The following is a 131,548-nucleotide window of genomic DNA, read 5'->3' on the forward strand; positions in this document are numbered from 1 at the left end:
TTTAGATAGCTAGGCTTGCCTCGGCCCTGTTTAGGTCCTTATAGAGCTAGTAGTTGTATTAACTAAATTTGATTAGTGCCTTTAGGGTTCCTAGTCTAACTTGTGTTTTGTTCTATTCCTACTCCTATAGGTATCTAGCAATTGATTCTACTAGGCTTTGTTTCTCTCCCTTTAGTTTGTCTTCCTTTAGCCTTATATTTAGTCCCTAAAGCTCTTTCTCTAGCATTTCTCTTATTAAGACTCTATATTGCTCTAGGTCTTTAACTTTCTAGGGAGTTATTTGTAGTCTGTCTCGCCTCCTAGTCCTAATGTACTAGGCTTTTATCTTGTCTATTGCCTTATAGATAGTCTGTTAGGCTAGGTATTCTATTGTCTTTGCTATATATTAGTATCTTAGTCCCTTAAAGTATTGTTTAACTAGTAGGATCCCTGATTCTATTTCTACTACCCTTGTTAGTATAGTTTTGTATGCTCCTAGGATTTTCTTTAGGCTTTAGGTTTAGGACCTACTAACTAGTTGTTTAATCCTCTTTAGTGTTTTCTCCTAGGCTGTCTATATCTGTACTCTATATAGCATTGCTAGCTTAACAATTGCTTTGTATATAACTTTGGCTTTCTCGAATATAGCCCCCTATATAGAGGCTGTAAGCCTATTAATGGATTGTATATTAGCATCTGCCTTCTGCTTTGCCTTCTTTACTTATAGTCCCTAATTTAGTTTTAGATCTAGCTAGATCCCTAGTACCCTAAGCTCTACTAATAGTTGGGTTTTAAAGCCTTAAATAGTGATTGATTGCTTTATATTGTAGGTTAATTTAGCCTTACTAAAGTAGATAAGCTAGTACTTTTCTAGGGCGAATTTTGCTCTATGCCTCCTTGCCTATTTTTCACACTCCTAGTGCTTCTCTTCTAGGATCTTGTAGTTGGTTTCTGTTGTCTTAGACTAGGCTAGGATATTCGTATTATCTACAAACCCTAATGCTGATATGTTTTTTAATTCTAGGAGTAGGAGTAGGTCTGCTATAAAGATAAGGAAGAGGATTAGGGAGAGTGTTAATCCTTAGGGGATTCCCTTTTCAGTTAGCATTAGGTCTGATTTGAATTTGCCTAGAATAAGCTATATTGATCTTTCCTATAGGAAGGACTAGATAAATTAGACTATCTAGTTTAGTGTAGCTTTCTGTTTAAGTATATATAGGAGCCTTTTATAGGAGACATTGTTAAAGGCTCCTAAGATATTAAGGGAGAGGAGGGTTGCTACCTAGTTTTAACTATAGTGCTAGATATGCTTGATCTGTTCTATAATTAGTTCTATAGCTATTAGTGTTAACCTCTTCTTTCTTCCTCCTATCTAGCCTTTAGGAAGGATGTTCCTTTCCTCGGCAAAGGTTATTAGCCTTTTAGCGACAATTTTTTCTAGCACCTTGCCTATTATATTAAGTAGGGCTATTAGTCTATAGGCCTTAAGCTATATATAGTCTTCCTTCTAGGGCTTCCTTAGCACTACTGTTAGGGACTTCCTAAATAGTCTTAGGTAGTGTCCTAGTGCTAGGCTTTATAAAAAGATATTAGCTAGTGCTAGGGCTAACCCCTTCCTATATGCTTTTAGAAGTTTGTTACAGATCTTGTCTTCTCCTAGTGCCTTATTGCCTGGAATTTTCTTTAGGATCCTTTTAATGGTTTCGGGTTTGACCTAGGTGTCTCCTAGCATGCCTAGTAGTAGGGTCTCTTGTTCTATCTCCCTTATGTCTAATAGGTCTGCTTATACTTTTCTATAGAAGAAGTGTTAGCCTAGGGCTCTTACTTTCCCTTCTATTGTAGTCTATATTTGTCCTTATTAGTCTATAATGTCCGGGAATTATAGTAGCATGTCTTTATCTTGTTTAGGTCTCCTTGCCTATTTAGCTATCCTCTGTATCTCCTCTAGTTTCTTTATAATTATTCCTATTATAGATCTCTATTCTTGTATCTTATCTTTCTTAATCTAGATCTTCTTTTCCTAGCAGGCTTTATTATAGTTGTCCTATGCTTCCTAGGTATAGGTTTGTATCTACTGCCTCCTAGCCTTCCTTACTGCTTTAACCTTCCTTATACACTTACTAGTCTAGTATAGTTGCTAGTATAGTGAATGTTTCTTTGCTAGGGTATACTTTCTAGCTACCTGTTTTAGGATTCCTATTAGTTCTTCTACTGCTTTGTTAATGTCCTCTAGCCTTAGTAGGTGCTTTATTAAGAGTTCCTCTAGTTTTTAGTCCCTTTCTAGTTCCTCCCTAATCCTATCCTATTAGGCACCCTTCTAGTTAAGCTTCTCCTCTAGTTCCCTTTCCTAATTAGCTTAGACATTTAGCTCAATCTGCACCGGGAAGTAGTCTAATAATTCTTCTAGTTCCTAGTTGATTCTGCATCTTATAATCCTGTTCCTAATCTAATGTAATACAAAGCATAGGTCTAGTATACTGCTGCTTCCTCTTGCCTCCTAAGTAATTAGTCCCTTTAGGGTAACAATTTCTATTTCTTCCCTCTCTAATATGTTAATTAGTCTTCCTGCTAGGAAGTAGTAAGCTAGGGTAAAGTCTAAGCCCTAGAGGGGGTAGTAGAGGTTGAAATCCCTAAGTAGGATTTAGTAGGTGTTCCCCTAGATAACTCTAGGTAGTCTTTCTAGGGTTTTTAGTTAGGTACTGCTTCTTAAGTCTAGTAGTAGGTTGTATATATAGTAGACTTGGAGTGTACCTTAGGATATCTCTACTTAAACTAATATTAGGTCCCTATCCTCCTATAGTAGAGCCTACTAGGTTTCTGTATCTATCTCCTTGCTAATATAGATATATATCCTTAGGGCTCCCTAGTTGTAGATAATTAGGTAGTATCTTAGGTCTTTAACTATTGCTAGTCTCTTTGTATATAGGTTAAGCTAGGGCTCTTGGATTGCAATAATGTAATGTTCTTTTAGATTTAGTGCTTAAAGGAAGCTCCTCTGTACCTTATCTTTGCTCTTATTAATATTGTACTGTATAATATTCAGTAATGTTGCAATATTTATTAGGTTTTATCTATATTATTTCCCTATAAGTTTTCCTTTAGTCTTCCCTCGCTTTAGACTAATATTTGACTAAGCTTTGTCTGCCCTGCTTCCTTTCCTATAATATTAAGGTATCTTAGTCTCCCTAGTTGCTAGTAACTCTCTTGTACTAGTAAGGCCCTGAATATAAACCTATTATCTTATCTAGACCTCTTTTGTAGCACTTAGCTAGGTTGCTTCTATACCTAGCTGCCCTAGCTTGTTATATATCTTTTTAGTATATTGATTCTAGCTTCCTTTGCCTTCCTCGCTGCCTATATTCTTACTAGGCATTCCTTCGCCTAAGAGGGGTGTCTTTTAGTATAGTATATATATCTTGCTTCTCCCTTATATACTTTGCATTCTTTAACCTAGTAATCCTCTATATAATAGGAGCAGGTATTGGTTGTCTTTATACACTTAGCTACTAAGTGTCTATAGTATTAACACTTAAAGTACTGTATTATCCTATAGTTGCTTCTATGTATCTCTGTTTCTAATCTCTTACAATCCTAGAACAACCCCTAGTCTAGTACTATATTAGCTTGCTCTGTACTCCCTACCTAGATAATTAGGGAAGACTACTTCTTAGTCTCCTCGATTTTCCTTTTAATCTATGCTACTTTTGTAATCTTTAGGCCTAGGTATATAGCTTAGTTTTGTCTCTATAGGCTCTTAATATCCTGTTCTTCCTTAAAGCTTCTTATTATGCTATAGGCTATAATTATAAATTGCTGTTAGGAGACCTTTGCTGTTTTCCCTATCTTAGTTGTCTATTCTTTTTGTATTTCTAGCTTCTTTTTGTCCTACTCTTATGCTATAAATAGCTTAATTACCCCTTTTCCTTCGTTCCTAGCCCTAATTACCTCTTTAACTGCAATTCTTTCTATAATCTCTTTCCCTATAAGTCTTTAGATTTCCTTTTGCTCCTATAGGTCCGTAATATAGACTCTAACTACTGTCCTCGGGGGTTTTGGCGCCTCCTAACTAGCTACTGCTATCTAGGTGCGGTAGTTTAGGCTTGTTTCCTATTATTTCTTCGTAATCTTTGCTGCGACTATATTAGCTACCTTTGTAATTACGTAGCTTGCCTAGTTATGGATTGCTTTTAGTCCTCTAAGGAGTTCTAAGATTATTATCCTATATGCCCTCTTAGGGGTTCTTCTATCTTCCGCCTTTAGCACCTCCTCTGCCCTAGTATATAGTGCTTTCCATTCGTCCTCCCTTCCTTCTTAACTGTCTTCCCTTCGTCTCTGATTGTTCGCTGCTATTTAGCCTTCCCTTTTACTAGCTATCGAGCTAGAATATAGTTACTCTTATAAACTAGCCTTTAGATAGAAGGGCCCTTATAGAGTCTAGGAGGTCCTTTACGACGGTTCTATATATCTTCTTTAGGAACTTAATAGTGCTACCTTAAAGTATACGTACCCTCGAGTAAACCTAAAGAAGATCGTTAAATTACGATAACCTACCTACCCTTCCCTAACCGAGGAGGAAGTTAGGGCCTCTATAGACCCTCTACCGACCTTAGATACCTACTAAGAAGAGGATCCTACCGCTATTATAGATCCTATTCTACCTAAGAACTATACGTATCCCTAGATTCGTCTTAGTAAGCTATAAGGAATAACTTAAGAATAAAGGAAGGGTTATATATATATTAACTACGTATAGACTATTTCCGATATTAATTCCGATAGCGAACTAGACTTCTAGCTATATAATACTAACTCTAAGGAAGAGCCTAACTAGTCTAGCGACGAAGACCGCCTAGAATTATAGGTATTAGGAAACCCCGAGACTAATTAATTGTTCTTCCCTACCTCTACTACGTTGCGTTTTAGATCCCCTTCTTATTTAGTTAATTATTCCCCGCGCTATTAATGCGGTATATAGTATACTACCTTGTAGCTTTAGTCCTTACGATCCTATTATCTATTCCTACTAGTATTAATACTCTCGGTTATTGCTTTTTACTTATTACTTTTGCTTTACTTTGCTATTGCTTTTGCTTTACTTTGCTATTGCTTTTGCTTATTGCCTACGATTAATATTGCTATAACTTTATTTCTTTTGCTTTTCCTTAGAAAGAACTATACGAGGTATAACTTCCTAATAATATCCTAGAGATAGTATTAGGAAGCTAGCCGAACCTAACCCCCTACCTTACTAGGACTACTACTCTCTAGTTTCCTAGTCTCTAGTAGTTATCCTTGGGTAGTAACAACAATAAGATACTCCGCTAGAGAAGATTGTTCTAACCCTAATTAGCATTAGTTATATAGAACACTAAGAAAGGGAGGCTCCCTCTCCCTTCTATTACTCTTAGATAGATATAATAAGCTAGGCCTATAGCCTCTAAGAATAGGGACCCTAGGCTATTAAGCTTAGTATCTAGAAGGAAGAAGATAGTAAACGTATAGACTATATTTACGTACCCGCTAATATAAAAGGTAATGCTATATCTATAATAGTAGTACTATAGGCTAATATAATAATAGATTAGCTACGCTAGGCTTAGGCGACTTAGTCTTTACTACCGAGTATCTCTAGAGAGAAGCTAAGGCTACCCCGGGAATATTATTAGTCCTACTAGCCTTATCGCTATAGATTGCTACTAGGGACTCGAACTACGAAGGCTAAAGGTTAATAAAGGCGCGTAGTCGCTACTAGCAATTAGTTAGATTAAATATTAAACTTTAGCCTACCCTAATAATAAAGAAGTCTCGTATATAGCTTTACCTTTAAGACTTATATATAGCCGTTTTCCGTTTGCTTTACTAGAGCGGAATATATAGACTAAGTCGCCTTCGTACCCTATTTAAGGCAAACCTCCTAAGCTATTCCTTCTACTCGAGTACTAACCTACTTACTACCGCCTAAATTAGGTAATAACTAGCGACAATCTAGTAGATAAGTTAGCCGAGGTAGAGGCCCTATCTAAGAAAAATAATATTAGACTTCCTATACCCTAGAGTAGTTTCTAAGCAATAGATTAGGAGCTAGCGGAGGCTACTAATCCGTTTACTTTAGTATAGAGAGGTAACGGTATAAGTACTACTAAGATAATAGAAGACAATAGAATCTAAGACAATATACCGCGGCGATAATAATAGAATATAGATTACGCGCTAATTACGGTACGAATAGTAGGTATTCTACTAGTAACTAGTCTTACGTAATAGATAAGACTTTATTCGCGGTAGTAAGTAGTCGCGTTAGGGATACTTTAGGGCTAGAAGAAAGGAAGTAGATATAGTAGGTAGATATAGAGGCGGACGGCGGCAGAGTCGAGGAGATAGTGTTTAATAAATAGACGGAGGATCGAGAAATTAGGAGATATATAGTAAAAGAGAAGAAGAAGTCGAAAGGAAATAAACGAAAGAAGGTAGAGGTCTATCGCTTTAATATAGCCGTAGGGGACGAGTAGTATAGATTCTTATTAACTATAATAAATAGATATACTATATAACCTAGCGAAATATATTAATACTATACGAGTCGGTCGCTAAGTTAGTACTAACTTAGTATACGTAGTAGATAATTATAAATACCTATAGTTACCTAAGTATATATATAAACGTAGGATTTTAATAGAAATCAAAACCGTATAATATCCGGGTCCGTTAGAAAAGGTAAATTAAATAATAGTACTAGTACCTACGTTAACTCGACCCCGAGTCGATATACGAGTCGGAGGATAAAGAATAAAATTTCTACTACGATTAGATTTGCTAGAATTTCTAGATCGCGTCGATCCTATTAGATAAGATCTTTAATATACGATCCTAAGGATCCTATACGATCCTAAGCGATCCTATCGATAGGATCGTCGCGATCGGGAAAAAAGTTTCTATAATATTTTACCTCTGCCTATTTTTAAGTATTAAACTCGCTCTAAGAGCGACCTATTAGTATCGAAGATCTAGTACTCGCTAAGCGACCTATTACTATATAAAATAAGGCCTCCTTCTAACTTCTCTCTATAATAGACTCTATCTATCGATCCTTCTTCGGCTATAGTCTACTTACTAGCTTCCTTATTCTAATTTCTTCCTCTTAGCTTCTACTATAGCTATAAACTTATAAGAAGGGTATGTTAGCAGGTAGATAGGGTAGTAGTAGGTATAAGTAGTATTTAATAAGGATCTAGGAGGAGAGAGAGGAAGGCAGGCAAGTTAGCCTAACGCTAAGCGCTAAGCCCTACCTAAGGCATCGAGACCCTAGCTTTACTCGGCCTAGTTATATACTAATTACGTATAGCCTCTTTAGCCCTAATATACGCTTCCCTTCTAAAGGCCGCGCCCTCGTAGCCTTTCTATATTCTAATTTCGACCTCTATTACTACTAACTTAGTAAATCTAATAAGCTACTTAGCCGCGCTAAATTAAACACTTAACTACCTAATTATATAACTATATTAAACCTTACCTTCTAAATGCAATATAATACTTAACTCTAACTACGCTATCCTTATATATAATAAAGTAATATATATCTATAAGAACTAAGAACTATCGACTAATTATAATACGGGCGCGTCTTCCCTACTATAATAGGTAGACGTACGAGGTATTTATTATAGTACTACCTCTGTTCTAAGTAATATTATTCGAGTTCTTTGCGTCTACTCTAAAAGACCTAGTAATGTTCGCTTCCGAGAGATTGTTCTTATTATTACAAGGGCTATTTATTTACTATCGTAGTTTCGCTAGCTCTAATTGGTTAGGTTTAGTAGCCTTTAATTGTCTAAAACACAGTTCGTCTAGTTTCTATAGGTAAAGGCTATTATAAGTATAGTAGTTAAGGTCCGCCTCGCTTAAAGGGTCGGAAAGATCGAGGAGTAACTTATTATCCGCAAGATCGACCCTAGCTAGCTTAGCTCTATATTTTTGCCCTTAGTAAGCCTATTAATCACTTAATCTTTTAAGCCTTAAGCCCTTCGAACGGCTTAATCTTTTAACCTAGTTAATATAGTACGTTCCGGTCTTAGGCCGTAGTATAGGTAAGGTTGTTCTTATAGGTATAGCACTAGTAGCAAGTAATGTTAATAATAGCGGCGAACAAGTAATATTAATAATAGCGGCGCTAGCCGTCTTAGCGCTAACTTTACCTTACTCCTAATTTCCTTCTTTAAATAGCAACACTTTAGCTAGCAATACCGTTACTAATACGACCGCGCTGTCTCCTAGTATATCGCTAGCTCGTGCTATAACGCTATCGTTATTATTATTATTATTATTCGCGCGCGAGTCGCCCTTGCCGGCTATATAGGCCTCGAGGCCTCGATAGGACGTAGGAATAAGACGGGGTTTAGGTATTAAGAGAAGGGCCTTACGGGGTATATTAGTAAAAAGGTAGAGCTATTAAAAGAGTAGGCGATTAGTTAACGCGTTATAGCGCGCTTATTAACACTCGGTGCGCGCTCGCTATTGTAGTATAGTCTCGTTGTCCTTTACTAATAATTGCTTACCTCTAATTAGTTAGCTAATAGCACCTTAGGGGTAGTATTAATCCTAGGTCTCTCTAGCGACATTATAGGCCTTTAGCCTTCTTCTTGCTCTTTATACTTGTCTAATACTTATCTAATAACTTAGTTATATCCTTAAAGGAACCTTTAGGTTCCTACGAGTCCTATTTAGGTAAATAGCCTTGCTATCTTAGCAGATATTCCTTCTTGCCTTACCTAGTTCGGTACTTTAAGATACGTTCGACCGACTATAGCTCTTTACTACTAGCTAAGACTTCTTCTAACTTAGTAGGCGCTTTATCGCCTCCGCGCTAGTAGTATAGCTTAAGGAGGGATATATAGAAGGTGTTATAGATAGTGTAATAAGGAGGAAGCTATAACTAATAAGCCTATATAGAGGAGCCCTTAACTTCTCGAATACGGAATAGGCTAATATACCTTAGTACGAGCTTAGGCCTTGTTTTGCTATTAGGTAATAGGTGTTTACGGATGCGGAGGTTCTTCGTACTAAGTATAACTATATCGCCTTACTTAAAGGTTATTAGTATATAGCGCTTATTATAGTAGGTCTTTTAGTATTCTTAAGCCTTTATTAGCTTCTTAGCTATCTTAGTATAGATTTCTCGCATCTTCTAGATACGTTCTATTACCGCTAGTATCTCTAGTACTTAACGCGCTTCCCTTTCCTTACGCTCGGCCTCGAGCGTTAGTAGGTCTTATAGTAAGGTAGCGTTCTAGCCTATTATAGCTATATATAGTAATACCTTAGTTAATAAGTGCACGCTGTTGTTATATACGAATTCTATAGGCTATAGGAGGTTAATCTAATCTTTAGGGTTCTCGTAGATATAGCTACGTAGGTACTACTATAGGGTAGCATTCTGCCTCTCTATTTAACCGTTAGTCTATACAGTCGGACCTGGCTATAAGCAACCGGCCGGTGGAGCTATAATAATGCTTATAACAAGCCATTGCTTATAGTCAAATTTGCTAAGGGTTGTCGCTTAAAGCGGCAAGGGTTGGAGCGATAGTAAGGTAGACAGAAGACTAAATATAGAGACCAATTATTAACAGCATATAGAGACTACAAAGTAGATAATTATTAAGCTGGTTATAAGAGCTAGCTGTCCAAGTTGCGCTGCTAAAGGCTATTGAATTGTCGCTAGCGCAACAGCTTCTTATAAGCGTAGAAGACCTATAGAATATTATAGTTTAGGGTGTCCGATTAATACTCGTATAGAGTTAACTTCTTAAGCGCTTTAATAGCCTCGAGGACCTTAATATAAGGCTCTTCTTCTAGCACTTCTAGGCCCTTATTAGCCTGCTTAGGCGCTAGCGCAAACTCGTCGATAACCGCCTAGAATATGTCCTTATCTTAGTCCTTAACTACCTCTTCTATAGGGCATAGAAGATGCCGGATATCTATAGCTTCTTTGATATATTTGAGCTCTTCGAGGCGCTCGAGATCGTTACAGAGTGCGGCTTCGAGTAAGGCTTCCGAGTCGCTTACAAAGTATCGATTAACCGTTCTATTATCGCCGTAGCGGCGGAGGTGTTTAAGGCGTATAAGAGGGCCGTTCCTTAGTCTAAACAACGTCGAGTAGACGAAGTAGTTATCGATAGTCTCTAGCGTAACCTCGTGCTAGGCGCGGATCGTATATTTAATAGCAGTAAGAAGGTTTATAGTTTTAAGCGGATCGCGGTCGTTCTCGACCTCGTTAAGCATAAATGCTAACTAGAGCTTCCGATAGTGCGCCTTAAAGGCTTTAATAATACCTTAGTCGAGAGGTTGAAGTATAGAGGTCGTATTTAGTAGAAAGAATACGCAGGTAGTACGCCTAAGGAGGTTGCGCTATATTAAGTCGTCGATAGCGGCTTTGTAACAGCTAAAGTTGTCTATTAGCAAAACTACTAGTTCTACTATTAGGTTATCAAACTATAGCAGCTACTTAGTAAAGATAATAGTATTTATCTACCCCTTCGCGTTGTATCGATATATACACGCTAGGGCCTTAATATTTACGCCTACGGCCTAGAAACAGCGTAGTTTAGCTAATCGACCGATAATCTAAGGTGCTATCTTCTAAGAGCCGTCGGCGTTGCAGTAGTAAGCGATTGTAACTCGGGCCTTATTACGCTTAATGCTAGGAAGATCTTTAGTCGTTAGGCTCCTATCTAGTACTATTTTCTAGAAGTTAGCGGTCTCGTCGATATTAAATATCTGTCGAGACTTGTATAGTTAAAGAATTGCTCGAAGATTAATCTAGAAGGTGCGTTATTAGCGGGGTGTCCCTATATAAGATAAGGGCTTTAGCTAGCTAAATTAATGCGATAAGCGCGGTCCGCTTACGGTCCGTCGGCGGACCGCTAGCTTAGCGCGGGGCAATATCTCTTCGATAGACTTACAATCGCTGCTTTATAGTCTTTAATAACTATACTGCCTGCCTCGCTATACTAGCGCCTCTCCTTAATGCTATAGCGGTCCTTGTATCCTTAGAGCTATCTATTAGAAAACTTAGGCTCCGGACGACTAGCAAACTAAGGCGCTAACCGCTAGAATTCGGACGTTTTAAAGCGTAGTCGATTACTAGTAATTAGCGCCTATCGCTCGTACTTCTTCTAGTACGAATATAACATTACTTCTAGCTCCGGATAATGCTCCTTACGCTTCCTCTTATAGACCTAAGCGCTCTCTAACATTCTAACGTCGAGATAGGCGTATTTATCGCTTAGAAAGCGAGAGAGCGTCGACTTATCGATCGCTTTACTATACTTCGCATTGAACTACCCCTTTAGGTTAGTAAGAGTCTAGAGTTAGTTATTGCGCTTCTTAGCGCGAGCGGCGGCCTTCTCAGCTATTGAATACGACTATCGTAGAGCTATTATTAGAGACTGTCGTTGTTAAGGGCAAATAAGTGACTTTTTGGTTAAAGAAACAGCTTAGAAACGAGTATTAGGTAATAGGCATACGAGGACGATAGATACAGGTCTACTAAGTCTACTTCTACTACAATATATATACTATTTCTCGACCTAGTAGCTATCTAGCTATTATTAGTGTATGCGCTAAACCTAGCCTCCTACCGGGCGCAATTTGCCCTTCTAACCTCCCTAACTACCCTCCCTAACTACCCTCCCTAGCCTTAGGCACTAACCTCCTCCTAAGCAATCGTATAGATCTCGGCCCTTACGTATTATTAGCAATTGCTAATTTGCAGTAGATCACTAAGAAACGGTAGAAAATGAGATTACGTTGCTTACAAACCGATATTGCTTATTCGGGACTTGCCTATAGCAGGGTTCGACTGTAGATAGAAGGCTATTAATAGCCGATGCTTTAGTCTTAGCTATAGGCATATCTCGCTCTAATAGTGCGATATTAGTATCGATCTACGGTTAGACACTATCCCCTTAGGGGTCCCCTAATAGGTATAGAAGATATTATTCTATAGCGCTTCTACTATATTAATAGCAGTCTAATCTTTGCGCGCTAGGATGTATCGAGCGCCTTTAGTAAATCGATCTACTATAATAAGGATAGTATTATATATATCCTTGCTGCCCCTACGCTTAGTAGGAGGAAGGCCTATAATAAAATCTATTATAAGCTCTACGAATAGCTTCCTAGGAATAGGAAGTAAAGACAACTCGCTAAATAGCAAGTGCTTTAGTGCTTTAATACGCTAGTATACTACGTAGGTCTATATATATTCTTTTATATGCTACTTACTATTTAGCTAGTAGTATATACGCGATAGTAGCTTATGCTACCTCTCTATACTATAGTAACTAGCAAGCTTACTATTATAGTGCCGCTTTAAAAGCTCTTACCTAATCGATTATTTAGCGGGGATATAGTATCTGCCCTTAAACTTTAAGTAACCTTTATTATCGATCGACTAGTTACTCTTACTAGATCGAGTCGTTCGCCTACTTATAAGCTTATTAATACGTTTAATAGCAAAGGCGTCCCTCTACTAAGTACGTAATAGCTTATCTATAAACGATTAACTATCCCTATTTATAAGGTTTTTTAATAGCACCCTCGCTATCGAACGAGGTACGTATTATATATATCTAATAGCACTAGTAGCCGGAATAACTATAACCTCTTCTATAGTACTATCGCTATAGATAGCAATATCTTTAATCGAGTCGTTATAGCTCGAGCGATCTACGTCCTTTCTAACGCGTACTAGAAGAACGATAACTCCGCTATAGTATTTATTACTACTACGGGGTCCGGAAGTCCGCTTATCCTATACTTGCTTATTAATAATACAGGCTATAGCAATCTTATACTATAGGGTTAGAAATAATAAATTAATATACTAAGTCTCGCTATTGTAATTAGGTCGCCTCGATAGGCTATTAGTAGGGTTGCTTACGCCTAGCCGGTATAATATATTAAAATCGAACCTAGCGAGGTAGACGGCCTATCTAGCCTATCGACCTATAACCCTTATAACCTTAGTAATACTACGTAGGTTGTTATAGTCTATATAGACCTAAATAGGGTACTAAGTACTATCGAGATAGTAGCGCTAATACTTAAAGGCTTCTACGATTGCTAAGAGCTCTTACTATAATTATAGGTTTCGTAACGACGCTCTATATCGATTATCTTTCGTAAAAAGAAGGCGATCGGGTACTAGTAATTATTATTATCTAATTGCTATAACATAATAGCCGATATAGCGAACTATAAAGCGTTAGTCTTGATACGGATCCATTTACTTAGTACAAAATAGTATAATAGAGGGACTTTAGTAAAGCGTTGCTTTAAACCGTTAAAAGCGGCTTGCGTTCTATTAGTCTATTTAAACTCCTTCTAAGGGTTGGCCTTAGTCTTAGTGAGCTTAGTTGGCGGCATTGCATGCCTCGAATAGCCCTTAATAAATCGACGGTAAAAGTTAGCAAAACCTAGGAATAATTGGAGTTCTTTAACGCTAGTAGGGGTTGGCTATTTAGTAATAGTTTTAACTCAATTAGGATTAGCTTTAATGCTATTAGTTGATACGAGGAAGCCAAGGAAGGCTACCTCTTTAGTAGCAAAGGTGTATTTAGAAGGCTTGCAATATAAGCTATAGGCTCGTAGGCGATTAAGTACCTTATAGACTATAGCCTAGTACTCCGTAATATTAGGTAAGTATATATAAACTAGGATATTATCTAGGTAAGCTATATAGAGGTAGTCTAGTAGGCCTAATAAGGCCCGATTAATATAGGACTAGAATATTATAGGGGCATTAGCTAGCCTAAATAGTATAACTAAATACTCGAAATAGCTATAATAGGTACGGAAGGCTGTTTTCTATTTATTACCCTTACGAATATAGATACGATAGTACGCATCCTTAATGTCTAATATAGTATAGAAATAGGCGCTAGATAGGCGATCGAGGGTCTTATTAATAAGCGGAAGTAGACAACGGTCCTTAATAGTAATAGCGTTAAGTCTACGGTAATTAACGTACAGGCGTAAGCTACTATCCTTCTTTAGAACAAATAGGATTAGTATACTAGCAGGGCTATTACTGTACTGAATTCGACTATTAGCTAGGTTCTTATCTAGGTATTTACGTAATATAGCAAGCTCTCGTTTACTAAGGTTATAGAGTAGTCTAAAAGGAACCTCCTTGCCCTCTATAATGTCAATCTTATAGTTAGTCTCTTTAAATATAGGCAATGTCGATACTAGGTAGTATTTAAACATATTAATATAGGTTTCTCGAATAGGCTACGGTATACGAGCAAACTAATTAGAGTCTATGCTATTAGGGGGCATAGGTTTATCGTTATTACTACTAAATAGGTCGGTAGTCGGGTTAGCTAAGGCGGAGGCTAGCGTTAGGCTACTAATAAACAGAACCTTAATATTGTTAGGACACTCGCTAATATTAATGTATTTAATATCCTCCTTCCTAGCGATTCTAAATCGCTACTTTTAGCTACCTAAGTCTATAGCTACGGCGTATTACTTAAGGATAGGGTTACTAATAACAACATTAGATAGGGGGTTGTCTATGTCTACTACGTAGGCAGTAAAGTCTAGTAGGCGTTCGTTGCCGAGGTCGTCTCTTAGAACTATAGGAATATAGTAGGCCCCGTAGGTTAAGTACCGAGCATTATTAAACTAAGTAAGGATAGGCATGTTAGTCCTTTCTAATTGTCGGAGGTCTAATTGCTTAGCTAGGCGATAGTTAATAAGGGCACTAACTAAATTGCCTAGATCTAGTATAACCTTAGTCTTATAGTTAGTACTATACGTGTCCTATATAAGACAGGTACGTATAATAGCTAGCACAATGTCGATAGTCTTACGCCGTATAAGGCTAATAGTTAGTGCGGCGCTTATTCTTTTTTCGACTAATTAAAAGAGCCGATAGGGGTAGAATTAGCGGCTAAAAGATACCTCCTATACTTAGCGGAAGTACGGTTAATTCGGGCCTAGTCCTTAGGTTTATCGCATTAGCCTAGTAGATAGCTAGTGCTATTACAGTTGTAGTACTTCAATCCGGTTAGGGCACCGCTATAACCGATATTGCTACTATTATTAGCTAAGCGATTAGCACTATAGGGATACGAGCCCCTTCTATAGCCCCTATTACGGCCTCCTCTATATAGCCGCCGGCTACGGCTTCTTCTACGGTTATTGTTACTATTCCTATTATTAGTATTATTGTTCTAGTAGGAACCTTAGCCTCCTCCGCGGGTACTACGGTTGCCGCAGTTAGTACTAGCTAGTCGGATCCTCGATTCTAGTCGTTGCTAAAGCTAGAAAGCTCGTTTAGCTGTTTCTACTTCGACTATAAATTAAATACGTATTAGATTAGCTTGTTTAAATATACGGCGACGGTCCAATTCGAGAATAAGCTCCTACCTAAGTTTTAGGTATATTTCCGAGATCTATATAGAATTAGTCTTAGCTAGAAGATTATCTTCGAGGGTCTTTAAATAGGCCTTAAACGAGCGAGCCGATTAATTAGTCTTTTATTTAGCTCGAAGATACTAGTCCTAAGCATATTGTTACCTTAGTATAGGGTTTCTAAGGGTATCTAGTATAATAGTTTTGTAGGTTTGCTACTAAATAGCGGTCTAATTATTAAGGGAGTTAAAATAGTTATTCTAGGTACGTTTTAGGTCGCTATCGATATACTATATAGCATAGACGACTAGTAAGTAATTATCTAGAAGAGCCCTTAGTACATTTCGCTAGTTAAGCTTACAATTACGTATATAATCGTTGTATTGCTTGCGACTAGAGCCGTTAAATACAGTGCAGTCCTTAAGCTTAGCATCCTTCTTCTTCTAAACAGATAGTAAGGGAGGTCCTACTATTAGTTTGGTAGCAGTTATCGGGGCTTCCTAAAGGCGGCGAAGCTCGAGGAGGTTATCCTTTAGCTACTACTCTTAACATAGGGCAGTAAGCCTGTTTTAAGTAGCTTCTTAAAGTCTCCCTACTAGTTAGGGGCTAAAGGCTAGTTAGCTATATCGTCGATTAATAATGTTATTAAGAATATTATTAGTAGGCAATTCTAGATTATTACCTAGAACTATAGGCTCCTTATTAATAGGCTCTATACTACTAGTATTGTTATTGCTAGCGCTACTAGCGGCGCCGCGGTTGTTATTATTGCTTCGTAATAAGCTAGCTATTATAAGGGGTAATACTAATAATATATCGTAGGCCCCTATAATGCGGCTATAGCGGAATTAGTAGATATCGGCCTAGTACGATTAACTTAGTATAATAGGCCGTATAGAAGGCCTTACTTAATAATTAGTACGGTTGTTTTAGTAGAATAGTACGTATAGGTCCCGTTCTTCGGGCGCAATATAGTTAAATCGATAGTTTTCGTAGCTATACCGCTAAAAGCTTAAAATAAGGACTATCTAGCTGCTGCCCTTAAAGGGTAGATTAAATACTATATAAGAAGGGTATATTAGTAGGTAGATAGGGTAGTAGTAGGTATAAGTAGTATTCGATAAGGATCTAGGAGGAGAGAGAGGAAGGCAGGCAAGTTAGCCTAACGCTAAGCGCTAAGCCCTACCTAAGGCATCGAGACCCTAGCTTTACTTAGCCTAGTTATATACCAATTACGTATAGCCTCTTTAGCCCTAACAAAACTTGTCTAACTTAATATCTATAGTACTCGGATTCTTATCCTTAGATATAGTCTTTAATAGGTTCGCTAACCTCTTACTAATCTAACCCTTTATCTTGCCTTTACTAGAGATAATACGCTTTAGGTTCTTTAGATACTTTACTACTAATAATAACTCTCGCTTAGCGGTCTATTCTATCTCTATCTTATACTTGTTAACGATACTACTAAGCGGCTCGTAATAGAAGCTATAAGAGTACTTTATAAGGACTCGAAGGCCGATAAGTTTAGTATCCGCTATCTACTTTACTACCTTACCTTTAGCTAGAACTCGACCTTTACCTTAAGGCGTTGGTTTATCGGATACTTCTTCTACTAGGTTATCTCTATTAACCTTGCTTTTATCTTCTACTTCCGCTCCTTCTATACTATTGTCTTTACTATCTTCTATAGTCGGTTACCTAGCCGACTAAGTACCTAAGCGCTTATTATCCGCTTCTATAGTAGAAGCCCTTATATCGGTTTCCCTACTAATCGCCTCTTATTAGAATACTACTACTAAGGCTATATCTTCGTCCTACTAAGGGCTAGGTCTCTTACTAGTTTCTAGCCTTACTAGAGGCGTAGAATACTTAAAGTCGAGCTTAGAAGGAATAGACGAGGCTAAACTAAACTACGACTATAGGCTTTACTAAGATTAAGTACTTTCTAAGGCCTACTAAGAAGCGGATTAAGAGCCTATAGCTATTACGCCTTCGCCTCTAGTTACTAAGGACTATAGTTAACAAACTAACTAAACTATAAAGACTACTACTAAGTAAGACTAGCCGCCGGTTGCGACTATTACAAGGATATACTTATAGCCCTGCGAGTGCTAATAAGTCTAGCGAAGCGGGCGAGCGCGAAATAACAATCTACGTAAGCTGTTAGTACCCTCTACGCAACTCAAGCTAAAAGGGCTTGTTTATAAGCACACGTTAATCTATAGAAACCATTAGTATATATATAACCTATTAATTGGTAGTAGCTACGGCATATAGTCGCTACAAGCACGGATTGCTAATATAAGCGACACGCTTATACTAGCGATCGCTTATAGCCCTGTAGCAGCTGTTGTTTAATAGAATACACTTAAGCTATTTAAGTCCTACTTATATTAACCTCGTTACTATAGTACTCCTACTAAGTTGCCTCTTGCTTACTATCCTGTATAGCCGCTATGTCTATTTCCTATAATGCAATTGCTTCCTAGATACCTATTACATCCTGCGGATTGTCGTACGTAGCAGCCTATTAGGTAGTTATCGCCTCGTATGCTATTTCCTCCTATGTATTGCGATCTTCTACGCGCACAAAGACTTTAACACTACGGCGGAAGTATAAGGTAACACCTAGTGCTAAAGCTAGTCTATATTCGAACTTATAATCGAGCTAGTACTGCGGATGCTAATTAAGAAAGCGACGGGCTAATTAAGCAACATTAAGAATGTCGCCTAGTTGCATTAAATTATATGTATAGCGAGAGATGTAGTCTTAAGGAGCGACCGGCCTTAGCTAACTCGATTGCTGCTAGCCTTGTTGCCGCAGTGTTCGTACCTGCTCGACTTGCTTCCGATTTGCCGCGACTCGCTAAAAGAAGTCTGCAGCTAGCGGATTAGTTAGGGCTAGCTATGTTGCAGGAAGACTATATACTAGGTAGCCGCTATTTCCGGGTAGCTATTAACCTTATTAACCTTGTTAACCTTGTTAACCTTATTAACCTTATTGACCTTAAGAGATATATAGAGGGGCCTACTAAGGAAATTGCTACTTAAAGGCCTCTACTAATCCCGCAACTAATAGTGTATTAGTAGTTCTATCTCGTAAGGGCTAGCGATAATCGTATAGCTCTAGCGGTGTATACGTAAAGTTACGGGCTAGACGATTAAGGTTAAAGGGAAGCTATAGATTCTAATAAAGAATCTTCTATATCTACTCGGTACGAGCGACAGCCTATAGATCTATTCTTAGGCGCGCTATCTCTTACTGTCGACGCTGCTCTTGCTATACGGCCTGCTACCGAACTAGCTAATCTTAGCGCTTCTTCTATACTTCCTTGCGATTAGAAACATTGTTACGCGAAGGCTACTAGGCCGGATTCGGGGCTTCCGACGAGAGAAGGTTATTAGGAGGGAGTAAGCGCTAAGGGCGGCGACGTATATAGTTAGCGTATCGAGCGATTACTAACCGCTAAGCCTTGCCTTGCTTAAAGCGTTTATAGAAGTCAAATAGCTTATTAAACATTAGGTTATAGATGTTCCGTGCTCTAGAGACAGCAATATAAGACAGGCTAGGGGTAAAGTCCTTCTTAGATATATCTAGAACAACCTTGTCTAGGGTTATACCCTAGGACTTGTAGACAGTAACGGCGTATGCAATAGTAGCCGGAAATTGTGTTCGTATATAACGTGTATCCTATCGCTAATTGTAGAGCTATTCGCGACGAACGGGAACTATTAGTATAACACCGGCTAGAAGATTATACTAGTTGTCTAGGTCGTACTACGCGTTTAATATCGGACTATTATATCGATCGAGCTAGACGAGTAGAACGGTAGGAAGATGCTAGACAATCTCATTATAATCGTTACTATTGTCCTCCTAGACAATGTTACGAATAGTGCCTATACTGCCGTTAACAATACCTCCCTCTACCTATAGGTTCTAGGTTACTATAATACGGGCGCCAATATATAGAGGTAACTATAGGTAAAGATTGCTACTAATATCGTACGATGCCTAGGCTGTATATAAACTGCTAGAGTGTTCGGTAGTAGCAACAGAGATCGGAGTATTGTTGTCGCGTATAGCGTCCTAGTTAAAAGCGTTTACCTGCTTCTTATATAGGTAGAGACGGAGAGCATCTTTGAATAAGTCTTGCTCTATAGGCGAAAGATTAGCTTTGAGACGCGTAACTAACGTATCCTAATGTGCGATCGTAATGCTCCCTAGAATATTGCGAAGGCCCTCGAGAGCCTTACGGAATGTATAAGATAAGGCATCTATGCCCTGCTATCGCTAAATCACATTAAGTTGAATAGTCTAATCAAACAGCTAATACAAAGTGTATCCGGCGATATCCTCGGGTATATAAAGATCTTTAAGCCTAGAAAACAGAGGTCGACCGCTAATAGGTAGCAACTAGTAAAAGTCGCCTACAATAACAATGCTTCGGCCGCTAAACGGCACATTATCTCTAGCTTTATTAAGAGTACCAACTTGTCGTAGGCGCTAATTAATCTAAAAGAGTAGTATTAAGTCGATTATAGACTTCTTATTAATAATAATATATACTACATCGTTAACCGCGGATCGGAACTAATTAAGTGCCTATCCCTCGAGGGGGATATACTCCTTTAACGTTAATAGAAGTCGAAAGAAGGAGTGTATCGTACGACCCTTAATACCGTTAGTAGCGGATCTAGTTAGAGCTAGGCGAATAATTGGAATTGGGACCGTAAGGGCAGCACTGCTATATTCCCGCTAGTTAGTCTGATTAAACTAATCTGTAATGCGCTCGATTTCGGACGACAACGTATCGATAACGAATAACTTCCTAACCCCCGCTTTACTATCAACATTAAGCAAGAACTAGCGATCTGTCGGGTAAGCAAGCTAGTCGTTCTAGTAACCGATAATGTAGTCAAACAGCAGCTTCTAAGCAGGAGCTAAGCTAGCAATGCGCTAAGCGAGATCCGTAGGAACTCTAATACGCTAGGCTCGCTCTATACTACGGAGGTTCTTCTAAAAGTCCTTAATATCGGACGCTCTAAGACTGTATCGCCTAATGTAAGACTTCTAGTTATACTTACGGTTAATCTGTCGGTTGCTAAGGTCGTTAAGATCCTCGAGCTGCTTACCTAGGCGACGCGTAGGCAATGCAGCGGCGAGCAAGGCCTTATCTGCTCGCTCTAATTCTTCGTTATAATATTCCTCTTCGAACAAAGCTACTATCGGGTCTAGCAGGCTTACGCCTATGTAGTCGTCTAGATGGGTATAGTTTGTCTTGCACCAATTATAGGCACTAGACTATATTGTATATATCGTAGGAGGATTGTTAGCATCGCTAGTATTATCTGCAAAGATATAGCTATTCTTAAGTGACGGGTACGCGCTATTAAAGGGATAGTATAAGGCGATCTTAGTCCGGCACTAATCCTAGTAGGTTCTATCTTCGCCGTTAGGTATACTACTATACTTTGGATACTAACTAATAACTCTCGGCTTAGCGCGTAGGCGCTTCTTATAAGTGCGGAAGTCCTACTTAGTTAGAAATTTAAACAATGTTAGATTAGGCCGACTAACTAGATTAGACTTAGCAAATTTCGACTCCTCGATGCTATAGCGCTCGATATACTTTAGCAACGGCGACTTGCCCTAAGTAACAAGCTCGCCTACCTCCTTGTCGAAACGCTTAGCCTTAGCTTAGTCTTTAGGCTTGCGGCAGTCGAACTTCTAGACTAATCGAGAACCCTATGCTAGCGGAAGGTTTAAGAGTAGGTGCATCTCTTCTTATATAGAGATATCCCGCTCTCCGATAAGCTTGTTAAGTATCTTTGCGAAAAAGGACACTATTAGCCGAGTACCTACTACATTAATCTTAGGTACGACCTTCCTGCTAATCTCTAAGAATAACTTACTACGCTTCTCTTACTTAGTGTAGTATTTGCTAAGGTAGTCTACTATAGTACCCTTATCGGTGCAAACAGCGATGTTATTATTGCTAAGCTAGGCGGTTTAGATAGTGCGATTGTACCTATTTATGCGGGTATTATTGCGAGGTCTATCGTATATCTAATATCGGGGGTTGAGGCCTTTCGTAACGATGCCTTTATCGTAAGTATCGCGAGGGAAATAGAAACGGCATATAATCTAGCTAGTGTCTTTGTTCTTGCGCTAACAATACTTATAGCCGTATGTATAACGCTATACTCGGTTAACGTTGAGCATTAGTTAGTACTAACTACTATCGACCTTAGACGTCTTTATCTAGAGTACTATAGGCTCGCTAGTAACTAGTCTAGTGCGCGTAGGGTCTAGATTCCTCGTAGTAATATACTTAGACTAAAATCGAGCAAGGGCACTGCGATCGTCTTCCGTAAACGACTAAGGGAGAGGCAGTCCTTCGCGAGGCTTTAGCTATACTAATCCGTAGTTATAGGAGCTACTACGAGCCTAGAACTTATAGCGATTCTAGTAGTCTATAATACTAAACTTCTTTCGTATCAATTCTATAATAAATTGATAACGCCGATAAAAGTAGTATATAGCGATAGCAGGATTTTGCCTTAGATTCTTACGGGCAGTCTTAACACGCTCGTGCTTAGTACCTGTTAGTATTGTCGGCATATGCTTTTGCTAGTAGGCCTAGTGTAAGTCTGTAGCACTAAAGGTAAGGAAGAGGTATAGGCAGCTAATAGCCTTAATATAGTTCTCTAACTTAGCCGTCTTCGCAATCTAATACGCGCGTGTGCCTCGTAGCGTATTCCCGTAGCGTACGATAGTAGATAGCAATCGCTTAGCTTCCTTATTATCGCTATTAATAGCGTTATAGAGGTTATTAAGGGTAATTTCCTTAAAATCCGGGTTCTACTATATAATATAATCGGCCTTCTTGCGAGTCTGCTTCCTTATAAGAGTATTAAGAGCTATATAACGGAATCGAGAATAACTCGCAAAACGGTGTCGGACAGGGCTAGTACTATTATCCTACTTAATTATATGTTTAATCTAATCGTCGTAGGAAACCTTACGTAGTCGAGGTTCTACGTAGTCGCTAATACCCTATAGTATAAGCGTTAGAAATGCACGAGTATAGAGCTTCTAAGTGTTATTAAATTCGTTAAGGGGAATTGGATCGAAGTTAGGTAGTATAAGCTAGTATTACTACGGCGGAGGTGCTTCGGACGACGCATCTATCTATATAGCGGCGAGATTATTATTCGCACGATCGGCCTGTGCTTGTCGCTACTACTCCTATTCCTCTAGGATATTAGAGATAGTAGCACGGGCACCTTTAGGAATATAAGCCTATAGTAGCGCTGCCTCGAAAGGATAGTTAGTAAGGCTGTCCTGCTCTTACTACGTGCCTAGGCGACTATCGGGCTAAGTGCCTACTTCCGGATTTGAACGGGTACTCGCATTGTCTTGCTAATCTTAGTTAAGCTCGCTCTATAGTAGCAAGGGCAGTTTATCTTCGTCGTATTCCTTAAGAGCGTTTAGTCTATATATAACTAACTCACCCTCTTAGCTGTCGGGTAGTTGCGATAGGCGCTCTTTACTAATAGCAACACTAGTATATTCTAGATTGTTACGGACTAAGTGATGAGCTACGCCTTTACTACCTATCGTCGCATAGTAAAGTCCGTAACGAAGATACGATTAGTCGTATCGTCGCCGTTAGCAGGTCGAAGAAGGACAGTTTCGAGGTGTTTAGGCACGAGAGGCAGCTCCTTCTAGACCTTGCTAATATCCCGAAGAAAGTTGACGACGTTGTTCTTATAACGCTACTATATACCCTTAACGAGACGCATCTCTACGTATATATAGATACGGGCAATAAGCATCTCCTCTATGCCTAACAACGTTAGTAAAGGCTTACTAGTATCTACATTAATAGGCTACGCTCTAGGGTCTATATAGTTACCGCGAGACATAAGATTAGGTAAGCCTCTTAGCTTGTTATAATCCCTCGAAGTACGGCAACGCTTACAGACCTTAAAGGTTTCGGATTCCGGGTTCGTATCTAACTCTATATTGAACTAGCGCTCTTTATAGCCTCTCTATATATGCTTATTCTAGCAGTGCTCTATCTTCTTATTATTAAGCTTGCCGAAGAACTCCTTAACTAACTCTATATCGATGTCGTATAAAGCGGGCGTATAGAGGTTGTCTCGATTGAATATAAGCTTAGGATCTTTACTATTTAGGAAGTGGTTATCGTATGTCTTATCTTCTTCCGAACGAGCACGTATAAGCCGAGTACTATAACCCTAACCGCGACGTCTAGTAGTACGGCTATCTAGTAATAGGCGGCATAGTCGACAATTGTATTTATATTCTATCTTATCGTTATACTTATCGAAGAATAGCACTCGTTCTGCCTCGTAGATACCTAACTAACACTACTTTATCTACGTTTCTCGGTCGAAATTTATATAGGCATAATACTAGCAGGTAGATACGTAAGGAGCCGTAATACGCGCAATTGTACGCGGAACATCGCAGATCTCGTATTAGAACTATAACCGGTTATCTAGTCGCTAATCTAGGTTAGGATCGCTAGCATTGCTACCGAAGGTCTTAGGTAAATTAAAATTACTGCCGAAGTTGTTACTACTAAAGTTGTCGCTACTAGGGTTATCGCCGTATTGCGATAGCTTCTATACGCGTTTAGCATACCTAGCGAGTATGTCGCTAATGCTTAGTGTTTGTAACACATCCTCGTCTCCGGTACGACGACGCTAACGATAGGACCGCGAGATATCGTACTAGGTAGTTCGTATAGTAGCCCTATCTAGGTTATTACTGCTATACTAGCTATATCGGCGGCGACCGGCGGCACCTATAGAAGATTCTATTCGCTAAGACGAAGACAGCAATTACGAAGGTCGAGGCGGAGGTAGCATAGAAGACTGCTACTATAAATTGCCGATGCGAGGAGCGACCGTAATATTGCGATCGGGAGGTATAGGGCTTAGGGCTAAGCTCGGATTAATGCTTAAAGGCGGAGTCGGCGTCGACTAAATACTAATCGGAGGGTTAGAGAGAGCAGGCGTTAATAATAGCCGACTACTACCGATCCGACTTCCTCTATGCTTTAAAGGTGTCTCTTGCTTAGCATCTAGCTTTCTCTTACCCTTGTTCTTGCTTATAGTAGTCTATGCTCGGCATTTCGAATAGGTCTTTAGCTTCCTATTGCCTTTTATAAAGCATCGCCGCTTCTTCTAATAACCGCAATTAGTACAGGTATCTATCTCGCCCTTATAATCGTTATTAACCTTACTATTACTATCCTCCCCTATATTAATACGGTCTACTAGAACGTTTTTCTTCGGAGGCCTACCGCTACTACTACTAGGGGGTCCGCCGCTAGTTGCTACTACAGAACGAGTGCGTATTATTATACGTATACTCTAAACCTAATTAAGGCAAGTATAAGTGTCGGTAAGAGCGGAAATAAGCTAGTTGTATGCCTGCTCGTCGCTAAGGTTAACTATCTAGATCTGCTCTTTTAATTCTGCTAGTTTAGCGTTTAAGCGTACTTCTAGCTTCTTAAGTATAATGTCGAGTATACGTCGGAGGTTGCGACCGACGAAGTTCTTACTAGCGAGCAGCTTCGACTGCTCGTATATAGTCTATTTAAGCTAGCGATAGCCGCGAATGTATAGCTTCTAGTCGCGGCTAGAATGTCCGTAAAGCGCGTAGCTAGTACGATCGGCTTGCGGAGGCGGCTTAAGCAATATACTCGAGGGTATAACCGTCTTAATACGATGCGATTGTAGCTCGTATAGGGCGTCGTATAGGGCGATTTAATAGAGAGCGATCGAGTATTAGCCGATTTAGTAGCACGTAGTATCGCGACAGGGGCGATAAATATCGAAGCGTATAGGAAGGAGTACGAGAAGGAGAAGAAGAAGCTCTAGCTGTCTATTTGTTTCTAGAACCTCGCACTATGCCAATTTAGGAATAGAAGTAGGGCGCGGCTTCTTGTATATAAATGTACGGACTCTAGTAAAGTACTATACCTATCCGCTTGCTAATTAACTATATACCTTATCGTATCTTTGCAAGCGCTATCGATATCCGCATTACTTTTGCTAGCGTTAGCGTTCCGGACAAGTTGAATACTCGCTAAGGCTCGGTCTTAACTTACCCTCTACTTTAGTACCCTTATTTATCTAACGTTAGCGTTCCGGACAAGTTAAACACTCGCTAAGGCTCGGTCTTAACTTGCCCTCTACTTTAGTACCCTTATTCGTCCGACGTTAGCGTTCCGGACAAGTTAAACACTCGCTAAGGCTCGGTCTCAACTTGCCCTCTACTTTAGTACCCTTCTTTTGCTAGCCTTATCGCTTAGGGCAGAAGGGATAGTCGGCACGCCTCCTAAACCCCCTATGCCTACCGCTTTAGTATCCGCATCTTGCTAACGTTAGTCTCCTAGCTAAAAGGAAGCTGTTCTCGGAGCCTAAGGCAGCCGTCGTTATCGTATTAATTACTTTTACTAGCGTGGTTTTACTAGAAATGCGCTCAATCGACTTAACTATATCGGCTTCGGAGGTACTAGTTTAGTACGTAGCGATGTCAATGTCGATACTAACTTAATGTCGATAATATAGCTTCTAGATACGGAATTAAACCCTTAACTAGTATAGTGCTTAAACCTTACCTGCCTGCCTACTATCTTTCCTTCTAACTAAGCTATTACCGTAGGCAGTAGCAATAAGGGTATATTAGCTTGCGAGAATAGACGACTATTAACTAATAACAATCGACTATAACGAAGCGTATACCTAGCTACAACCGGGTGTTAGAGTTGCAGTAATCCTTTGCGCCTAGTTATCGAGTTACGTAGGGAACCTAAGGGATTTAGGCCATTTAATAGTCTTTTCTAAGGCAGCTAGCAGCCTAATAAACTAGTAGAGGTAACTGCCTATTGTCTAAACCTAAAGAAATTAGTTCTCCGGGACAGGTTTTCTATAGTAGTACTTCTTCGGAAGTATGTAAGGTCGAAGTCTAGTAGGCATGTTCACTTAGTTGATTCGTAACGTGTCTTAAGGGGTCAAAAGCTCGAGGTTTATATCGTATCCGTAAGAGTGACTCCAGGTATTGCCCGTCTATAGTTTTTTACCCTTTAGTATTCTTCTTTTTTTTTACTAAGTCCTTTATTACTCTATGTCCTTTATTGCATATCCTTGCTCTTCCTACATTGCGCTTTTACTATTAAAGGTCGCTATAGATAATGGTTTGTTTTGCTATAGAAGGTCGCTATAGGTTTAGGTAGGTAGGGGTAGCACATTACTGTTTTTTTTATCGTATTGTACTATTGGCGCATTGTGCTATTAGCGCATTGTGCTATTAGCGCATTGTGCTGTTAGCGCATTGTGCTATTAGCGTATTGTGCTGTTAGCGCATTATACTGTTAGCGCATTATAGGATCTTCTTTTTAACTATCTCTTCTTAGTATAATCTTCTCTTCGGTACGTACATTCGGTACGTGCTTTCGGTACGTGCTTTCGGCGTGCTTTCGACGACCTTCCGTATATACGTATACGTGTACGTATACGAGACGTATAGGGATAGTAGTAGTGCTGCTATTGTAGTTGCAGTAAAGTTAGAGCGGCACGTAACCTTTCTTTTTAATTTCTACTAATTAGATCGCGCGCTGAGATTTGTATAGGGAGCCTTTTTGCTAATTAAACCCTCGCGATACGCACCTGCAAGTAGGTGCTATATACTCCTTCCAAGTACGAGTCTAATTGTTATTTCGCGCTCGCGTAAGGCTAAAACAGATACCTTCTATAACACTCGTCGCAAGCTCCTCGGTTGCTCTAGGTGCCTGTTTTTTAGCCTCCCGCTTCGCTAGAATAACTACTCCGAAGCTAATTATAAGTAAATAGAAGCGGTCGTTAGCCTATAAGCTAGATATATATATATAAGTCGATAAGATATAGATTCTCGAGTAGACTAGATAGCGGAAATAGACTAGATCGTAGCGGCTATAATAGCGACGACTATAGTAGTATAAAAGGTAGCGTACTCGGATAGTAATACTGCTATATTAGTACTAGAGTCTCTAAATATAGTATATAAGAACTAGGTAGCGAATACAGTTATTACGACTACTATTAAGATATTTATAAAGCCGGAAGTTAACTACTTCGTACTATACTTCTATACGCGCTATAGAGTAGATCTAGTAAGCTCTATAGCCCTTTATTTAGACTAAAGAAGGCGTATAAGTATACTAGTATATAATTATAGTCTATTACTAATAGTTATTATCGTTATAGGTAGTCTAATAATCGATACGCGACTAGAAGACGCGTAGTATTTAACTCTATAGTATAATTAGTCTTAAAGCTTCTAACTATATTTACTTCTAGTTAGTCTACTATCTATTCTATCGAAGCGGACCTATACCTACCCTTCCTTATAGCGTAGGTACGATAGGGCTACTAAACTATAGAGGTTAGGTCGAAGTAGTTAGGTATAGCAAGGGGCTAGAAGCTAGTTGTTTACTTACTAACCTAATCTATCGATGCGTTCCATTAGAGTTCAGTTGCTAAAACGCTAGAGTGAGCGCATCTTCATTCACCGGCCAGTACGAATCACCGACATATGTCACAGTCATCGTTGGGACCGCTGTCAACCCTACGCTAACCATGCCATTTCCGAAAAATAGGGCAGTCCAGTGCAAAGTCCGCGCGACTCCGTAGCCAAGGATCAGGCAGCCGGCAGGAACAACCAATGTAGGGATGATAAGAAGATGGAGTCCAGTCTCTGGCAAGAACACCGACATTCCTTTTGCTTTTCCAATCACTGTACCGGTCTACAGCCCATCCTCCAACGAACGCTCCGATCAGATTTCCGATAAGGCCTGGGATATTGATCAGACCATTCACATCTGGAGTCCAATTGTATGGCGGAGCTTGCAGGATGAATGAGTTCAATATACTGATGGCGACAACCCAAGCTGAGCTGACTGTAAAACCAAGGAAGGCGAGGATCACAGCCGGATAGGCGATCATGGGTAGCGGTCGGAGAAAGAGTTTGAGGAGGTTGGTGTCCTTTGGAAGGCCCGACCAAAGGCTAAGCTCCTGGACATAGGTTTTGCTCAGAATCGGAGTGGATGGTGTAGGATGGATCGAATGAAGTGCTGAGACCATAGGGTCTTGCAAAGCCTTCTCAGCATCACGACAGGTGTGCAGAGTAGGTGCAGCAATCGACTGGCGACCGTGCTTGACTTGGTCACTATTAGGGGTGCACACCGCTAGGCTTTCGTCTGAACTATTTGCGGCCGGCTCTTCGGGCAGGGACGTGCGATCATAGCGTGTCTCCGGCACAAATAGCAGGACTGCTAGGAAGTTCAGAGCTGTCGCTCCAAAGGCGCACCACTTGTGTATACGCCAGGTCGAGCCAGTGATCACGAAACCGCATATCAGTGGCCCAATGGTATTGCCCCCAGATATCGCGTTCATATACCAGTCCATCAGGTTGGCTCTTTCGTGCTGTACAGCATCAGCCTCGAATGATACAGCCACGATGCCACCACGTCGGAATGCTTACTAGAAAGAACACATCGTTCACGATCGAAGCAGCAAGTGCCTCGCTTGCCGAGCCCGCAAAGGCAGCTATAACATTGCTCCACAGAAGACTCGGAAATGTCTTCGGAAGAGCTCCCCAAAGATAGCAGACTGTCAGTAGAAGAGTTGAGACGACGAAAATCGGTCTCTTTCCGAAGAAGTTCGCCAGAAGTACCCAGAAGAAGTTGAAGAGTCCCAGTACCAGAATCGGCCAAATTAGAAGCTCGCTGGTCTCGGTCATGGATTTGTGAGACTCGATGCTTAGAGGATAAAAGGCCGGCGCGAGACCTCCAATGGCGTAGTTGGTGAAGAACGCGAAGGCGCAAACACTGCTGAAGCAGGTGTACTTCTTCCACTTCGGCCATCTCAGAGGATCGTTTGGATCGTAATGGTTTGGTTGCGGGTGTAGGATTAGTTGAGCATGATCTTGTTGTGCGTGAAGTTGTACGGTGCCCTCGGAGCTGTCAAGCTCTGCTCTCGTAGTGCATGGAGCCGATATTTGAGCAGTGCCGTAACACTCGGCGCTGGTGGACGGCTCCTCTCTCAAGTTCGTTTCAGGTTTCGCACGTCGGACACAGGTTGGGCGAGAGTGGGAGATGCAGTTCTGATTTGGTGTAGAGGAGAGGGTTGTGACTATGCAGTCCATCCAATAGGCAGAGCCGGGTTCAAGCCATCGACGAGAAATAGGAAGGCGAAGGTCCGACCACACTTGCAATAGCACAGCCAGCTGCAGTACGACTCTATGATGAATTACTATCCGTTACTACACTGAGCACGACGCGATCTCTGGCCATGGCTTTGGCGTGGTCACGGTCTTGGTTGAGTGCAATTGTGAAAGTCCGTCGGATGCTGTACACGTAGACGAAAGTGCTCTTCTTCACATACTGTACGACTGACTCCGCACGTCCGGCTCCGAAACCTATTTTGCACTCCAATGACCGCGACATTGAATTCTATACCGAGCATTCATCAATCTCTGCGGAACAGGTGTAGCGGCGGAGCGGCGGAGATGGAGAGCCGATCAGGCATGAGTCCAAGATCAGGCATCAACTTCGGACCGGAAAACACACAATGTCTCTGTCGCTCCCAAAGCACCACCACGTCCACGTCCTCGGCATGCGTAACATCCAAGTACCGCGTAAGACGCTGGATGCTACCTCGCCATCCTCTCTTTGACAACAGAGCGCTCGAGACGGCGCAAGGCTGAACATGCGCGACCGCACTGCTTCGACCAGCGACACGTACTTTCCTTCCCCTCGGCCAAACCGCTGGATCAACATATTTGAATACACCCCAGAGGTGTCTCTGGAGATGCTAGGAGGCGAGGCTCCCTGACATGCAAGTCTGAAGTGCTTGCATACTCCTTGGGCCGAGGCTGTGCCTTGCGCTTCCGCTTTCTCTATCATCACCCTCATCAAGCATAGGATGAAAGCTACAGCGACTGGAAGAGGTCACTGTCGCTCGCCCCGATGTATCGTTTGGATGTTTGCAAAGGTCTGTGGCCCTCTGCCTGCCTCTCTTGTTTACCTTTTCTTCATGTCTCTGTCCGCCAGCTATGCACCCCTTACTTCCTCAGCTCCCGCAATGCCCTGCAGATTTCATCAACACATCATTGGGCCACACTTGATCAGATCCAATAAGAAATCAGATTCAAGAGAGCTCATGCACGACATCGAGCGTCAGACGAACGACCAAGCTATCACTCCCACGCCCTTGGTGCGCCTGGCTTCTGTTGACAGATCGAGGAGTCTGCATTCCACCCCTCACGTCCACCATAGCGGAAACCTGAGGCTCGTATATGAGAATGGGGGAAGTCGCATGTCCGTTGTCTAAAACACGAGTGCCCGTGGTGCGTCGGCTCACGTTCAATTTGCTCGACCTGTCACCGTGTCGTAACGAATAGATTGCTTGGTCGCAATGGCGTCGAGGATGACCAACTACCCTGAGGACTGGAGTCCAGTACCACAAAAGATATCGACGAGGCCAGCGAACTACGAGCCGAGGGATGCACGAGCGAGTTTGCCAAAGAATAGCGATCGGGCACTGCGGCCAAAACCACTCAATTTGCCTTCGAAGCAACCACAAGATTCGAGCGTGCTGAAGTCAGTACAGTCGTTGCGGCAGGAGAGTACTGAGTCATCGGAAAGCCTTCGAGATCCTGAGATCGTGGACGTTGGATCAACAACGCAATGGACTCGACGAGACCATCATCCGCGACGTAGCAAGCGTGTAACGTCGCGCAGTACGGCGTCCCAATACAGCGCACGCCAGTCGGAGATCTCATTGGGAATCTTGGATTATTACATGCGCGATCGAACACCCTCCCTTCACAGCCCGGAATTGCCACCACCCACACCAAGACTCGATCCAGCTATAGCTGAGCTGGACTTTGGAGAACTACCGCCCACTCCAACACCAAGCGCAGCGCCTACACCCGCGCTCCCAAGCAGACACACAGGACCCTACCAAGAGGCCAAAGGGCAGCCATTGATTCCCCTTTCGCCACCATCAGCAGTCCGACCATCAGCTACTCTCACCCGTGGGTACAGTCTTTTTCCAGTGATCAAGGAGGTGACACCGCCACCTCGACACCCAGAAATTACCCACATTCCGCCTATCACCTTGCGCGACATCACGCCAACAAGCGTCAAGAGTACGCCCTCAATTCCCTCACATCCGAGCTCAGATCCAATCCACAGACCAAGAAAAGAGTCCATCTCCAGCTCCGTCCGCACTCGTAACGACAGCATAAATTCCTGCCGCGCAAAGCAGAGGTATCCGATCCCATTGCGTATCCTCAGCTCAGACAGCACGACTACCACACCTCCCGCCAATCACCGTCGGCTAATCTCGACATCTACGGCAACGACCTCGCCACCAGCTGAGCCACAAAGCAGATGGTCAGATGATACTATCGCGTCGCCTTCTTTGGCGCCCACACCTGGACCACGCACAAGCTTTGGATCCCTACTCAGACGCGATAGCCAGCAGTATCCGGCTTGCTTCTTCGAGGATGACGATGATGAGGAAGCACCATTGCGGAGGAAATGGGCTTGGAAGACGAGTGTCAACTCGGTGTCGACTGGACGCGATTCAAAGATGTCGACGAGGAAATTAGTGAAGGGAAAGTACGATGAGGTCGAATCGCCAAGACCGTGCTTTTGGCAGTTGATACTTTGTGGCTGCGGAGGGAGGCGATGACGGAACTGTTGCTCAGATTCTTATGTCTACGATTGCTGTGAAAAGCTTGACGGCCGCGTGGGTGACATGATGGAATGTACATGTTTTCAGCTACACAGATCGCCGAAAGTTTGAAATCCAGCATTTCCTGCCTCTACTCGTTCCGTAACCTAGGCCAAGAAAAATGTTCAGATATCGAAGATCATTCATCAGGCTATGCGGATCCAGCGCTTTCTTGGTCTGGCTCGTGACATGTACAGTTTCCTGCCATGGTCATGCCTTGTTCGCCCGTGCTTGTGCCTTCCTGCTCGATTGCCATACCTTAGCTGTGACTGTCTTCACGTGCTCGACTGCGGCTTTCATCACTGCTGGGTCTGAAGCGTCGTAAAGAATCGTTTCTGCGCGCAGACCTGCATGCAGAACGTTGTTAGCCAGCGCTGCAGTCAGATTGATGATCCAATCACGCATGGTGCCGTATCAATCCTTCTCCCAGCTCCACTTCCTATGTCCACAATCATGACCCGACGCGATGTACGTTGGAGTGTTGCATGTTCTTGTTGCGATGTGACAGGCGCGATGACTCCGCCGAGATGGAGAGGGGAGGTCTTTGGGCGATGGTTGCTCCTGACAACAGGCGACAGCCGCCGACAACACCGCGAAAAGCGACGACGATGAGGATGACATGGTCCAAAGCCGACACCGACACACTCCAGCAGCAAAAAAATGTCCAGTTCTGAAGCGGGGGCGGCGGCGGCGGCGGCGCTGGCGGTGGAGATCCGACGAGTGACGACTTCGCCATATCCAACGCAGCTGCGTACGCTCCGAGATCTGGTCCTGCAGTGCAGCGACGCCGACATCTCGCAATGGGCAGCCGCCAAGCCATGCGATATCCCGACTCTGGCATCGTGTCTTCTTGAAGGCCTTCAGCAATGGCCCTACGTCCTCGAGATCATCGCCAAATTTGCATGCAACATCACATGCCGAGACGCCTTTCTCCATCACGAACCGACTCTGCTGCATAGCGTGGTAGCGCAGAGCGTCAAGAGCGGCGACTTGCGCTCCAAATATGCCAGAGCCAGTGTTGCCCTGCTCTCCACACCTCTTCCCGATACCATCGCGCTTCCTGCAGACGCCCAGACGCTGTTCATCAATTTCGTCGAGAATGCAGCACGATCGCCCTCTGCCGCAACCATTGAGCCGGTCTATCTCATCCTGCATGGCACCGGCAACCTGTTGCTCGGAGTCTTGAGCAGCCATGTGCTTGCCAAGTTCGAAGAGCACCTCCTGGATATTCTACGCAATGTCAGCGGCACCTCCGCCCTCAGCCTTTACTGCCTTTCCATCATGAACACAGTCTGCTGCTCCATGGATCCCGAATTTCGCTTGACCAACAGCTCTTACAACACCCAAGACTTTCTGGCGAGCACTCCGGCTTCATCAAGGTGGAAGTCCGAGGCCATGCAGCAGTTCTTCACCGGCAGCAAAGCTCAGAAGAGCACGCAACTCGTAGTTCTACTTGTGCTCTGGGCCACCAAGACGGAGACGATTGACTCATGGGCTGAAAAGACCAAGGCACTGGTGTTGTCACTTGAAGTCCTCTCGGCAATTCCCGTCGACTTGAGGAAAATATGGTGCACTGGCAACCCGATGCTTGTCAGAAAGCTGCAGGAGCGACTTTGCTCCGAAGAGCTGGCAAGCGCACACAAAACGTTGGCGCTGCGCTTCATTGGTATGCTTTGCGAGTTGGACTCGCTTCCACATCCCGTCGTAGAATCTCTCGAGACGACTTTTCTGGAGGCTGCCAGCATGCAGGCAGTTCACACCCTGTGCCCACACCTCGACCATAGCGAGCTGTTATCGAGCATACTCATACGCGCACCTATCAGCATGCTTTTGGAGAGCGCTGTCGATGTTGCCACGCGAGCAGAGTCTGTAGAGCTAAATGTCAGTCTGGATGCCGTGACGACCACAATCGCCCAAGCACAGATTGTCATCGGCAGTCAAAAAATAGCGGTCCATCAGATTCGACAGCTTTTGAATAACGAAGAGTTCCTTGCACGTTTGGAGAGGCTTTCGAGTCTCTTATCACGACCATCGACGACTCAGGAGTCAACTTCGCCTGCGGGCTGGTGTGAGAAGGCATTATCAAGATCAAGGTGTAAGCTGGCGCATCAGATTAGCAATCTATTTCTCTGGGCATGTCAAACTGCTTCTGTTGGAGCACAAGCAATGACTGTCTTGCTGGACTTGCATGCTTCATCCGCTCGAGGCGATCTACCCTGTTCTCACGAACGGCCTTCTTGGCGCGATGAGCTCACATTTGGTGAAGACAACGGTGACCAGAATGAACACGACGATCTCGACTGGCGAGAAGCTTTGCATACGCATTTCAGAGCGAGAGCTCAAGTTGAGCAAGATGCAGTAACGAGGCTTTTCACAAAAGCCTGTGCAAATCTGGAGGCCCGGTGCGAGGACGTGGAGAGACCTCTGCGTGAGGAGCAGCGTAGATGCAAGGCTGCTGAGGATCGAAATGCCAAACTCGTCCAAGCTTTCGCCGAATTGGAAACGCGATACATGGACCTTACATCACAGAACAGGACTTTAGAAGAAGATCGCAAGCAGCATTTCAAGGAATTGGAAGCGTGCCAAGAAAGCCTTGATGCGGCTGAGCGAAGAGGCGATGAGACTTTTCAGCGAGTCTCACATCTAGAGAAACAGCTTCGCGAAGCAAACGAGGCTGGTAAGCGTCAAATTGCCGAAATGAATGAGGCCAAGCAGATTGTGGAGGTCAATGGAGCTGCACGGCTCGCGCAGAAGCAAGAGCAGCTTGAGGATGCACAGGACGAAGTGGCAGCTTTGAAGACGCGATACGACAACGAAGCAGTGCGTGCTTCGAATGCGGAGCAGAACTTGGCAGCAGTCCAGGTAGAGCTCGATAAGACCAAGCGGGAGCTGGCGACTTCAACTTCTGCCGCACAAAGGCTACATCTGGATATGGAGCGCCTCCAGCTCGAGACTCAGCAGTTGAATGCAAGCAACACTGCTCTGGAGGAGCAACTGGCCAAGACAAGTGAGAGTGACGCGACCAAGATGCAAGAGATGGCTGAGCTTCGAGACGAACTGCAGACGTGCCAAGCTGAGCGTGGTCGCCTTCAGTCGGAGGCGGTTCGTCAGATGGAGGAAATGCAGCACGAGCTCGAGCAGAAGCGTCGGGAGGCAGACCGTCTAGCGAGTCAGTACTCAGAAGACACTGAACGACTTCATGGGCAGGTATCTGGCCTACAGCAAGACTTGTTGCAAACCAGAGACTCACTCAGTGCCGAGATCGAAAGTCGCAATGCCAAGGTCGCGGATTACAAGAAACGGCTTGAACGATATCAAAAGAAGTGCGAACAGAAAGATCAGCAGATTGCCGAAGCAGAATCGATGCGCGTAAATCTGATGGCCGCCATGGGTATTCGCGGTACGCAGAATCGCGCAAGTCTGCCACACCGTTCACGAGAGTCCGTGGCACCGGCCTTGGTTGACACTCAATCGGACGCGTCCCCGCCTACACCGACATCTTCGAGCAACATGGACGTCGATGCGTCGAGCGTTGACCAGTCTTTTGCTTCAAATGCTTCCAACGAGCCTAAGAACGGATCTACGCCTAAGAGGCCACGACCCCGAAAGTCTTTGTCGTTTGCAGCTCCTTTGACCACGAAGCCACGTGCGAGCAACGGTTTAAGAACGTCCCGCACAAGCATCGCAACGAGACAGAGCATGGGGCGTCAGGCTCTGCAGGGAATCAGTGGCAACCGACCGTCACTCACGTCGAAGACTCCTGTCAAAGAAGTGCAAAAGGAGGTTGGCGCCGAAGAGGAGGCATCCACATTCGAAGGCAGCGAGCTCTTCATTGGCACACAAGAGCAGCATCTGGTGGATCTGCAAGCTGCTTTTGACGCAGCAAATTGAGATAGTTGAATGGTGGTACGGAGGACTGGTGTGATACGGTGTATAGGAAGCATAAGGTAATGAAGCTGAAGCAGAGAAGACTCCAAAACGAGTGAAGTTCTGACGGGCACTCGGCTGGCTTGGCGGGTGGCAGCTCTCGCGGCAAATGTGTCTCACGAATCACGTGTGGTACAAATATTTCGGCACCGAGGCGTCGTGAAAGCAGGAACTGCAGGTGAAGCCGCCCGCCCGCCCGCCCGCCCGCTACCAGCAGCCTTGTTGTCGCAGTGTTTGTTCATATTGAATGGCAGTAGTGGCAGTGTTTGCTCGACCGGTGTTGTTGTCGTGAATTGTGACGCGTCAGCTCAATTATATGACAGACACGTGACCTCTTGGTATAAAGAATTTTCACACTGTATTTTAGACTACAGAGCAGAGCAGAATATAGGCAACTAACGAAGCCAATTCAATCGCCGGCAATACAGTATTACGTAAGTAATCTACTACGCTATACGTAATAGTTATAAGCCCGGATTTAATCCGCGGTATTAGAGACTTCTATAGTAGGAAAGAATTTTTCTATTCTATAAGACCTTTAATAATCGAATCGATAGTCTTAACGGTACTATAAAAGCAACTATCTATATAAGCTTCTATAAGCCTCTATAATCGCTTTAAAGTAACGTTAGCATATCCTTAATAGCCCTCTTATTAGCTAGTCGCCTCGGTAGTAGCAAGCTTATTATCCTTTATAGACCTAACGACTAGGATCGATAGTTTAAGCAAACTAAGACGTACCTAACTAGATATAAGACCTAGGTCCTTACTAACCTATATTCGACTAAACCTGCTAAACTAGTATAACCCCTTCTTCCGGAGTTCGATATAGAACAACTTGTAAGCAACCCCCTATATTAGGCTAGGGCAAAGCTTACTAAGGAACACTTTAATATAAGGAAGGCGGAGTTTAAGCGCTTTAGGATAGCTCGCAATAAGACAATTAAATATCTAGCTATAACTATAGACATTCGCTATTACTTAGAGATTACTAATCCTAATATAGACAATATAGTACTAACTATACGGCTTATTCTAACTCGATTGAAGAATAAGCTAGTACCTAACACTTAGTAGCAAAGGACTACCCTTAGTAAGGAGCTTTACCGCCTTGTAAATTCTAAGTAGGTAAAGGACCCTAAGCACTAGTGCGAGGAATAGCTTAACCTTTATAAGACGATAAAACGTATACAATACCCAGAATTTAACAACTTAGTAACCTACCTATATACTATAGTTATAAATATAGATAAGACCTATAGAAAAGGCCTCTATATAATACACTAGGTAGGGCTATTAGTTAACAACTTCTATTAACTAATTAGTATAGTACGAGAATATACCCGCAATATACTAGGTACTTCTATAAAGAAGGGTTTATCTTTTAGCATTATCTGCGAAGAAACAGGTAAAGCTAGTGCTAATACCGCTCTATAAGCTACGGATAACAATAACAACGATAAGCCTAATAAGAATAAGGGCCGTAGTAATAGCAGCAACCGTATACTAAAGACATATACTAAACTTACTAGAGTAGGTAAGAAGAAGGTATATAAAAACCGCGGCAAGTGCACTATAGTAAACTACCGACTTCGTAAACAAGTTGAAGAGAAGGACAAGGATAATGAGTAGAAAGGAAAGCTAAAGTACTTTAAGGCCTACCTGCGTAAGAATAAGGGATTCTGCTTAAGATAAGCTAAGTTCTTTAAGGACCTACTAGCTATTAAGATTGCCTAGCAACACTATAGACTTTCGGCTAAAGATAGTAGAGACGATGCTAGAACAGGCAATAGATTAGACAAAGTCTTACTAGCCTGCTTCTTTAAGCCAGACACTCTAGACCTATTAGCCTTTGTATTAGTTACCCTAGCACTAACTACCAACTATCTATTAATAGCTACAAATAGGAGCAAGAAATAGAACCCCTTTGTTGCCCTAATGTACGATAGTAGATCTGGCTGCAACATTGTTAACTACCCTAGTCGCTTTAACTTTTAGGCAATATTTATTCTACCGCGAGCTACTATAGCAATAGGAACTAGATATAACAAAGTTATCGCTATCGGAAGGGCATCTTTTACAGTTAATTTAGTAGTAGGTAAACCCCTAACCATTAAGCTAAAAGAGTGCCTCTATATCCCTAATTTCTACACTAATATTGTTAGAGGGGCAATCTTCTATTACCGTAGGTTCAAGTATAATAAGCTTAATAATGTTCTCTATAACCTATAAGGGAAACTACTAGTCCCTCTTGTTAGACCGGACAACTATATACCCTATTTCGATATTACCTATAAAGCAGATAGTAAACCTCCGCTTAAATAGCTAACAGGGGATAAAGGCAAGCTACATTTATACCCCTTCTAACTGTCTTAGTTATCCTACGTAATAGCCCGTCGCTCCGCACGCCTACTACCGCTAAGGAAGCTTATACTAAAGCAAATACATAAGGTTTTTAGGCACCTAGGTACTAAAAGAGCAGAAAAGCTAGTTAATAGGGTTAATAGGATAACAAGAGATTACACATATAACAATAAGGTACTAAGAATACTACTTTGTCCTATATATATATAAGTAAAGGGAAAGAGGCTTATCTCTAGGAGGCTAAGACACTATAATATATTAATATTGACTCTATATAGACACATTGCAGCCGACTTAATGCAACTAGATACAGCCTACAATAGCGACTAGTATATCTTTTACGTATACGACCTAAATACTAGCCTTTATTTTATATAGACTATTAGCAATCGTTAGGAATTAACTCTTCTATAATACTAGAACTAATTAGCTACCTTCGTACGTAGCATTGGCAGAGACATTATATGCCTGTTATCTAATAATAAAGGAGGTGTTTTAGGCTTTCGGTTTCGATCCTATCTACGCAATAACTATACTACTTAGAGGCTAACAGCCCTATACACATTAGAGCAGGACCTAGCAGAGCGAGTAGGCCGTACTATTATTAAGGTAGCTCGAGCCTTAATAATACACGCTAGATTTCTACACAACCTATAGCTAGAAGCAGTTTATATAGTAACCTTCCTAGCTAATAGGTTACTAAGGTTACGCACTGCCGACCTACTAATGCGAACACTATATAAGATTAGCACTAGCTATAAGCCAAATGTAGCCTACATCTACTAGTTTAGAGCAAGAGCATATCTAGTAATCTACGGCATAGAGGCAACTAATAGCAAAAGGAAGGCTATACTGCCAAATACTATAAAAGTAGCCTTACGGACCTATATTAGGTACCTATATAGCTACGAGGGACACTCTATCTATCGGATATAGGTACCCTTACGAATAATAGTGCTACGCATAAGAGACGTTGTATTTAATAAGACTAAGTTCTATAATAGCTATAATAACGACTTAGGCGTTGTTATAACTAACTAAGAGCTTATAGAAGAATACAGTAATCTCAAAGAGCTATAAGCACCCGCCTCGGAGTATTAGTTTAACGAACTTCGAGAAGCCTACGATACACCTCTAGACCTTATTAGGTTTAGAGCTAAGGGGGTAGATATACTAATAGGGCCTAGTCGACTTATAATAGTTAATAGGCTAACAGATAACTCTATTAGACTAGAACTACTACTACCTTAACTACTAGCACTAGCTAAGCTACAGCTTATATAGGTGCCTATATAGAAACAAGACTTTCTAATTAATCTACGCGAAATACTATAACCGCGTAATAATATACTAGATAGATTAATAGAACTAACTATTAATTAGCAACTACAACCTAAGAACGATACTAGCAATAAAGCCCCTACTAACAAAGTAGACGCACTAGGTTATACAGATAATATAGACTTTAACTTACTACGTGCTAAGCTAGCTAAATTGCTAATGCTAATTAAAGCCGCTAATGTATCTTATCGTTACTTACTAAACATAGGAGGGCCGCATTATCGAGTTAATAACCTAAACAAACGATAGCGAGTAGCGGCTATCTACCGAGCCGGCTGTTACTATATTAGCGACCGAGAACAAGCGAGAAACCTCCTTCTATTTAGCAACCTTTGTATAGCCGCCGAGTATAAAGCACGCTTTATATAGCCTACTCGATCTAATAAGTCTTATTTACTAGACCCGCTAGCGCTACTACTTCTACGAGACGAGAGCGATCTAACCCTTACACCGAAGGTCTTAGACCTGCTAGTAGAGCTACGTAACTAGCGACAGGTACTTAAGAGCCGGTTTAAGGAACAATAGATACATACTATAAGAGTTGAATTTAACAAGGCACTAAAGATACGTACCTTTAAATAGGTAGATCTAAACACACTAGATAAGCCTAATCTTCTACCTCTTACCTAGGTATTCAAATACAAGGGTAATGCTAATAGCCGACTAATTAAGTTCAAAGCAAGAGTATATACAAGAGGGGACCTTTAGAAGAATACACACTTAGACACCTATGCCTTAATACTAGCTATACGAGTCTTTAGAGCTCTTATAGCTATCGTAGCTAAGTTTGACCTAGAAGCTAAGCAAATAGATACAGTTAATGCCTTCCCTAATGCTATGTTCCTACATACGCTATACCTTAGGCCGCCTAATAGATTTAAGTAGAAGGGCAAGGTATTAAAACTAATGCAAGCGCTCTATAGTCTATAGGAGTTACCTCGGCTATAGTACAATTACTTTACTACTACCCTCGAGAACAAGCTCGGAATATAACCTACCGATAACGTAGACTGCCTTTATACTAATCTAGACAAGCACGTGTTTATCTTCTTTTATATAGATAATATAGTGCTATTATACTACCGTTAATATAGGCAGAAAGCAATAGACCTTAAGTAGAAGCTAATAAAGGAGTATAAGCTTAGTAACCTAGGGAAACTCTTATAGTTCCTCGGTATTGAAGTTATACGTAACAGATAGAATAGAAAGCTATAGTTGTTACAAAAGGTATATACTAAGAAGATAGGTTAGCGTTATAGAATTAATCCTAAGAATAGTAGGCGAGTAGAGGCACTATTGCCGACTAGATACGAACTATACGAGAAACCCTCTAATAAGGAGACTCGTTATATAGACTTATTAGCAATCCTAGCCTACTAGAGCCGTATAGGTTTACTTAACTTTGTAGCGGTACAAACCCGGCCGGACATAGCTAAGGCGGTTTCTATGCTGTTAAAAGCCCTTTAGAATCTACGGCAAGAAGACATAGCCGCTACTAATTAGTATATTAAATACCTGCTACAAACAAAGCACCTATACTTAGAATACAACGCTAATAGACTAGCAATTACTGCTTATTTAAGCCAACAGCTTCATAAGTTTTACGGGGCTTCTAATGCCTTATATAGTAACTATAAAGGCACTAGACAGTCGTTAGAAGGATAGATATTTAGCTTGTTTAACGGACTAGTCGATTGGAAGGTAGCACGACAGTTAACTGTTACTAAATCTACGACTAAGGCTGAACTACTAGCCGCCTTATATGCAGGTTTAGAACTAATCTAGTAGAAGCGTTTCTTTAATAATATTAGCCTTACCTTAGATAGCCTTCCTATAGTATATTACGATAACATATAGACTATCCGCATTATTAAGGCTAATGCTAGCAAACTAGATACGAAGCTCCGCTATATAGATATTTACTAGTGCTAGCTAAGGCAAGAACATAAGGCTAGAAGGATTTAATGCAAATACCTAGCTATATAGGATATACTAGCCGATAGAATAACTAAGCTCTATAGCCCGCAGAACTAGAAGAGGTTTATTAAACAGCTAAGACTAACTAAACTACCTAACCTAACAACTAACTAAGATATATAGTTATAGGGGTATATAAGGAAGCAACTCTTCCTCTAATAACCTCTTCCTCTTTAGTAATACGAAGACAACTCTATATAATAGGTAGTAGTAGCCCCCCCTATTTACTACTAATTGTAACTAAGTCGATTAAGTATACCTTTATCGATTAGCACTAACAAAAGTGTCTAATACGATAGCGACGACTAATTAGGACAAAGGATTTAACCTTACTTCCTAATACGTTATTGTCGCCTATATTATTACTTCGAACGTTACTTCTACTAACTAATAATAAGTCTGCGGCGATTGTATTAGTGCTAGTAATAATAGTGTAGTAGTCTTAGCTAAGGGTAGCGTCCTTAGTTAAGTTACCTATCCTAATTTATTAAATCTGTTTAACTAATATATACCTTACTTAATCCTTCGTCTAATTAAATAGACGCTACCTATGCGAGTAATCTAATAACCGATAGTAATAGTATAAAGGGCTTAGTTTAAATTAAACTAACTTTACTAACGATACGAGTTCTTATATAAGGCTTAATAGTGTCGGTCTGTACTTTAACTACGTAGGAAGACAATAGTTCCTAGTAATAGGGACTATATATAAAGGTGCATACGCAGTCCGGATTATGTAACGATATCCTTCGGGGTACTCGGGGTATAAAATAAGACTCTCTTATATATAGTATAGATTTAAACTATTTTTTTAGTGTTTTAATAAAGTACTATATAAGGAGTTAAAAGGATTAATTTTCTTTTATTTGCATATAAAGAAGTATTAACTACCTTGCCTAAAACCCTTTTATATAAGCTAAGGGGGTGTGTAACGCGTTAGCTTAATTACATAATAGACACGTAACCTCTTAGCATAAAGAATTTTTACACTATATTTTAGACTATAGAATAGAGCAGAATATAGGCAATTAACGAAGCCAATTCAATCGCCGGCAATGTAGTATTACGTAAGTAATCTACTGCGCTATGCGTAATATAAATGCATACATATAGCGTCTTTGCGTATCGGAAGGCTAATTAGTATTCCGCGGCGCGATTTCGAGCGCTACGGCTCCTTTCCGCGAGGAGCACTTTGCTATACAAAGTAGGCGTAGCGAGGCTCTAATTACGGACCGAGTGTAACCCTAGTTATTACATTCTAAAATCAGACTGCCGGAAGAGGCCGATTAGCATTACGTGTGTTACTAAAACCGACTAACTAGCCTTCGAGACGACTATCTTTCTATAGATTTATAATATATTATGTAATGCGTAGTACCTGTAGGTAAATAGAAGGAAGAAGGAGGGAATTCGAACTACGAAGGAGGTTTTTATTAATTGATTAGGAGTAGGTCTCTACTAGATCAAGGTCGGTCGCTAAAGTGTAATTATAGAGGTGCTATAGAGGACGCGTCGTCGATAAATAGGCAGTTTTAGTAGTAGTTACGCGTATAGAGTCCTAGACTATATTGTTAGCTTCTTTCTCGTTTCTCTATGATGCCTTACGCTTACTCTAACGCGTACTATGCTTAGTATAGTCGTAGAAGAGGCTGTTTAGGTATTATCCGTACTCGTAGCGCGAGACTACTTCGAGATTAACGCTATACTAACCTTCTAGAGGTCTTTAGACCTCTAGCTAAATAGGAAGGTATTAGCACCCTCGAGAGGCTATTCTTACTTAATCGATTAGATAGCAGCTAGCGAGAGCGTAACTTAATAGGTGCCCTTCGAGACTTAGCGGTAGGTAGCTTACCAGTTAGAAGTCCTTTACTAAGTGTTGTATCCTCGCCTGCCTTCTAGCGCTAATCGACACCTCTAGGCCTTCGAATAGGTATTGTCTGTATACTAACTTCTCGTTAGCCCGCTGCCCCTTATCCTATTCCTTCGACTCTTAATAATGCTATCGCTTATACTGCGCGCGCTATAGACGCACCTGTCCGTCGGTTGCCTTAGTTAAGTATAGAAGAATAAGAAGAATACGAAGTCGCAGTAAGAGCGATAAGGGTAGGCGTAGCATCGGCTAGACCCGCTAGCCTACGTTACGGCGGTCTTCTATACTTCTACTACCGCGATAGGATACTAAGCCTTCTATTGCTAGTCTACGACCGTCCGCCGGATTATAACGAGTCTTAATAGCAATTTAATAACTAACAAGAAGCGTTGTAGCGCTATTAGCTACCTATAGAGGTTATAGACCTCAATTCTAGTAATTCTAAGTCTAGAGACCCTAGAAGTCTAATACTAAGAATTAACGTTATACCCCGCACTTTAGCAATCTTACTAGCTTAGCAAGAGCTTGCCGGCTTGGCTAGCGTTACTACTAGTCTAGAAGAGGCAACTGCTTAGGCTTTATCTTAATCTTCCGGTTTTAGTTTCCTCTCTTAATCTATATAATAAACAATCTAGCGCTTCCTACTACTCGCTAATCGACCTGCCGGACAGCTAGTACTTCTATCGTTGCGTACGCTCTTGTTTAGGACTCCTTACGAGCTTCTATTATACGAAATCGCTATATAGTAGCCTCTCGAATACTAAATCTACTAAAGAGTCGTCCTTCTATACAAACTTCGCTACGCTATTAAATACCTCTACCGAGCGGTAGGATAGTCGGTTTCTCGCATTACGAAGTAGTTAAAGAGAGCATATAGGACTATTTACAATATGTGTCGTAAGTAGCAGACTCCGCGGGTTTGTCGCTATCGACCGTAAGAAGACCTAGCGGATTTAGTCGATAACTCGTACTCGAGGAGCCTATTTCTTATTAACGTACTACGCCGGCGACGTACGATCTTTACGACCTAACAATAGCGTAATATTATTAGCTTCGTTATACAAAATGCTACTACGAGGCGGATAACTTTCCGCGAGATACGGGACACTCTTAACCTGCCTTACTCTCCGACTACTATTTCTTAAATTTGCCGTCGATTTAGCTTCCGCCGCTACGTCGCACGCCCTCGCCCCTTCTATAGCATACTAATATAACAAAAGAGGTTAGAATAGGTATAGTTACACCGTTACTAGACAACCGATAATTAGGCTAACGTTCTATAGTCCGACGAGTGTGCTATATATAATAGATTATATAAACGGCTCTTTGTAACTCGCCTAGTTAGTAAGCGCAACTAAGACGTATATTCGAGGCCTCGCTTCTAACGCCTTCCTTATTTACGAAGCAAGCGACCTCGAAGACCTCCCGAAGCTTGCGTAGGGCTAGGTCCCGAGGGGGAGCTTACTCGTATATTATACTACGTCGGTCGATTTCTTAGCGCCCTCTAATTAGTTATTTTCAAAAGTTATAGACACCTTAGGTAGATACACGTAACATTCTCAGTTCCTAGTATATAGTAAAGGTCGCTATAGTCCGATCGGAGCGATAGCGATAATAACGGGCTGCGACCTTCGGTATACGACCTAGGCTAATATACGAGCAAGCTTCGTAATACATTAGATGCGGCTAGCGGCGGTGTCTAATAGCACATTTTTAGATAATATAGGCCTATATTAGTAGACGTAGCGGCAAAGGACCTCTTATTCTATAGAATACTTTAGATTAGGGCAATATTAATACCGCTAGCTATTCTTAACGTATAGTGCTAGAAGTCCGTAAAGAACTCGACCGATTAAATACTATTATTCGCGACAACTCGAGCCTTTATTATAATAGGGCATAGCACCTCGAATTTGCCTTGTTCTAGTAAGACAACGCTTCCTCGCACCGAGCGGCTTATATAATAATAGTACTTAATTCTTACCGCATTGTCTGTATAGTCTAGCTACCTTCTTTACCTAATTTGAACCCTATTAAGAACCTCTAGCGTACTATAAAAGAAGCTATTAAACGACGTAGAGATAGGCTAGTTAGCCGCGAGCTATTACTAGCAATCCTCGAAGAATATAACAAGTTTATACTCTAGTAGATACGAGTATAGGTTAATAGTATGCCTAAGCGCTACTAAGCCGTTATTAATACTAATAGCGGCTATACTCGTTAGTAAATAGATAGAGTCTACTTTGTTATCTATAGTCTACTTCTATAGTCGTTAAATTGAGCCTTCTATACGGCCTCGAGTTATGCCTCCTTCTTAACCCTAAGAGTTACTAATCTACCTACAGTCGACTAACGTTCTAACCGCCTACTTCTATTAGCTCCTAGTATATCTGTATACTAAGTTTTGTTAGGCAAAGCGTATAACCTAGCAGAGGGCGTAAAATTAGCAAATTCGCTAAGAAATAGCCTTCCGATGCGCAAAGACGCTGTATATGTAATTTCGATGCGGCGGTAAAGGTGTAAGTATATTAACCTATATAAGGGTGTAGATCGCGCTGCTATAGCGGCTAGGTTTGCAAGGCCGCTTAACTACTTCTATAGTTGTTTATAGGCCATATATGGACCGCTAAGAGGTCTAATCTCGAGCCGATTTGAAGCCTTGTAATCGCACAGCACAGGCCTGTAAATAAGGAGTCAGAATAAAGCTAAACTAGACCTTATCTAGAGGCTATTTCTACCTCTTGTTTATCGACCTATTCTACCTCTTCCTCGCGGTTACGTGTTACGCTTGTTTCGACCTTACTATCGCTAAATCCTACGCTCTTTACGATGTATAAGAAACACCTCCCTTCTAAGGATATAGAAGCGTTGCTTACTAAGCTCGAGGTAGAGCGGCCGGTATGTATATATGTCGCTCGTAAGGTCGATATAATGCTAAATATTGTAGTTTAAGAGCCCGTTTCTACTAAATATATATAATCGAAGGCGCCTGTTCTTCTACCCTACCGGTAGTAAGGGTGTGCGAATAGAAGGCTTCGAATACGACGAATATCGCTATTTCGTATCGAATATATAGTACTATAAGAACCGACCGAAGAAGCTATCTATTAACTCGGAAGGGCGATATTATCGACGACTCGGCCTCGAATGTCGTGTCTATAAGCGCTATATAGACTATAACCGCGCAGATCGCATTTCGGAGGGTGTTATTATTAGTAAGCAACGTAGGAAGGCGCGGCGGAAGCGTGTCGCGCATACACTGCTAGAATACGACTATATAGCGAAATTGACGATTATTAAGGTCTACGAGAAGCGACCTAATATCGAATTAGGCGAGTATCTCGACAATTGCGTGCCGAAGGCTCTACCTGCGAATATAACGGTTATAAGGCCGGTTTACGTGCTTCTAAAGCCGCTTAGTTAGTATTACTCGTACAGTCTCGAGTTTGTCGATAGTTTAAAGGTTAATAATAGCGTAAAGGCCGTATAGAAGGATCTAATTAATTCTCGAGCCGGTAAGTAAGTTCTTAGCACTTTATACGCTTAGTAGTACTAACCAATTTCTAGTAACTATCGCTTAGTTAGTTAATAAAATAAGAAGGCCTAAACAGCGCCAAATTTAGTATAATGCTAGAGCCGTTAATATTACTCGAGACCGTATTAGCAGCGAGAATCGAGATGCCCTTAAACGACTAAGTAACAAGCGAAGAGAGGGTGCTAGATTAGCAGTTAGTAAGCAACTAAAGTAGGCGTACGAGTACTTAAAGGCCAAATTCAGTAGCGGAAGCGGTTATATCGAGATAATTGAGTCTCGTAGAAGCGATAGAAAGCTATATAGAGGCCTTGTTTAGGCAGCGGACTAGCAACTCCGAGCCCTTCGCAACTATAGTTCTTTGTTCTTACTAGACTCAACCTATTATATAAACAAGCTTAAATAGCTATTATCGACAATCTACGTACGCAATAATTATCTCGAGTAGTTGCTAGCGGCTTATTTCCTTATAGATTGCGAATAGGCATACCTAATTGAAATAGCTATCTCTAGGCTTCGAGAAATAGCTAAATTCGACTAGTATTGCAAAGTTAGCGAATACGACGGTTATAGGAAGCACTATTACTTTAACAACGGTATGTCTTCTAAAGCTAAAGATTAAGATTGTTTGAACTAGACCGAGTAGTCGGAATGGATACCCCTATAGTTAATTACTAACGACTTAGCGAGTAAGTAACTAGGGGTTGTTTAAGCCCTATCTAACTATAGTATCGTTTAACGCCTCTACTAACGATACCTCGTTAAGACCCTCGAGAAGCACTTTAAGCGCTTTCTAGTTACCTTTAAGGCAATAAACAAAGCACTATTTATTGCTAGAGACTAAGAAGAATGCTAGCACTTTGTTGCTATTGTAGAGGCCGACCTAAAGAGCTATAACACTGTCTATTCGAGCGAGAAATTGGCCTATTTACGGACCAACTAGAAGGCTTCCGAGAGCGATCGATAGGCGACTTAGGTACGGCTCGGAGACCCGCTTTTAATAGCGGTTCGCACAACTAACCTACTAGAGGGATATTATACACACCTAAAGCGCCGAGACAAGCGTTAGATGCGCAAATAGAGCTTACGAGGTGCGTATTCGTCCCCTTCTTATAGTACTAGCGGAATTTTATATAAAAGCCGTTCTTCCTACAGTTCTTAGAACGGCCGAAATTCTCGGTTACGGCTGCGCTTAGTAATCTTCTTACTCTTCTACGACTTTATAGCTTCTTTATATAATAACAACTAACTATTGTAGGTACGGTGCTGCACCTAGTTTAGCTTAATAACTATATCCGCGAGCGCGTCCGTTAAAATAGCGTAGTTAACAAGAATAGGTAGCTTCTAATATAGCGAGAAGAACAGACTCTAGCTTTCCGACAATTACCTCTCTTAGTATAGAAGAAGATAGCAGATAAGCTTATATAGTGCTACAACGATATTAATAACTATAAGCCTACCTAGCGGATAGCTCTGCCGGCTCTATACGACGATGTATGCACTAAGTGCTTCTACTACTTCTAGTATAGCTATTACCTGCCTTGTAAGCATATCTAGCGCTTTTATAAGCAAGGGAACAGTCGCCTTACTCTATACCGTTATAGGCTCTATATTAGTCGCTTCTAAGGACTAAATAGTAACCTCGTCTACCCTAAATAGTATAATACTAAGCTTATTATTAAAGATAATTAGTTAGTATAGGTTGTTAACGTTTATAAGGCTCTAAGAGTGTCTTAGAAGCGCTAGGTAAAGGACTACTTCTATTCTATATAAGAGGCAGTTATATAGTCCTTCTTCCGCTTTTACGACTCGTAATATTCCGGCCTTACCGACACTTAGCAATATAAGGCCCTTCTATAGTAGGTTACTAACTATATAACTAGCAACTAGACCGCTATAAAGGCCGACATGCAATAGTAGCTTAATAATAGCGCTAAGTAGGCCAAATTGACACCTCGTCGTAAAGCTAAGTAGCGATAGGTCGACGATAAGCCGTTATAATAACCTATCTTCCGTACGGCTCTATTACTAACTCTACCCTTATTAGCTACCTCTATAACTAACTTAGAGCTATTAAGGGCCCTGCTATATAGGCCTCGTATTATTGTCGACGGCTATGCCTTAACGGTCTACGGTCTACCTAATAGTAATAGCATTATTACTATCGATAGTAACGAAGACGCGCTATATAAGAGTAATAGTAAGGACTTCTTCGAAGGCCTATCTAACTTAGCACTGCTTCTTTACTTAACTCCGGCTCTAACTAAGTTAAGTCGATTGCCGCTATCTTCGTTAAACGACGCTAGTAAAAGTGTCTAATATAATAACGACGAGATATTAAGGCATTTAGCTTAATATTTATCGCTATTGCTATTATATACTAATAAGGACACTTTACTCGATCTACTACAGCTATTAGGTAGCTCTTATAAGCCTTATCGTCGTTAGAAGCCTTTACTTAATAACGTAGTATCGCCTTCGAAACGCGCCTATAGAAGATTATATATAGTTATACCTTACTTACCGCCTAGTACGGATTAATCCTCTCGTAAGCCGTCTCCTATACTAAGATAGCTACTAAAATGACGTATTTAAGAGGACACTATCGCTTCTAAGCGAGTATAGTAGTGTGCCTAAGTGTAGGCGTAGACTTAGTCGTTTTCGAGCGAATACGGCTGTTTAGAACGTTAGAAATCCGAGGTAATTAGGTTACACAGGGGGGGTTTGCAGTACCCCAATTTGTACACTAATTTACGTGGTTCTAGGGCACTTTGCAGGGTCGTACGGAACCTTCGAAGTGCCCTAGAGCTACCTGAAATTTACTTCTTAGGTTGATCTACTTGGACCGCGGCGGTAATAGCAAGGGTTTATGACATGTCATCCGCGGACAGGACAGGGCAAGTGCAGCGCAGCAGGCCTCCCAAGTCACGATGATGCGATGCGACATGGTCTACATTGCAGTAGAATATTGGAAGGAAGGACGGTGTGCATTCCGCTGTCTACAGAAAAATGCGTTTGCCATATGATACCATTCCTGAACGGTACGAAAGAGGCGAATGTGCGTCTTGCCTGACTTCTGCTCCAGCCTCCTCCTGCGCCCTGGCCGCCCAAGAAAGTCCCTGTGACACGGATCCCACCTTATCCTTCGTCTGTTGCACCACTTCGCTCATACTACTCCTTCACTTCGTATCTATACAGCACTGCGCGTGCACAACGTCACGTCCCTTGTCGTCCTACTCCTCTCGTCGACGCTGTGCTTGCGCCTCAAAGCCTGCTTTGTGTCGCTCTCCTGCCCAGGCCAGGTGAAACACCGAAGGAGGCGTTGCGTTTTGTTTTGCAAATACCACCGCCAGTTGTGCAACAGTCAACACACAACGCACAACCATCTTCCAAGCATCTTCTATACTTGCGAGCGCCGCAAGCACCTTACCATCTCATGCTACCACCTCACGGCCGATACCTACAATAATGCGGGACGATGACGGGACACGACCTGTCCTATTTGCTGGAAGTGCTGAACATAGCAGATGGCGAGACAGAAGACCAGCTAGATGAAAAGCTCAGGACCGAGGCAAACGAATTGGGCGTGGATGTAGAGTCGCAACATGTGTCGGATCAAAGACATTGGAGAACACATTGGGTCGAACAGTGCCAGCGCTCGGAATCTGTGCACTCTCACACCTCGCGCTCCACCGGTATGACTTCGACCTACTCCGACCTCTCCAAGGACCATAATCGGATGGCAGCCGAACGGCGTCGATCACGAGCCTCATTATCCTTCCGCGACTACGATGCATTCATGTCAAAAGGTGTACCGAACGGGAGAAATTCCATTTGCTTTTCGCCGCCTTCGACGCCTTCATACTCGACATTCTCCTTACCGCTCTCCTCACCACCCTCGCCATTTTCTTCGCCCAAGAAGCACTTCCGTCGCATTCGAGGACTGAGCATGCTCAGACTGCATCGATCAGACTCTGTTCAATCGCTTGTCGACGGCTGTCCGCACTGCCCACAAGATTTTCAGAGTGCACGAAGAGCGGTTCATAAGCTGCCGTGTGGTCATCGCTTATGCACGCAAGCACTCCGAAATACAGTGAAAGCTGCTACAGAGAAGGCCCAAGGTGCCGTGCCGAGCTGCTGCGGCAGGCCAATACCTGGAGCATTGGTGGAGCACGTCATGACACAAGAAGAGCAAAATGCGCTTTTGGAAAAGCTGGAACAGTGGGATGAGGCGATATCGCTTGCACCATCCATCAGCAGTTCAAGGAGAGAGTGTAGACGAGACTCGCATTTACCACAACGACCAGGTGTGCCCACGAGGCGTAGTCGCACGGGATCCGAAGAATCACGACTTGATCAATTGTCCTTGGAGGCACGACATGAGCTGGAAAAGCTGATGGAGAGGGAAGACTGCAAGCTGCTGCGTACAGGGCAGGCGGAGCAAAGGGATCGATTTCTCGCGTGGGCAGACAAGCAGCTATCAGAGGCGCAGGCTAGGCACGAGCAGTTACGAGACGCCATGAAGACGCAGCACGAAGCGGCGGTGGAAGATCTGTTGGAAGGACATGCGTCGGCAGTGGCTGAAGCCGAAGACAAGCAGGTGAAGGCAGAATGCGACATGCGCGAATACCATGTCAAGGAGCGACAGGACACTGCGACTGCTCTCAGGCATATGGAAGCTTTCTGTGGTGGCACGTACAGCAATGGAGAGCCGCACAACAGGACAATCACAGAGCACGACCGCGCCGAGCTTGACAAAGCGCGGCGGGCATGGAGTCAGATGGACGCCAAGCATGAGAGTGCCATCAACGTCTTGCGAGGAGAGCAAGGGCGGCGGCTGCGACTGCGAGCGCAGAGGCAGGAGCGTGAAGTGCAGGAGTTGAAGAGGCAGCAGCGTAGGGAAGAGCTGGAGCAGGAGCGAGGCTTTACAAGCGAGCTGAGCGGGCTCGACGAAAGCAAGAGTGAGAAGGGCGGGAAGATCCGATGGAGGTGGGAATTGCAGATGAGCATACTCGGCAAGAAGATTGAAGCCGAGATTGGCGAGACTCTCAACGTCAGGCTGCCAAGCGCGGAGTGGAAGTCACGATCCCAGCGCAACAGCGCAACAGCGCACGCACTGCGCGCAGCGGATAAGACTCGCGGCCTGCACGCCACCACCACCACCACCATCACGATGCACGGCGATGGCAATGGCAATGGCAATGGCAATGGCAATGGCGCATCGCACTTGTCGCAATTCAAGATTGTGTGCTGACGACGGCATACCCCTATTCAGCGAGCGAGCATTTGGCGTGGCGATGGCGATGGCGATGGCGATGGCGCACACAAATCTCTTGGGAAATGATACCCTTCGGTTGTGAGCATCAAGGTATGAGCATAGCATGTACGAAGATGAAGCTGCCTGCAGATGAGGCGTGATGTGATGGTTAAACGAGAAGCTCCTCCCCATCGACAGCAATCCCGTTCATCTTCCAACCGACCCCATTTTCCCTCCTGCAATCGAAGCAATACCACTTGACGCCCTCATCGCCATTCATCAGCATCCATGGCATATTCCGAAATCCCACGCATTGGATGTGAAATTTTCTCTCAGCCTCCTGACAAGCTTTTCCAGCGCATGTCAGCATTTCCTCCTCGTCCCAGCGATTGCAGTTCGTGACGCACATGCGCCTTTGCGAGTCGGAGTTGCTGATAAATGGGTCGACGTCTGAGTCTGCTCCGGCGTCTGGAGCAATGCCGAATGTTCGACGAGTTGAAGATCTGGTCCCGCGTCTCGGGCGCCGTGTGGCACGTGGAGTGCGAGAAATATTCCCTGGCGCCTTGTAATCCTCGTCTTCGGAGTCGTCCAGCTTGGCGGCGTAGGTGTCGCTCAGTCCAGCGCCTTTCCTGCGTCTTGGCGTGCTCGTCTGCATGGGCTTGCTCAGTGAGGCTCGCTTGGATGGAGTGTAGGCGCCTTCTGGATCGGCGTGGGCACGTCGTTTATTCTTCCTGGGAGTGGATGCATTTGGGGACGAGGCAGGCATGGCGGCCTTTCGAGCCAAGTCAATTGAGATGGCGGCTTGAGAAGTCATGGCCATTGCTTGGTCCATCTGAGTGTCATCTGAAGCCATGGTGGCGTTGCAGGCCTGCTCTCAAGCTCAAGACTGCTGGTGCGACAGATTGATGGTGCGCGGTGAACCTTTTGAGCTGCAGACAAAGCAAGGACCCTGCGAGCCTTTCCGCCAGCAAACGCCAAGCTCTGGCATGTGACAGCTGCTTCGAGGTCTTTCGCCCGCGAACACGTGCCATAAAGTTCCTACGAGTGTAGTGATTGGCGCTGTACTATCGTTTCGTGCCTACGATTCTCGATGCGACCGCCGAGCAGAACATCAGCTGCAGCATCAAGACTGGAAGCTGTGAGCTGCGAAGTTCGAATTGATCCCTGGATCACGGAGCTTCTTCATGACCCAGTCTCTGGTGCAATTCTTTCGCGTGTCTTGGTCATCAGATCGACTGCAACATGTGAAGACCGCAGACTGCATAATAATCTCCAATACCTTAAGCACGAGGATAGGGCAAGTGAACGACGTCAACCTATGACTGGTCCAACAAAAATGTGTCTGATTGAAATTGAGAGCAGTGGGCCCTTGCTCGCTTGATGTCAATAGCGAAGACTCTCGTCGAGCTGTCCAATTTCTCGTCTGAGCATAAAGTCTAAGCCTTCAAGTCAATTTCTGGGGTAGCGTTCCATGGCTACGAACGCAGTGTTCGATAAAGAACTCACTTTCCTGGAGCAGTCGATATTGAGGTCATGTCACTTCAGTCACTACAACTTGAGTCGGCATTATAATGCCATGCAAATCTGCCACATCTCGCTCAAGTATGGCACTCGACTTCGCCTCATCTTTCCATCTCCTCTTAAGGCGCGGCCTGCAGAAACAATAGATGTAGAATGCACAGTATTGAATTGGGGAACGATGCTTCGCCGCCAGAACCATTTATCCGGAAAGACCACTCTACATTTCCTCACCTTGAGCAATGACGATTTGGTCCTTTAAATCGAGCCTTTGTGACCCGGAAGTCCGAATGGATAGAGTGATCGATGAAAATGTTTCTGCAAATTGGTCTTGGCCAGCTCGGATCACCTGGACAAATCTAAGCCAACGTTGAAGCTGACATAACAGCTTCGACGCCACAACATGGTCTCAAAGGATCGCAATCAGCGGACTGCTGCTCGAATGAGCTACATGTACTCTGCACTTTGGCATCAGTAATTACCGGTGACTTCTGTGACCATCCTCCTGAGAGAGTGAACGGCCATCAAACCCATGGCCGGTCCAGAAGCTCTAACGTGCCATTCATATGACAGGTCCGCCGACATATCCAATGCAGTGTCGTTGGGTCTCTATGCATAATATGCATAAGAATTCCAACCCGGTTGATAATCGACCTGGTTGCTTTTAGAGAACGTTCCGAAAGCATGGAAGGTGTGGCTTGCATATGCATGCATGTGCATTGCGTTATGCTAGTCAATGAGTCGTGCAGAGGCACCGGCAGCAACAGGTGCATGCAGCATCAGCCTCAGACCTTCGCATGAGCCTGCCAGTATAATACCTAAAGCGCTAGCAGTCAGCCACCCTGGGTCAACCCGAAATAGAACATCGCTGACCAAGACACGGAGCGGTGGTTTCCACTGCCGTGGCCGTCCGGCGCGTAGACGCGTTTGTTTGTTGTTTCCTATGTTGTCGCCCTTGCTATCGCTCGCAGTAGTATACGCTTTGTAGGAGGTATTGTTGTCGCCGCCTTGTATTCACTCGCTCTTATTAAAATAGCACCATCTCTATTATATTATAGCTTCCGAGACCTTGTTGTCGCCGCCGCCGCCGCCTAGCACTGCGAGAGTCGCGTTAATCGTTGCTTCTACGACCGAGCGGCTATCTATTTCGAGCCTATTAAATTCGGCGGAACGCGACGATATTATCGACTATCTTGTTAACAACCGTAACGCGTCGAAGCCTCCTCCGGTCGAGCGTGTTTAGTTACTAAATACTAGTAATAAGGACTAGGCGTTAGAGGATAGTAAGGATAGCGGCCGTAGTAAAGAAGGCGCTAAAGAACGCGACGAGGAAGGTAGTAATAGCGGTAGTAGTAAGGTCGATAGTAACGGCGGTAGTAGTAAAGTCGATAGCGCGCCGATACCTCGTCGCCGCGGAAAGCGTATTAAAGTAACGGTTGTCGAAGATAGACATACTATTCTACGCGCGCCTACTAATCTAAGAGCGCTACGTAAGAAGTAGTTAGCTGTTCTAGACGACCCTAATAATAATAATAGCGAGAAGGGCTTTACCGTAACAGCGGCGGAGTTTAATGTAATTTAGCTATATATTAACAACTTCTAGGTATATATAGCGCGCCGAGCGGATAAACTTAGTCGCTAGTATATATTATATAAGTGTCGATTTGGCTTTAAAGCGCATTAGCAGAGGTAGAAGCACTATAGTAGATATAAGAAGAAGAAGGAAAAGAAGATAGAAGAAGCCGTAGCGTATCCGCTAACTATACGCGTTAATAAGAATATAGCGCTCGAGAATAAAGATAAACCGGACAGCAATCGCGTAGTAGTTAGCTATACTATCTTCCGCAACAATCGGCGCCTAGTCGAGCACTATCCGGGCTATTGCCTATAAAAAATGGATATATATCGCCTATATAGCGCTCTTTAGAACGCGGTTAGTTAGTAGGTGTGTACTAGCTAGCGGCCGTACTAAGTATAGGATCGAATACGTAGCAAGGACTGCAAAGTCGCGTACGAGACCTTCTAAGCCGCCGGCGGCGAGCAGATATCGCGCGACGACGTTATTAACTGCGGCCGACAGTACCGCAAAGTGTTTAAGAATAGCAGGCTTAGTAGAAGCACGTTAATATAGGAGTAACAGATAGCGGAGTATCGGAAATAGCTCGAAGAAGGTATGTTTATATTGCTAAGTTAGTATTGTTTACTACTCGAAGTTCGAAATCGGGAGCTTCCGTATAGCCGAGGCACGATTTTAGCTAACTACGGATCTCCGCTTTATACGGATTAGCCCGTCGGCAAACCCCGCTCAAATCCCCGAACCCCGGAATTCCTAGAATTCCTAGAATTCTATTGTTTTAATTATACAAACAACGTGCTAATACTGCTAAATAGAAGGCTTCTTTTGCGCTAAAGTGTACGTAAAAAGACAGATCGACGGCGAGGATACTACTATACTCGTATTTGCATTAAAACATAGCTTAGGAATTTTACGTAGTCGTGTTTTAGTATAGATAGACGCGACGCATAATTCTAACTATCTAGGCTAGCAGCTCTATACCCTTATAGTACGCGACAAACACGGCTCTCTACGATAGGTCGCGTTCTTCCTTGCGAAGACTAACGACGGTGATATTGTCGCCGCGGCGCTAAAGCAAATACAAGCCTAGACGGTCGATGCTACTAATCTAAACGACTATAGTTAGATAGCAATCTTCTTCCTTATAGACGACTCGGCGGTAGAGCGGCGTACTATTATAATCGCGTTTCCTACTATAAAGCACCTTCTTTGCTATATATATATTAAACGGACGTTAGATAAGCGATTTAAGAGCGAGAAATACACAGACACGAAGCGGCACCTATATGCCTTCGCCTTCTCGAGAAGAAGCCGTAAAGGCGCTCTCGAGTTACTTAATTTAGCAAGGGCGAGTCTTCTACGCGCTACGCGTAAAGATAGCACCCTCGTACTAGAGAGCGACGACGACGACTATTAGTTAGACCTCCGCTATTTACAGAAAGAGCTTAAAGACAATATAGCGCTAATTTGTAAGCACTATCGTTGCGCTGTCTCTAGCGCGCCTGCCGTCGTCGAATAGATATTAAATACTAACTAGCTCGAAGGCTAGCATTTAGTGCTTAAATACGGCGAGTTTAAGGCTATTATAAAGCGCGATTACATACTTAAAGGGACGGCAATGCGAGTAATTAAGAAGTCAGCTAAATACGACCTTCGAGCCGATAACGATGCCTTCGCGGCGCGTACGAAGGTCTATCTACGGACAACCGATAGTAACGAGATTGCCTACTTCTTTCTACGACTTCCGTAGAAGCTTTAGTAGGCAATTGGCGCTAAGATTAACTACGCCGAAGATCCGGAGGTATATTATAAGTAGAAGCCTATATCCGACGACCTAACCTACGACTGCAAATTCTTCCGTTAAAACAGTGTCCTTTGTCGCTATATTTAGTCCGCTTACAAAGCAATAGAATATAGGCTAATTAAGACACATAATTACGACCGCTAGATAGCTATGTTTGACGACGGTGGACTTAACTGTTACAATAACCTTCGTACGCTAACCGCGCCCTTAAATTGCGACCGTACGACTGTACCTGCTTACCGGCTTCAATTCCGTAAGCTTTATAATAATATGCGATAACTGCTATATAAGATTGAAGAGCGACTAACTACTAAAGGTAAGCCGCTCGATAGTCCTCGTCGCGACCGCGTTATTAATAACTTTATTAGTCTTGTCCGCAATATTAGCGGCGAGTTAAGACAACGCGCCTTGTCGCTATTAGTAGACGACTATAATAACACTACAACCGGCGCCAAGATTAACCTTACCGCGCGCGCGAATCCTATACCGTTACAACTTCCTATACCTCTAGAGATACTGTCGTCCTTCTGCCGTCCGATTATTAACTAAAATATTACTATTAACGCGACCGCCGTAGACGCGATAGTCGGCAAGAGCAAGAACAAGCGGAGGGCGCAGGGCAGTAGTAGTAGTAAGAGGAAGAGCAAGAACGCGAGGTAGGAGCCTAAGATTGCGACAGAGAACGCGATAATACCTTAGCGAACACTACTCGCGCTAGTTAATAGCAATATCTATATAAATTTGTATAGAAACGCGACTTAAATCGCGCCTAGTGTTCTATATAGTATTGCGCCGCCCTCTAACTAATAGCAGCAGCAGTAGTACTAGCTCGTACCTCTGCCTATAGGCTTGTTCTACGACAACTATAGCATTATATACTACTAGGGTATTAATAGGCGCGCCTACTATATAGATCTATTAAGTCTATAGTCTATAAGTAATACTTCTATACGTATTTCTACTGTAATATAAACAATACCTCGGATTTGGCTATACCGCTGTTTTGCTAATAAACTTTGGCTTCATTTCTAGTAATATACCTAGTATCTATTAGCAGAGAATGCGGGGTCGTCAAAGTCTTTTAAAACAGTGCGAAATCCATCAAATTGCGACCGTACGACCTCTTACTATCGACCTTTAGTATGCTAGCGGAAATCGCACTACTACCCTTACTACTACTACTACGGTCGACCTAGCAACTGCGACGCGCAGCGACGACGAGATTACGTTTTCTATAGTCACGCACACTACGGCGCGGACTTCTATATCTTGCCGAGTCCGCTGCGGCAGGAACTTGCCGGCGTGGCGTATCCTAGCGCTTTAGGTATTATACGGTTTGCCTCGCATGACAGGAGATACTTTTTCGCGCAGATGATGAACGTGCTTGACCGAGATGCGGAAGATGTTGCTGGTGCATGTTGACTTTTGGTCAGCTCTGTGTAGGACTTCATGAGCTTTTGATGATAGATGCCGCAACTAGAGATGTCCAGGATGTGCTAATCCGAAATGGATGGTATTTGGGTACTTTTCCGGTCGACTCTCTCGAAAAGCGTTGCACCGGTGCCAGTCCGAGTTCCTGTTCATGGTCATGATTAAGCTGCCGCAACTGCTATTCTTGTCGCCAGGGCTCGGGTATTGACAACCAGGTCGAATATCAACCAGGTGTATGTATCGGTGCCCAACAGTATTGCATTAGCAGATGCAGGTGCAGATTCGGGCGGACATGCATGTGATATAAATTGAAGAAAGGCGTGCTGCAGGTGTCATCAGCAGGACGCATGCTCGTGTCAACATGTGGACGCAGGCACCCGAGAGCCGGTGTCATTTCGAGACTTCGCCTCCGCCTTGCTCGAGGTCGGCTCGGAAGGTGGTAGTCGGTCGGGGAATTGCTTGCGACAGTATTTAGCGTGACCAAAGGACTGCAGTGAACATTAGTATCCTCAAGCGAAGAGATGTACCCAGGAAGGGGCCGTTATAAACATTCTCGTATCGCATCTCTCTGCCTATTTACACCCATAGCCTGTGTCAAGGCTCGGCACGTATCTACAGCTCCTATTGCGCCGAACCGATGCTGCTGCTGCTCGCTAGCGAATGGGGTATCTCAAAAATGCCCGTCCTGTAAACTCCATCGCTCCATCGCTAAGTGTGAAACTCATTTGCGCCTGCTCTGCCGTGATTTCGCGTCATATAATATCGGAACGAGCGCCCTCTTCATAGAGGCTGATCTCTAAAAGGCGCAAAACTTCGACCACCGAAGCGTTCCAGATCATCCTGGTCCTCGTCGTCAAGGTCCATGTCCTGGTCGTCCGGCTGATCACGCTCCAGAGTCCGCTTCACGCGCGCTGACGGAGCAGCTGGGCCGATGATTTCCCCATTCCCGCTTCCAGTGGTGCCGTTCGCGGAAGTCGTCTGGACTGCCACGGCACGTCTCGCGCACAAAATGTCCCAGTATCCCTGAAGCAGTCTCTTCATACCATCGTCGAAGTTGACGCAGAAGCGCTGTGCTTGACAGAGCTGCATGGCCTTGATATGATCCACGTCCTCATGCGTCTCCATCAGATAGGCAGCCACCACTCCTGCACTGCGCTCATTACCACTCTCGCAGAATACCAGAACCTTGCCGAGCCTACCAGTCTGCTGATGGACCTGCGAGAGGTGGTTGTTAATGATAGCAGTCGTGTGCTGGAAGCTGCGAATCAGGTCCTGGTTGCCCGTCAAATCGATCGTCTCGCATGCAAGGTTCAGCTTTTCGGCTGTCCGCAGCGCACTGTTCATGAGCTTGCTCTGGAAACCGTGTTTCTGCCGCACGCCCAGCAGCATGGTGACATCGTTTAGCCGCAGGTAGCCTTCGTCCTTTGCGGCAGTCATGGGTCCGAGTGCGAGGAATGGGAGGATGTTCTGTGCCTCGCGCCGCCTCTCGTAGTTCCACTCCAAAGGCGCATTTTGCTGGACAAGGTTACTGTAGTCGACTGTGGAGAGGAAGTTGTACGACGAGGTGCGGATCGCCGATAATGTTATCTCTGGAATCGAATCGGCGTTGAGTGCAGGTGGTGGGACGACGATTCTAGGCGGCGTAGGTACCCTGTACGTGTAGATGTCGGCCTTGTGCGGGTACTGCAGTACATTCGGCTCATGGTTCGCCATGGCGTTCTGGTCGTAGGAGTGGAGTGCCGTGACCAGTCGCTCAGTCAGAAGCGATATGGCTGAGCAGCTGTTGCGCGTAGTCTCCGAGACTGTGTGAGTGTAAATGCGGAAAGGAAGATGTTTTCTGGATTGATGCCAGAGGGCGACGGCGACGGCCTTTTGAAGTGTCCAAACAGGCAGTACGCATGTGATGTCGCCTGCTCGTGAAGTGTGGAAGGGGAAGTTCGAGGGACAGCTCACTGCGAGGTCAAGAACCCTGGCCACTAGTGGGGCCGTGCTGCCTGGTCCCTGCTTCTTCACGAGGCGACCCTGAACACATGAAAGTGAACGAGTGTGGAGAACAAGTGAGACCACAAGGACTAGAAGATCTCGATGTCTTCGCATGATCATCTGTATGCCACGCACACTCACGCAAAGGAAGTCAATCTACACATTCCGCTCATAATCCAAGCCAAGCACCACAACGCCTCGCTATGCCGAAGAGTAACACCGATATAAAGGCTTTCATGCTTTCGACTTCTTTGCCTTCTTGCCAGGCTTATTTGAGTCGCCGTTAGTGATTGCCTTTGCATCCACCGCATCCTTCTGCTTCTTCAGTGCCTCCTTCCTAGCTGTCTTCTCGGCCCTTTCCTGCGCCTTCGCCTCGACCTCTTCCTTCGACTCGCTTTTCCGCTTCTTTGGCAGTGCTGGCTCAGGCTCGACTTCGGCAAGATCGCTCTTTCGCTTGCTGACCCGCCTCATCTTGCCATCTGGTCCAGGCACTTCGATGACATCCGCTTCGCCATTCGTCAGTGCACCCCTCTTCCTCTTCTTTCCAGGAATTTCTTTCGAGGGCGCCTCATCCAGGACATCATGCTCGTTTGCCCACAGCTCCTCCGTCATCCAGATGGGTAGCGCAGCTGTCTCCGGGCCCTTGATGTGTACTGCCCTCATGTTGCTCCATTTCTGCGGCACGTACTTCTCGACCATTGCTTCGACAGTTGCGTCTACATTCGCCTGCACTTGCTCGGGCGTCATGCTGGCTTTTCCGACCTTCATGGCTGTCGTAGTTGAGGGCGCTAGGTGTACCAGCGCAGCGCCGATTGCTCGCTTGACCTCTTCCGCAACGTCTCTTGGCCTGACATCCTTCTTCGTGACCTTTTCACCACCCTCCGCCAGGCGCTTTCGCTTGTTGCCCTGCTCGTCTACGCTTTCCCTCTTTCCCTCCAAAGTCACTGGGATTGGTCTCTTGCTTCCACCCTTGTAGAACACCTTGCCAAGTACAGTCGGCAGATAGGTGATGATTCTGTCATCTGCAAGGAAAATATCGTACTCTGAGACGAGCTGCCTCTTGCTCTCATAGCTCTTGTACTTGCTCTTCAGTTTCTCCAAACCAATCACCCTTGATATTTTCTTGCTCACGTCGAGAGGGAAGCTGGGCTCCGCGATCAAGTCCTTGTATTTTCTCTGTGGATCCGCTGTGATCAGACATATTCGCAGACTCGCATCCTCCACACTTCGTAGTGGATGTGGGAGCACAATTTTGCCAGGCTTTAATCGCTTCTTATCTACAATGTGCTTCTTGGTTGTAAGAATCAGCCACACTGGAGAATCATCTTCGACATCCTCCTCGTCGGCATCCTCGAGGAGATTTGATTTTGATGCACTGGTTTTCTGCTCGCTTTCGTCGGCCTGGATTTTTCGCAACAGTGCTGTGGTCGCTCGCAGAGTCTGTGAAGGATCGATTTTCGCTGGCGACCCAGACGCCGCCTTTTTCGATGCAGCTGTGGAGGTGGGCGCCATGGTGAGAAATTTGTATACTGTATAGAAACCGGAGGCTAGACAGCCTGGACTTTGCGATATACAATTGAAATTTCGTCGGCCTCTGCAACTCCGATCGCGCTAGAATTAGAATTAGCGAGCAAGGGTAACCTTAAGCAGCGAGCTCTCGGCAGCTCTCGGCTGGCAACTCGACACGTGATGTCCCAGCTTGGAGCTTTGACTTTGACTTTGAAGGTCCGATCTGGTATTGAGGCCCACCTGGCCACCAAGATCACCACACCACTGCACAAATGAGTTTCAATGGCTTCAGAGGCGGTATTGACTCACGCAATTTGGACCCGGCATTTGAGGCTCTGCTGGCCAACGCCGTTCCCACTGCTGAAGACAGTGTATCGAGCATACGAAGCATACACGAAGCAATACTCCGGAGTCATCATAATGGTGGTAGGTCTGGATTGCAGCACTTCACCTCAAACATCGTCAAGTAGTATCGCTACATCGTAATCCAGAGTGAAGTCCAGTTCACATCGCCATTTGCCCAAGCTCCCAGTTCCCAATGCCAGTAATATCTGGTCTTTCGTCCCTCGTAATTCATACACTTTTACTTGTGCTCTCCGAAAGTCCACCAACGCCTCGCTCATTGTACAATCATAAGAAAACTGGGAAAGCTCAATCGACCTTTGCAGTCGCTTCCACCTCCGCCGGCACAGTAACGCTCTCCGCTGCGAAGGTCGCAGGTGGACTGGTCAAAGGTGAGTGCTGATGAGTCTGGCTTGCCGCAAGACTCTGCTGGGTAGCACTCGACGACGCTCCTCCCATCTCGCTAATCTGTCGTTCGAGTTCTCGGATGCGTAGCTTCAGCATCTGGTTCTCCCTCGTCAATGTCTGCGTCTCTGCTTGGTAGAAAGCAGTCTCGTCCCTCGTGCCGCCAAGGAGGAAGTCTTCGGTCAATGGTCCCAGGCTGCCGTTCTGGGGTCGCAGTGCCGGAGATGTGCCACGGCTTCCAGGGGTTGAGATCAATGCCGATGACCTCCGTGACAAGGAATGGGGCCGATTGAAGTGTGGGTGTGCAGCAGCTGCGGCTGTAGTGCTATTGGAGTGCGGACTCGAAGCCTCTGTGACTGCAGTGCCAGCTGGAGTCGCGAGAGTGGATGGAGTTGCGGCGGCGGTTGTATTGTCAGCAGTAGTTGGAGAACTGTCTACAGGACTGTTCTGCTGTCGTTGCATCGCTGCTAGCTGATCTTGTTGGACTCTGATCATATGCAAGAGTCTGTTGACCTGAGCTTCCTGCTCATTTTCCAATTCTTGGTGGAGCTCTCCCAAGCTTGGCTGTCGAGGGTGATGTGGATCTGCGGTATTGAGCGCGAACGACCTCCTGCTCATGCGCCGGCTGCCGGCAGTACTGGGGCTGCTTTGTTGCATCTCGCCTGGAGCGGGCACTGTAGGATCGTTCAGCGTGAGGTTGTTCATGAGTGATGAGCGGCGCCGTTCGACGCTTGGAGATGCGCGCGATGGTGAATGGTGTAGGCCGGCATTGATGGTTGCGGCTGCCTGAAGTGAAGACAGTGAAGGCGATCGAGGTGAAGGCGGACTAGGTCGGGCAGCATCCGTTCCCGTGCTGATTGAAATTCTTCGTGGACGCTGCGAAAGTGGAGAGCCTGGCATGCTGGACGGTCGGCTCGTAGGTAGCGAATTGAGGTCGGGTGGCATGGTAGCGGGAATGGCGGTGGATGATAGGAAGATATACGGCTTGGACTGCGGTGTCAATGGGAGTGCGGCCAGCAGCGCATGACAAAGGATGGCAGCATGTCTCTCGTGAGGTCGTGAGATGTCGGCGTTTTGTGCAAGCTGAGCCGAGAGGGCTGCATTTGGCTTTTGGCCGTGTCGTCAGGCCACAAGGGTCAAAGAAATTGAAGAAAAGGTCAACAAACAGCATGTTGATGCAGACATGCAATCGATTCCTGGGTAGCTCGTGTTGGTCAACAAGTCGGATCGAGTGTCTGCCTTAGGCGTACGGAGGCTTTGAGAGCAGTGCCGACTCACAAAAAGCAGCTCGAGCGTCAGGTGTCGGGGATAGGCAGCAGAATAGCATGCCATGCCAGGCCGTGCCGCTGTGCCTGGACTTCTTTCTGCTGTGTCTGTGTATCAACACATCAACACTTGCTTTTATCTGGTCACTGCCGTTTCACGTGCGCGACATGATTAATGGTCTCATCACAACGACAATCCTCCGTCTCTCGTCACGCCGACGTGCCGAGCGAGGCCGGGCCCAAGAGACGTCCCGCCGGGCAGCACGGTGGCACTGTGCGCGCTGCTGCATCTGCTGCATATGCCTAGTCGTTTCTGCAGAAGCTACCTGATGCACATAGTTAATGAAGAGCTCTTCTGAATGCCTCGTTCAATTGCTACTGTCTGGTACGGCACGGCCACCAAATGTGGTCGACGGTCGTATAGCAAGTAGATTGTCGGAAGTCTCCTTTTCATCATCTCCGATCGATCGCTCGCTCTGGTACTGGAGGCTGTAGCATCCCTGGCCGTGGCGTCCGTTGAACAGTTTTCTGCCAACGCCTGCTTTCCACAGGCACAGAATGCCCGTGAATGCCCTGGTCTCCTGTCTGCCCTGGTCATCAATCCAAGTCTCACTTGTGGAAAGCTGAAATGTGATGATGAAGGCACTTGGTCCCGCATCGCCCAGCCCCTGCACATCGCCCGACAATTCTTGGCCATACCGCGCGTGATAATTCAATGATGAAGAGTCTCGCTGCCGCAGCATAGAAGATGAGATGCCAATGATCTGCACCGGCGCCGGCAGCGGCACCTTGAATCATGCAGCTCCCCCAACCAGCACCCGGCGGAGCATGTCCCCGTATCCTGCACTCTGAACTCAGTAGTAGTGACTGCTGTATGCCCTCCAGCCCTCCCGCCAGCCCCCCGGGATGAGGCTCTCGCCAATTCAGGCTGGCGCGGAAGCCACCGACGATCGGCTTCGTCTCGTCTTCGTCTAGGCCTCGCCACTTCCCCGAGCCCCAGCTACCCGCCCGAGCCCTAGTAGATATACTAATGTAGAATCGTCCTGAATTAGATTACGTGCTGTTTCCACCTATTATATATTATATCCGTTCTTAGATAGTATTATTAATAGGCGCGGAGGTCGTACCTCGAATTCGTACCTTAAATTCTACTATAGACCTAAAGTTCGCATTTCTTCCCTCTTTTATAGTAGATTACCTAGTAACTACCGAAAATAGCTGAATCTCTATCCTACGACGAGTTTCTCGATAAAGTTATCGCCGGCGGTAGTAATAGCGTAGTAGTAGCGGTAGTAGTAGCGATAGTAGAAGGTATAGAAGGCGCGCTCTCGGCGGTAGTTATTAAGTCGTAGAAGGAGGTAGAAATAGAGGTAGAAGGTATAGAAGGCGCGCTCTCGGCGGTAGTTATTAAGTCGTAGAAGGAGGTAGAAATAGAAATAGAAGATATAGAAGGCGCGCTCTCGGCGGTAGTTATTAAGTCGTAGGAAGAGGTTTAATTTGTCTCGGAGATACGTATTCGAGGCCGCTCGCGCTTACTATCGCTATCGCTGCCGCGCGAGCGTGTTAATCTGCTAGAATATCGATTAGTATCGCCGCGACCTTAAAAGCATAAGTTTATAACGATTAAGCGCCCTTATAGGCTATTACCTCGCTAGTCGTCGTTTCCTTCGAAGAATACGCTCGTACGCTATATTTAGTCGTTTAGTATAGACACTAGATTCGAGTTTAAAGAGTAGAAACCTAAGAAGAATAAGGATAGTATTAAATACCGCTATCTCTACGTCTACGGCTGCTTTAGTAAGCCTAATAAACGTACCTAGATAACGACTAATAAGGCGAAGAAGAAGACGAAGAAGATTAGCTATAAATTCTATTTCTACGCTGTTGCTATCGACCCTCGCACGCTAGATAGTAAGTAGTGTATTCGCTACTCTTCTAAAGATATATATTGCTAGTATAACTATAGACCTAACGACGTTGTCTTATTAACTAATATGCGTATCCGTACGAGGTCTTAGCAATTCCTTAAGTAACTAGAGCGATTATAGCAGTTACGAATACTAACCTCGAAGATTATAGCCTATTTCCGAGGCTAGGGAGTTATTCTAAAGCTATACGATGTCTATAATATTGCTTTTAACCGTAATACTATCGCTCGAAGAGAGTCAAACTAGGCCGAGAGAATAGTTAAGCTACTAGACGAGAATTCAATCTTCTACGAGATAATAACTAATCCTAAGAATAGTATAATTCGGTTAATAGTTGCCCTCTATCTACGGTCGCTCTCTGCCTATAAGGACACGCTATATATTATCTGTTTAGATACGACTTATAGTACTAATTTATACAACCTCGAGTTGCTAGATATTGTCGCCGCTAGACCGATAAATAACACGATTAAACTCGGTATTAGCCTTGTTAAACCGAAGCCTAACAAGGCGGCCTTTATATAGCTATTATAGTTAATCTAGAATAGCTTCGAGAAGCATAGTTGTCTACTACCTATTGTCTTTAGCACTAACCGTAAAGCGGCTCTTATATTAGCGATTAACGAGGTGTATCTAGAGTCTAAGAATATCGTCTGCGACTAGCACCTATAATAAGATATATTAACTCGAGTACGTAAAGAACGAGGCGACTTTGTATAAGTAAAGGCTAACGATAGCTCGTAGACTAATAGTCTAAGGACTACTCAGTTTATAAAGCTATTTACTTATATAGTCTAGAGTTAGTCCGAGGAAGAATTTAACGATAAGGCTTATAAGCTAGATAACGTGTTTCTATAGTTTAAGTCCTATTTAAACAATAACTAGTAGTATTATAAGGAGAAGATTGTCTACTGCTAGACTAACTAAGTAATGCACTTTAGCTATAAAACAACGTTACGAGTCGAGGCAACCTACGGTCGGATTAAGGAGTAGTTAAACTATAGTAGTCGGTACGATATCTTTACCCTCTTCGAGTCGCTTCTTAACTAGTAGTACTAAGGCTACGACCGCCGCCGAGCTGTACTCGCTAACAACCTAAAGCGCTGTTCTAAGGCCTTAATCGGTCTATTTTAGTCTTCTATAACTCGAGGTATTAGCGACTATTACCTTCTCGAAGTATAGGCTCTATACTCGCGTACTAACTCGCTTTTGAAGGCTATAGTTAATGCTAATAGCAACGAGATTAAGTACTCGGCATACTCGTGTTCTTGTCTATAGTGCCGCTATAACGACTACCTATCTAAGACCTATAGCTATCCGTACCTTTACGATATTATAAAGCTTCTAGAGATAGAGGGCAGCTATATAGTACTATTGCCTTCTTACTTCTACGCTTACTAGTTTGTCGACTTTAAGAAGGTACGGCTCTTTAACTCGTACCGTATTCGAGAGCTATAGGTAATCTATAGCAACCGCAAACCTCTTACTAGCGGAGCGACGTTATATATAACAAAACGTATAGCAACGGCTCGAGAATTAGACGACTTAAATAAGACAGTAGTCGCTAAGAAGCAGAAGACAATAATACTAAGAACAGCGGCCTTCGTACTCGAGCCTAGCGTATCGCTTACTTAGTTACGGACGACTATTAAGTACTATAAGTACGTAAAGAGCTAATGCCGTACTTAATAGTATCCTTACTAGAAGGCTAATCGACTATATAGCTCTACCTACTACCCTTCTAGCTTCGAGTGCTATAATCTACGTTAAGAGCTATTACTTCCGGTTAAACTATAACTACAACCTCCTTCTAAGCTAGACCTTCTATAGCAAGAGCTTAATAACCTTCGAGCGCGTAAAGAATAGCGCACTTAGTAATAGATTAAACATAGCCGATAGTAGGCGGCGTTGTTTAAATAGCAGCAACGATAGGCTGCTTAGTAATACTAGTAATAACAATAATAATAGTTACTTATATAGCTAATAGGATAGCTACTTTATTACTAGGTGCTATAGTAATAGCACTATTAGTTCACTTAGTAGCAGTATTATATATAGTAACAGGCTAGCTAGCAGGCTAGAGACTAGTATAAGCTAGTATATATAGCCTCGCGTAGTTATAAGGCTATAGGTCGTAACCCGCTTAGACCTAAGTAGATAGCAACAACTAATAACACCTTGAATTTTGCTATACTACTAATTTGCTAACAAACTTTAGCTTCATAGCTGCTAGCAGCAGTATAGAGGTGGTTGCCCGGTCGGTAGTGGTTGCGGGGATCCGGAAATCGCTTCCCCACGCGATTTTGTTAGGAACAGCGGATTCCATAATCCACTATATCACTGGGGCTCGGGCGGGTAGCTGGGGCTCGGGGAAGTGGCGAGGTCGTCTAGGCTACCGGCTCGACGCTTCCCTTCCCTGGGAAAGACGTGCTAGAACATCCGATTTCCACTTTCTTCATACCGGACGGTCCCCCATGATGGGCCATGGCGCCCGTGAAACAAAATATCACAACAGTGTGGCATCACTCACCCACCCTCCCCTCCCCTCCCCTCGACCTCGCCTTGCCATCCCCAGTCGACACCTCTGCCCCGCCACCCCTCCACTCCGCCGCCGACCACTCCTCCTCCGCCCACGCCATCGCTGCTGTGTGTGATCTCCCGAAGCAGAAGGAGTCCGTCCCGACAGTCGGGCCCTGAGTCGCGCAAGCAGCCTGGACGCGCCGCTGAATAATAATCTGCGAACGTGCTGCACGACCGTGCAGGGTTTGTGCCTTACACTTCATCAGCTCACATGGATGCGCCTGATGAAACGCATCTGGAGTCTGCCGCTGATGCCGGCCTAGATGATCGAAACCAGCTTCCGCAGCTGTCACGCTCGGCCACCACCCTAGATGCTGCAGCCCAGTCTTCCACTGCACATCCTGTTTCTTCTCCTGTTGCTGCTCCTGCCTTGAAGCCACGAAAGACTTTGCGAACACGCCCCAGTCATCAAGCTCTTGAACGTCAACATGCAGCGCCGTCCTCTCTGAACCACCGCCAACCACCACCGCCCGACCAGCAATCGCGTCCACGTCTGACCAACATGTCGCTCTTCAACCTATTCAGCAAGCCCAAGGTCGAACGTCAACGCGGCTATGCTGAGCCCAGCCTCGAGCGTCCATCTCGAACGCTGTCTAAGAGCGACCCATCTCATCGACGCCCCGAAGTCGTCTCCCGAGCACGTGAATTCGATGCACTACCAACCAGGCCTCGCCCAACGTCGTCCAAATCCTACGCAGGCAGGACTGCCAGGACAGCATCAATCAAGCAGTCTGTGCCTCCTCTGCCCATCGAAAGGAAGGCCCGACACTTCGACCCGCCGCCCTTGTTCCAGGTATGGCCACAAACAACAAAGCACGGAACGTTCGAAATGACGACCGTCACCCCGGAGATGGTCCTGCAGAAATCCAGGATTCGAATGGTCGGAACAGCGCTGCTCGTGCCCGCTCCCGATATGCAGTCTTTGCAAAGTGCTGGTAACCGAGGCAGCTTTGAATCTCGTGTGACGGTCAAATCCTCGTTGAAACATGTCGCCAACGGTTCGATATCCGGTGTCCATCTGCCCAGCAAAATTTTCGTGCTCGTCACGTCTGGATATCTGCTGCAATACGCCGAAACGGGACCGAGCGATCGCCTTCCTGAAAAGGTCCTCCAGCTTGGTCGTCATTCGGCCGCATATGCCTCCGACCTCATCCCAGGAAAGTACCATGTGCTGCACGTCGAGCATGCCGTCGATCAGAATGGCACAGCTATGCCTCACCCGAATTCCTTCTTCTCCAAAATCGGTCTGCGAAGCCAAGTGGCAAAGAAGATGGCCTCGAACTTTCTGATTGTGATGCCTGGCGCTCGGGAGATGGAAGACTGGATGACGACCATTCGGGAGGAGATTGAGAAGCATGGTGGCAAACGAGCACGATCTGATTCTTCCACTGCCCGCCCCAGAACGACCGAGCCGCCGAAAATTGATCTGCAGAGGACCCCAAGTCTGAGCCATCGCTATCAGATCAAGCGAGAATCTATGATATTCAACATCACCTCGCTGACCGAGGACGTCATGAAGGAGCTGCCGCCAACACCGCCAATACCTACGCCGGAAGAAAAGCACCTAATCATGTCGAATCCCGAGGAAGAAGCCCAGGCCAGTAGTGACATTGAAACTATCCCACCTCTAGCACGCAAAGTTTCGGATGCCATGTCTACGAACTCTTCTACGGGAGTGTCCATTGACCAGCAGAAGCTCGACACTCTGCGTGATAGCAGCCGGATCTCGCATTCGACGGTAGCCACAACCGCAGGCTCTAGTGTATCTCGCACGAACTCGATCAGCTCAACGCCGCCATCGGAGGGTAAGGAGGTTCATGAAATCCAAGCTGAGACTGCGGCCGCCAAAGGTCCCTACCGGACCCTATCATCATACGCCTTGCCGAAGAGACGATCTGCAGCGCCCCTCGTGCTGCCGGATCCGGCAGTGCTTGAAGCGGACACCTCTGTCGACTCACCACTCCTTGGTCGTCAGCCCACACACGTTGCCGCGACCCTTTGGCCATCTAAGAACCTCTCACCCGCCGCCCGGAGTGTACCGAACTTGAACCTCATCGGGGAGACAACTTACTCGTCCGCACTCCCAATGCCACCCACGGCCGAAGTTGTTGAGAGGCCTGAATCGTTTGTGGGTGACCTTCCCGATCCTACTACTTGGGCGAGCAAATGCTCCCCGACCAGCCGGGGCCAAAGCCAAGCAGATCCATTCGGTCGCACAAGGCCGTTGAGGGCCGGCTCACAATCCTTTAGCCTGCCACTGCGTGTGAATGTACAGGATCAATCCCTCCAGCGCCCGGTCATCAATCGAGCTTCACGGTCCGCGGGCGCAGAGGGCGCCCTCCTATCGCCAGTACCTGCCGCTACTACCTTGGTGGCGAAGGTTGATGCAACCACTCGCACCGTTGTAGACTATCACGATTTTCCTCACAACCCTTCTCCGCCACCTTCTAGGCCACTTCCCGCGCCACCGACGACAAGCCAAGGTGCGCCCGAGAACGTTCAGCGAAATCAATCCGTCCGTCTCTCTCTGTTCCCAAGTGGTGCAGTGCCAGCGCCAATAAGCGGACCAGTCCCTCTTAAGCGAGTCACACGATCGCCGTCAGCTACTGCGCTCAACACTCGTGCCGCACATAGTACTGCGGATGCTGGTGCTCTCAAGCGGCCAAGTTCGATGCAGGTGCGAACCAGCTTTGCACCGTTCCTATCTTCGGTTCGTGCGTCACCTACGTCGCCAGTCAATGAGAACGAGAGATCCACCACCACGGTTCCCATTCGCAGCCTCAAACCTTCCCGTTCTGTCGCCACCATGCAGACTGTTCATCAACGCACTGTCATGAAGACCGAATCCTTCAACTTCAGCACTCGAAGGGTCCTGGAGGAGGAAGCTGAACAAGCAACACCGCTACCGACCCGATCCTCGTCACCACCAAAGGACAGCTACAGCATATCGCGACCATCATCCCGCACTCGCGGACCAAGAGCCTCGGCGTCTCTGCCCGAACTAGATTTCGGAATCCCGGTCGTTGGTTTAGGTCCACCAGCTCCCCCGCCTCAGACTCCCTTGCCTGAGATTCCCACGCACAGCAGACCAGCGAGCAGGACCGAAGGTCCAATACTCAGAACTGGCACTCCTATCGGTGTGGCGATCGGCGACATTGAAGAAGAGGGCAGGAACGTGGGACTTGGCATTGAAGTCTCGTGAGCGCAGCGATATTCACTTCATCTACGGCCGACACTTTACGAAACGACCATCATTTGTTTTTGATACCCGACATGGACACAAAACGACCTAATATGCTGGTGGGAGGAACCACATACTATCTTGCCATCGAAATCTCTTATGTTGAATGCATGCAAATCATGGGAAGGATGCCTGAATTCTAAATGATACATACCTCTTGTCTTGAGTTGAGCAGAAACTTTGCACTGAATTAGAGATGATACCCAATCTTGTCTATCTACGTTACTCAGGGAGAATTTCTTGTTTTGGGGGAGGACCATGACACGCGATGCCATGGGAAGAATCTATAGTTTAGCCAGTATGGATGGATACTGTAATATCACTCATATATGAATCAGAAATTTGAATCAGAAATTTGACTTATACCAGCTATTACATGAATCAGTCATGTAATCCATCCTCGATGAAATTATACAATCTAGCCACCTATAGCAGTAGAGCTCCAAAGTTCAAGGATGCAGCCCTAAAATGATAGCCAGACCGTTTTTGAGTTGTATACTAACACTGCAAAGTCAGCATCCGGTGTGGTTGTCGCGCTCCGCCCAACCAGGTTGTTATGTATAATACCCCTCTTATTATAGGCATGGGTTCATGCCTTCGACATTGCATTATGCAAGTCATGTCGATCGCTCGTCGGCAGCTGTCCGGCTCTGCCGATGAAACAACCATGTTCAAATCCTTGGATCTATAGAGGAGGCGGTGAAGGAGTGAGGTCCGTTGGTTTCTTCATATTTTGAGGGAGAAAGAAGAATGGCGAGAGAATTCATCTCGGGCGTTGAAATTCTTTAGTATTGAATGCATTTTCTTCTTTGGTGTGTGTTTGGTTTGATGGCATAGACAGAGTTGTCGCAACGGGCCTCAATAGGCGCGTGTCTTTCACCTACCGCCGACTCCCCCTCTGGCCTCTATTATACAGGATGCACGAAACAGTTTTGAAGTCTTGAACATGCTGGCTCTTCCACGAGCTCTACACTCAGGTTTGGATGAACACATACCGACACGATGGAGAAGGTCCGGTGGTTCTTTGCCTCTATTGCACAGCCAATGTCTTCATTCGATAATGACCGTATCTGCCGATCATCCGAATTTCCATTATCCGACAGAACTAGGGAATAATTGGAAGTCCATCGAGTGCCACCAACGCGGATCTCACTGCCCGTGCAAAGGTGCACTCATTCCAAACATTCAAGTCATCTACTGCCCAGACTAATTTGAATGTCCACAGGCGTGTTCCAATGCCTCGTGCTCATTCTTTTCTATAGTTGTGTCTGGAGATATGCGACTTCTGTGACTCAGAAGCCTGTATTTTTTACGGCACGCTACTTCAGTGCGCCCCAGAATTGCAGCAATCTCGGGAAATGACATGCAGAGATCGCGTCTGTAATGGAAAAGGGCAGATTCTTGCTCTGGTGACCATAGCACTCGACGAATTCTAGCCTCTTTAAATTGATGCAGTTTGATGGCGCCGCAGACGGCACTCCTGCTGCGACCTAGTTGCAACGCTATTGAAGCGTAGGTGGCTGATGAGGAGACAAGTTGACGCAACGTAGCGACGTCGTTCTCCGTCCAGGGGCGTTGAGTTGCCGGCGATCTACCGGCCAATGCAGTTGTTTGCAGATTACGGAAACGATCCCTGAGGTGGTTGATTCCCCTGCTATTTTCGAACGCAAGGGCGATTTGACCCCAACTCTTCTTTTCGTCTACTTTCAAGCGCAAGAGCAATTCGTCCTCCTCTTTAGTGAAGAACCGTCGCGTCAAATTAACATCACACCTGAGATGACTCCATAACATCACACTCCCCGTTGAGCGCTTGAGGGCTGACGCAACCATTGCCCAAGAACATCCATCATTCCTCATCGCCATCAATGTGGCTTTATCTTCCGTCGTCCAAAGTGAATTAGTCCGAGACTGATCGTTTGACGCAACCCTTTGTCGAGCAAGTGCACCACGGATGCCAGGGATCGACCGATCCAGCACCGCAGCAATTTCTTTACACGTCCTCCCGTTTGCTCGTAAGTCCTTGAGAGTAGACAGTTCCTCTTTACTCCAGTATTTCAGGGTGAGGCCGGCAACACACCCTTTCGCCCTTTGCTCCTCTCGCCGCAGCCGACTTGCTTGGGACATGACTGCCCTTTGGGCCCTGCCTAGACGCTCTGCAATGTCTCTGTAAGGTACGCTCATTTCTCGGAGCTGAAGAAGCAAATCCACCTCATCTTTTGCCCATGCAGCGAAAGCATTGGCAGTGCCAGACAGCCAACGACTGGCATTTAACACAGGATTATAGTGATTCTGCAACATCTGCGTCGTCGGCAGCCAATTGTGGTGGTAAGGCTGCCTACGTGCGTGACGAAGAAAGGGGCGTGAGATGCAATTCCAGACGATGCTCATGGTCGAATTGGACATCCATTAGACTAGAGGAACGCGTAGATTTCTGATGATAGGATTGTCCCACGTTAAGCACCTGGAGGGAGAACGTCGAATAGCAGCGGTGTGGCGGTTTTTTGGCCGGGCGAGGTGGAGTGTGAGGTTGGTGAGGTTGGTGGCGGGAGGTCGTCAGAAAGTCTTGGCATGCGAGAGGCCCATGCTTGCCATGTCGTTGTTCCCTCACTATTATCACGGCCAAGACCTGTCCCTTGTCATTATCGTCGAATTACTTCACATGCCAAAGAGCGAACGAGGTGAATGCTTTCATGTGATTGAGCACTTGGTCATAGCTCCGTGAGAGCACCGCGGCCAAGAGCTCAACTTCAAGCAAGGGAAGTCGCAAGGCATCTGCTTTCAATACCGCGGCGATATCATACACACATCTTGTAACATACAACCCACAGATCTCTACATTCCTCATGTTCCACGACGGCGACCTCCAGAGCGGCATTTCTCGCGCCATCGCCGAGCAGAAGCTCGTAGGCTTGTTCATCCGGCAGAATGACAACGAGGAGAGTCAGCGATGGGAAGAGCAATGGCTAGGCCGGAGACAGGATCTAGCTGTGGTCGACCTGTTCGCTACGAAGGCTGTCCTCATGAAGATCGAATATCACAGTCAAGAGATGGGATTTCTCGGTGCATTCTGTCCCATCACAAAAGCGCCGACATTCGTGGTGATTGATAAGGGTCAAGTGCTTGAGAAAATTGAGGGCGGCGTCAGCCAGCAGGAGTTTGTCGAGCGCATAAGCAAGGCGCTAAGTCTGGAGATGTATACCATGCGAAAGAGCCATCTCGATTTCATGCGATCCAATGCTCGCACGCCTGAGAATGCTGGCAGCTCGAGTACAGCAGCCGGAGCAGCGCCGACAGATAGTACAGCACAGACAGAAACACCCTCAGAGTCTGGAATTGCAACCCCAGCGAGTCAAGACTTGCCTGAATCATCCATAGTGACATCACCACAAGACCAAGCTACCTCACATCATGAATCAACTCCCGCAAGTGTGCCTACGACGAACGGCATGTCTTCCTTATTTCCGAATCGTGCCGAACGACTGGAAGCTGAGAAGCTCAAGAGAGAAGCGGCAGAAAAGGCAGAACGAACAGCGCGAGCCAATGCACGAAGAAGAGAAGCCGAAGCCGCAGCTTCATCTGAGGGCGACAAAGGCAAAGGCAAGGCTACCGAAATCTCACAAAAGGAGAAAGCGCGTCGAGACTGGCTAGTCCAGCAAAAACAGCGAAAAGATGAAGCAAAGCAAGAGCGAGAACGAATTCTAGCACAAATTGAAGCAGACAAACAAGAACGCAAATCCCGCTTCCAACGACCACAAACCGAAGCAGCTTCCTCCCCACTACTCAGCCCTTCAGTCGACGCAGCATCTAAGAGAAGAAACGGCGCAGGCGGAATGTGTAGTCTCCTCATTCGCCTCTTCGACGGCTCTTCAATCAAAGGCCGTTTCGAGCCCTCCGCAACAATCGCAGGAACGGTGCGAGATTGGATCAAAACCACTACCGCAGAACAAGGCAATACCAAAGCAGCAGATATACCTTTTACATTCAAACAAATCATGGCACCACAACCTAGTCGGAATATTGAGATTAGTGAAGAGCATCAGAGCCTTGCGGAGCTTGGACTCACGCCGAATGCCACCCTTGTCTTAGCTCCCGTGGCAGGGTATACGGAAGCTTATTCTTCTGGAGGGAGAGGGTATATGTCTTCTGCTTTACATTACACTTATGCTCTAGCGAGTGGTGCTACGAGCATGCTTGGGTCTGCGCTTTCATATGTGCCGGGTTTTGGCGCTGCAGCGACTGAAACTTCTACGAGTTCGAGGGAGACGTCCTCAGATGAGAGCGTAGGGTTTGGCGGTGATGGCACTTTGGACCGCACGACCATCAAAGTCAAGACCTTGGCAGATCAGAGAGCTGAAGCGGCGAGAAAGGATCAAAGTGCCGAGTTCTACAACGGAAATAGTTCTGCCTTTGAAGGGCGCAAAGATGACGACGAAGGGAAGAAGTGAAAGATCATGCCTTCATCGGATGACGAAACAGGACTCATTGGATCAATCCTACAATATCCCTAAACCATCCTTCAAAACTCAATTGACCATTCTTTTTACCTCACACACTCCCAAGCATCCGCACTCTTCCAATTCTCCGAATCCACACACTTATTCCTCAAAGGATACTTACAGTGTCTCCGTTCATAGTCCACCTCCGCCCCGTCACCCGACGCACCATCCACATACCGCGTGCCCACCACACTTTCCGGAGCTTTACTCTCTCCTTCCTCAACCCACTCAATAATCCTTTGCAAAACATTATGACTCGCATCCCTCTTCCCGCCAGTCACCTGACCAATTTGCCAAGCCCCATCACCACCGCTACAATGCCCCGCCCCCGAAATTCTGAAGAAGCGATAGAAAGAGTCGAGTTCGGAAGGTGAGAGGCCCATGGTTGTGGAGACGTGTTCGTAGTAGCGAGGAGAAATGTCCGAGGAGATGACTCCATCCATCAAACCGTGAAAGTGCAGGAGTTTTCCGCCTCGGGATTGGAAGGGTGAGAGATCGCCAGACCAGGTTTCAATACCGGAGGGGTCTTTGGCGTGGGCGAATGCTGCGTCTGCTGAGGAGAGGGTGGTTAAGTCCCAGGTTGGGTCGTTGTATATTGCGTAGTGGTACCAGTCGGCCGAGTAGGGGAAGGGAACTCCGTTGTAGATGACGCCAGAAGCTACGAGTTCGGAACCGGGTTGCATGCGAGGATAGATTAGAGAGCCGTTTTCTCCGTAATATGGGGAGAAGATTCCGGTGACGATATTGACTTGTGCTGGTGTGAGGCAGGTTGAGGTATCCGTGGCAGTGGAGGGGCATTGGAGGGCGACGGGTTTGTAATGACAGAGGGATGGGTCTTCGATTATTCCGTCTTCCGCGCCATCGAGGCTGTCGCATTGTTTGAGAATATCGGCGTGGATTAGCGACCATTTGGCTGGTGTGATGAAGTCTGAAGATGTGTTGGTGCCAGTGATGGGGAGGAAGTGACCGGACCATGAAGTGAGGTTGTTAAAGGCTATGGCTGGAGCTCCTGCTACGATACCGTCGAAGAGTTCCGGGAAGGATTGAGCCATTTTGAAACCTTGTCGTCCGCCGGTCGAGCAGCCCAGATAGTAGCTCTTGGTCCAGCCTTGGGAATAGAACGCTTCGGTGATGGCCTTGCCGACTTTGGTTTCGGTCACCAAACTCCTCCAAGCGAAGTCGGTGACAACGTCGTCGTTCTGGTAGAAGGATTTGCCGCTTGTGCCATCGTGACCGTTGTTGGCACCGATGGCTGCGAAGCCGAATTCCGTCCCGTATGCCATGGTGCCGTAGGACAGACAGCCGTTGAGGCCGCCATTGCCAGTGCTCAAGTAACGTCCGGTCCAATTGCTGGGTAGCCAGGCTTCCATGGTTATGCCGGAACGGTTACTGGTCGCTACATACGCACTGATTCGGCAGAGATCGACAGGCACGACCTGGCCGGTCGAGTATCCGCATGTCTGGAGATCTTCAGTCGATGTGTCCAGCGTGAGATTCGTTCCTGCTGTGACATGGTGGGCGAAGTTTATTTTGGCATTTGGAAAGCTAAAGGTCGAAGCGAGAGAGGAGCAAGCATCTTCTGGACTTTGGATGATCTTGCCCACTGGAGCAGCACCTGCAATAGCCGTGAGTGCCAGGCTCAGTAGCAGAGTCTTGGAGAAGCTCGCCATAGCGTTCTCTATGAAAGGGAATGAAGGATCGGGAGAGGCCTCTCGCTACTTACCGTACGTCCAAAGCAGCAGGGTCTGCTGTCCTTGATATAGCCAATCCACCAGTCGCGCCATCTGCATTAGCGAACCGCTTGTTAGCTTGGTACGCGTTCATGCACTCCATCGTGGAGGCAGAGCGTCACATGTTACCATCATGGGCGGAGTATCTGCGTGGGCCCGGATATCTTATTTTCCCAGCGCCATGCTGTGCAACGCGGAGGAATGCGTCGAAGTCGGAAACGCTGCGCTCGGCATATGGAGTGAGAGGGGCGTGCTCCGCGTCGTTGAGAGGAACCGGAAAGGTGAAGTCGAGAGTAGAGAACGGTGTGGTCGGCGGGACGCCGGGATCCCGATAAACTTCGGCAGTTGATCAACGGACGTTTTGCTGACTGACGAGTTTCCTTCTCAACAAGTCGACCAGCAGACAAGACGTTGCAGAGTCGCAACAGGACCGTCAAACCTCGTACGCCAAGTGAGTCAGTTGATGAGATCCTGTGCCATGGACGCTTGTGGCTGGCGCGTAAGAGGAAGTGCCCGCGCACGACCAAGCGGGCTGGTTTCTGAAGGCATAGAAAGCTGGTAGAGTCTTGCTCTGCATGTCTATAGCCTGATGCGAGGCGCGCTTAGCCATAAAAGAAATGTCGTCGTGTTGATGAAGTCAAGCAGAATACAGGGCAACCAAAGTCAAAAGAATGCCAATCTCGCGCACAGACTATTGCGAGGCCAATGCTCAGCCCGATTTAAAAGGGAGCATGGAGATGTATGTCAGAGAATGGGCTATCCTCAAAATATCCTGCAGTTGAGCATTCAGAGAATGGGCAAGTGATGGAAGAAAGGTAAGGTCCATGTACATCAATGTGAGAGGAGGAAATGGCATCTCTTCTGTTGCTATGTACTGGCATGTCTGTTACTGCGTCCCAGGGGTAATCACCAGATGCTATGCCGTAGTATATGGACGGTTCAGATGCACAAGATTTGTCGTGGAATTCAGCCTCGACGTGACCTGTTGCCAGTCTCATCTGCCAGTGCATGGTGTAATTTAATTCACAATCCTTGCCTTGCTTCGCATCTCAGCAAGTGGTGTACCATAGCACGGCTGGTGCTATATATGAGTTGATAATATGCAACTCTTATTAGCATACATGTAGCTAGAAGCGCGAGAAGGGGCACCGTAGTGCGGAGTCATCGATCTATGGTACTAAAGTACAGATAGGATCGAGAGGGCACCGAGATGCAAACATTCCTAAGGAGAGAGCGAGGCACCGTAGTGCAGAGTCATCGATCCATGATACCGAAGTACAGATAGGATCGAGAGGGCACCGAGGTGCAGAGAGGTGATCTATGGCACCAAAGTGCAGGCTTCCTCAAAGTGGTACCGGAGTACTTGTGATCCGAGGATCATTGACTGCCCAGCCGGAGCGCTGCGAAGCAAACGCGCTGTGATCGAGACCAAGAGAGCAGAACTAGTCGTTCTGCCCAAGGAGCTTCTTTTTCTTATGTTCACGCAGTGCCATCTCGAAGGTGGCAATCTTTCTCTTCATCTCATCGATTCCCGCCTCCCACTTGTCATCGTCTGCCTGTTGCTGAGCAGCTTGCTCCGCTCGTGCAGGAGCAGTGCGCTCTGCCTCCTGTTCGGCTTCGGATTTCTGGAGAATGCTGCTGTATCGATCGTCTTGCCGCTTTGGCTGGTCAGGAGCATTTTCTTCCGGCGCCAATGGTGTTTGTGCAGTGGAGTCCTCCTCTTCACCAGCGTCCACGCCGTCTTCGTAGTAAGGCCAGGGAGTTGCGCTTGCGTATTCAGCCCTGGCCTCCTCCCGTTGATCGTACACGAGGTTGCTGTAGTCGGGTTTTACCGAGTACACGCAGTCGTCTCGCAAACAGTTGCTCACATATCGGTGGACAGAAGGCATGTATCGCCATTCTTTGTTGTTGTATAAATACTTATCTGGTTCAAAGTGCCCGTGCGCGGCACAGCAGGATTTTTTTTTTGCTGCTTCTTCTTCGGGCGAGCCATCTGGTTGTCTTTGTGATGTGAACAGAGTGGTGAAGGGCTGTTCAAAAATACAGCGCGTCGCGCGCCAAGACCTTTTGCCAAATAGAAGTCTTCCCCACCTGCCGCATAGCCCCGCCTGTCGCATACCTCGATTTAACTTTTTCGAAATTCGGCCTTCTATCTTCTAACAACAATAACTATAGATACAGACTAGCAATATAGGCGTACAATAGCTGATTTAAAAGAGTAGAAGAAGCCGAATATTTCTACTACTATAAGGAAGTATTCCGTTAAGCGTACGAAGTTAAGTAAGCTATAGAATAGCAAAGCTAGAACTAAGCAGTAGTAGTACGAAGAACAGCAATTACTAATACTATAATAAGAACAAACCCTCTACGATTATATTAATCTTCTTACTAAGTTAGCCCTCCTTCCGACTATCGTAATAATACGTAACTTCGCCTACGAAATCTATAGTAATATACCTAGAAAGAACTAGCCTACTCGCTTTAAATACCGGTAGAGGGAATACCTAGATTTAGTATATATTAGCAACTTAGATAAGGCTTATAAGAAGGCGGATAGCTATTTCTCCTATACTTAGTACTTCGAGAAGTTATAAGCGGCTATTAATAAGTACAATATTAAGCCGAAGAATATTACAAATATAGACGAGAAGGGCTTTATAATTAGGGTCTTAAGCAAGGCATTAAGATACTTCTTAAAGAACGCAGTTAAGAGTAGACAGCTTATAGGATACCTATAGGATAGTAATAGAGAGTAGATAACCTATATTATAGCTATTTCCGCTAACTTTACGAGCCTTCCGCCTATACTAATCTATAAGGCTTAACCTAGCAATCTTTAGGATACCTAGGTAGAGGATATAGACCTAGAAAATAGTAAGCTAAAAGGTTAGCGAAGCGACCTTAAGTATATAAGTAAAGGCCCCGGACTAAGCGTAGTTACAATTATACTTAGTTTACGTAAGCTATTAGTACCCTCTGCGTAACGCGTGCTAAACAGGCTTGTTATCGCAAGCTATTAGTACCCTCTACGTAACATTCTCGCTTGTTATTAGCATCGACGTATCTTATATAGGCCCGTAAGTTACGCCTTCGAAATTCGTCTTAATCTTAGCTACGAGGTAGTTTCGCGAAAACGGAGTCGTACGTCTATACGTCGTATAGGCGTAGGCATCGAATAGGTAGTATAGTCTGTTTATAATCGGGGATACGGTCGTTTATTCGGTGCGTCCTTGTTATTATTATTATAGTATACTTCGGAGGGCGGAAGTGCAACCTAAGGTAGAGGTTATATATTTTCGCCTTGTTTCGACTAATAAGAGGCTGCGCTAGATTTTGTATTAGGTCCGCTCTAAATACTAAAGCCCCTATTATACTATAGAACACCGCACCTTCTGAGACATATATATACCTGCTACGTTATACTAAGTCCGTCTAATTGTAACTGCGCTTAGTCCCCTCGAAATCGACTTCCGTAATAACTCGTCGCAAGCTCCTCGTATTACTATAGCCGATTTCTTCGGGGCCTTCACTTAATAAGTATATAGCCTTCTTTATAACTATAAGAAGGGTATATTAGTAGGTAGATAGGGTAGTAGTAGGTATAGGTAGTATTCGATAGAGATCTAGAAGAAGAGGGAGGAAGGTAGGCAAGTTAGCCTACTACTAAGCGCTAAGCCCTACCTAAGGTATCGAGACCCTAGCTTTACTCGAGCCCGGTTATATACTAATTACGTATAACCTCTTTAGTCCTAATATACGCTTCCCTTCTAAAGGCCGCGCCCTCGTAGCCGGTCTTTGTTCTAGTCTCAACCTCTATTGCTACTAACTTAGTAGGTCTAATAAGCCGCTTAGTCCGCGCTAAATTAAACGCACAACTACCGATTATATAACTATATCAAACCTTACCTTCTAGCACAATGTCTAACTCTAACTGCGCTATCCTTATATATAATAAAGTAATATATAACTACGAGAATTAAGGACTATCGACTAATTATAATACGAGCGCGCCTTCCCTACTATAATAGGTAGGCGTACGAGGTATTGCAGTACTGCCTCCGTTCTAAGTAATATCGTTCCGAGTTCTCTACGTCTACTCTAAAAGACCTAGAAATGTCCGCTTCCGAGGGTTTGTCCGCTTCCGAGGGTTATTATTCTCGTTATTACGAGGACTATTATTTACTATCGTAGTTTTACTAGCCCTAATTAGTTAGGTTTGGTAGCCTTTAAGTGTTAACTAATTATATCTTTTCAAAAAACTTAGTTCTTCTAGTTTCTATAGGTAAAGGCTATTATAAGTATAATAGTTAAGGTTTGCCTCGCTTAAAGGGTCGGAAAGATCGAGGAGTAACCTATTATCCGTAAGATCGACCCCGGCTAGCTTAGCTCTATAGTTTTTGCCTTTAGTTAGTCTATTAGTCGCTTAATCTTTTAGGCGGCTTAAAGTTTTAATTAAAGTTTTAATTAAACCTTTAATATAGCTATTCTTTTAACTTAGCCGGTATAGTACGCTCCGGCTCGTAGTATAGGTAAGGTTGTATCTATAGGCGTAGCGATAATAGCAAGTAATATTAATAATAGCGGCGCTAGTCGTCTTAGCGCTAACTTTACCTTCTTCTAATTTCCTTCTTTAACTAATAACAACTCGGTAATACTATTACTAATATAGCTATATCCTTCCTTTCTTAAATAGCAATATACTCTGTAACACCGTTACTAATATAGCCGCGCCGGCCGCGCCGTCCTTTAGTATAAGCGCGACGCCGTCGTTACTATTATTATTACTAATTACGCGTACGCGTGCGCGTATCCTCGTCGACCGCCTAGGCCTCGAGATCTTCGATAGAATAAGGAGGCGCTAAGAGAAGGGTCTTATAGGGTACGCTAATAAAAAGGTAGTTTCCTAAAAGAGCAGCGAATAGTTAGCGCATTATAGCGCGTTTGTTAGCACTCGGTGCGCGTCTACTATAGTAGTATAGTCTTATTATCCTAGGTTGTCGGCTTCCGATTAGTTAGCTAATAGCACCCTAGGGGTAGTATTATTCCTAGGCGACATTATAGGCCCTTAGCCTTCTTCTTGTTCTTTACACTAGTCTAATACTTATCTAACAACTTAGCTATATCCTTAAAGGAATCTTTAGCCTCCTACGAGTCCTATTTAGGTAAATAGCCTTGCTACCTTAATAGGTATTCCTTCTTGCCCTACCTAGTTCGGTACTTTAGGATGCGTTCTATAGACTATAGCTCTTTACCGTCGGCTAGTATTTCTTTATGTTTAGTAGGGGCTTCTTTATTAGAGTCTCCGCGGTAGTAGTATAGTTTAAGGAGGGAGATATAGAAGGTGTTATAGATAGTATAGTATAGTAGGAGCTATAACTAATAGGCCTAGCTATTGCCCTTCGGTTCTCGGATTCGGAATAGGCTAATGTATCTTAGTGCAAGCTTAGGCCTTGTTTTGCTATTAGGTAATAGGTGTTTGCGGATACGGAGGTTCTTAGTGCTTAGTATAACTATATCGCCTTGCTTAAAGGTTATTAGCGTATAGTGTTTATTATAGTAGGCCTTCTAATAGGCCTAGGCCTTTGCTAGTTTGTTAGCTATCTTAGCGTAAATCTCTCGTATCTTTTAAACCCTCTTAATAGCCGCTAGTGTTTTAGGGGTTAGTACTTGATACGCTTCCCTTTCCTTACGCTCGGCCTCGAGCGATAGAGGGTCTTATAGTATAGCAGCGTTCTAGCCTATTATAGCTATATATAGTAATACCTTGGTTAATAAATGCATACTGTTATTATATACGAATTCAGCTAGTTATAGGAGGTTAACCTAGTCGTTAGGATTCTCGTTAATATAGCTGCGTAGGTACTGCTATAGGGTAGCATTCTGCCTCTCTATTTAACCGTTAGTCTATAGATAGAAGGCTATTAATAGCCGATGCTTTAGTCTTAGCTGTAGGCATATTTCGCTCTAATAGTACGATATAAATGTCGAGCCCCTATCGGAGACTATCCCTTTAGGGGTTCCCTAATAGGTATAGAAGATATTAGTCTATAGCGCCTCTACTATATTAATAGCAGTCTAATCCTTGCGCGCCGGGATGTATCGAGCGCCTTTAGTAAATCGATCTACTATAACAAGGATAGCATTATATACGTCCTTGCTATCCCTACGCTTAGCAGGTAGAAGGCCTATAATAAAGTCTATTATAAGCTCTATAAATAGCTTATAAGGGATTAGTAAAGAGGACAACTCGCTAAAAGGCTAATGCTTTAGTGCCTTAATACGTTAATATACAGCATACGTGTTTACGTAGTCCTTTATATCCCGCTTACTATTTAGCTAGTAGTATATATACGATAGTAGCTCGTACGACCTCTCTATACTATAGTAACCGGTAAGCTTACTATTATAGTGTCGCTTAAGAAGTTCTTATCGGATCGAATGTTTAGCGGGGACATAGTATCTGCCCTTAAACTTCAAATAACCTTTATTATCGATCAACTAATTATTACTCTTACTAGATCGAGTCTTTCGCCTACTTATAAGCCTATCGATACGTTTAGCAGCAAAGGCGTCCCTCTACTAGGCCCGTAATAGCTTATCTATAAACGATTAACTATCCCTATTTGCAAGGTTATTTAATATCACCCTCGCTATTAAACGAGGTACGCATTATATATATCTAATAGTACTAGTAGCCGGATTAACTGTATTAGTGCTTTAATCGCTGTTACTATATATAGCGATATCGACTATAGAGTTATTATAACTTCTCCTGTCTGTGTCCTTAGCCCTTGCCTTAATACGTACTATTAATATAGTAAGAGTATTAATATGCTTTAAGCCGTCGCGGAGTCCGGTAAGCCGCTTATCCTACGCTTGCTTATTAATAATACGGGCTATAGCAATCTTATGCTATAGGGTTAGAAACAAAGAATTAATGTGTTAGGTCTCGCTATCGTAATTAGGTCGCCTCGATAGGCTATTAGCAGGGTTGCTTACGCCTAGCCGATATAATATATTAAAATTAAACCTAGCGAGGTAGACGGCCTATCTAGCTTGTCGACCTATAACCCTAGTAACCTTAGTAATGCTACGGAGGTTGTTATAGTCTGTATAGACCTAAATAGGGTGCTAAGCACTATCGAGATAGTAGCGCTAGTACTTAAAGGCTTCTACGATTGCTAAGAGCTCTTGCTCGTAGGTCTCGTAACGACGCTCTATACTAATTATCTTCTATAAGAAGAAGGCAATTAGGTGCTAGTAGTAGTTACTGTCTAACTGCTAAGACATTATAGCCGATATAGCGAACTGTAAAGCGTTAGTCTTAATGCGGATTAGTTTGCTTAGTACGAAGTAGTATAATAAGGGGACTTTAGTAAATCGCTTCTTTAAACCGTTAAAAGCGGCTTGCGCTTTGTTAGTCTATTTAAATTCTCTAGTCGGGTTAGCCTTAGTTTTAGTAAGCTTAGTTAGGGGCATTACATACCGTAAATAGCCCTTAATAAAGCGACGATAGAAATTAGCGAAGCCGAGGAATAATTAAAGTTCTTTAATACTAGTAGGCGTTAGCTACTTAGTAATAGTCGTAATCCAATTAGGATTAGCCTTAATACCCTCGGTTAATATAAGGAAGCTAAGGAAGGCTACCTCCTTAGTAGCAAAGGTATATTTAGAAGGCTTGCAATATAGTCTATAGGCCTATAGGCGGTCGAGCACCTTACGTACTATAGCCTAGTATTCTACGATATTAGGTAAATAGGTATAAACTAGGATGTTATCTAGGTAAACTATATAGAGGTAGTCTAATAGGCCTAAAAGGGCCCGATTAATATAGGACTAGAATATAGTAGGGGCATTAGCTAGGCTAAATAGTATTACTAAATACTCGAAATAGCTATAGCGAGTATAGAAGGCTGTCTTCTATTCATCGCCCTTGCGAATACAGATACGATAGTACGCATCCTTAATGTCTAATATAGTATAGAAACAGGCGCTAGAAAGGCGATCGAGGGTCTTATTAATAAGCGGAAGTAGATAGCGGTCTTTAATAGTAATAGCGTTAAGCCTACGATAGTCGATATATAGGCGTAGGCTACTATCCTTCTTCGGTACGAATAGGATAGATATACTAGTAGGGCTGTTGCTATACTAAATTCGACTATTAGCTAGGTTCTTATCTAGGTACTTACGTAGCATAGTAAGCTCCCGTTTACTAAGGTTGTAGAGAGGCCTAAAAGGGACCTCCTTGCCCTATATAATATCGATCTTATAGTCTGTCTCTTTAAATATAGGCAATATCGATGCTAGGTAGTATTTAAATACATCGATATAGGTCTCTCGAATAGGCTATAGTATACGAGCGAGCTAATTAGGGTTTATACTATTAGGGGATATAGGTTTATCGTTATCCCCTAATAGGTCGACTATTAGGTTAGCTAGGGTTAGGTTGCTAATAAATAGGACCCTAATATTATTAGGGCACTCGCTAATATTAATATATTTAATGTCCTCTTTCCTAGCGATTCTAAATCGCTATTGTTAACTGCCTAAGTCTATAGCGATAGTAGTGCTTAAGGACAGGGTTACTAATAACAATAGTAGCTCCCCTATATAGGTTGTCTATATCTACTGCGTAGGTAGTAAAGTCTAGTAAGCGCTCGTTGCCGAGGTTATCTCTTAGGACTATATAAACATAGTAGGCTCTATAGGTTAAGTGCCGAGCGTTATTAAACTAAGCAAGGGTTAGTAGGTTAGTCCTAGGCAGTTATCGAAGGTCTAATTGCTTAGCTAGGCGATAGCTAATAAGGGCACTAACTAAATTTCCTAGATCTAGTATAACCTTAGTTTAATAGTTAGTACCCTTTGTATCCTATACAAGGTAGGAGCGTGTTATAGCTAGCACAATGTTAATAGTCTTACGCTGTATAAGGCTAATAGTTAGTACGGCGCTTATTCTTTTTTCGACTAATAAGAAGGTTAGCCTATAGGGATAGCGTTAGCTACTAAAAGGTGCTTTCGGTGCTTAGCGGTAGCACGGTCGATTCGGGCCTAGTCCTTAGGTTTGTCGCATTAGCCTAGTAGATAGCTAGTGCTGTTATAGTTAAAGCATTTCAACCTAGTTAGGGGGTTGCTATAGCCGCTATTGCTGCTATTATTAGTTAAGCGATTAGTATTGTAGGGATACGAGCCCCTTCTACGGCCCCTATTATAGCCTCCTCTATATAGCCGTCGGCTACGGCCTCTCCTACGGTCGTTGTTACTGTTCCTATTGTTAGTATTGTTATTCTAGTAGGAACCTTAGTTTCCTCCGTAGCTATAATAGGTAGCTAGGCGTATTTTAGATTCTAACCGTTGTTAGAGCTAAACAGCTCGTTTAGCTGTTTCTACTTCGACTATAAACTAAATGCGTATTAGATTAGCCTGTTCGAACATACGGCGGCGGTCTAATTTAAGGACTAGCTCCTATCTTAGTTTAGGTCGTATCTCAGATATCTAGATAGAGTCGGTCTTAGGTAGCAGGTCGTCCTTAAGGGTCTTTAGGTAGGCCTCGAAGGATCGAGAGGTTTAGTCGGCCTTTTGTTTAGCACGTAGGTATTAGTCTTAGGCGTGCTGCTAGCGTAATATAGGGTTGCTAAGGGTGTTTAGTATAATAGTCTTATAATCCTGCTATTAAATAGCGGTCTAGTCGTAAAGGGAATCAAAATAGTTATCCTATATACGCTTAGGGTTACCGTTAATGTACTGCATAGTATAGACAACTAAGGAATAGTTATCTAGCAGCGCTCTTAGTATATTGCGCTAGTTAAGCTTATAGTTACGAATATAGTTATTATATTGCTTTCGACTAGAGCTATTAAACACGGTGCAGTCCTTAAGATTAGTATCCTTCTTCTAGACTAGAACTAATAGTAAGGAAGGCCCTACTATCGGCTTAGTATTAGTTGTTAGGGCCTCCTAAAGGCGGCGAATTTCGAGGAGGTTGTCCTTTAGCTATTATTTTTAACGTAGAGCAGCGAGCCTGTTTTAGGTAGCTTCTTAAAGTCTCGCTACTAGCTAAGGGCTAAAGGCTAGTTAGCTATATCGACGGTTAACAATATTGCTAAGAATGTCGTTAATAGGCAATTCTAGATTATTACCTAGGACTACAGGTTCTTCGGTAGGCCTAGTAGTAGGCTCTTTAGTAGGAGGCACTTTAGCAGGTGCTTTAGTAGGCACTTTAGTAGGCACTATACCGCTAGCGTTATCGTTGCTAGCGCTGCTAGCGGTAGCACGGTTATTGTTTCGTAATAAACCGGCTATTATAAGGGGCGACACTAATAATGTATTATTAGCCCCTAAGATACGGATATAGCGGAATTAGTAGATATCGGTCTAGTATGCTTAACTTAGTATAATAGGCCGTATAGAAGGCCTTGCTTAATAATTAGTACGGTTGTTTTAGTAGAGTAGTACGTATATAGGTCCCGTTCTTCGGGCGCAATATAGTTAGATTAACGGTTTTCGTAGCTATACCGCTAAAAGCTTGAAATAAGGACTATCTAGCTACTGCCCTTAAAGGGTAGATCGAATACTATATAAGAAGGGTATGTTAGTAGGTAGATAGGGTAGTAGTAGGTATAGGTAGTATTCGATAGAGATCTAGAAGGAGAGGGAGGAAGGCAGGCAAGTTAGCCTACTGCTAAGCGCTAAGCCCTGCCTAAGGCATCGAGACCCTAGCTTTACTCGAGCCCGGTTATATACCAATTACGTATAACCTCTTTAGTCCTAATAACAACCTCCCTAATAGGCTAGACTTTAGATAAACTCGGCTTTAAATAGTTAACTAAAGTATACGATCGTTTTATAAAGAAGAAGGCTCGTAATAGTCGCGATTAGAGGCTGCTTTTAGTTAATAGATACGGCTCTTATTTAACTATAAAGTTTATCGACTAAGCTCTTAGAAGGAAGATATTAGTAGGCGTATATCCGCCTTATTTAACTTACCGGCTATAACTACTAGATATAGCTGTATTCGCACCCCTTGCCTCGTAGTATTTAACCGCTTTAAACGCCTATCTATATAGGTTATAGGCAATATAAGGTATTACAAAGAGGGCCTTCTTTATACTCTTCTAGCAAGCCTAGACACTAGTACTAACACCTTATAATATTAAGTCTGCTTTTAAGAAGACTAGTATCTATCTATTTAATCCGGAATTAGTCCTATCTAAGCTACTATTGCCGAAGCTATATAGCGACTATTCAAACCTACTATTAAGGCCTTCTATAGGCTCTAGGCCTTCTACGAGTAGCTTACTTACTATATAAGACTAGCGGAAGATAAGTGCGTTAATCCGTAAGGAGGTAAAGCATAAGGATACTAATAAGGTCCTTAGCCTACGTAGTAAAGTTAGTACCCTAGCAGCTAAGAATTTATTGCTTTATACTTAAGTTAATAGCCTTAGATAGGCCCTATATAATAAGTAGAAGCGCCGTAAACGAGGCAAGAAGTTGTTTAAACAAGTAAGGGTAGAAGAAGGCTCTGCTTCTATATTCTATAGCCCTTCTAAGCTACTAAGAGCTAAGGAAATATAGTAAGAGAAGGAATAATAGAAATAGGCAGAGGCGGCTTATAAATAAGACGAGAAGGTATAGAAGGCACTTAAGAAGCAATATACACTTAGTATTAAACAGCTAAAGGCTATATAGCGATAACTAGAGGCTAAAGAAAAGAAGGTAAGGCTTACTAAGGAAGCCTATAAGAAGGAGATAAAGAAGGTAAATAAATAGGCTACTAGATAGCTAAATACTAACCTATAGGAGGTTGTTAAGAAGGTAAAGAACCCCTTCCGGCGTATTATCTTCGAGCAACCGCCTAAGTAAGATGTTATAGTGTCTCTAAGTAAGAAAGCTAGCAGTTCGGCTTCTAGTAAGCCTATACGTATTATATAGCTTTTAGTACGATATAGGACATAGTCTCTATATTAGATTAAAGAGCGCTTCTAGCGCTTTGATATACACCAAAAATCTCTACAATCCAACCATTATTAAGTAAATGCGACCGTATTGAATATATATAGTAAAACCGTGCGCTGCTATACGGCAGGCGGGAGTGTGCGGCAGGTGGGGAAGACTTCTATCGACGTTTGGCGTGCAGTTTCTTCCTTGACGATCAACGTCCACGACACGACATGGCCTCTCCGCCCTGAGAGTGATGGGAATAAGCATCCATTCATCGACTCGGCCGCGCCAGAACGAATTTGGTTCTGAGATGACTGGTGAGGGGACGGGGAATCATAATGGACCAGTGGATACTACATTGCCACGCAAACAATGTCTCCAAGAAGCGATGCGATATCGGGGCGACCGGGCCGGTTCTTCGTTTCGCGATCTTGGCCGCACATGACAAGCTCATGCCTCCGACACGGGTATGTGTATCGCCACGGCATCACCTATTGTTAGAGATCGGAATCTCGGCCGGTTCGGGCTAAAATGTACCATGCAGCCTTGAGGAGATCACAGCCTGAAACGGTGACTGGGCACTGGTCAGACCACAATCATCCGTACCCAAGGAGTGAAAGGGCGGTATAAACCTACATTTGCTCATCCATTCTTTACCTCCAAATTCGTCCAAAATGGTCTTGCCCGTCACTGATCCTACCAAGTCTTACTGGATAGAAGCAGCCGAGTCTGAACTGCGAGACTTCAGATCGAGCGAAGAGCTTCCTCAAGAGAGCGATGTAGTCATTGTTGGCAGCGGATATGCCGGCGCATCGACAGCCTACTGGATACACAAGGTACATCAGACGAAGCTACGAAGAATCCACGCCTTAGCTAAGCACAAGTACAGTCCACAGAAAAGCAGGCAGTGCAGCCCCGAATGGTACTGCTGGAGGCGAGAAACATATGCGGAGCCGCGACTGGTCGAAATGGTAAGTCTGCAGCGAGAAAGTGGCAGAAAAGACTAGGCTGAACGAGTTGCCAGGTGGCCAGCTGAGACCTCATGCGTACTCTCGATACGTGCCATGGAAAGAACGATTCGGAGCCGATGGCGCTATGGAGCTCATCAGACACGAAATGGCACATCTCGACGCATTCCAAGATCTTGCAGACGAAGAGGGCTTCGCAGAGGACGTGTGCTTGAAGTTTGGCGAGACGTTTGATGCTGCGATGACTGACGAGGCTCGGACACGACTGAAGGGTTGTCTTGATGCCATGAAAGCTGACCACGGCGAGGATGATGAGATTGTGAAGCTCTGCCGAGTCATCGATGATCCTGAAGAAGCTACCGCGTTTTCGCAGATGAAGAATACTCTGGCTGCTGTCGTTCATCCTGCGGGTCAAATGTGAGTCTCGGCCAGGCAGACTTGGTCACATCGCGATTGCTGATGGAACCACCGCAGCTGGCCATATAAGTTCGTGCACGCTCTGCTTCGCATTGTACTGAATGCAGGAAACCTAGATCTGCACGCACACACACCAGCGCAAAAGATCTCGGATCGGGACGCGAACGGCTGGATCACCGTCACTACCGATAGAGGAGACATTCGCACCAAAGCGGTTGTGCACACCACCAACAGATGGGCCTCTTACTTGTTGCCCGAGTTTCAAAAACTCATTCTCGGCGATCGAGCCACAATCGCTGCGATCAAAGCGCCTGAAGGCTTTATCAAGCATACTGGTGCACAGCATTGGGATGCTTCTGTAAATGTGAGTCTTCACTCGACATTGCATGGAGACGTCTAACATCGACAGAACTACCATCTGCAACTCCCACCACCTTATAATACCATCATCCTCGGAGGAGGAAGACAATTCCTCTGCCATCGACCTGAAGACAGCTTCCCAAACGATGAAGAAAACAAGCAAGTCTCAGGCATTGCAGAATTCTTTCAGACCTGGCCTGCTTCTGATGTTGTAGGCTGGGAAGGTCCAGATCCTGCTGGACTTGAGAGGGATTTGGATGAGGGTGGTTGCTGGACAGGCAGTAAGTCCCAAACATCTCTTCAGAATTCCGAGATATGTGTTGACCAAATCTGCAGTCGAAACATCAAGCATCGATTCGTTCCCTTTCGTTGGTGCTGTACCGAATCGCGAAGGTCATTTCATCGCAGCAGGATTTGCTGGGCATGGTGAGTCGAACACGCAGAACATTCATAATGTTCTAATCAAGCTGACTTCTCTAGGCATGCCTCGCATCCTGCTCAGCGCCGCACACATCACGCCTCTGATCCTAGACTTCCTCAAGGTCCAGCATAAGATGCCTGAGATGACTACAAAATACCCTTCTCTGCCTAAACCTTTCCACGCCACGCCAGAGCGAGTGCTGCATCTGGTCGAAACTGCTTCTGTCGAAGCGAAGGTGGAAGCTTACAGGAAGTCATGCGAAGAGAGTGCTCAAAAGCCCTTCTGTAATGATGAGAGAAGTCGGAAAGCATTGCGAGTTTTGCCGAGTAGTGATTCCGCGATTGAGCTTGGTAGGGCTGTATGATGCTAGCTAGATAAGGAAAATTCAAAGATCTGTTCCCGTCATATCCCAGTGGAACGGACTGATTGAGCTTATTTCGAGCTGCACGGCATGTTTTGGGCTGAGGAATGAATAACAAGTCATACAAAATTACCACTCGAAAGCATATCTGCTTAAGTCTTCATGCCTCAGCCCGTGCTCACATCCTTTAGACGACCGCGCAAACAAATTTACTGCCCCAATCCTCAAACTCATATCGCAGATCAAAATCACAATGCATCACCTCCTCACTCTCCTCCTCCTAACAACCCAAAGCTACGCAGCCGGTGAGGAAGCATCCAACCAAGCTCACCCGCATTCCTCGCACTCACACTTTCATACAGTCATCACAATCACAGAAGGCACACCATGTTCAGCATCTGCCGCACCAACATCAACCTACAACTTCTCTCCAATCGGGACGTGTGGCCCACAAGTCGGATTCAGATGCTACGGTGCTCCGGCAGGGAGTTGTTGTAGCGAGTACGGATACTGTGGGAGTGGAGCACAATATTGTGGTGCGGGATGTCAAGCTGGGTTTGGAGATTGTGATGCATCTGCGTAGAATGGCTTTAGAAGTTTCTCTGTGACATATTTCTGTATCTTAATCTTCGACTGCGCCGCGGCTAATCGGTCTGCTTGTTCGGCACGACCTCTTCGGTCTCTGCGGTCTCGCGATTTTCTGCAACGTCAGCGGCCGCGACCAATCTGATGAGGAGGACCATGCATGGCATGACTAGGACGAGAAGGGCTGCGTTGATGTAGAAAGGGAAATGTGTTCCGGCAATGGAGTTGATGCCGTATGATACAGCTTGACCGGATGTTTCGAAAGCTCTGAAAAGACCACCGATTCGTGCTGAGCCTTCGACGTCGGTGGAGAGTTCTCCCAGGATCCAGTATAAGGAGAGCTGAGTCCAGTAGCCCGTCACGAAGATGATGAGGTAGGGTAAGTAGGCTTCTGCCCATCGTCTCGTGTTGCTTTGGAAACGTCAGCGATATCCTAGAGCGTGCTGAAAGAACCATCTTCGCTTACAGGCCGTAGTCTAGAGCAGCTTTGCCATTACCAAACTTTCCGTATTCGATACCAATCCAAATGAAGCAGACGATGTGGGGCAGACACCACATGAGGAATGCTGTCCAAGCTCTTCGGCGTCGTGACCAGTGCTTCATGTCGAGGAGTCGACCATAGCCAATGACGAGAGGAATGACGCAGGATGCTATATGCTGTCAGAAGCTCTCACGTGTAGCGGGACGAATCCGACTTACGGACGAGGAGCGAGGACAATGCTCGAGCTCTTACGGAGAAATGTGTTGAGAGATATGTTCCCATCGTTCCGCCGTAGAAGAAAGAGTAGAACGAAGGCAAAAAGACGAGCCAAGTCTAACGAAGTCAGTACAATCTCAGCTCGTCCATCTCAAATAATGCGCGGCCTACCTTTTTATAGGTGAAGTATTTTCCAAGCTCTTGGAGCTCCTGTTTCCAGGTAATATTGCCTGACATCGGAACTTTGCTGCCATCTCGTCGTCGCACACGTTTGGTAGGCGATAGAAGGAAAGCCCAGATGACACCAGTGCACTCTGCTCAGCGTCAGTGACCGGCGTGGGGGAATAGCAATGAGAATTCCGACTCACCAAATCCAACAAAGATTAGATAAGTTGCCCAAGCAATACCACCTGCGGAAGAGTGCTCGCTATTTGTAGCAAAGTTGATCGCGCCTCCAATCACGCTTCCACTGTTCCTCATGGCTGCCCAGATTCCCAAGTAGAAGCCTCGGTCGTCTTGTTTGGGATATGACAGCATTGCAGTGGTCTCGGCGACATACAAGAAGCCACCGCCGATACCACCGATGATCTGATTCCTGGTCAGTCATGTTCTCAAGACCAGCCTCGCAAGTTTTGCGTACCTGAGAAGTCAGCAAATACGAGTCGATGCCGAATTTGGCGTTAGAATAGTAGGCAGAGCCTGTAAGCGGGAAGACGACTGCAGCGATCATGCAAGACCATTTGATTCCAAATTTGTTGATGAGTGGACCACCGAAGAGCGTAGTCAGGCAGCCCATCGTATAATTCAGCGAGTTTGCCAGATTCGCCAGCCATGGTGTTTTCAGTCCACCTCCGCCCAAATTGGTGATCGCATCTTGCATGGCCGGGCCTACGAGGGAAAGACTGCGATCTAATTAGCACATTGCACGTCCTCGCGCGGAAAATGTTGCTAGACGTACGCTCCAAACAATATCATCTGGAACAGAACACTTCTGTAAAAGTTCCTGAAGTTCCATGGCCGCAGGTAGCCACAGTCGACAGCTTCAGCCTGCGATCCAACAGCAATATCTGCAGAAGGGTTCTCGACATCATTGTCGTCAATGGGCTTGGTCCCAACAATGGATGCCGAATTCTTGTTATCCTCAGACATGGCCACCGCTATACCTAAGAAAGCGGCTGGGGAGAATTAGCAAAGACCTGCCACGACCTACAATATATTTTCGGAACCTCCTTCGGTATGGAGTGTCGACTGCGGAGACTTTGCAATTCGGCCATGTCTTGCCCGGAGTCCCATGCACGCAGGCGATACCGATAGCGCAAGTCCTGCACGCCCGTCGCCAACTCCTCACTTCTACCGCAAACTATTCTCTTAGATCTGCTCTGCATAACGTTAGATTGGCCGATCGTTTAGTGGCAGGAGAGTTGTGGACACCGCATTCGATAAGACCGGGCCGGCGTTCAACAATCCTCCTATCAGCACAGTAGGCGTAGATCTTGGGTTGCACGTCGGCCTTTGATCGTAGCATTTCTTTCTTGTATTTGAGCCAAGACTTTGGTTCGGCATTGCCACTATTAGCCTGATTGCGGCCATGATACGATGTGCACAACCTCCATTTCTCAGGGGCTGTAAACCCACAACACTATTCTAGGTTGAGGTGTCGTGTGGCAACCGGTTGATGTTCAGGTACGACTAGAAGGTCGGGATTCTGAGACCTGGCGTCCAGACCGGGGAGGTAGATATTACGCCATATGGATGAATGTCTAGGACCAGATGTGAAGCGTCAAGGAGATGGAAGAAAACATTACAAGCGCGCGCAAGGTTCGCGTTTGGAGGATGACTCAGCAGTATTTTGGTTGACCTCTCCCCTATCGGACGACAACTGCTATACAGTTACACCAATGGATAGTGCGTGTTCAAGGATTCTGCTGCTGAATGATATCAAAGAATTCAAGCGTGTTCGTTCGTTGTGGCGAGTACTTGTATTATTGGATGTAAAGAGGAAGGAAGCTCAGGAGCGAATGAAACGAGGCAGGAACAGATTCTTCTCACAATGCGTACACTGTCTTCCTTCTCCCGCCGTGCCTCTCTCCTTGTCTCGCACCCTTCACTTCCTCCCCAAAAACGTCAACGCGCCAACAACATAAGCATCCACCCCAGTCGTCAACGTAGGCTGAATTGCAGGCGCAAAAAGTCCGGAATGATTGACCGGAATGCTCTCACTCAACCTATCTTCCTTTTCCGCCTGATCCCACTTCTCATGCGGCGTTCCTCCATACATGAAAAAACAACAAGGTCTATCAACCGCTGTCCCGAGAATCGAGAAATCTTCTGACCCACTCAACTTATCACAACAAGAATTGAACCCGGAAGCATTGTCTTTAATACTCGGGAAATGCGCCGAGAAAGATTCCGCGAGTTTTTTCGTGGTGGCTTCGTCATTGATAGTGAGTGGGAAGTTCCTAGTGATTTGGATCGTGGGTTCCTTGACCGCATTCGAAGCCAGAGATTCTGCTTTCACGATTCTGCGGACAGAAGCTAAGACCTTTTCTCGGGTTTTGGCATTTACTGCTCGAACGTCGACTGCGATGCGGGCATCGTCTACTACAACGTTTTCTGCGTCTCCGGCCTGGATACTGGCCACTGTCACAACTGCTGTGTCAAAGGCGTCGACTTCTCGGGATACAATGGTTTGGAGTTTCATAATTGTGGAGGCGGCCATTACGACGGGGTCGACGAGCCGGTCTGGCATTGAGGCGTGACCACCGCGGCCGTGGAGAGTGATGCGCATAGAGTCCGCAGATGTGGCAATCAGGCCGGGACGTGTGCCGAGCAGTCCTGCTCGCCAGGGTACGACGTGGCCTCCCAGGCAGACGTCTGGGATTGGGACATTGTGCTTCTTTGGGTCGTACATCCCATCGTCGACCATGGCTCTTGCTCCAGTACCTCGTTCTTCGGCTGGTTGAAAGGCTAGAAGGAGAGTACCCGACCATGAGTCCTTGGCCGAGACAAGAGTTTGTGCGGCAGCAAGCAGAGACGTAATGTGCATGTCGTGTCCGCAAGCGTGCATTACAGGTTTCTCAACGCCGTCGGCATCACGCATGCGCTTCTTGGAAGCATATTCCAGACCGGTGCGCTCTTCCACTGGCAGAGCATCAAAGTCGGCGCGTAGAAGCACAGTGGGACCAGAGCCGTTGTAGAACAGAGCTGCAATTCCGTGACCGCCAATGTTGGCTCGAATATCAAAGTCGGATGATATCTTCTCGCGCAGATAGTTGCAAATATGTGCTGCGGTTTCACTCTCCTGGTTTGATAGCTCAGGGTTGGCATGATAGTACTTGTACAGTTCCTCATATTCCGCCAGATCCGGGCGATGCTTGTTGACGAGGTCCGAGATGGAAGCCATTGTTATCAGTAATGTCAGTAGTAGAGGTCGTTGACAAGGAAAGTTGGGGATGAGAGTGCAAGTAGAGTGATTAGAATACCTACTGAAATTACTCAATGCTCAAGCTGAACATGTGCGGTGGACGACGGGTCGGCTGCTGCGGCGAAAAGGCCGATTTGCGGAGCCTACGAGCTCCACCTCGTAAAGCAGAGATCCTTCAGAAACAAATGGCGCCGTTTGTTTACGAGCACACCGACGAGCGTAAAAGATGGAAGCCAATGCCTGAAGCTGAATATTGGAGCCGATGCGCCCTAGCGTCCACAAGCGCAATGCGGCATCCTCCCATTTGCGATGCCCGAACAGGATCGTTCTCGTCAGTCTGCCACAGCTTCTTCAGCTGGAGCAGCTTTCGACCAAGGTTGTCGGAATTCGAGCAAATCACGCTGGCCGAAGATATCACCTATAACAACCAGAATCATATCAAGTGTGGCCAGCGTGTTCTCCGAGGCAACGGCGTGAAACCTCCTGGGCTGGTCCGAATGTGAGGAGGATGACTGTGCTGTAGCCTTGATAGCAACTCCATCGGTGTCGTACTCGGTCGAAATCTCTGCGCTGCCGTTGGCTTCATTACCAACAGCCTCACCTTGCTGCAAAGTCTCAAGCTGAGCCGCGGCTTCAGGATTGCTGAAGTGTAGTTGCAAGAAAATGGCTTTTTTGCCCAACTCACGCAAAGGGTATACTTGATCATTGCTCATGCTGCCGACATCGTCCAGCCTTGCGAGAAGTGACCAAACCCAAGCACTGGTGACGTTTCTCAGATTCCTTCCCTTGATCAAATACGTTTTCTGCAGCAGAGCCAGAAGGTTGAAGACGGAATCTTGGTCAAGGGATTGTAGTTGCGCGGCTTTCGGTGGTTTCGAGCTCAGCAGACGATGCCATTCGGCGTAAGCTTTGTTGTTACCTTGCGGGAAAGAGATTGGGTGATGCTCGCCAAGTGCTGCAACCTTTTCTGCTGAGGGGAGAATGTGTAGCTGGTCGCGTTGAATGTAGAATCTGTCCTTGAGCGATTCCGTGAACGCTCTTTGTGGGTCTAAGGTGTCGTCTTCTGCAGTAGCCACAGGCGCGACAGGCCGGCCGATGTACGTGCCATCTTCGACCATATACCCATCTTCATCAGTTTCCTCTTCTGGTTCGTGCTGAGCTTCGTCAAGCTGAGTGATGTCTGGATGTGAGGCAGAGAGAATCTCGGGTATAGCCTGCCGCTCGTTCTTAACGGTACGGAGATACGCCATGGCTTCTTCTGTTGTGCTATCATAGCCGTCATCTTCGTTCTCCATCCCGACTGCCGTATATTGATTCGTCTCGTGGTTCTTGCGCGCATCGTTCCGCCAACCTTCGGATGGTCGTGATGGAGTTTCTTCTTCCTCCCCTACAGCTTCGCCTTCTGCTGCCTCTGCCGTCGCGAGATGTGTCTCCGTCTGCTCTGTGCCTTCTGGCTGCGCGCCGAGCCCGACTTCGCTATCGCTGTCTGGGTATTCTGTCATCTGATAGTTGGCGATGTTGCGACCTTCGAGCTCTGCCTGAACAGCGACATCCTGGTGCTCGGTGATTTCCTCAGGCTCATCATCGTCCGACCCGTAGCTCAACAAGACCCGCTTATTTGGATTGTATGCAGACTCTGGGCCGGCTTTGGGTCGATCGCGTTCTCGTCTGCGCTTCGGCATTGTTGTGGTATATCTGGGAGCTGAGGTCGTGGTCCATCAATGTCTTTGAGAATCAAGGTTGGGTGTCTTGGCGGACGGAGACTTTCAGCCATCCTACTATCGTTTGCCTAAAACCTGTCAGTGCCGGTGCGGGGAGAACCCTGCACCTCCGAGAGAGGAACTATACCGCCATTTTTTGGTAGTTTTTTAATTATTTCTCCTCCTTCTAATACATAGAATCCTCTAGTATATCGTAGATACCGTATCGTCGGTATTTTAGTAATATAGACCCTTTAGACTCGTAATAGAGCGACCTATACCTATACCTTCTAGACTAGCTCGCTATAGTAGTAAAAGCTAAGACTTCGCGCGTTAGTACTATAGTAATAGACAAGCCTAGCTAGCCTATATAGTAGAGCCGAGCCCTACTACTAGCGCCGTAGCTACTAGTACTATAGCTATTAACGCTAGGCCTATTACGCTATAGATCTAAATACGTACTAGCGGCTAAGGATAAGCTCGCGCCGCCTATACCTAAGAATAAGGCAAAAGCGCCTACTCTATAGATACTACTAATATCTATAGCTTTAGTATCCGACTTGCCGCTACTTAAGATCCTAACGTAGGCTATAGATACGCGCTCGGCTAAGGCTAGCCTAGCTAAGGCGACTAGTATACGCAAGCCTACTATCCCGTCTAAGCGTAAGGCCGATAGCGACTTGTTTATAAAAAAGAAGATATATAAATTATAGGGCTTTACTAAAGGCAAGTCTACTAAAGCTAAGGCTACTAGCTCTAAGACTAAATCGGAACTAATAGACTCTAACGAGTAAGACTATAACTAGTAGACTCTAGTAAATTATATAATATAAATACGAGTAGTAAGGAAAATAGAAGAAATAGGAAGAAGTATATTACTATATATAAGAAGAGGCTTAGCTATCCTAGTATACTAGCCTTTATTCTATCGAACGGGAGTACTATTACGGTAGGCACGGGACGCTAGCCTAGTATATACTTCCGTAGTACCGTAGATACTTCTATAATACTATACTATTATAGACCTACTAATTCGTCCCTCGCGTAATAGTAATAGTATTCCTTTTATATTATATCGGTATTAGGTTAATAATAGTAGGACGTCTCGATACTACTAAGGTCTCTTTAGTAGTACTATTATATTAGTAGTCTAGCTTTCGCTCTAGGCGAGGACTATAATCGTTTCTTCGTAACTATATATATACCTATACCTTTAAATAAATAAAGACAGCCCTACCTTTAGCTCTAGAAAGTATAGGTAGGACTAGTAGGTTATAGGTAGAGATATATCGTTATAGAAACTTTTTTACCGATCGCGACGATCCTATCGATAGGATCGCTTAGGATTCTTAGGATCCTTAGGATCGTACGTTAAAGATCTTATCTAATAGGATCGTCGTAATCTAGAAATTCTAGCAAATCTAATCGTAGTTAGAATTTTATTCTTTACCGTCCGACTCGTATATCGAGTCGGGCTCGAGTCGTCGTAGATACTAGTACTAGTATTTAAATTATATTTTCTATCGGATCTATATATTATACGATTGTTGCTTCTACTAATATCTAACGTTTATACGCATACTTAGGTAACTACTAGCATTTATATATGTCTACTACGTATACTAAGTTAGTACCGACTTAGCGACCGACTCGTATAGTATTAATAGATTTCGTTATATTATATAGGGCATCTATTTATTACAGTTAATAAGAATGTATTCTATTCGTCCTCTACGGCTATATTAAAGCGATATACCTCTACCTTCTTTGGTTTGTTTCCTTTCGACTTCTTCTTCTCTTTTACTATATATCTCCTAATTCTTCGATCCTACGTCTCTTCGTTAAATACTATCTTCTTAACTTTGCCGCCGTCCGCCTCTATATCCGCCTACTATATCTACTCTCCCTCTTCTAGCCCTAATATATCCCTAACGCGATTACTTACCGCCGCGAATAAAGTCTTATCTATTATATAAGACTAGTTAGAATACCTGCTATTTTTATAGTAATTAGCGCGTAATCCTTCCCTATTGTTATTACCGCGGTATATTTATACCTTTTATATTAATTGTCTTCGGTTCTATTATATTCTATTGTCTCGGTTATACTTATACCGTTACCTCCTCGTACCGAAGCAAACGGATTAGTAGCCTCCGTTAGCTCCTAATCTATCGCTTAGAAACTGCTCTATAGTATAGGTAGTCTAATATCGTTTTTCTTAGGTAGGGCCTCCGCCTCCGCTAACTTATCTATCGTATTATCGCTAGCTTTAAGTTGTTTACTTAATTATTGCCTAGTAGACGCTTTAGGACCTATCGATTATATTAGTAGATAAGAGAAATACGGCGCTCGTAGACTACTCTTACTATAGCGCTCGATCGATCTGCCTTTATTATCGGAATCTAAAACGACGTCGATTGCTATAAGTATATCGATATCGTTACGTACGCTCTCGAAGTTATTTATTAATAATTTAGGGGTATCCTATACTCTACCTATATACCGTACGTATATCTTCTACGCTTTCGACAACCGAAGGTTACGAGTAGCTTAATCCGTCGCATTCTACGTAGTTATCCGATCTAGGAACGGCTAGTATATTAACTTATAATCTAAGGCTAGCTAGATCGCTTTACCTCTAACTTTAGTTAAATACGACTCTATCGACTATCCGGTTAGTATTCTACTAAGTACCGTAGCGATAGACAATATTATAAAAGGGGTAACTTTATAGTAGTACTATTTAATATATATCTTCTAGCCTCGCCGATCCTACCGGAGTAGTATACCCGCTAGACATTTATATATAAGCTTACTAAAGTAGCGCGTAGTATATATCGACCGTTAGCTATTATCTAGTAACTATACTATTTTAGAGAGGGTCTTACTAGTTTCTCGTCGTAGTACTCGAAGATTTAGTTATCGAGTATCCTCTTAGCGTATACTATCCTTTTTAGAGTATCGGTTATTGCGATCGGTACTTAGTTTATTAAGGTCGATCGGATATAGGTATTAATATAGCCTCGCTCCTTTCGTATAGCTTCTCGCAACTATTCTAATATTAGTCTCGATACTATTATATCGGGATCTCTACCGACTGCTTAGACTACGTCTCTCGACGGTATATAGCTACCCGGCTATAGTACTATTATACGTAAAGCTAGTAATCGATCGTAGTTTTTACTATATACCTCCTTAATTGTTTCGTTTACCTATACTAGGGTTTAGGTAGTAGGAAACATCGTCTTATATCCTCTAGCCCTAGTTAACGTAATAGCGAATAGTTTATAACGCGTCTCGTTATATAAGATGTAATAGGGGTTATATTAGTAGGTAGATAGGGTAGTAGTAGGTATAAGTAGTATTCGATAGAGATCTAGGAGGAGAAGGAGGAAGGTAGGCTAGTTAGCCTAACGCTAAGCGCTAAGCCCTACCTAAGGTACTAAGACCCTAGCTTTACTCGAGCTAGTTATATGCCAATTACGTATAGCCTCTAATATACGCTTCCCTTCTAAAGGCCGCGCCCTCGTAGCCTGTCTATGTTCTAATCTTAACCTCTATTACTACTAACTTAGCAAGTCTAATAAGTTGCTTAGCCCGCGCTAAATTAAACACTTAACTACCTAATTATATAACTATATTAAACCTTACCTTCTAATACAATATCTAACTCTAACTGCGCTATCCTTATATATAATAAAGTAATATATATCTATAAGAATTAAGGACTATCGACTAATTATAATACGAGCGCGTCTTCCCTATTATAATAGGTAGACGTACGAGGTATTATAGTACTACCTCCGCTCTAAGTAATGTCGTTCCGAGTTCTTTACGTCTACTCTAAAAGACCTAGCAATATCCGCTTCCGAGAGTTTGTATAAGAAGGGTATGTTAGTAGGTAGATAGGGTAGTGGTAGGTACGAGTAGTATTCGATAAGGAGCTAGAAGGAGAGGGAGGAAGGCAGGCAAGTTGGCCTACTGCCAAGCGCCAAGCCCTGCCTAAGGCATCGAGACCCTAGCTTTACTCGAGCCCGGTTACATGCTAATTACGTGTAACCTCTTTAGTCCTAACATACGCTTCCCTTCTAAAGGCCGCGCCCTCGTAGCCGGTCTTTGTTCTAGCCTCAACCTCTATTGCTACTAACTTAGCAGGTCTAATAAGCCGCTTAGTCCGCGCTAAATCGAACGCACAACTACCGATTATATAACTATGTTAAACTTCACCTCCAAACAATACAATATACAACTCTAACTGCGCTATCTCTATATATAATAAACTATAAAGTAATATATATCTATAAGAATTGAGGGCTATTAACTAATTACAATACGAGCGCGTCTTCCCTACTATAACAGGTAGACGTACGAGGTATTGTAGCACTACCTCCGTTCTAAGTGATGTCGTACGAGTTCTTTGCGTCTACTCTAATAGACCTAGAAATGTCCGCTCCGAGGGTTTGTCCGTTCCGAGGGTTGTTCTTATTATTACGAGGGCTATTATTTACTATCGTAGTTTCGCTAGCCTAAATTAGTTAGGTTTAGCAGCCTTCAAGTGTTAACTAATTATATCTTTTTAAAAAACTCAGTTCTTCTAGTTTCTATAGGTAAAGGCTATTATAAGTACAGTAGTAGAGGTTCGCCTCGCTTAAAGGGTTAGAAAGATCGAGGAGTAACCTATTGTCCGCAAGATCGACCCCGGCTAGCTTAGCTCTATAGTTTTACCCTTAGTTAGTCTATTAGTCGCTCAATCTTTTAACTTAGTCAAAGTTTTGACTTAGCCTCAAAGTTTTAATTAAACCTTTAACAGGCTTAAGGCTTTAATTAAAGTTTTAATTAAGGGTGCCTTAGGCTTATAGTGCAGGTAAGGTTGTGTCTGTAGGCGCAGCGACAATAGTAAGTAATGTTAACAATAGTAGCGCTAGTCGTCTTAGCGCTAACTTTACCTTGCTTTCGATTTCCTTCTTCGACTAATAACACACTTAGTAACACCGTTACTAACATAGCCGCGCCGGCCGCGCCGTTACAAGCGCGACGCCGTCCTTACCGACCGCCTAGGCCCCGAGGCCTCGATAGAATAAAGGAGCAAGAGGGGGACCTATAGGGCGCGTTAGTAAAGAGGTAGATTCCTTAGAAGAGTATGCGATTAATTAACGCGTCGTAGCGCGCTTGTTAACACTCGGTGCGCGTTCACTATAGTAGTATAGTCTTATTGTCTCTTATTGCTAACAATTGCTTGTAGCTGATTAGTTAGCTAATAGCACCCCGGGGGTAGCATTAATCCTAGGCCTTAATAGTAACATTATAAGCTTTTAGTCTTCTTCTTGTTCTTTACACTAGTCTAATACTTATCTAACAACTTAGTTATGTCTTCAAAAGAGTCTTCAGCTTCCTACGAGTCCTATTTAGGTAAATAGCCTTGCTATCTTAGTAGGTACTCCTTCTTGCCTTATCTAGTACGATACTATAGGATACGTTCTATAGACTACAGCTCTTTACTATTAGCCAAGACTTCTTCTAACTCAGCAGGCGCTTCATCGCCTTCGCGCTAGTAGTATAGTTTAAGGAGGGAGATATAGAAGGTATTATAGATAGTATAATAGGGTAGAAGCTATAACTAGTAGGCCTAGCTATTGCCCTTCGGTTCTCGGATGCGAAATAGGCTAATGTATCTTAGTACGAGCTTGGGCCTTGTTTTGCCGTTAGGTAATAGGTGCTTGCGGATGCGGAGTTCTTAGTGCTTAGATAAGCACCATGTCGCCTTGTTCGAAGGTTATCGGCGTATAGTGCTTGTCGCAGTAGGTCTTTTAGTACTCTTAAGCCTTTGTCAACTTCTCGGCTATCTTAGTATAGATTTCTCGCATCTTCTAGACACGTTCTATTACCGCTAGTGTCTCTAGTACTTAACGCGCTTCTCTTTCCTTACGCTCGGCCTCGAGCGAGGTAAATGGATCTTATAGCAACGCGGCGTTTTAACCTATTATAGCTATATATAGTAAAACCTTAGTTAATAAGTGTACACTATTGTTATACACGAATTCTGCAGGCTATAGGAGATTGACCCAATCCTTAGGATTCTCGTTAATGTAACTGCGCAGGTACTGCTATAGAGTAGCATTCTACCTCTCTATTTAACCGTTAGTCTATAGATAGAAGGCTATTAATAGCCGATGCTTTAGTCTTAGCTATAGGCATATTTCGCTCTAATAGTGCGATGTGAATATCGTGCCCCTATCGGAGACTATCCCCTTAGGGGTTCCCTAATAGGTATAGAAGATGTTAGTCTATAGCGCCTCTGCTATATTAATAGCAGTCCAATCCTTGCGCGCCGGGATATATCGAGCGCCTTTAGTAAATCGATCTACTACAATAAGGATAGCATTATACATATCCTTGCTACCCCTACGCTTAGTAGGAGGAAGGCCTATAATAAAGTCTATTATAAGCTTAGCAAATGGTTTCTTTAGAATAGGGAGCGAGGACAACTCGCCGAACGGTAAGTGCTTCGGTGCTTTAACTCGCTAGTATACTGCATAGGTCTATATATACTCCTTTATATACCGCTTACTATTTAGCTAGTAGTATGTACGCGATAGTAACTCGTGCGACCTCTCTGTGCTATAGTAACTAGCGAGCTTACTATTATAGTGCCTCTTTAGAAGCTCTTATCTAATCGATTATTTAGCGGGGATATAGTATCTACCCTTAAACTTTAAGTAACCTTTATCGTCGATCGACCAATTGTTGTTACTCTTACTAGATCGAGTCGCCCGCCTACTTACAAGCTTATTAATACGCTCGACAGCAAAGGCGTCCCTCTACTAAGTACGTAACAGCTTATCTATAAACGATTAACCATCCCTATTTGTAAGGTTATTTAACAGCACCCGTACTATCGAACGAGGTACGTATTATATACATCTAATAGCACTAGTAGCCGGAACTACTATAACCTCTTCTGCAGTACTATCGCTATATAGGCTATTACTATAGATAGCAATATCTTTAATCGAGTTATTATAGCTCGAGCGATCTACGTCCTTTCTTTTAACGTATACTAGAAGAACGACAACTCCGCTATAGTATTTGTTATCGCCGCGGGGTCCGGAAGTCCGCTTATCCTACGCTTACTTATTAACAACACGGGCTATAGCAATCTTATACTACAGGGTTGGAAACAAAGAATTAATGTATTAGGTCTCGCTATCGTAATTAGGTCGCCTCGATAGGCTATCGGTAGGGTTACTTACGCCTAGCCGGTATAATATATTAAAATCAAACCCGGCGAGGTAGACGGCCTATCTAGCCTATCGACCTATAACCCTAGTAACCTTAGTAATGCTACGGAGGTTGTTATAGTCTGTATAGACCTGAATTGTATACTAAGCACTATTAAGATAGTAGCGCTAATGCTTAAAGGCTTTAACAATAGCTAAGAGCTCTTGCTCGTAGGTCTCGTAGCGACGTTTAGCATTAATTATCTTCCTCGAGAAGAAGGCAATCGGGTGCTAATAGGTGTCATTAGCCTATTGTAACATAATAGCTAATATAGCGAACTGTAAAGCGTTAGTCTTAATTCGGATCTATTTGCTTAGTACGAAATGGTACAATAAGGGGACTTTAGTAAATCGCTTCTTTAGACCGTTAAAAGCGGCTTGCGTTTTGTTAGTCTACCTAAACTCTCTAGAAGGGTTTGCCTTAGTCTTAGTGAGCTTAGTCAATAGCATTACATGCCTCGAATAGCCCTTAATAAAACGGCGGTAGAAATTAGCGAAGCCGAGGAACGATTGAAGCTCCTTAATAGACGTAGGAATAGGCTATTTAGTAATTGTTTTAATCCAATTAGGATCAGCCTTAACACTATTAGTTAATACGATAAAACTAAGGAAGGCCACCTCCTTACTAGCAAAGGTACATTTAGAAGGCTTGCAATACAGTCTATAGGCTCGCAGGCGGTTAAGGACCTTACGGACTGCAGCCTAGTGCTCCGCAATGTTAGGTAAGTGTGTGTAAACTAGGATATTATCTAGGTAAACTATACAGAGGTGATCTAATAGGCCTAATAGGGCCCGATTAATGTAGGACTAGAATGTAGTAGGGGCATTAGCTAGCCTAAATAGTATAACTAAGTACTCGAAATAGCTATAACGAGTGCGAAAGGCTGTCTTCCATTTATCGCCCTTACGAATACGGATGCGGTAATAGGCGTCCTTAATGTCTAATATAGTATAGTAGTAGGCACTAGAAAGGCGATCGAGGGTCTTATTAATAAGCGGAAGTAAACAGCGGTCTTTAATAGTAATAGCATTGAGTCTACAGTAATTAACGCATAACCGCAGGCTACTATCCTTCTTTAGAACAAACAGGATTGGTGCACTAGCAGGGCTGTTACTGTACCGAATGCGACTATTAGCTAGGTTTTCCTCTAGGTACTTACGTAGCATAGCAAGCTCTCGCTTACTAAGGTTGTAGAGGGGGCCAAAAGGAACCTCCTTGCCCTCTATAATATCAATCTTATAGTCTGTCTCTTTAAATATAGGCAATGTCGATGCTAAGTGGTGTTTAAACACATTAATGTAGGTCTCTCGAATAGGTTCTAGTATACGCCTAAGTTGTTTAGGATCTATACTATTAGGGGGCGCTAGTTTATCGTTATTACTACCGAGTAGGTCGGCAGTCGGATTAGCTAAGGCAGGTGTTAGGTTGCTAATAAACAGGACCCTAATATTATTAGGACACTCGCTAACATTAATGTGTTTAATGTCCTCTTTCCTAGCGATTCTAAATCGCTACTTCTAGAGGCCTAGGTCTATAGCTATAGCGTAGTACTTAAGAACAGGGTTGCTAATAATAATATCGGATAGGAGGCTGTCTATATCTACTGCGTAGGCAGTGAAGTCTAATAAGCGCTCATTTCCGAGGTCGTCCTTTAGAGCTATAGGAATATAGTAGGCCCTATAGGTCAAGTGCCGAGCGTTATTAAACTAAGCAAGGGTTGGTAGGTTAGTCTTCGGCAGTTGTCGAAGGTCTAATTGCTTAGCTAAGCGATGGCTAATAAGGGCACTAACTGAATTTCCTAGATCTAGCATAACCTTAGTTTAATAGGTAGTACCCTTCGTATCCTATACAAGGTAGGAGCGTGTTATAGCTAGCACAATGTCGATAGTCTTACGCCGCACAAGGCTAATAGTTAGTGCGGCGCTTACTCTTTTTTCGACTAATTGAAAGAGCCGACTAAGGTAGCATTAGCGGCTAAAAGGTGTTTCCTATACTTAGCGGAAGCACGGTCAATTCGGGCCTAGTCCTTAGGTTTGTCGCATTAGCCTAGTAGATAGCTAGTGCTGTTACAATTGAAGCACTTTAATCCGGTCGGGAGATTGTTGCCGTAGCTATTGTTGCTACTATTATTAGTCGAGCGGTTAGTATTGTAGGGATACGAGCCCCTTCTACGGCCCCTGTCGCGGCCTCCTCTATATAGCCGGCGGCTACGGCCTCTTCTACGATCGTTACTGTTCCTATTGTTAGCATTATTGTCCTAGTAGGAACCTTAGTTTCCTCCGCGGCTACGGTTGCTACGGTTAGTACTAGCTAGTCGGATCCTCGATTCTAGTCGTTATTAGAGCTAAATAGCCCGTTCGGCTGTTTCTACTTCGACTATGAATTGAATGCGTGTTAGGTTAGCTTATTCGAACATACGGCGACGGTCTAATTCGAGGATAAGCTCCTATCTAAGTTTTAGGCGTATCTCGGAGATCTATATAGAATTAGTCTTAGGCGGAAGGTCGTCTTTAAGGGTTTTTAAATAGGCCTTAAATGAGCGGGCCGATTGATTAGTCTTTTGCTTAGCTCGAAGGTACTAATCCTAAGCATGTTGTTGCCTTAGTATAGGGTTTCTAAGGGTGTCTAGCATAATAGTTTTATAGGTCTGCTACTAAACAGCGGTCTAATCGTTAAGGGAGTTAAAATAGTTATCCTATGTACGCTTTAGGTCGCTATTGATATACTACATCGCGTAGACAACTAGTAAATAGTCATCTAGAAGAGCCCTCGGCGCATTTCGTTAGTTAAGCTTACAATCGCGTATATAATCATTATATTGTTTGCGACTAGAGCCGTTAAATACGGTATAGTCCTTAAGCTTAGCATCCTTCTTTTAAATAGGGACGGGTAGTAAAGAAGGTCCTGCTATTAGCTTAGCAGTAGTTGTTAGAGATTCCTAGAGGCGGCGAATCTCGAGAAGATTATCCTTTAGCTATTGTTCTTAACGCAAGGCAGTAAGCCTGTTTTAGGTAGCTTCTTAAAGTCTCGCTACTAGTTAGGGACTAAAGGCTAGCTAGCTATATCGACGGTTGACAATATTGTTAAGAATGTCGTCGATAGGCAATTCTAGGTCGTTACCTAGAACTGTAGGTTCTTCTTTAGCAGGTCCTATAGTAGGCTCTTCGGTAGGAGGCACTTTAGTAGGTGCTCTAGTAGGCACTTTAGCAGGCACTATGCTACTAGTATTGTCGTTACTAGCGCTGCTAGCAGCAGCACGGTTGTTGTTTCGTAATAAGCCGGCTATTATAATAGGGGGTAACACTAATAATGTATTATTAGCCCCTAAGATGCGGATATAGCGGAATTAGTAGGTATTAGTCTAGTGCGATTGACTTAGTGTAATAGGCCGTATAGAAGGCCTTGCTTGATAATTAGTACGGTTGTTTCGATAGAATAGTACGTATAGGTCCCGTCCTTAGGGCGCAATATAGTTAGATTAGTCTTGTTCGTAGCTACACCGCTAAAAGCTTGAAATAAGGACTATCTAGCTGCTACCCTTAAAGGGTGGATCGAATACTGTATAAGAAGGGTATATTAGTAGGTAGATAGGGTAGTAGTGGGTACGAGTAGTATTCGATAAGGAGCTAGAAGGAGAGGGAGGAAGGCAGGCAAGTTAGCCTACTACCAAGCGCTAAGCCCTGCCTAAGGCATCGAGACCCTAGCTTCACTCGAGCCCGGTTACATACCAATTACGTATAACCTCTTTAGTCCTGACAGTTTGTCCGCTTCTAAGGGTTATTATTCTTATTATTACGAGGACTATTATTTACTATCGTAGTTTTGCTAGCCCTAATTAGTTAGGTTTAGTAGCCTTTAATTGTTAATCTTATCTTATCTTTTTAAAAAACACAGTTCGTCTAGTTTCTATAGGTAAAGGCTATTATAAGTGTAATAGTTAAGGTTCGCCTCGCTTAAAGGGTCGGGAAGATCGAGGAGTAACCTATTATCTATAAGATCGACCCTAGCTAGCTTAGCTCTATAGTTTTGCCCTTAGTTAGTCTATTAGTCGCTTAACCTTTTTAGGCTCTAAGTCCTTCGGACGGCTTAATAGATAAGGTTAGTAATAGCAGCGAGTAGGTAATATTAATAATAGCAGCGCTAGTCGTCTTAGCGCTAACTTTACCTTGCTTCTAATTTCCTTCTTCGACTAATAATATACTCTATAATACCGTTACTAATATAGCCGCGCCGGCCGTGCCGCCCTTTAGTATAAGCGCGACGCTGTCGTCGTTATTATTATTATTATTATTATTATTATTATTATTATTATTATTATTATTATTATTATTATTATTATTATTATTATTATTATTATTATTATTATTATTATTATTATTATTATTATTATTATTATTATTATTATTATTATTATTATTATTATTATTATTATTATTATTATTATTATTATTATTATTATTATTATTATTATTATTATTATTATTATTATTATTCGCGCGCGCGCCGCCTTCGCCGATCGTTTAGGCCTCGAGGCCTTATTAGAATAAAGGAATAAGAGAGGGGCCTAAATACTAGGAGGAGGGCCTTATAGGGCGTATTAGTAAAGAGGGGGAGCCCTTAAAAGAGTATATAATTAGTCGACGCGTTATAGCGCGCTTTTAATACTCGGTACGCGTTTACGATAGTAATATAGTCTTATTGTCCTAGTTTGCCGGCCTCTAATTAGTTAGCTAATAGCACCCCGGGGGTAGTATTATTCCTAGGCGACATTATAGGGCCTTAGCCTTCTTCTTGTTCTTTATACTAGTCTAATACTTGTCTAATAACTTAGCTATATCCTTAAAGGAGCCTTTAGCTTCCTACGAGTCCTATTTAGGTAAATAGCCTTACTATCTTAGGAGGTACTACTTCTTGCCTTGCCTAGTCCGATACTTTAGAATACGTTCTATAGACTATAGCTCTTCGCCGTCGGCTAGTATCTCTTTATATTTAGTAGGGGCTTCTTTAGGGCCTCCGCGGTAGTAGTATAGTTTAAGGAGGGAGATATAGAAGGTATTATAGATAGTATAGTGTAGTAGGAGCTATAACTAATAGGCCTAGCTATTGCCCTTCGGTTCTCGGATTCGGAATAGGCTAATAAACCGTAGTGCTAGTTTAGGGCGTGTTTTGCTATTAGGTAATAGGTATTTACGGATGCGGAGGTTCTTTATACTAAGTATAACTATATCGCCTTGCTTAAAGGTTATCGGTATATAGTATTTGTTATAATAGGCCTTCTAATAGGCCTAGGCCTTTGCTAGTTTGTTAGCTATTTTAGCGTAAATTTCTCGCATTATTTGAACCCTCTTAATAGCCGCTAGTGTTTTAGGGGCTTAACGCGCTTCCCTTTCCTTACGCTCGGCCTCGAGCGATAGGGGGTCTTATAGCATAGTAGCGTTCTAGCCTATTATAGCTATATATAGTAATACCTTAGTTAATAAATAAATACTATTATTATATACGAATTTAGCTAGTTATAGGAGGTTAACCTAGTCGTTAGGGTTCTCGTTAATATAACTACGTAGGTACTACTATAGGGTAGTATTCTGCCTCTCGGTCTAGCTATCTATCTATAGATAGAAGGCTATAGATAGCCGATACTTAAGTCTTAGCTATAGGTATATCTTACTCTAATAATAGGATATAAATGTCGAGCCTCTATCGGAGACTATCCCTTTAGGGGTTCCCTAATAGCTATAGAAGATGTTGTTCTATAGCGCTTTAGCTATATTAATAGCAGTTCAATCCTTCCGAGTAGGGATATAACGAGCGCCTTTAGTAAACCGATCTACTATAATAAGGATAGCATCGTATACGTCCTTACTACCCCTACGCTTAGTAGGAGGAAGGCCTATAATAAAGTCTATTATAAGCTCCGCAAATAGTTTCTTTAGAATAGGAAGTAAAGACAACTCGCCGAATAGTAAGTGCTTAGGTACTTTAACTCGCTAGCAAACTGTATAGGTCTGTATATATTCCTTTATATACCGCTTACTATTTAGCTAGTAGTATATACGCGATAGTAGCTCGTGCGACCTCTCTATACTATAGTAACTAGCGAGCTTACTATTATAGTGCCTCTTTTAAAGCTCTTATCTAATCGATTGTTTAGCGGGGATATAGTATCTGCCCTTAAACCTTAAGTAACCCTTATCGTCGATCGACTAATTATTACTCTTACTAGATCGAGTCTTTCGTCTACTTACAAGCCTATTAATACGTTTAATAGCAAAGGCGTCCCTCTACTAAGCCCGTAATAGCTTATCTATAAACGATTAACTATCCCTATTTGTAAGGTTATTTAATAGTACCCTCGCTATTAAACGAGGTACGTATTATATATATCTAATAGTACTAGCAGCCGGAACTACTATAACCTCTTCTATAGTGCTATCGCTATATAGGCTATTACTATAGATAGCAATATCTTTAATCGAGTTATTATAGCTCGAGCGATCTACGTCCTTTCTTTTAACGTATACTAGAAGAACGATAACTCCGCTATAGTATTTGTTGCTGCCGCGGTATTAGGACTAAAGAGGTTACACGTAGTTAGTATATAACCGGGCTCGAGTAAAGCTAGGGTCTCGATGCCTTAGGTAGGGCTTAGCGCTTAGTAGTAGGCTAACTTGCCTACCTTCCTCCCTCTTCTTCTAGCTCCTTATCGAATACTACTCGTACCTACTACTACCCTATCTACCTGCTAATATAATCCCTATTATATAGTATTCGATCTACCCTTTAAGGGCAGTAGCTAGATAGTCCTTATTTTAAGCTTTTAGCGGTATAGCTATAGAAACTATCGATTTAACTATATTACGCCCGAAGAACGGGACCTATACGTACTATTCCACTAAAACAACCGTACTAATTATTAAGCAAGGCCTTCTATACGGCCTATTATACTAAGTTAATTGCACTAGACCGATACTCGCTAATTCCGCTATATCCGTACTATAGGGGCCTATAATACATTATTAGTGTTACCCCTTATTACAATAATAGCCGGTTTATTACGAAGCAATAACAACCGTGCTGCCGCTAGCAGCGCTAGCAACGACAACGCTAGTAGCATAGTACCTACTAAAGTGCCTACTAAAGTGCCTACTAAAGCACCTACTAAAGTGCCTCCTACTAAAGAGCCTACTACTAGGCCTACCGAAGAACCTATAATTCCAGGTAACGACCTAGAGTTGCCTATTAACGATATACTTAACAATATTGTTAATCGACGATATAGCTAGCTAGCCTTTAGCCCCTAGCTAGTAGCGAGACTTTAAGAAGCTACCTAAAACAGGCTCGCTACTTTGCGTTAGGAATAGTAGCTAAAGGATAACCTCCTCGAGCTTCGCCGCCTTTAGGAAGACCCTACTACTGCTAAACTAATAGTAGGGCCTTCCTTACTATTAGTCTAAAAGAAGGATGCTAAACTTAAGGACTACACTGTATTTAACGGCTCTAGTCGCAAGCAGTATAATAATTATATACGCGATTGTAAGCTTAACTAGCGAAATATACCGAGGGCCCTTCTAGACGACTATTTACTAGTCGTCTATGCGATATAGTACATTAATAGCGACCTAAAACGTACCTAGGATAACTATTTTAATTCCCTCGATAATTAGACCGCTATTTAGTAGCAAACCTATAAAACTATTATACTAGATACCCTTAGAAACCCTATACTAAGGCAATAACATGCTTAGGACCTATATCTTCGAGCTAAATAAAAGACTAATTAATCGGCTCGTTTATTTAAGGCCTATTTAAAAACCCTTAAAGACGACCTTCCGCCTAAAACTAATTCTATATAGATCTCCGAGATACGCCTAAAACTTAGATAGGAGCTTATCCTCGAATTGGACCGTCGCCGTATATTCGAACAAGCTAACCTAATACGTATTCAATTTATAGTCGAGGTAGAAACAGCTAAACGAGCTGTTTAGCTCTAATAACGACTAGAATCGAGGATCCGACTAGCTAGTGCTAACCGCGGCAACTATAGTGCTTGCGGAGGAAACTAAGGTTCCTACTAAAACAATAGTGCTAACAATAGGAACAGTAACAATAACCGTAGAAGAGGCCGTAGCCGTCGGCTATATAGAGGAGGCTGTAATAGGGGCCGTAGAAGGGGCTCGTATCCCTATAATACTAACCGCTCGACTAATAATAGTAGTAATAGCTATAGCAACCCCCTAACCGGACTGAAGTGCTTTAACTGTAACAGTACTAGCTATCTATTAGGCTAATGCGATAAACTAAGGGATTAGACCCGGATTAACCGCGCTTCCGCTAAATATAGGAAACACCTTTTAGTAGCTAACGCTACCCCTATAGGCTAACCTTCGAAAAAAGAGTAAGCGCCGCACTAACTATTAGCCTTATACGGCGTAAAACTATCGACATTGTGCTAGCTATTACACGCACCTGTCTTATAAGGATACGTATAGAACTACCTATTAAACTAAGGTTATACTAGATCTAGGAAATTCGGTTAGCGCCCTTATTAATTACCGCCTAGCTAAGCAATTAGACCTCCGACAATTGCCTAGAACTAATATACTAACCCTTGCTTAGTTTAATAACGCTCGGCACTTAACCTATAGAGCCTACTATATTCCTATAGTTCTAAAGGACGACCTCGGCAATAAACGTTTATTAGACTTTACTGCCTATATAGTAGATATAGACAACCTCCTATCCGATATTATTATTAGCAACCCTGTTCTTAAACACTATGCTATAGTTATAGACTTAGGCAGTTAATAATAGCGATTTAGAATCGCTAGGAGGGAGGACATTAAACACATTAATATTAGCGAGTGTCCTAACAATATTAAGGTTCTGTTTATTAGTACCCTAATACTAGCCTCCGCCTTAGCTAACCCGACTACTAACCTACTTAGTAGAGATAACGATAAACCTGTGCCCCCTAATAGTATAGACCCTAATTAGCTTGCTCGTATACTATAGCCTATTCGAGAGACCTATATCGATATGTTTAAACACTACCTAGCATCGACATTGCCTATATTTAAAGAGACGGACTATAAGATCGATATTATATAGGGCAAGGAGGTTCCTTTTAGGCCCCTCTATAACCTTAGTAAACGGGAGCTTGCTATACTGCGTAAGTACCTAGATAAGAACCTAGCTAATAGTCGAATTTAGTACAGTAACAGCCCTACTAGTATACCTATCCTATTCGTACCGAAGAAGGATAGTAGCCTACGCCTATATATCGACTATCGTAGGCTTAACGCTATTACTATTAAAGACCGCTGTCTACTTCCGCTTATTAATAAGACCCTCGATCGCCTTTCTAGCGCCTATTTCTATACTATATTAGACATTAACGATGCGTACTATCGTATCTGTATTCGTAAGGGCGATAAATAGAAGATAGCCTTCCGCACTCGCTATAGCTATTTCGAGTATTTAGTTATACTATTTAGGCTAGCTAATGCCCCTGCTATATTCTAGTCCTATATTAATCGGGCCCTATTAGGCCTATTAGACTACCTCTGTATAGTTTACCTAGATAACATCCTAGTTTACACACACTTACCTAATATTGCGGAATACTAGGCTATAGTCCGCAAGGTACTCGATCGCTTAAGGACCTATAGACTATATTGCAAGCCTTCTAAATGCACCTTCGCTACTAAGGAGGTAGCCTTCCTTAGCTTCCTCGTATTAACCGAGGGTATTAAGGCTAATCCTAATCGAATTAAAACTATTACTAAATAGCCTGTTCCTACGTTAATTAAGGAACTGTAGTCGTTCCTTAGTTTCGCTAATTTCTATCGCCGCTTTATAGAGGGCTATTTACGGTATGTAATGCCTCTAACTGAGCTTACTAAAACTAAGGCTAATCTATCTAGAGAGTTCAAATAGACTAACAAAACACAAGCCGCTTTTAACGGTCTAAAGCAACGCTTTACTAAAGTCCCCTTATTACACTATTTCGTGCTAAGCAAGCAGATCCGAATTAAGACTAACGCTTTATAGTTCGCTATATCGGCTATTATATTATAGCAATCAGATAATAACTATTACTAGTACCCGATTGCCTTCTTTTTACAAAAAATAATCGATATAGGGCGTCGATACGAGACCTACGAGTAAGAGCTCTTAGTAATCGTAGAAGCCTTCAAGTATTAGCGCTACTATCTCGATAGTGCTTAGCACACAATTCAGGTCTATACAGACTATAACAACCTCCGTAGAATTACGAAGGTTACTAGGGTTATAGGTCGATAGGCTAGATAGGCCGTCTACCTCGCCGGGTTTGATTTTAATATATTATATCGGCTAGGCGTAAGCAACCCTACTAATAGCCTATCGAGGCGACCTAATTACGATAGCGAGACTTAGTACATTAATTCATTGTTTCTAACCCTATAGTATAAGATTGCTATAGCCCGTATTGTTAATAAGCAAGCGTAGGATAAGCGGACTTCCGGACCCTACGGCGGCAACAAATACTATAGCGGAGTTGTCGTTCTTCTAGTATGCGTTAGAAAGGACGTAGATCGCTCGAGCTATAATAACTCGATTAAAGACATTGCTATTTATAGTAATAGCCTATATAGCGATAGCACTATAGAAGAGGTTATAGTAGTTCCGGCTACTAGTACTATTAGATATATACAATACGTACCTCGTTTAATAGCGAGGGTACTATTAAATAACCTTATAAATAGGGATAGTTAATCGTTTATAGATAAGCTATTACGGGCTTAGTAGAGGGACGCCTTTGCTATTAACCGTATTAATAGGCTTATAAGTAGGCGAACGACTCGATCTAGCAAGAGTAATTAGTCGATCGACGATAAAGGTTACTTAAAGTTTAAGGGTAGATACTATATCCCCGCTAAACAATCGATTAGATAAGAGCTTTTAAAGCGACACTATAATAGTGAGCTTGCTAGTTACTATAGCATAGAGAGGTCGTACGAGTTACTATCGCGTATATACTACTAGCTAAATAGTAAGCGGCATATAAAAGAATACGTACAGACCTATATAGTATGCTAGCGTATTAAAGCACTAAAGCACCTACTATTTAGCGAGTTGTCTTTACTTCCTGTTCCTAGGAAGCTATTCGCAGAACTTACAATAGATTTTATTATAGGCCTTCCTCCTACTAAGCGTAGGGGTAGCAAGGATATGTATAATACTATCCTTGTTATAGTAGATCGATTTACTAAAGGCGCTCGATATATCCCGGCGCGGAAAGATTAGACTGCTATTAATATAGTAGAAGCGCTATAGACTAATATCTTCTATACCTATTAGGGAACCCCTAAGGGGATAGTATCTAATCGTAGATCGACACTAATATCTTACTATTAGAGCGAGATTTGCTTATAGCTAAGACTAAAGCATCGGCTATCGACAGCCTTCTATCTATAGACTAACGGTTAAATAGAGAGGCAGAATACTACCCTATAGCAGTACCTACGCAGCTATATTAATAAGAACCCCGAGGATTGGGTTAATCTCCTATAGCCTACAGAATTCGTATACAACAATAGCGTACACTTATCTACTAAGGTTTTACTATATATAGCTATAATAGGCTAAAACGCCGCGTTACTATAAGATCTATTTACCTCGCTCGAGGCCGAGCGTAAGGAGAGGGAAGCGCGCTAAGTACTAGAGACACTAGCGGCAATAGAACGTATCTAGAAGATGCGAGAAATCTATACTAAGATAGCTAAGAAGCTAACAAAGGCTTAAGAGTACTAAAAGACCTACTACGATAAGCGCTATATACTAATAACCTTCAAACAAGGCGATATAGTTATGCTTAGCACGAAGAACCTCCGCATCCGCAAACACCTATCGCCTAATAGCAAAACAAGGCCTAAGCTCGCACTAAGATATATTAGTCCATTCCGTATCCGAGAGGCTAAGGGCATATAGGCCTATTAGTTGTAGCTTCCCCTTTATTATACTATCTATAACACCTTCTATATATCCCTCCTTAAGCCGTATTACCTACGCGAAGGGGATAAAGCCCCTACTAAACACGAAGACATACTAGCGGATAGTAAAGAGCTATAGTCTATAGAACGTATCCTATAGCACTAGACTAGGAAAGGCAAGAAAGAGTACCTATTAAGATAGTAAGGCTATTTACTAGAATAGGACTTATAGGAAGCTAAAGGTTCCTTTAAGGACATAACCGGGTTGTTAGATAAGTATTAGACTAGTATAAAGAATAAGAAGAAGGCTAAGGGCCTATAATACTACCTAGGAATAATACTACCTAGGAATAATACTACCCCCGGGGTGCTATTAGCTAACTAATTAGAGGCAAGCAATTGTTAGTAACGAAGGATAATAAGACTATACTACTATAGTAGATACGTACCGAGCGTTAACAAACGCGCTATAACTATTAACTAATCGCACGCTCTTTTAAGGGGCTCTACCTCTTTACTAATGCGCCCTATAAGGCCTTCTCCTAGCACTTAGGTCCCTCTCTTATTCCTTTATTCTATCGAGGCCTCGAGGCCTAGGCAATCGGCGCGGCTAGCGCGGCTATATTAGTAACGGTATTGCGGAGTATATTGCTGTTTAAGAAAGGAAGGATATAGCTATATTAGTAACGGTATTGCCGAGTTGTTATTAGTTAAAGAAGGAAATTAGAAGAAGGTAAAGTTGACGCTAAGACGACTAGCGCCGCTATTATTAATATTACCTGCTATTGTCGCTACACTTGCGAAGACAACCTTACCTATACTACAGCCTAAGGCCGGAAGCGCGCTATACTAATTAAGTTAAAAGAATAGCTATATTAAAGGTTTAATTAAAACTTTAAGGCCGAGTTAAAACTTTAAGCCGTCTAAAAGATTAAGCGACTAATAGACTAACTAAGGGCAAAAACTATAGAGCTAAGTTAGCCGGGGTCGATCTTGCGGATAATAGGTTACTCCTCGATCTTTCCGACCCTTTAAGCGAGGCGAACCTTAACTATTGCACTTATAATAGCCCTTACCTATAGAAACTAGACAACTGTATTTTTGAAAAGATAAGATAAGATTAACAATTGAAGGCTACTAAACCTAACTAATTAGGGCTAGCGAAACTACGAACAATAATAGTCCTCGTAATAATAAGAACAATCCCTCGGAAACGGACAAACCCTCGGAGCGGACATTTCTAGGTCTTTTAGAGTAGACGCAAAGAACTCGGACAACCTTACTTAGAACGGGGGTAGTACTACAATACCCCGTATACCTACCTATTATAGTAGGGAAGGTACGCTTGTATTATAATTAGTTACTAGCCTTTAATTCACATAGCTATATAACACCTTATTATTACTATAGTAGCAGTAGTAGCGCAGTTAGAAGTTAGACATTATGTTAGAGGTAAGGTTTAATATAGTTACATAATTAGGTAGTTAAGTATTTAATTTAGCGCGGACTAAGCGGCTTATTAGACCTGCTAAGTTAGTAGTAATAGAGGTTAAGACTAGAACAAAGACCGGCTACGAGGGCGCGGCCTTTAGAAGGGAAGCGTATATTAGGACTAAAGAGGTTACACGTAGTTAGTATGTAACCGGGCTCGAGTAAAGCTAGGGTCTCGATGCCTTAGGCAGGGCTTAGCGCTTAGCAGTAGGCTAACTTGCCTACCTTCCTCCCTCTCCTTCTAGCTCCTTATCGAATACTACTCGTACCTACTACTACCCTATCTACCTACTAACATAACCCCTATTATACGCGGGGTCCGGAAGTCCGCTTATCCTACGCTTGCCTTATAGCAAGGTCTATAGCAATCTTATACTATAGGGTTAGAAACAAAGAATTAATATATTAGGTCTCGCTATCGTAATTAGGTCGCCTCGATAGGCTATTAGTAGGGTTACTTACGCCTAGCCGATATAATATATTAAAATCAAACCTAGCGAGGTAGACGGCCTATCTAGCCTATCGGCCTATAACCCTAGTAACCTTAGTAATGCTACGAAGGTTGTTATAGTCCGTATAGACCTAAATAGGGTGCTAAGCACTATCGAGATAATAGCGCTAGTACTTAAAGGCTTCTACGATTACTAAGAGCTCTTGCTCGTAGGTCTTATATCGGCGCTCTATATCGAGTATCTTTCGTAAGAAGAAGGCAATTAGGTACTAGTAGGTGTTATTAGCCTATTATAATATAATAGCTAATATAGCGAACTATAAAGCGTTAGTCTCGATACGGATCTAGCTACTTAGTACGAAATAGTATAGTAAGGGAACTTTAGTAAAGCGTTGCTTTAAACCGTTAAAAGCGGCTTATACTCTATTAGTCTATTTAAACTCTCTAGTCGGGTTAGCCTTAGTTTTAGTAAGCTTAGTTAGGGGCATTACGTATCGCGAATAGCCTTTAATAAAGCGGCGATAGAAATTAGCGAAGCTAAGGAACGACTGTAGCTCCTTAATGCTAGTAGGTGTTAGCTATTTAGTAATAGTTTTGATCCGATTAGGGTTAGCCTTTATACTATTAGTTAATACGAGGAAGCTAAGGAAGGGCACCTCTTTAGCAGCGAAGGTGCATTTAGAGGGCTTATAGTATAAGCTATAGGCCCGTAGGCGGTCGAGTACCTTACGTACTATAACCTAGTGTTCTATAATATTAGGTAAATAGGTATAAACTAGGATGTTATCTAGGTAAACTATATAGAGGTAGTCTAATAGGCCTGAAAGGGCCCGATTAATATAGGACTAAAATGTTGTAGGGGCGTTAGCTAGCCTAAATAGCATAACTAAGTACTCGAAATAGCTATAGCGAGTGCGGAAGGCCGTCTTCTATTTATTACCCTTACGAATACGAATGCGGTAATAGGCGTCCTTAATGTCTAATATAGTATAGAAGTAGGCGCTAGAAAGGCGATCGAGGGTCTTATTAATAAGCGGAAGTAGACAGCGGTCTTTAATAGTAATAGCATTAAGCCCTCTATAATTAATATATAAACGTAGGCTACTATCCTTCTTTAGTACGAACAGGATAGGTGCACTAGCAGGGCTATTACTATACTAAATTCGACTATTAGCTAGGTTCTTATCGAGGTACTTACGTAGTATAGCAAGCTCTCGCTTACTAAGATTATAGAGGGGCCTAAAGGGGACCTCTTTGCCCTCTATAATATCAATCTTATAACCCGTCTCTTTAAATATAGGCAGTGTCGATACTAGGTAGTGTTTAAATACATTAATATAGGTCTCTCGAATAGGCTATAGTATACGAGCAAGCTAATTAGGGTCTATGCTATTAGGGGGCATAGGCTCGTCGTTATCTCCTAATAGGTCGACTATTAGGTTAGCTAAAGTAGAGGCTAGTATTAGGTTGCTAATAAATAGGACCCTAATATCGTTAGGGCACTCGCTAGCATTAATGTGTTTAATATCCTCTTTTCTAGCGATTCTAAATCGCTACTATTAGCTGCCTAGGTCTATAGCTACGGCGTAGTATTTAAGGATAGGGTTACTAATAATAATATCAGATAGAAGGCTGTCTATCTCTACTATATAGGCAGTAAAGTCTAGTAGGCGTTTATTTCCGAGGTCGTCCTTTAGGACTATAGGAACATAGAAGGCCCTATAGGTTAAGTGCTAAGCGTTATTAAACTAAGCAAGGGTTGGCAGGTCGGCCCTATTTAATTGTCGAAGGTCTAATTACTTAGCTAGGCGATAGCTAATAAGGGCGCTAACTAAATTGCCTAGGTCTAGTATAACCTTAGTCTTATAGTTAGTACTATACGTGTCCTATATAAGACAGGTGCGTATAATAGCTAGTATAATATCGATAGTCTTACGCCGTATAAGGCTAATAGTTAGTGCGGCGCTTATTCTTTTTTCGAAGGTTAGCCTATAGGGGTAGCATTAGCTACTAAGAGGTGCTTTCGGTACTTAGCGGTAGTACGGTCGATTCGGGCCTAATCCTTAGGTTTATCGTATTAGCCTAGGAGATAGCTAGTGCTATTATAGTTAAAGCACTTCAATCCGGTTAGGGGATTGCTATAGCCGCTATTGCTACTATTGTTAGTTAAGCGATTAGTATTATAGGGATACGAGCCCCTTCTACGGCCCCTATCGCGGCCTCCTCTATATAGTTGCCGGCTACGGCCTCTCCTACGGTTATTATTACTGTTCCTATTATTAGCACTATTGTTTTAGTAGGAACCTTAGTTTCCTCTATAGGCACTATAGTTGCCGCGGTTAGTACTAGCTAGTCGGATCCTCGATTCTAGTCGTTATTAGAGCTAAACAGCCCGTTCGGCTGTTTCTACTTCGACTATAAATTAAATGCGCGTTAGGTTAGCCTATTCGAATATACGGCGGCGGTCTAGTTCGAGAATAAGCTCCTATCTAAGCTTTAGGCGTATCTCGGAGATCTATATAGAATTAGTCTTAGGTAGCAAATCGTCCTTAAGGGTCTTTAGATAGGCCTCGAAGGATTAAGAGGTTTAGTCGGCCTTTTGTTTAGTACGTAGGTATTAGTCTTAGGCGTGCTGCTAGCGTAATATAGGGTTGCTAAGGGTATTTAGCATAATAGTCTTATAGTCCTGCTATTAAACAGCGGTCTAATTAGTAAGGGAGTCGAAATAGTTATCCTAGGTGCGTTTCGGGTCGCTATCGATATACTATATAGCGTAGACGACTAATAAGTAGTTATCTAGAAGAGCTCTTAGTACATTTCTCTAATTAAGCTTATAGTTACGAAAATAGTCGTTATATTGCTTTCGACTAGAGCTATTAAATACAGTATAGTCCTTGAGTTTAGTATCCTTCTTTTAAATAGTTAGTAAGGAAGGCCCTACTATTAGCTTAGTATTAGTAGCTAGGGCTTCCTATAGGCGGTAAATTTCGAGGAGGTTATCCTTTAGCTATTGTTCTTAACGTAAGGCAGTAAGCCTGTTCTAAGTAGCTTCTTAAAGTCTCGCTACTAGCTAGGGGCTAAAGGCTAGTTAGCTATATCGTCGATTAACAATGTTATTAAGTATGTTATTAATAGGCAACTCTAGGTCGTTACCTAGAACTATAGGTTCTTCGGTAGGCCTAGTAGTAGGCTCTTTAGTAGGTGCTTTAGTAGGCACTTTAGTAGGCACTATACTACTAGTATTGTTATTACTAGCGCTGCTAGCGGCGCCGCGGTTATTGTTGCTTCGTAATAAGCCGGCTATTATAATAGGGGGTAGGACTAATAATGTATTGTAGCCCCTTATCGTGCGGATATAGCGGAATTAGTAGGTATCGGCCTAGTATGCTTAACTTAGTATAATAGGCCGTATAGGAGGCCTTGCTTAATAATTAGTACGGTTGTTTTTAGTAGAATAGTACGTATAGGTCCCGTTCTTTAGGCGTAATATAGTTAAATCGATAGTTTTCGTAGCTATACCGCTAAAAGCTTGAAATAAGGACTATCTAGCTACTACCCTTAAAGAGTAGATCGAATACTATATAATAGGGGTTATATTAGTAGGTAGATAGGGTAGTAGTAGGTATAAGTAGTATTCGATAGAGATCTAGGAGGAGAAGGAGGAAGGCAGGCTAGTTAGCCTAACGCTAAGCGCTAAGCCCTACCTAAGGCACTAAGACCCTAGCTTCACTCGAGCTAGTTATATACTAATTACATATAGCCTCTAATATAAGATTTGCTCCCTTGCTTCGAGTAAGCCCTTCTTTCGATTTAAACGTTCTTTACTAGAAGTCGTTAAGCCTTTATCTCGCTTCTTACATCGTTTTAATAGCTTTATATCGTCGCTCTAATCCGCTCTATCGTCGCCGTACTTCCGTTTTAGCCTTACCGGATTTTTGCTATTCTTGCCTTTCTACTAGTTACGTTAGTCCTCTATCGCCGTACTCTAGTATACGTTACCTTTATAAATTTCGATCTAATGCTAGTCGCTATATATAAACGAGTCTCCTTCCTATTTTCTTCTTTAAATCTAGTATCCCTATTCGACTCTATCGAGTTAGATAACGACTTAGTTCTATATTTATCTTCTTTGTAGTTACGACCTATCCTAAGTATCTTAGTATACTATAACGAGTAGTAGTATTATTACGAATCTGTAAGAACCTGATTAAGTAAAGTCTCCTATCCTGCCTTAGCAAGCCTATATAACAATTATGTAATGTTATTACGTGCACTGCGGTACTGCCGCGCTAGCGCAAAGCCTGCTTAGCGTATACGCGGAAAAGCTCGGTCGCTCGTACGTAGACCCCGTAGTAGTTCGGGTTGGTTTAGTTTGGTTTGCTAAGCCGAAACTCTAGTTTAGTTTAGGTTAGTTTGCTAAGCAACTATATAAGTAGCTAGTTCGAACTATATAATTTATCGGTTTTTAAGAAGTGTACGAATGTATACGTAGCTTTAAGCAAGCCCTTTATAAGACTTAGCAGTGTAGCCGGCAGCGTAGCCGGCATTTTTAGTCCTTAGTACTTATAGAATTTTCGAATCCTACTTAGGCTACGTAGTTGTATAAAGGTACTTATATAACCTCAAATCTATAGACAATTAGCTAAGGGCACTAACTAATTAAAAGCATATACATATATATAAGGCATTATAGTTCAGTTCGGAAACTGTACTCCTTAGGTATAAATTTTATCCTTTCGTTTACAGTTCAATTCCCTAACTGCTTAGTAGAATGTCTTTATCTAGATCTAGGTAGAACTTATCGATTTCCGTCGAAGCTCTCCGTAAGAAGTTTATATACTTTCCTACTGAACTATACTCTAACATTAAGTACTAGGATAGCTCCTCCCTCGACATCGGCACTATATACGAAACAGCTATAAGGTAGCTCTATAGGGCGTTCTACTAGTTACTCGCTATACTACGGCCGAATACTAGTTCGTTCCTTAGAACTCTAGGTTATTTAGCAGATATTAAGGATAGGGTAGGTAGTAACTTCGTATTGTATAAGGAAGTAGAGGCTACTATAGAGGAGTCCTTCAACCTATAGAAGATAGTAAAAGATATAGAGGCAGCTACAGGTCTAGGTACCTAGTTGAATTTCTAGTAGGTAGAGTATAAGGATATTTAGTAGGAGTATTAGGTAGAGTTGCGAAAGCAGGTATATAATATAGTCTAGAGAACAGCGATAATGCCTATAACTATAAGTATTAGGTTCTTTAATCTTCTTCCTTTTTTCCTTGTTTTCTTTTTCTAAAAATCTAAACTAATACAAATTAACTAGAATGTCTATCTTCTTTTAGTTCTTTATAAGACCTAGCAGCGTAGCCGGCCTTTTAACTCCTTAGTACTAACGGGATTTTCGAAGACTTCTATTCCGTACGGCTAATAAAGTATACTATACTATATATATATGCTTAGAGAGTATTTAGAGCGCGGTATGTAGCGCCGTATAACCGCGGCTTATTTCGTATATAGAAAAGCTTATAGACGATACTACGAACATCCTTCCTACTAGAACATCTATCCTACCTAGCACTATCTCGAATATAGATATTCTACCCTTTTAGAATCTAATCGAGTGCTTTGAAATCCTTGTCTATAATCGTTATACGCTTCGCGTAGATAGCTATAAGGTTAACCGCTAAAATAGTATTAGTATAGTCCGAAAAGAGGTAGGAGAGAAACATATATTCGAAGATACGAACTAGGTAGGCTTCTATAGCCTCTTAAAGGGCGTCTATCGCGGAGGCTTAGAAGCGAAGGTCCGTTCTATAAATCTAGGCAATTTCGCGAACAAGTCGTCGGAAAGGAGCTTTGCGGATTAGGAGCTTAGAACTCTTCTAATACTGCCGAATCTAACGGAGGGCTACGGCTAAAGAAGGATTAGTAAAAAGACAGTAAGAATGCCGGCTACGCTACCGGCTACGCTACCGGCTACAAATAGGACTTACTTCCTAAGCGCTATCGACGCTTCGTACGATTGCTACTAGTAGTAGAAGCGCTAGTTGTCGTCTTACGTAGAGCCTTGCCCGCCGTTATCTTACGCGGAGCCTTACTCGCGACGCCCTTTCTAGCACTAGAGCTAGCGGTAGTAGTAGTAGCCCTCTTACGTTAATGTACTATACTCGTTCTATTATTTCCGGTCTTATTGCGACCCGTAGAAGTAGTAGGTCCCTTCTTACGAGGCGTCGTAACTTAGTTAAGTAGACTCGGTATTATAAAAGTTGTCGAATTGAGGAAAAAAGTACGTTACGAAGGTATACGAAGGCGCGCGCGGAGCGAGGGTATTACGGAGGTAGTAGATATAGAGCGTAGAGGTATAGGTATCGATACGAAGGTTAAATATAGCGAAAGAGGTAGTATCGCGGTATCGCTAGGCAATAGAGTAAGCTTCGCGTAAGCCTATATTATAGTAACGTTAGAGTAAGGAAAGAAGGCAGGCACGGCTAAAAAAGGCAGGTACGGCTAAAAAAGGTAGGTACGGCAGACTTTAAAATATAGCCGGCATATATAGCCGGCATAGTAATAGGCGAAAGCCTCCTTTTAATAAATAGCCGGCGTAATAATAGTATCCTACTATAGTATAGATATTCTTTAGTAATGCCTTTACTAGCTATAGTAATCTTATAAGTAACCTAGGCCTATTGCTAGTAAATATAAGAAATATTAGGTAGGCTATACTAAACAAGCTAGTCATTTAGTAGGAAAAGGCCTACTACCGTCTCTATATGCCGGCTACGAGTACCGGCTATCGCTCTAAATTTAACTCCGCCCTATCTCGGAGGCTAAGGTACCGAGCGGAAACCCTATAGCTTATATTTACTCGGTTGTCGCGGAGCGCTTATAGGTAAGGTATTAGAAAAGAGTATAAAAAGTACGAGAATAGTATCCTAGGATATAGGTCGTAAGTAAATAAGAGTAGCACGCCTAGTTATTTATATAGTACGTTACTCTATACGACTAAGAGCCTATATTATCTCGTACTTCGCTTATAAGACCTCGACTCTACTAATATACTATTATTCTCCTGCTCGGTCGCTGTCTTAAATCTTCTTCGAGTTGCCGGACTTAGTACGCATCTATAGCTATATAATAGCGCTACGTATTATAGAGAATTAACTCCGCCGTATCTCGAAGGCTAAGGTACCGAGCGGAAATCCTATAGCTTATATTTACTCGGTTATCGCGGAGCGATTATAGGTAAGGTATTAGAAAAGAGTATAAAAAGTACGATAAGAGTATCCTAGAATATAGGTCGTAAGTAAATAAGAGTAGTACGCCTAGTTATTTATATAGTACGTTACTCTATACGACTAAGAGCCTATATTATCTTATGCTTCGCTTATAAGACCTCGACTCTACTAGTATACTATCGATCTCCTCCTTAGTCGCTAATACGCTGTCTTAATTCTTCTTCGAGTTGCCGGACTTAGTGCGTATCTATAGCTATATAATAGCGCTACGTATTATAGAGAATTTCTCGTTAAAGTTTCTCTTTCGTAGGCTTGCTATCTGCCTCGTAGTATAGAGGATTAAAGTGCTAATACTAAAGAATCTCCTTATAGTTAGGATGCTAGGGCTCCTTAGGACCTTTGTGTTTTAGGTCTAAATAGAGACGTATTATAAACGTTCTATCGCCCTTTCGCTTACTACCCGCTAGGTCGCGATATACGAAGAAACTAATCTAAATATAGCTCGTCTCTATAATAGCCGGGTAAATATAGAGCGCTAGGTTTCTACTTCGTACCTTAGATTTAGGGACGGCGCGGAGATAAAATCAGAAATATAGCCGGTACCTATAGCCGGTAAAAGGATGCGAAAATAGGCCTCCTCCTAGGTTAATCTAACGACTAAATACAATTTCCAACTAATCCGCTATAAACCGACGCCGAATTTTAGCTAGAAGCTGTATATCTTTATTTTAAAGAGTAACCCGCTTCGTATAGATAGTAAGGAGGTTTAAAAGCTTAAGCTCGGTTACGAGAAATGCCTCCGTAGCTTCCTAAAGAGTACTAATCGCCTTAGCCGTAAATCGTATACTAGACCGAAAATCTAATGTAATTTCTCGGACGAGTCGCTAGAAGGGAGTCTTAGGGATTAAAAGCTCGGTCCCTCTTTTGTTTTAGAAAAGCCGGATCTAGCGAAGGGTAATAGTACCTAGTTTAAAGCGCCGCTTCTTTATCGTCGAGTCCTACCTTATTCCCTTTTTTTTAATAGAAAGATAACTTTTCTTCGCGATAGTCTTCGTCCGCCTACTCTTTTTAGCCTTCTCCTATCTACCTAAAGCCTTCTTGTTTTTCGGTACTATTTTCCGAGGAACCCCCTTCCTTCGTATATACTATAGAGAGCCTTACTCTTCCGATATCTCGTTCTCGCTACGGTCTCCCTATACTTAGCTTACTTTACCCTTACCCTTTAGCCTCTAAAGATATTTATCTACGCGTTTAGGCGACGAAGGTATATCGGTAGGACCTAGAAAATTAATAAGCATATAATCGTAAGGAGACATTAATGCTTCTTGCCTTCTAGAACAAATAGTCTTCTATTAAACCGCCTTAGTAGGTTATTGTTAGATTCGAATAAAGGATAGTAGCTTAAGGAAGGGGAGGTAGCCGGCTTAAGAAGGCCCGAAGAGCCGAATCCTTAAGGTATATTTATCTTTAAGAATATAGGGAAAGGGAAGAAGGAGAAGAAGAGCGAATAGAGAATTAGAAATAGTCCGTAGGTAAGCGGGGTCGGTTACTATAGCAACTAGTCTATTTAGGTCCTAGGAATTCGAAACACATTTCGGATATATACCGGCTATATACGCTAGCTATATTACCTTATACGTAAACGCTTCGTCTCCTTAAAGCTGCTCTAAGCCTATATACGTTTCCGCTTCTCGATCCGGTATCGCCTTCTACCTCCGCCCTCCTTTTCTTCGTTATCGCTAATTAGGGTTTCGCTTAGACTAAATTTCGTATTCTCTTCGCGCTCCTAGGTTTCTTCGATCTTAAGGTTTTCTAATTCCTCGATTAACTCCTTTAGTATAATCTTTAGTAACCTACCTTAGCGATTCTAGTAGAGGAGATAGTATCGGAATACTATAATAGATTCGAAGGTAGTAGGCGAGTATATTCGATTAAAGCGGCCCTAGTAACGAGCGATACTAAAAGACCTCTTATAGCCTATATCTACGCTCGGGATAGCGAGGACGTCCCGAGCGACCGACGCTATCGTTAGAAACTTAGGCTCTAACCGCTACTATATAGCGAGAATATCGTCTCCGAATTCGTCTAGAAGACCGGTAAGATCTAGAGATTATTAGCCCTCTTTCCGAGCCTACGGGTTTATACTTACTCGCGCGCCGATAGAGATCGAACTCTTCTTTATTTACTTTAGTAGTTGCTTCCTCTTCTACCTCTACTTCCTATCTATAAAATAGGTATAATATCGGAGCCTTCTAAACCTTCTTTTTCTTTATAGGAGCTATATTTAGACTAGTTTCTTTCCGACGCTCGTAGAATATCTTTTCTAGAATAGTTTAGTAATGCTTCGGCTATACCTTATCCGCCTTCTATTCCGGCCTCTACTAGTATATATCCTTTTCTACCGGGTTAAGTAAGTACGTAACGCTATAGATATCCCCGAACGACTTAAAGGTAGTACTATAATATTTATATAACTTAGTATAGGAGGTATCTATAGCTTTCGTTATAGCTACTTTCTAGGGAACGCTCTTCTTAGCTAGCTTAGCTACGGTTTCGTCGAGCTCGTTAAAGAGCTAGTTATAGTACGTAAAGATAAGGTAGATCGTCGGTCCTCGGGTTCTTCTAATCGTAGTAGTAACCTTCGCGTAATGCTTACTAATATCGACGAGATACTCTACTTAGCGCTATTCGGCGGCGGTAAGGCCGAGCTACTTAATACCCTCGGAACTCTAATAGATCTCGAGAGTAGTACGTAAAGTATATCCCCTTATAACTATATAGAAAGTCGAATCGAACTAGATCTTAATATCTTAGGAAATCTAGAGTAGGCGCTAAGGAGGCCGCTTTTGCTATCGCTTATTCTATGCGATATTCTAGGTATCGGTTTTAGGGCGCTCGATTAGGTTCTTTTAAATAGCCTCGAATCGGTTATATCTCTATAAGCTCGAGTTCGTATATATTACTAGACGACGAAGCTAGAGAAAAAGAGTTAGAACTATACTAGGTTGCCGGCTATAGGTACCGGCTACGGACAAAAGTTATACCTTATATAAAACGAGAGCGAGGCTCTCTATCTTATCCCGTCTTATTACTATAACGAGTTTCTCGACTTTCGACTTTACTTTATCCTTATCTAGAATCTTCTATTAGTCGTCGTTTAATAGTATAATTTTAAGCGTCTTAAAGAAGGCTCGGATCGCGATTTGAACTATATAAGCGAGGTAGGGAAACTTCTATAAGGATACAACTAGCAACGACGTCGGCTCCGATTTAATAGGGCTAGGGCTATTACTAGGCTCCTCTTTATCGTTATCGTCGTACGTATTATCGTACGTATCCGGAATCGTAGCGAGCTTAATATTCGGAAGATTAAGCTAGATTATAGACCTTGTAATCTCCTCTACGCACTCGACCCTATCGATACAATTAGTAAATTTAAAAATATATACGAGTGAATTGTATATACAACGCCTTATATAATGTTCGATTATTACTAGCGTTGTCCGTAGTAATCGAGATTAGTTTCGTTGTTACGCTAACCCTATCTATTGCCGTATAGATAAGCTTCGCTATATCCTTACTAGTATAGGAACCTAGAATTTTAGGGAATCCGATTATAAGTTCCTAGAGTTTCTAATCCGAATTAATAAAGTATAGTATAATCGAGAGGAAGGAGGCTCTTATAGTCCGGCTTAACTAGCTATCGATAGCAATAGCTACTCGGCGAGTATTACGGAGGATCTCCCGAATATCGTCTAACGTAGCCTCTTTGTTCTTTTCGAACATAATACGCTAGGTTGTCGCGCCGAGAAATAGGGGAGGGTAGTTTGTAAGATATAGGTATATCTTCTATATAGACTCCCTTTTATAGAAGTCTTCCGGAAGACCGTTTATAGCTAGTATTTCGTTTGCTAGTTGCTTAAAGTCTTCGGGGGAGAAATCGGTAGCC

At 43.6% G+C, this 131,548-nt stretch overlaps 22 protein-coding genes across 22 annotated transcripts; 9 read left to right on the forward strand and 13 right to left on the reverse strand.

Moving 5' to 3' along the window:
• Window positions 1-28,158: 28,158 nt before the first annotated feature.
• MYCFIDRAFT_162488 (uncharacterized protein) lies at window positions 28,159-29,742 on the reverse strand (the record flags this gene model as incomplete). The annotated part of the gene is made up of 2 exons (XM_007925817.1): window positions 28,964-29,742; window positions 28,159-28,905 (listed from the first exon to the last, which is right to left on the reverse strand). Coding segments are annotated over exons 1-2 (1,410 nt in total), but the record flags the coding sequence as incomplete, so codon positions are not given.
• Window positions 29,743-30,051: 309 nt separating this feature from the next.
• On the forward strand, window positions 30,052-36,541 carry MYCFIDRAFT_172580 (uncharacterized protein; the record flags this gene model as incomplete). The annotated part of the gene is made up of 16 exons (XM_007925818.1): window positions 30,052-30,111; window positions 30,163-30,279; window positions 30,331-30,793; window positions 30,822-30,867; window positions 30,909-32,158; window positions 32,198-32,242; window positions 32,272-32,320; window positions 32,353-32,502; window positions 32,541-32,701; window positions 32,732-32,763; window positions 32,795-32,890; window positions 32,935-36,078; window positions 36,107-36,144; window positions 36,189-36,427; window positions 36,458-36,477; window positions 36,518-36,541. 16 exons carry the CDS (start codon window positions 30,052-30,054, stop codon window positions 36,539-36,541), a joined length of 5,934 nt encoding a protein of 1,977 aa, XP_007924009.1.
• A 14,171-nt stretch (window positions 36,542-50,712) lies between these two features.
• Window positions 50,713-52,488, forward strand: MYCFIDRAFT_77311 (uncharacterized protein; the record flags this gene model as incomplete). The annotated part of the gene is made up of 1 exon (XM_007924579.1): window positions 50,713-52,488. The coding sequence occupies one exon, from the start codon at window positions 50,713-50,715 to the stop codon at window positions 52,486-52,488; it is 1,776 nt and encodes a 591-aa protein (XP_007922770.1).
• Window positions 52,489-52,660: 172 nt separating this feature from the next.
• MYCFIDRAFT_172582 (uncharacterized protein) lies at window positions 52,661-53,522 on the reverse strand (the record flags this gene model as incomplete). Its single annotated transcript, XM_007925819.1, has 4 exons — window positions 52,661-53,362; window positions 53,391-53,420; window positions 53,465-53,472; window positions 53,516-53,522. The coding sequence occupies 4 exons, from the start codon at window positions 53,520-53,522 to the stop codon at window positions 52,661-52,663; spliced, it is 747 nt and encodes a 248-aa protein (XP_007924010.1).
• Window positions 53,523-53,581: 59 nt separating this feature from the next.
• On the forward strand, window positions 53,582-54,271 carry MYCFIDRAFT_172583 (uncharacterized protein; the record flags this gene model as incomplete). The annotated part of the gene is made up of 3 exons (XM_007925820.1): window positions 53,582-53,852; window positions 53,882-53,925; window positions 53,957-54,271. 3 exons carry the CDS (start codon window positions 53,582-53,584, stop codon window positions 54,269-54,271), a joined length of 630 nt encoding a protein of 209 aa, XP_007924011.1.
• Window positions 54,272-54,315: 44 nt separating this feature from the next.
• On the forward strand, window positions 54,316-59,408 carry MYCFIDRAFT_172584 (uncharacterized protein; the record flags this gene model as incomplete). Its single annotated transcript, XM_007925821.1, has 13 exons — window positions 54,316-54,337; window positions 54,374-54,493; window positions 54,520-54,548; window positions 54,583-54,752; window positions 54,787-54,911; window positions 58,667-58,691; window positions 58,742-58,800; window positions 58,833-58,955; window positions 58,987-59,118; window positions 59,150-59,173; window positions 59,203-59,256; window positions 59,289-59,296; window positions 59,325-59,408. The coding sequence occupies 13 exons, from the start codon at window positions 54,316-54,318 to the stop codon at window positions 59,406-59,408; spliced, it is 975 nt and encodes a 324-aa protein (XP_007924012.1).
• A 390-nt stretch (window positions 59,409-59,798) lies between these two features.
• On the reverse strand, window positions 59,799-60,323 carry MYCFIDRAFT_6108 (uncharacterized protein; the record flags this gene model as incomplete). Its single annotated transcript, XM_007924108.1, has 1 exon — window positions 59,799-60,323. A coding segment is annotated over one exon (525 nt), but the record flags the coding sequence as incomplete, so codon positions are not given.
• Window positions 60,324-61,037: 714 nt separating this feature from the next.
• MYCFIDRAFT_29407 (uncharacterized protein) lies at window positions 61,038-62,315 on the reverse strand (the record flags this gene model as incomplete). Its single annotated transcript, XM_007924142.1, has 2 exons — window positions 61,038-61,187; window positions 61,266-62,315. The coding sequence occupies 2 exons, from the start codon at window positions 62,313-62,315 to the stop codon at window positions 61,038-61,040; spliced, it is 1,200 nt and encodes a 399-aa protein (XP_007922333.1).
• Window positions 62,316-62,769: 454 nt separating this feature from the next.
• On the reverse strand, window positions 62,770-64,004 carry MYCFIDRAFT_202689 (uncharacterized protein; the record flags this gene model as incomplete). Its single annotated transcript, XM_007925822.1, has 1 exon — window positions 62,770-64,004. One exon carries the CDS (start codon window positions 64,002-64,004, stop codon window positions 62,964-62,966), a length of 1,041 nt encoding a protein of 346 aa, XP_007924013.1. The 3' UTR covers window positions 62,770-62,963.
• A 4,732-nt stretch (window positions 64,005-68,736) lies between these two features.
• MYCFIDRAFT_172586 (uncharacterized protein) lies at window positions 68,737-72,034 on the forward strand (the record flags this gene model as incomplete). Its single annotated transcript, XM_007925823.1, has 3 exons — window positions 68,737-68,924; window positions 68,951-69,015; window positions 69,039-72,034. 3 exons carry the CDS (start codon window positions 68,737-68,739, stop codon window positions 72,032-72,034), a joined length of 3,249 nt encoding a protein of 1,082 aa, XP_007924014.1.
• Window positions 72,035-72,069: 35 nt separating this feature from the next.
• Window positions 72,070-72,348, reverse strand: MYCFIDRAFT_172587 (uncharacterized protein; the record flags this gene model as incomplete). The annotated part of the gene is made up of 2 exons (XM_007925824.1): window positions 72,070-72,229; window positions 72,260-72,348. 2 exons carry the CDS (start codon window positions 72,346-72,348, stop codon window positions 72,070-72,072), a joined length of 249 nt encoding a protein of 82 aa, XP_007924015.1.
• A 29-nt stretch (window positions 72,349-72,377) lies between these two features.
• Window positions 72,378-72,938, forward strand: MYCFIDRAFT_172588 (uncharacterized protein; the record flags this gene model as incomplete). The annotated part of the gene is made up of 7 exons (XM_007925825.1): window positions 72,378-72,386; window positions 72,425-72,457; window positions 72,496-72,520; window positions 72,549-72,623; window positions 72,691-72,742; window positions 72,779-72,887; window positions 72,915-72,938. 7 exons carry the CDS (start codon window positions 72,378-72,380, stop codon window positions 72,936-72,938), a joined length of 327 nt encoding a protein of 108 aa, XP_007924016.1.
• Window positions 72,939-72,981: 43 nt separating this feature from the next.
• On the reverse strand, window positions 72,982-74,461 carry MYCFIDRAFT_172589 (uncharacterized protein; the record flags this gene model as incomplete). Its single annotated transcript, XM_007925826.1, has 5 exons — window positions 72,982-73,045; window positions 73,075-73,101; window positions 73,139-73,244; window positions 73,297-73,364; window positions 73,392-74,461. The coding sequence occupies 5 exons, from the start codon at window positions 74,459-74,461 to the stop codon at window positions 72,982-72,984; spliced, it is 1,335 nt and encodes a 444-aa protein (XP_007924017.1).
• A 286-nt stretch (window positions 74,462-74,747) lies between these two features.
• On the forward strand, window positions 74,748-76,591 carry MYCFIDRAFT_151904 (uncharacterized protein). Its single transcript, XM_007925827.1, has 2 exons — window positions 74,748-75,499; window positions 75,671-76,591. The coding sequence occupies exons 1-2, from the start codon at window positions 74,917-74,919 to the stop codon at window positions 76,516-76,518; spliced, it is 1,431 nt and encodes a 476-aa protein (XP_007924018.1). The 5' UTR covers window positions 74,748-74,916; the 3' UTR covers window positions 76,519-76,591.
• Window positions 76,592-76,613: 22 nt separating this feature from the next.
• On the reverse strand, window positions 76,614-78,239 carry MYCFIDRAFT_30270 (uncharacterized protein; the record flags this gene model as incomplete). The annotated part of the gene is made up of 1 exon (XM_007924184.1): window positions 76,614-78,239. The coding sequence occupies one exon, from the start codon at window positions 78,237-78,239 to the stop codon at window positions 76,614-76,616; it is 1,626 nt and encodes a 541-aa protein (XP_007922375.1).
• A 152-nt stretch (window positions 78,240-78,391) lies between these two features.
• On the forward strand, window positions 78,392-80,295 carry MYCFIDRAFT_206990 (uncharacterized protein; the record flags this gene model as incomplete). Its single annotated transcript, XM_007925828.1, has 11 exons — window positions 78,392-78,485; window positions 78,512-78,643; window positions 78,676-78,772; window positions 78,804-78,857; window positions 78,885-78,961; window positions 78,990-79,076; window positions 79,102-79,114; window positions 79,141-79,192; window positions 79,227-79,258; window positions 79,292-79,310; window positions 79,353-80,295. 11 exons carry the CDS (start codon window positions 78,392-78,394, stop codon window positions 79,413-79,415), a joined length of 720 nt encoding a protein of 239 aa, XP_007924019.1. The 3' UTR covers window positions 79,416-80,295.
• On the reverse strand, window positions 79,138-80,295 carry MYCFIDRAFT_210641 (uncharacterized protein). Its single transcript, XM_007925829.1, has one exon. It carries the CDS (start codon window positions 80,186-80,188, stop codon window positions 79,742-79,744), a length of 447 nt encoding a protein of 148 aa, XP_007924020.1. The 5' UTR covers window positions 80,189-80,295; the 3' UTR covers window positions 79,138-79,741.
• A 10,078-nt stretch (window positions 80,296-90,373) lies between these two features.
• Window positions 90,374-90,885, reverse strand: MYCFIDRAFT_172594 (uncharacterized protein; the record flags this gene model as incomplete). The annotated part of the gene is made up of 4 exons (XM_007925830.1): window positions 90,374-90,592; window positions 90,646-90,669; window positions 90,705-90,730; window positions 90,777-90,885. 4 exons carry the CDS (start codon window positions 90,883-90,885, stop codon window positions 90,374-90,376), a joined length of 378 nt encoding a protein of 125 aa, XP_007924021.1.
• Window positions 90,886-90,913: 28 nt separating this feature from the next.
• On the forward strand, window positions 90,914-92,769 carry MYCFIDRAFT_29582 (uncharacterized protein; the record flags this gene model as incomplete). The annotated part of the gene is made up of 7 exons (XM_007924149.1): window positions 90,914-91,075; window positions 91,129-91,210; window positions 91,264-91,624; window positions 91,682-91,988; window positions 92,034-92,265; window positions 92,321-92,410; window positions 92,465-92,769. 7 exons carry the CDS (start codon window positions 90,914-90,916, stop codon window positions 92,767-92,769), a joined length of 1,539 nt encoding a protein of 512 aa, XP_007922340.1.
• Window positions 92,770-93,410: 641 nt separating this feature from the next.
• Window positions 93,411-95,197, reverse strand: MYCFIDRAFT_77302 (uncharacterized protein; the record flags this gene model as incomplete). Its single annotated transcript, XM_007924578.1, has 7 exons — window positions 93,411-93,762; window positions 93,818-94,001; window positions 94,051-94,165; window positions 94,220-94,362; window positions 94,417-94,636; window positions 94,689-94,950; window positions 95,007-95,197. 7 exons carry the CDS (start codon window positions 95,195-95,197, stop codon window positions 93,411-93,413), a joined length of 1,467 nt encoding a protein of 488 aa, XP_007922769.1.
• A 955-nt stretch (window positions 95,198-96,152) lies between these two features.
• MYCFIDRAFT_77301 (uncharacterized protein) lies at window positions 96,153-97,451 on the reverse strand (the record flags this gene model as incomplete). The annotated part of the gene is made up of 1 exon (XM_007924577.1): window positions 96,153-97,451. One exon carries the CDS (start codon window positions 97,449-97,451, stop codon window positions 96,153-96,155), a length of 1,299 nt encoding a protein of 432 aa, XP_007922768.1.
• A 353-nt stretch (window positions 97,452-97,804) lies between these two features.
• MYCFIDRAFT_77300 (uncharacterized protein) lies at window positions 97,805-99,154 on the reverse strand (the record flags this gene model as incomplete). The annotated part of the gene is made up of 1 exon (XM_007924576.1): window positions 97,805-99,154. The coding sequence occupies one exon, from the start codon at window positions 99,152-99,154 to the stop codon at window positions 97,805-97,807; it is 1,350 nt and encodes a 449-aa protein (XP_007922767.1).
• Between the last annotated feature and the right edge of the window lie 32,394 nt (window positions 99,155-131,548).

This window comes from Pseudocercospora fijiensis (assembly GCF_000340215.1).
Source record: "Pseudocercospora fijiensis CIRAD86 unplaced genomic scaffold MYCFIscaffold_2, whole genome shotgun sequence".
NCBI lineage: Eukaryota > Fungi > Ascomycota > Dothideomycetes > Mycosphaerellales > Mycosphaerellaceae > Pseudocercospora > Pseudocercospora fijiensis.

Excerpts from the sequence above, each read along its gene's own strand:
- MYCFIDRAFT_151904 (XM_007925827.1), top strand. The coding sequence starts at position 74,917 with ATGTTCCACGACGGCGACCTCCAGAGCGGCATTTCTCGCGCCATCGCC. Across the intron at positions 75,500-75,670 it reads TCATGAATCAACTCCCGCAA|GCAAGGCTACCGAAATCTCA; the intron begins GTGTGCCTACGA and ends ACAAAGGCAAAG.
- MYCFIDRAFT_210641 (XM_007925829.1), bottom strand. The coding sequence starts at position 80,188 with ATGCCTTCTGTCCACCGATATGTGAGCAACTGTTTGCGAGACGACTGC.